At 40.8% G+C, this 144179-nt stretch overlaps 2 protein-coding genes, 2 long non-coding RNA genes and 2 pseudogenes across 6 annotated transcripts; 2 read left to right on the forward strand and 4 right to left on the reverse strand.

The window, feature by feature from the left end:
• Positions 1-1098, reverse strand: part of LOC101445865 (peptidyl-prolyl cis-trans isomerase A pseudogene) — a 22565-nt pseudogene extending 21467 nt beyond the window's left edge.
• Positions 1099-34912: 33814 nt separating this feature from the next.
• LOC101437656 (uncharacterized) lies at positions 34913-62497 on the reverse strand. 3 transcript variants are annotated; one of them, XR_011649940.1, is made up of 7 exons: positions 62339-62439; positions 58899-58959; positions 58668-58742; positions 58312-58383; positions 56732-56894; positions 51186-51296; positions 50406-51094 (listed from the first exon to the last, which is right to left on the reverse strand). It is a non-coding gene; the product is annotated as an uncharacterized lncRNA (long non-coding RNA). The 3 variants fall into 3 exon arrangements; XR_002798905.3 differs by lacking the exon at positions 58899-58959 and having other exon boundaries at positions 62339-62497; XR_011649941.1 differs by lacking the exons at positions 50406-51094; positions 51186-51296; positions 58899-58959 and adding an exon at positions 34913-35920 and having other exon boundaries at positions 62339-62496.
• On the reverse strand, positions 42175-43813 carry LOC101446757 (inactive rhomboid protein 1-like; annotated as a pseudogene).
• Positions 62495-63935, forward strand: LOC101438380 (large ribosomal subunit protein bL17m-like). Its single transcript, XM_012529724.4, has 3 exons — positions 62495-62809; positions 63095-63163; positions 63459-63935. Exons 1-3 carry the CDS (start codon positions 62510-62512, stop codon positions 63783-63785), a joined length of 696 nt encoding a protein of 231 aa, XP_012385178.3. The 5' UTR covers positions 62495-62509; the 3' UTR covers positions 63786-63935.
• A 5452-nt stretch (positions 63936-69387) lies between these two features.
• On the reverse strand, positions 69388-74444 carry LOC139439868 (uncharacterized). The gene is made up of 3 exons (XR_011649942.1): positions 74042-74444; positions 72383-72493; positions 69388-69465 (listed from the first exon to the last, which is right to left on the reverse strand). It is a non-coding gene; the product is annotated as an uncharacterized lncRNA (long non-coding RNA).
• Positions 74445-74492: 48 nt separating this feature from the next.
• Positions 74493-80077, forward strand: EIF3F (eukaryotic translation initiation factor 3 subunit F). The gene is made up of 8 exons (XM_004470285.5): positions 74493-74923; positions 75585-75655; positions 75881-75960; positions 76380-76517; positions 77503-77594; positions 79188-79324; positions 79464-79577; positions 79846-80077. Exons 1-8 carry the CDS (start codon positions 74563-74565, stop codon positions 79921-79923), a joined length of 1071 nt encoding a protein of 356 aa, XP_004470342.1. The 5' UTR covers positions 74493-74562; the 3' UTR covers positions 79924-80077.
• The last annotated feature ends 64102 nt before the right edge of the window (positions 80078-144179 follow it).

Here is a 144179-nt window from a genome sequence, read left to right on the forward strand (position 1 = left end):
AGAAATGTTGCCTGCAGCATTATTATAAAAAAAGAAAGAAAAAAGAAAAGGGAAAAGACAGAAGACAGAAAGCAGAGCAAGAAAAAGAGAAGGGAGAAAAAAGAAGAAGAAGAAGAAAAAAGGGCAGTGGCAGCAATAAAGAGGAAGTAAAAAACAAGAAAACAAACCCAAAAAAGACCAGACAAGGTCTCAGGCAAAGAATCCTCTTCACAATTGAATAAACTGCTTAGGAGTCTGACTTTCCCCCTTTCTCCCTTCCTCCTTTCCCTCTCTCCCAAGGCAGCAGGAAGACTGCGTGAGGGCTCCTGTAGGAAATTCAAATGGGTCCCTGATGAACCAACTCACCTGAGAAAATGACTCCTAATTTCTTGAGAGAGCACCCACTCCTTGCCAGGAACCTTAAATATGCTATTGGAATCCTGTAAAGGATATCCTACTGTCCCTCTCCCTAGTTAATTTTCTAACTCCACCTTCTCCCAGACCAAGTTTACTATCCTAGGGCACTTAGGTAAATTGGGCTCTCTCACCAGATTCACCTCTTCTCTTTTTCTAGACTCTCCCCAAGTCAGCTGATATGCTGCTCCAAACTCAATAAAAGGGGGGACCAGAAAATTGAACCTGCACTTCTTGGCCCCTCTGCATTTCCCACCTAAACCCTCCCACTCTTGGAGTTAGTCGGCAACGGGAGGGGTAGGGCAATGCCGGAATTCCAGGAGTGTTGGGCTCAGGAAACAGAGGCCCGGAAGAATGTGGACTTGGGGAATGTAGGTCTGTGAAACGTGGGCCACGGGGATTCAGGGGACACAGGCTTGGGGTTCATGCATTTGGGAAACACAGGGCTTGGAAATTCTGCCCCACAACTGGCAGTTCTCAGTGAATGCAGCGGCTCTTAGTCCTACGGGGGAAGGGATTTACCTTCCCACGGCTTCCCAGTTCACTGTTAGAAACACGCAGTTCTACCTTGAGCAAACACCACTTTATGCTTCAGTCTTGCCAGATCGATGTCCAGATACCTCCCACCCTGCAGGTTCCCGAAAAAGCCTGCTCCTGCAGGACTCTGTCACCACACAGCCGGTCTTTTGTAAGAGAGATGACCATGGTGTACTTACTCAGACGCCATTTTGCCCCGCCTCGGATTCTCTCAAGATTCATAGTTACATGCGATAATACTGAGGGCTAGACATATCGATCTGTTTCTTTTATTAAGCACTGCTTATGTTTTTGAGAGATTCTTGCCCTTTTAATTGAGAACACAGCAGGACTCCTCAGGATGGGATTTTAATATTTTCCTGTTTATTGTGTGGGTCTCTACCCACTGTGAAAACACACTGTGACAAGATGAATACTTTCATATTACATAGAAGCATACCCCAGATGCACCCTATCCTGCATATTACCCCCCTCCCACGCCTGCACCAGTAATCCTCCCCTGCTATATTTGTGAAAAGAACATTCCCTGAATGTAGTTTTTAAAAAATGTTTTTTATTTATTTTTAAAAGATACATAGCGCACACAAAATGTTACTTAAAAAAAATATAGTTACTATATTCCCCACTCTGCACACCCTCCACTTTCCCACATCAACAACTTCTTTCATTAGTGTGGTACATTCACTGCAATTGATCAGTACATTTTGGAGCACTGCCACACAGCATGAATTATAGTTTACAATGTAGTTTACACTCTCTCCCAATCCATTCAGTAGGTTATGGCAGGATATACAGTGTCCTGCATCTGCTCCTGCAATATCATTCAGGACAACTTCAAGTCCTGAAAATGCCCCCATATCACACCTCTTTTTCCCTCTCCCTGCCTTGGCAACTTCAGTGGCCATTGTCTCCCCATTAATGATATAATTTCTTCCATTGCTAGAATCACAATAATTCTATAGTAGACTACCACTAAGTCCACTCTAGTCCATATTTTATTCACCAATCCTTAGGACTCTGGGATGGTAATTGAGAGGGTGCTTCGATCCCACATGGCTGATGGATGGGACTCTCCTGCTTGCATTGTACGCTCTCTCGGTTCCTTGGTGTGCTGGAATGTGAGGAGACTAGGTTTAGGGGTCGAGTTGGATTATCCATGGAATTGGGGGGGAAATTCCATTTTCAATAGCAACAGAAAGACTCAAATACCTTGGAATCAATTTAACCAAAGAAGTATAGGACCTATGTGTAGATAACTACAAAACCATGCTAAAAGAAATCAGTGAAGGCCTAAACAAAATGGAAAGACATTCCGTGTTCATGGATTAGAAGACTAAATATCATGAAGATGTCAATCCTACCCAAACTGATTTACAGATTAAATCAATACCAATCAAAATTCCAACAGCTTATTTTACAGAAATAGAAAAGGCAATTACCAAAGTCATTTGGAAGGGAAAGTGCACCTGAACAGCCAAAAGCATTCTAAAATAATATAGCAATGTGGGTCACTGCCTGACCTTGAAACATAAAACAAAGCTACAGTAGTGGCATAAAGATAGACACATAGATCAGTGGAATAGAACTGAGAGTTCAAAAATAAATACTCACCTCTACAGCCAAATGGTTTTTGACAAACCTACCAAAACCATGTTAACCAGACAAAACAGTTTCTTCAACAAATGGTGTTGGAAGAACTGGATATATATAATCAAAAGAATGAAAGAGGATCCCTATCTCACTCACTATACAAGAATAAACTCAAAATGGATCAAAGACTTAAATATAAAAGCCATGACCATAAAACTACTAGAAGAAAATGTAGGGAAACATCTTAAAGACTTTGTGGTAGGTGGTAGTTTCTTGGACTTTAGACCCAAAGCATGAACAAAAAAAGAGAAAATAGATAAATGGGTTCTACTCAAAATTAAACACTTTTGCACCTCAAAGGACTTTGTCAAAAGAGTGACAAAGCAGCTGACTCAATGGAAGAAAATACTTGGAAATCACATGCCTGATAAGGGCTTAATATCCAGGATATATAAAGAGATGCTACAACTTAACAATAAAAAGACAAATGACCCAATTAAAAAATAGGCAGAAGATCTGAATAGACCTTTGTCCAAAAAAGAAATATGCAGGACAAAAAAAAAAAAAAAAAAAAAAACCATGAAAAGATGTTCAACATCACTAGCTATTAGGGAAATGCAAATCAAAGCTACAGTGAGATATCATTTCACACCTATTAGAATGTCTACTATTTAAAAGAGAACTACAAGTGTTAGAGAGGATGTGGTGATAAAGGAACACTTATTTACTATTGGTGGGAATGTAGAATGATACAGTCACTGTGGAGAACTGTTTGGCAGTTTCTAAAGAAGTTGAATATAGATTTGCCACATGACCTAGCAATACCACTACTGGGTATATACCCAGAAGAACTGAGAGCAGTGACATGAACAAACATCTGCACACTGATGTTCATAGAAGCATTTTTCATGATTGCCAGACAATGGAAACAACCCAGGTATCCATCAACGGAAGAACGGATAAACAAACTGTGGTGTATAAACACTATGAATTATTATGCAGATGTAAGAAGAAATGAAATCATGAAGCATATGACAACATGGCCCAACTTGGAGGACATTATGCTGCATGAAGCAAGCCAGATACAAAAGGACAAATACTGTATGACTGTGCTACTATGAGCTAAATATATTGTGCAATCTCATGGAGTTAATAACTTGAATATGAGTCACCAGAAAATAGAATGACGTTACAGAATGGAAAGTTGATGGTTAACTTGTGCAGAATTGGTAAAAAGGATGTGTGTTAATCTTTGGAAATGACTAAGAAAGTGAAAGCACAACATGTAACGAATTGTACTATGATATGGGTATGAAAGTGGTTGAAAGGGAAAGTCTAAGGTCATGTATATTACTCAAAGGAAAGCTAAAAAATTTAACAGGGGACTGTATAGCATAGTAAAACTGCATGTGAAATAAGAATATGGGTAAAATTGCATATATTAATATAAGAACATTTTTCTTTGAAACTGAACCAATATATGTTAATACTACAAGATGTTAACATCAGACAAAAAAGCATTATGCTAAGTGAAAGAAACCTGACACAGGGTACTATGTGTTGTATGACTCCATTTATATAAAATGTAAATAGAAATCAATTTATAAAGATGAAATTAGATTAGTGGTTATGTAAAGCTGGGGAAGGATAGAGGGACTGAGAGGTGACTGCTAGAGTTGTGGCATTTTTCTTTTTGGAGTAATGAAGTTGTTCTAAATTTTTTGTAGTGATGATTGCACAATATTATGATTATACTAAGAGCCATCTTTATACTCTTTGGATAGATCATATAGTATGTGAATACATCTCAATAAAACTGCTTAAAAACAAATAAACAAATGTGTAAGAATAGCCAGAAGTAGCAGCTATGGGTGGCATGGGAAGCATATAGAGAATGACAGAATTTTCTTGTTTATTATTACTGAAATAATGAAAATGCTATAATAATGATTAAAGTCATGAATGTACAACTATGTGATTATACCAAATACCACAGATTGTACATTATGGATAAATTGCATGCTTTATTAATATGTATCAATAGAATTGATTTTAAAAATTAATAGGTATATGGAAAAATATACTAAATGTAAGCTATGGACCATAGTTAGTGGTAATAGTCTGATATTCTTTCATAATCTGTAACACATGTTCCACAACAATGTAAGGTGTTGGTGGAAGGGCATGAGAATTCTGCACATTAAGCATGATTGTTTTGAAAGCTCACAACTTCTCTAATAAAAAATATGTGTTAAAAAATTTCCGGGAAGTGGATATAGCTCAACCACTTGGGCACCCGCCTACCAAGTGGGAGGTGCCGGTTCAGTCCCAGTTCAGTCCCGGTGGTGCCTCCCAAAAGAAGATGAGCAGATGCTGCCTCCAGCCACAGGAAGCTAGACTCTGCCCCTGCTGCAACAAGCAGATGCCTCAGCCCGCGGGGAGCGGATGTGGTTCAGGCTGTTGGGCACCCCCCTCATTTGTGTGGGTCCTGTGTTTGGTTCCTGATGCCTCCTGGAGAAGGCGAGCAAACAATGAGCAGAAACATGAGTGAAACATCTGGGGGAAGGGAGGGATACATAAAAAATTTTTTTAAAGTAAATAAAATAAATCTTAAAAAAAAATTTCCATTCATGTGAGAGGGACTCTAATAGGCATTTACTATTTTCTCAAAGGTTATTTACATTTTCTTGCCTATTGCCATAACTTGGAGAGAGGAGAGCTTGATTTGATTCAATTCAGTTATTATTATTCATAATTGATAATACAATGTTAATATCTCAATCCAAAGATGAAACTAAGACAGAATAACAATTGCTTATGAATCCTATGACACCAGAGAATGGTTGATTAACCCAGTTAAAGAGGGCCTAGTGCAAAAGGTGAAATTTTTAGGCATAACTTGAACAGGATGAATAAAGACATCTGTTAGACAATTAAACGTAATTATTGTTTTCAGCTCCAAAATTCAAATAAGAGGCACAAAACCAAATTTTGTTTCTGGAGAAAATATCTTTTTAATTTTATTATGCCTATCAACAAATTCACCAGGAAATTCATCAGTTTGAGTGGGGTTGGAACCACAGTAGGTTTCCTGGAGCCATGGCACAATCCAGCCCTTCTCGATGTTATGACGTGCACTCTTAGACATAACATTGACAGTGTCGACTAGGTGCCACTGTGCTGATTGGAGGCTTTGGCAAAAGCCTACACCTGCCACCCAGTGGCACATTTTGGAATTTGGGACTAGAAAATTATTTGAAACATGCTTAAGGTTTTGGCCCACTTATAAGGGAATTATTAGCCTAATATGGTTTAAATGAAACCTCTGCTATTGTGAAAGACACAGAATAACTGACATCATAATGTCTTCTTTTTTAAAAAATTTATTTTATTTATATCTCCCTCCCCCACCCCCATTGTGTCTGCTGTGCCCATTTGCTGTGTGTTCTGTGTCTGCTTGTATTCTCTGCGGCACTGGAAATCTGTGTCTCTTTATGTTGTGTCATCTTGCTGAGTCAGCTCTCTGTGTGTGTGGCACCACTCCTGGGCGTGTTGGGCTTTTTTCACATGGGACGGCTCAATGAGGGGCACACTCCTTGTGCATGGGGCTCCCCTATGTGGGGGACACCCCTACGTAGCATGGCACTCCTTGTGTGCAGCACTGCTGCACTTGGGCCAGCTCACCACATAGGCCAGGAGGCCCTGGGTTTGAACCCTGGACCTCCTGTATGGTAGGTGGATACTCTTATCAGTTGAGCCCTGTTGGCTTCCCCATAATGTCTTAGATAAGGACAGGTGGTTATCATTAAAACAGGGAAGGAAATCCTTCATTAAATGGACAAGGTATATTCAAAATGAACAATATAGACCACTGGGGATATCTGCTGCACACAGGAACAGGTGGGTGACATGCCTTTGTACCCTGCATTAGATATCATTGAGATTCCTAACACCAACAGAATAGGCTGCTCATTATGATTAGTTTTCAAAGTCCAACAAGTGATGTGATTTACAGATGGAAGTTCAAATATAGAGGGTTAGACATTCAGCCTGGAAGGCAGCTGAAGTGTAAATGGCTGATGGTTGCACATTGAAAATAGAAGAGGTAAATACGGTCATAGGCAGAATTAACAGTGATAGCGCTTAGGGCATCACAGGAACTAAAAAAATAACAGTGATAATGTAGTATTGTTTTTTTTTTGAAGATTATTTATTTATTTATTTATTTCCTCCCCCTTGCAGCTTGCTTGCTGTCTGCTCTCTGTGTCCCTTTGCTGTGTGTTCTTCTGTGTTTGTTTCCCTTTTGTTGCATCATCTTGCTGCACCAGCCTTCCACAGGCATGGGCCTCTGTGGGCACGGGCCAGCCTACCTTCACAAGGAGGCCCTGGGACATACATCCAGGGCCTCCCACATGGTAGACAGGAGCCCAGTGGATTGAGCCACAGCCGCTTCCCTGTGGTACTGATTTATATCACTATTTGGGCAGTAGCCAATGGCTAGCAATATGGCCCATAAAATGGGCCTCAAGTGACTGAAAGGTAAAAAGTGTTGTGCTGTGGAAAACATGATGGATATGGAGAGGAAAAATCAAAGTGGAACATCATATCAACAGCCATTCAAAGAACCCTCTTCCTTGATACCATGTACCCTTGATATGATGTCATGAAAAAGGCACATTGGTTATATTTTCCCCAACAACCCATAGCCCCAATGTAAACATAAGAGAAATACAAATCGAGGGACATTATATAAAATTCTTGACTAGTATTGTTCAAAACTGTCCAGGCTATGAAAAAGAAAGACTGAGAAACTGTCACATACCAGGGGAGAATAAGGAGACATGACAATTAAATGTAGGTAGATCCAGAATTGGATATTGGGCCAGAAAAGAAATATTAGTGAAAAAAAAATTATGAAATCCAAATAAATTCTAGAGTTTAACTCATAGTAATGTACCAATGTACATTAGTGTCACAAATTTCATAGCTGTGAAAGGCATTATTAACATTGGTGGAAATTTACTAAGGGGTATGTGGGAAATCTCTCCACTATCTATCCAACATTTCTTAAAATCTAAAATTATACTTTGACTACAATAATGTCACAGAAATTTCTGACTGGATAGTTTAATTCCTCTAATTTTATCCTCCTGTTTCAAAATTTTTTCAACTCTTCAAAGTCCTTTGCCTTTCCATATATATTTCAACTCTGCTTGACAATTTCTTAAAGAGACACTCTTAGGATTGTAATTAGGATTGCATTTACTCTATAGATAACTGAATCTATGGATTAATAACAATATTGAGACTATGAACATGGTATATCTATTTAGATCTTTTTAAATTTTTCTTTCACATTCTTGAGGTGGCACTAGGAGTCTGTGTCTCTTTTTGTTGTGTCATCTTGCTATGTCAGCTCTCTGTATGTGCGGCACCTCTACTGGGTGGGCTATGCTTTTCGTGCGTGGTGGTTCTCCTTGCAGGGCTCACTCCTTGCATGTGGGGCACCCCTACACAGGGGAGTCCGTGTGGCATGGCACTCCTTTGCGCATGGACCAGCTCACCACATGGGCCAGGAGGCCCTGGGTATTGAACCCTGGACCTCCTATATGGTAGGCAGATGCTCTATCAGTTGAGCCACATCAGCTTCCCTCTCTTATCTTTTTTAATGCTTCATAAGTCCTGTGAATAGAACTGATTTTGAACTTCAATTGTGCTAGTGCTTTCAGATTCCTTCCTAAGACATGAACTCAAAAGACTTAGAGCTAAAGCCTGTGCTCTTTCTAATATAATGTGCATATGTCTAGTTGGGAAGGAAGAGGTGAATGTGGGGAGGGAACAACACTGGAGTAAAGCTCCTGGTCAAAACCATGTATCCTAACCTCCAGGACTCACAGAGGCATCTTTCTCTTCTTTCAAACTTCTTTTCCATAATTTGGAGGAAAATAAGAGGTTACTGAACTTTGCTTATGCTGGTTTATTCACAAAGCATTCACAGACCCCATTTCCTTGTGAGTTACTGGTTGACAACACAGGTGAGGGTTTCCTGCGTTGAATCCTGGCTCTGTGGCCAGTAGAAGTCCTTGAACCTCTCTGTGTCCTGTTACTTACTGTATCTGTAAAATGGCGATATTCATGAGGGATGTTCAAAATATTTAGCAACTGAAAGGCAGAAGCCCTGGCCAGTGAGTAAGGAGTGGCTTCTTGAGTGCTAGGAATTTACCCTTTGGTTGCTGTTGGATTGGGTAAGAAGTCCGGTGTGGTCAGGAGAGCAAGGGATGCCCTTGAGGCTGGAGGCATTTCCCACCCAGGATGCCAGTATTTCAACATCTTCATAACCAGCAGAGCTGAATATGAGTACACCAGACTAGAGGTTAATAACAATATTAATAACTGCAATACTTACTTCATAGGAGTGTTGTAGAAATTACATTTAAGAAAATGAATGACAAATGTTAAGTGTTCCATAGTTGGAAAGTTATTAAAAAATGTAAGCTATTATTACTCTGTGACTGAATTCTCCTTCAGGTGTACTATAGCACACCCAGCTCAAAATAAGAGAAAATGCTCTATAAGAAATCTGACAGTTTTGTCAATGGTTGATGCCAAAATGGTGTCTAACATAAGTAAAAACCCACCATATCCAGCTATTCTTATTAACAACTTAGAGAACCACAAAAGTTTAAACAGGGTCCCAAGTTCCTTGACTTTTTTTGCATCATGATGTATGGGGTCCATGTCCTCTGCCCTTAAAACTGAGCAGGCTTTGTGATCACCTCAACAGTAAAGTGCTGACCTCTATGTTTCCAAGAACAGGTCATAAAAATGCCCACATTTTTCATCTTGTTGTCTTAGAACACTTGCTCATGCAGTCTTCAGCCACCTTATAAGAAGTCTTACTTCAATGTGGCTCCATCCTAGAGAGCACATGGAGAAACTACACAAGAGGTAGAAAAAAATAAGAACTAGAACAAGGTCTGTATGATACAACTATTAAAATATTAATAATACACACCCATACAAAACAAGACTGTACATATTATAAGGAAACCTACAATGTCATGTACATTGCTACATATCAATATATTAAACTGAGTGACTATGAAGTAAATGGATAGCAATAAAAGGGAATAAATAACTAGGAAGCCCTTGCTCAGAAACATGGTGTGCTATGAATTGAATAACATGACCACCTCAATTCTGTGCACCTAAAGTTAAAAAGGCATTGGCAGGGGAGAAAAAAGAAACTAATTTAAGCAAGATCCCTGATGCATACGAAGACTCATAAGGCAAAATGCAGTTAATAAATTATAAAGTAATAATTTTCACTTTAGGATATTATAGAATACTAAAACTCCTTAACTCTTTTCATATTGTGAATTTTCTCATAGTTTGAAGTATCTAAAAATAATGCTTAGAAGTAACAGGACACAGAGAGGTTCAAGGACTTCTGGCCAGTGTGGTGAGCTGGCCCATGTGCAAAGCAGAGAAAAAGGAAGTGCTTTGCCTAGAAAATATTTTCTCAAGTGTATACATTTTCTAGGCAAAGTGCTTCCTTTTTCTCTGCTACAATTGTAACTGTATTAATTTCTTCTAAAAATACCTAGAGCAGTCTCTGTTTCAGATTGATACATTCATGGTTGAAAGAATAAGTTGTGATGTAAATGCAAATATTAACATGTTTCTTTTTCTGCTATAGCAATATATATGTATTATTGTTTCCAGCCTTAACTCTGGGGTTCCTACATCTTTTTACAAGATGCACATCTTTGAGGGTGTCCACATTCAGTAGAAACCAGTTTAACCAATATTAAAGTTTGATCCATTATATAGCCTTTTTCAGTGAACCATTTATTCTACAATGGGATCATGGAGTTTCTTTATCTGCACCCACAATTTCACCAAATAGGTTAACTGAGTGGAAAGCATGGAGATTCAGGAAACCACAAAACCAGCCACTACTTGAACTAAAGAAAGGCACTTCTGCATAATTAAGGTATTACTAAAATATTCTGCTTGATTAATAGAAAGCTTGTCGATGATAGCTTCAAAACACTGATGTGCTGGGAGAAATCATATAAAAGCCAGTGCTACCTCACCATAATACTGACATAATTCCACGGTTTGCCAATCACCTATAAACTAAATCAACTTACAAAAATGTATGTTGCAGTGGAACAGACCATATTATATATCAAATGTGCGAGGCACAGTTTAAGTGGTACTTCAGAGATAATTAAAGCTTTATTACTTATAGAAAGGGAAAACTACTGTAAATTAAATAGCTCAGCACCCTACTTACAACTTACTTTTAAAGAATGGACCCAAAAAAGTAAAAAGAGTGAGTGAATAAAGATGAGAGCACAACGAAACAAAGATAAACATAAAAGTTCAAAAAGTGTATGTGGGTGTGTTTTTGTAGGAAATAACATAGATAAAACACTTTTAAGATTGCTCATAAAACAGATAGATGTGGTGCTGAGAGAGATTGTAGAGGCAAACTCTAAGAATGCTGATATCTTGACCAGGCATTAAGTACTCGAGAGAGACTGGGTGATCAGGAGTAAAGAGAGGAGAACTTCAAATTGCATAGTGTGAATCTAGCTTTTATTAGTTTAGTAATATATGTTCTAGGCAGTTGCTTTCCCTTGGGTTCTGGTCTAAGGTAATGAGCTCAATAAACTTTAACCAACAGGAGATGCCTACAACTGCAAACAGGAGTATTGCATCCATCATCCAAGTGGAATCTAAGCACCCTCTTGATACAGAAGTGGAGTGAACATAACCATCCCAGGGTTCACAGAATGGAGAAATAGAGTATGGATTAGAGTGGGCTTACCGATACTCTATATTCTGGAACTATTGTGATTAGTAATGGAAGTAAATGTAGCACTGACATGGAGAAAGTGGCCATGGTAGCTGCTGAGGGTGGGGAGTGGGAAGAAGAGATGTAATATGGGGGCATTTTCAGGACTTGGAGTAGTCCTGGGTGGTACTGCAGGGACAGTTACTGGACATTGTATGTCCTCCCATGGCACACTGGGTGGACTGGGGGAGAGTGTAAACTATAATGTGGACCATTGACCATGTGGTGCAGCAGTGCTCAGAAATGTATTCACCAACTCAGGTTAAGCTCCCACCCCCTTGGTGGGCTGATATAAATGGGCACACACTCAAGAAGATACAGAAGATACACAGGAAGAGAGAGCTCCATAGACATGGAAGAGAGAGAGAATTTTGTCAGGTTCGATGCTGGAGCCCTGGGGAGAGATGAGCCCTATGTCAGTCTACAGGTGAGATCAGAAGAAGTTGGGCCCATGGAGCCTTAAGAGGAAGAAGGAAGGAGAGGTGAGGCAGAGATTGCCAGCTATCTTGCTCCAACACATGTCAATAGACTTTGGTGAGAAAATACCTCTTATGGTACCTTGAGTTGGATTCTTGAGGGCCTTGTAACTCTAAATTCTTACTCCAAATAAACACCCTTTATAAACACCAACAGAGTCTGGTACTTTGCATCAGCACCTCTTTGGCTGACTAATAAAGTGCATAACTAAAAATTGAATAGAGGAAATGCACTAAACTTTTTTATTAACCCAAAGAAAGCAAGAAAAAAGAGGATTTCTTCCCACTTCCCCTCAAAAGAGGCAGACGGGATAAATAGGATAAATAGGAAAGAAATAGCAAAGTATTACACTTAAATCCTGCTTCACACATATGAGGTTCTGGGTTCAATTTCCAGTACCTCCATAAAAAAACAAAAAGCAAAAAACCCAAATGAAGTGTACACGCAATTAAAAGTTAGAAATTGTCTGACAGGATAAAAGAGCAAGTATGCTGTATAAAAAAACCCCAGATAGGTTAGAAGTAAAGGGATAGGAAAAAATAAACATGTGAATAGTAAACTTAAGAAAAGTGATGTGGCTATATTAATATTCAACAAAGTACACTTCAAAGCAAACAGTATTTTCAGAGATAAAGATGGACATTTCATAATGGCAAAATGATTAATTCATCAGGAAGACAAAACAATTCTAAATGTGTAAGCACTTAATAACAGCTTCAAAATATATGAAGCAAAGATGTAAAACTGAATGAGAAAAAAAAAAGAGCATATATTTGGAGCACCAAAGTCCATCTGGCTATGGTACTCTCCAAAGACATCCTCTGGCCTTCCATGGCAGCCAGTCACAGACTCTAAATGAGAACCACGAGTGTGGTTATGGGAACGTGCAGCCAGGAGCTCCTACATGCTGACCACACCAGCAGTCCAGGCCTCTGTCTCCTTGGTGGGTCTTCTTTGGGCTCTCTCTTTTCCAAGGCCCCTAAATTCTGGGAACTTCACTGGGAGGTCACACCTCCCTTGTGTAACAGCAGTATGGTGGCAACAACTCTGCTGTTCTCAGATTAAGAATCACAGATGCCTCCTTCAGACCCTGCCCCTTGGCTGCACTTCCTTTTTTATATCTTGGAGTAGAGAAAGGTCGTTCACTTGAATCCCTGGCATTCCAGAGGGGGCAGGAAGGCGTGGTACAGAGAGATGTCGTGGCCTCTCAGAGCCTGCTGTGTGTGTCCTCAGACACACCCCTCACTTTCACCCTTGCCAAGCCAAGGGCCCGCCCTGCTGGGCCCTGAACTGGAGAATCAGCAGGCAAGCTGGAGACTTTCCTCCCCTCCATGGCAGTAGAAGAGATAGCACCCAGCAAAGGGAACAGAGAGGAGAATTTGCAAGGCTGCTGCAATGTCAAGTTCATCCTGTTTTGGAAAAAAAAGGCTGAAATCCGAAATCCCCTTTTGGGGTTATGTGAGGTTTGCTGTGGGTTCTTTCTTTTCCTTCTTTCTTTTTGGGTAGGTGAGTTGTATACCAAGTTCCTAGAAAAGGTGAAAAACACTGTGGTGGCCTGAAGGGCCATAGCGAGTTAGTGACCCTCCTCAGAGCAGCTCCTGCTGACGCACAGGCCTTCCTCTTGCTGCCTCCCACCTCCTGTCAGGTCAGGAGACGGGGTTGTGGGGTTTTTCTTTTTGGAGTAATGAAATTGTTCTAAAAGTTTTTGTGGTGATGAATGCACAACACTGTGATTATACTAAAAACCATTGTTTTACACTTCAGATAGATGGTATGGTATGTGAATGTTATCTCAATAAAACTGCTCTTTAAAAAAATAATTAAGAGAAGCAGACTTGGCCAGTGGTTAGGGCATCCGTCTACCACATGGGAGGTCCATGGTTCAAACTCCAGGCCTCCTTGACCCGTGTGGAGCTGGCCCATGCACAGTGCTGATGTGCGCAAGGTGTGCCATGCCACCAGAGGTGTCCCTCTCATAGGGGAGCCCCATGCACAAGGAGTGCACCCCGAAAGGAGAGCCACTCAGCATGAAAGAAAGTGCAGCCTGCTCAAGAATGGTGCTGCACACATGGAGAGCTGACACAACAAGATTATGCAACAAAACGAAACGAAACACAGATTCCCGTGCCACTGACAATAACAGAAACGGATTAAGAAGACACAGCAGATAGACACAGGGAACAGACAACTGGGGCGGGGGGGGGGGGGGGAAGGGGAGAGAAATAAATAAATAAATAAAATAAATAAATAAATAAATCTTTAAAAAAATAATTAAATGTGCAAGAATAGTGAGAAATAGCAGCTATGTCCATCAGGGAAGCATGGAAAGACTGAGAGGCGATGAATGTTTTTGTTTATTATTATTGAAATAATGAAAATGCTCTAATAATGACTGAAGTGATGAAAGCACAAATATGTGATTATACCAAATTGATTGTACACTTTGGATGGATTGTATGCTTTATTAGTATGCATGAACAAAATCTATTTGTTTAAAGAAAAAACTGAATGAGGAATAGACAAATTTAAAATCAAAGTTGAACATTTTAATGACTCTCTTTCATTAACAGTAAATAGTAGACAAAAGAGCAATATAGCTATAGAGCTGATAAGCTTTACCAACCCACTTGACCTTATTGATGCTTACAGAAAGTAATATCCAAAACCTGAAGACTACCTAGTCTTTTCAAGTGCACAGGGAACACTCACCAAAACAGAGTATAAGCAGGGCGATAAAATGTCTCAAGAAATTTCCAAAGATTGAGCACTTACATAGTATGTTTTCTTACCAAAAAGGAAATTAAATTGGCAGTCAAGAAAATTAAGATATCAAGAAAATTCCAAATTTGGAAATTAAACATCACAATTTAAAATAACTCCTGGATTAAAGAAGTATATTGCAAAAGAATCTAGAAATATTTACAAAGGTATAATTTAAAAAGAGAATGTATCAGAAAGTATGGTAGGCATCTAAAGCAGTACTCATGGAAAATACTTATCTTAAAATGATTATTAAGATAATAAAAAAAAAATAGAGGAGAGGTTTATAATGCACCATCTAAGTTTCCATCTTAAGAAAATAAAGACAAGCCCTGCCATATGCGGCAGGACACTAGGGTCAGCAGTAGCTGACTTTGGTGAGAAAGCATTTATGATGGTGCTTTCTTTGGACATTTCACAGCCTTGGAACTGGAAGCTTTTATCCCAAATTTTAAAACACATTTCTACTACTGTGCTTTGGCAGCCCTGTGGCAAACTAAGACAGAAAGCAATGCTGGCTTTATTGAATAAGATAGGGAGGATTCCCCATGTTTTCAATTTTTTAGAAGAATATGTATAGAATTGCTACCAGTGAAGCCATCTTGGCCTAGATTTTCCTTTGTGGGTAGGTTTATAATTACAATTTCAATTTATTTAATAGATATAGGGATATTTATGCTATTTACTTATTCTTAAGATTTCACAATTAGTGTCATTCAATTAATAGTCTATTACATCTAAGTTGTCAAATTTTGGGGCATAAATTTCATAATATTCCCTTATTCACTTTAAAAAAAAATATATATATATATATTTATTTATTTCTCTCCCTCCCACCCCCACCCCCACCCCACCCCACCCCAGTTGTCTGTTCTCTGTGTCTCTTTGCTGTGTCTTCTTCTTTGTCCGCTTCTGTTGTTGTCAGCGGCACAGGAATCTGTGTTTCTTTTGGTTGCGGCATCTTGCTGCATCAGTTCTCCATGTGTGCGGCGCCATTCCTGGGCAGGCTGCACCTTCTTTCGCGCCAGAAGTGTATTATTTAGTTCCCAGAAGTGTATTATTTAGTTCCCAAATATTTGGGGAATTTTCTAGGGATCTGTTAATGAATACTAATTTAATTCCAAGTGGTCAGAGAACATATTTTGCATGGCCTTAATTTTTAAAATATACTGAGACTTGTTTCGTGATTTAGCATATGATCTATTCTGGAAAACTTTCCATGTGTGCTTGAGAAGAATGTTTATTCCACTGTCATTGGGTAGGTTAAGTGTGTTGATTGTGTTATTAAAGGCTATTCTATCCTTGCTGCCTTCTGCCTACTTGTATCAATTATTGAGAGAGGGGTATTAAAATCTCTAATTACAATTGTGGGTTATTGTAGATTTGTCTATTTCTCCTTGAACTTTTAAAAAATTTATTCCTTTATTTTTCTCTTTTTTCTTTCTTTCTTTCTTTCTTTTTTCTTTTTTCTTTTTTTTTTTTTGAGGTTCTGGGGCCAGGAATTGAACCTGGGACCTCATATGTGAGAAGCTGGCACTCAACCACTCATACCTGGCTCCCTCCTTCTCCTTGAAATTTTTTTTTTAAGATTTATTTTTTCATTTAATTCTCAACCCTTCCCTGCCCCCTCCCCCCATTTATCTGCTGTGTCCATTCACTGTGTGTTCTTCTGTGTCTGCTTGTATTCTTGTCAGCAGCACTGGGAATCTGTCTTTTTGTTGCGTCATCTTGCTGCGTCAACTCTCCGTGTGTGCGGTGCCACTCCTGGGCAGGCTGCACTTTTTTCATGCCAGGTGGCTCTCCTTACAAGGCGTGCTCCTTGCGTGTGGGGTTCCCCTATGTGGGGGACACCTCTGCGTGGCACGGCACTCCTTGTGCGCATCAGCACTGCGCATGGGTCAGCTCACCACATGGGTCAGGCGGCCCTGGGTTTGAACCCTGGACCTCCCATGTGGTAAGTGGATGCTCTATCCATTGAGCCAAATCCGCTTTCCTCTCCTTGAAATTTAACAGGTTTTTTTCCTTCAGGTATTTTGAATTTGTGTTACAGGTTACATAAATGTTTAGAACTTTTATGTCCTCTTGATTAGATTACCTCGTTATTATGAAATGACCTTCTTTATCCCTTGTATTACTGCTTGCTCTGAAATCTACTTTATCTAATATTAATAGAGCTAATTAATCTTCTTCCACACTAGTATTACCATGGTATGCTTTTTCTATCCTTTTATTTTTAAGCAATATGTCTTTATATATAAAGTATGTTTCTTGTAGGCAATATATATTTAGATCTTGATTTTTTATTATCTGATAATCTCCACCTTTTATTGGATGTTTAGACCATTTGTGTATAATGTGACTATTAATGTTTAATTTTAGTCTATCATGTTATTTTTTATTTGTTCCATCTGTTTTTGTTCACTTCTTCATTTTTCTGCCATTTTTGCATAAAGTTAATATTCTTTAGGATTCCATTTTCTCTCCTTTGCTGTATTATTAGCTGCAACTCTATTTAGTAACTTTAATGATTGTGTTTATACTTTACATGTTTAATTTATTACAATCTACCTTCAAGTATTGTTATATCACTTCACAAATAAGAACCTCACAATATTATACTACCATTTCTTCCCTCCTAGCCTTCATAGAAATATTGTTACTCATTTTAGTCTTACATCTTATAGACACTAGAATACATTGCTATTATTTTTGTGTAAAGATCTATTTTCTTTTAAAGAGATTTATGTATTTATCCATGAAGTTCTCCCTCTGCTTAAATGAATTTATTTAACAATTCTTGTAGTGTGGGTCTTCTGGTCATGAATTCTTTCAACTTTTGTGTGTCTGAAAACATTTTTTTTTCTTCTTTTTTATCAGGTTTTTATATTGAGATAATTTTAAATTCACATTAATTGTAAGACATAATACAGAGAGACCACTTGTACTCTTAGCCATTGGCCCCACATTGGTAACATCTTGAAGTACTATAATACAATATCATAACCAGTATAGTGACATTAATACAGTCAAGACACAGAATATTTCTATTACCACAAGGATCCCTCATGTTTCCCTTTTATAGCCACCCTCTCTTCCCTCCACCCCACCCCCTCCTTAACTCTTTTTTTAAAGCAATTTTGTTGAGACATATTCACATACCATAAAATCCATCTAAAGAGTACATCCAATGACTTTCTGGTATAATTAAAGAGCTGTACATTCATCACAGCAATCAATATTAGTGCATTTTCATTCCTCCAAAACCAAAAAAACCCTATGCCTTAGTAATCACCTCTTAATCCCTCTATCCTTACCCTGCCCTATATATCTGCTGTTTTAGTTTGCCACAGGCTATCAATGCAAAAATACAAGAAACAGGTTGGCTTTTATAAAGGGGATTTATTTGGGGTAAAAGCTTACAATTCCAAGGCTGCAAAAATGTCCAAATCCAAGGCTTCATCAGAGATGTTTTCTCAGACAAGGTCAGCTGCAAGCAAATCCCGGAGTCCTGTCACATGATGAAGCAAGATGGCTGCTCTGCTGGTCTCTACTTTTTCTTGGGGCTCAGCTGTCGGTGATCAGGCATCTCTCCCTGGGCCTCATCTTATTGAGCCTCCCGGGGCTTTTCTGTCTTTATGTGCTGAGGTGAACCTGGAGTCCTCTCTCACATGGCTGGGTCAAAATGGCAGAGCTCCCTTTTCTCTGTGTGCTATGTTTACATAAGACCCAGCAAGAGGGCAGAGATCTATCCTGGGTCATTTCTCACTAATATAGTCCAATCAAAAGCCCTCAAGTGATCTAATCAAGGTCCCCCTTACCTAAATTTAATGCAATCAAAGGAACCCACACCCACAGAAATGGATTAGTTCAAGAAAAATATTTTCTGGGATTCACAAAATTCAAACCATTAGATGTGCTAATCTAATTCTAGCTCTAAAAATTTATTTATATTTACAATTTATATAAATAGAGTCAAACAACAGATAATACCTTGTGTCTGATTTCTTTCACTTAGCATAATTCTCTTTTTTTTTACAATTAATGAAAAAAATTAATATGTACTATTCACTACCATCTTTAGTTTGCTTTCAGTGTAATTTTGCCCAAATACCACTCTATTATTAATATCTTGTAATATTAACATACATTTGTTCTGATTAATAGAAGAAAATCTTATATTTGGACTATTATCATCCACAACAGAGTTGACTATGCTATACAGTCCCATGTTTCATCCTTTAGCTTTCCTTCTAGTCACATATATGAGCCTAAACTTTCCTTTCAACCACAACCATACCCTGATATTAGCTCTGCTAATTACACTGATTTTATGTGCTATCATCACCTCTATCCAGTTCCAAACATTTACAATCAACCTTATTACAAATTCTGTACATATTAAGCCTCAGGTCCCCATTCTCTAGCCTCAGTGTGTCTTTTGGTGACCAGTCTTCTAGCTTTAACTCCATGAAGTTTGTTCATTATATTTAGTTCATATTAGTGCAATCACTAGTGATGAGCACTAGTCTGGGCTCCATTCTATAATCTTCTCATTTCAAGAATGCTATATAAATGGAAGGATATAGTATGTAACCATCCAGTCTTGACTTTATTCACTTGGAATAATTCTCTGGAGATCCATCCAGGTTATTTTATTAATAGTTCACTCCTTTATATTGTTCAATAGTATTTCATGGCATGGATCTACCACAGTTTATTTAACTATTCACCCATGAAGAACATCTGGGTTTTTTCCAGTTTTGAACTATTACTCATAAAACTGCAATGAACATTTATATATAGATTTTTACATGAACATGTCTTCACTTATCTTGGAAAAAAAGCCCAGGAATGCAACTTCTGGACCATATGGTATTTTCACATTCTGTGTTTTAAGAAACTTCCAAACTGTTTCTCAGAGTGGCTGTATCATTTTACATTCCCCCAAGAAAGGTATGAGTGATACAGTTTCTCCTCATCCTCACCAGCATTTGGTGTTGTCATTTTATTTTAGCCATTTTGATAAGTATGTAGTGGTATCTCACTGTGATTTTAATTTGCATTTCCCTAATGACTAATGATGTTTTATATCTTTTCCCTTATGTATTTTCTATCTACACCCCCTATTCAGTGAAATGTCTCTTCACATCTTTTGCCTGTGCCTGTTCTAGTTGGGTTATTTGATATTTTACTGTAGAGTTTTGAGATTTCTTTATATATTCTAAATACTAGTCTTTGTCAGATATGAGGTTTGCAAATATTTTCTCCCATTGTGTAGTTTGTCTTTGCATTCTCTTAAGAGATTTTTTCATAGAGAAAAAGTGCGGCGGCTTGCTCAGTCGGTGGCGGTGGGGGTGCTCTGCCCCACATTGGGCGCCAGCTGCGGCGGCTTGCTCGGTCGGTAGAGGTGGGGTCTGGCTGCGGACGAGGGGTCGGTCCAGCTCTGGACGAGGGGTCGGTCCCGCTTGGGACGAGGAGTCGGTCCGGCAGCAGACGAGGGATCGGTCTCACAAGGGGTTGCGCGGTTCGGCTGACGGGGTCGCCCGGCGAAGCCGGCGACGAAGGGGTCGCCCGGAGAAGCAGGCGATGAACTGGGGACAAGGGAGGCCAGGCCCTTGTCGGGGGCTCTCAGGACTGGAGGGCGCACGGCAGAAGAACTACCGCGGAGACAAGGTAAACACGCAAGTCCACTTTACTGAGGGAGAGGCAACAGTTTTATAGGGGCTGGGGAAGGCTGATTGGTCGAAGCCACGCCCTGTTCTGATTGGTTGCCGGCGAAAGGTCAGTGGGCGGTACTGGACGGGGGAGGGGTGGTGGTTAGGGATTGGCTGTCGCTGTTGCTGGGGGAAGGGGCAGGGTTTAGGGATTGGTGGCTGCTGTTGCTGGGGTGGAGGGCAGACTTGAGTTTCCCGCCCACGCCTGGCTGTTGCTGCTGTTGGGGGAGGGGAAAAGGGCGGGCTGGATTTTTCCGCCCACGCCTGGCTGTTGCTGCTGTCGGGGGAGGGGAAAAGGGCGGGCTGGATTTTTCCGCCCACACCTGGCTGTTGCTGCTGTCGGGGGAGGGGAAAAGGGCAGACTGGAATTTTCCGCCCTGCGCCTGCGCAGGGAGAAAGAAGAAGAAGGGTGCTGCCCCACAGGCATGGGGTGGCGCCATCCGGGAGGAGGGGCGGCCGCGGAAGCATGGCTGCCGAGAAGGGGAGACCCGAGGGCACTCTGCGCCCATGCCGAGCTCCCTTCAGGGGTGGCGGTGAGTCCGACCAGCCACCCTATTATGGGGTCAGCGGCTTGGCCTACCGCGGCTGCTCCCCCGCCAGGCCAGCAAACCACACTTCAGCCTGACTGGTGACCGCAAAAAAGGTTTTAATTTTTAACAAAATTTGCAGTAATTTTAATGGTAATATGTAGTACAAAAATTGCCATTTTAATCATTTTAAAGTATACAATTCAGTGGCATTAACTGCACTCACAATGTTGTGCAACTGTCAGCACCTTCTAGCTCCAAAAGTTTATCACCCCAAACTCTCAAAACCATTAAGCAATAACTCCTCATTCTCCCCTACCCGAGGCATAGTAACTTCTAGTCTACTTTTTCTACAATATTCTATGTAAGTGGAATCATACAGTACTTTGTCATTTTTTGTCTGGCTTATTTAATTTAACATAACGTTGGCTCTGTTTTTGACCAATGTTATTATATATGTCTAGTAAATTTTTTTTAATAGTTTTTTTTGTGCTAGGGTGTTTTGAACTTCTTATTTGCAGGTTTATAGTTTTCATCAAATTTGGAAATATTTTGGTAATTGTTTCTTTAAATATTTTTTCTGTCCCTATTCTCTTTCTGCTAATTACCCAAATATTGGGAAGCTTGAAATTGTTCCATGGATCAATGGTGCTTTTTATCCTTTTTAAATTAATTTTCATTCTGGTTTCATTTTAGTTTCTATTTCTGTGTCTTCAAGTTCACTAATGTTCTCTTACAATGTCTAATAATGTCATTAATCTTATTCAGTGTATTTTTCATATCAGACTTTGTGTTTTTCATCCCCTGAAATTTTAATTTTTTCTTTTCATATCTTCCATGTCTCTATTTAACATTTTGAATATATGGAGCACAGTTAAAATAACTGCTTTAATGTCCTTTTCTTCTAATTCTATTATCTGTTTTGTTTCTAAGTCAGCTCAATGGATTGTTTTTCTCCTCTTTTCGGACCAAATTATCCTGCCTCTTTGCTTGAATGTTAGATACTGTGAATTTTACTGTCTTTGGTGCTAGGGAGTTTTGTTTTCTTATAAATCTTCTTGAGCTTTGGAATACAGTAACATTACATGGAAATAATATGATCCTTTTGAGTCTTATTTTTATTATGTTAGGTGGCTCTGAAGCAATGATCGGTTGAAGACTAATTATTCTTCTCTACTTAGGCAAGACCTTCCTGAATACCAAATTGCCCATGAAGTATGAGATTTCCCAGTCTCACTAGTGGGAAAAAATGTTATGAGCCTCATGTGAGCACTAGACACTGTTTTCTCTATTCCTTCCTGACCATGGGTAGTTTCCTCCAAAATATGTACTGATAGCAATCTGATGAATTCTCATGGGTGAACCCTCTGAAGATCTCTGTAATTTTCTCTCTGACCAGCTTGCCCTACTCTGGTACTCTCTCCTATGAACTCTGGCTTCCTTGCACTCTCTGGACTCTCAGCTCTGTCTCTTCAACCAGCCATCTGTTGGGCCCAGTCTCAGAACTACCACCCTGTACCACAGTCTGCAAAGTTTTAAGTCAGTAAGGTGGGGAAATCATAGGACTCACTGCATTTTTTTACCATCTCTCAGGGATCACCATTCTTCACTGCTTTTTATCTAGCGACTGAAAGACAATAGTTTCATATATTTTGTGTTGGGATTTTTTTGGGGGTGGGGGTGGATAGAGATTTTATGCAGCAGGGTAAATCTAGTCTCTATTTACTCTACCTTTGTTGGAAATAAAATTCAATTAGATTTTCCATTCTTAAGACAAAGTTTTTGGTAAATATAGTTAAATGTCCCATTAGAGAAGGAAACACCAGATTACTTTTGGTTCTGGAAATGGACAACATCACCTGATAATATCCTTAGTGGTCAGGGCCATTCCTACAACTGAGTTTCTCATTGTTTCATAAATAATTAAATACTTTGTATATATGTATATGTTACCCATGCGCGCGCGCGCACACACACACACACACACACACACACACACACACACCGTGATGTTATAATTGCAATAAAAGAGTTTAACAGTACTATGGGAGTGTATTTTGTATTTTTATAATGCAATTTATTGAATTACAACACATTAATGGTTTTTATGTCTATTTCTTATTATAGACTGCAAGCTTCTGCTTCCTACAATCAGAAGAACTCTTATTACTCTCCTTTTTAACTAGCAGCATATTCCAAAATAAGCAGGTAAATAATGTTTGTTTAAATAATAAAACCAATTTCTGCATGTCCAAGTAATTGTTAATGAGAATGAAATGCACCTAAGCTGAGTTGATATTTTGTGACAGATAAATTGTTTATACTCTCAAACTTACATTTCTGCATTTGAACAAATTCAAATGATAGATATTAAGATGGTAAAACATACTCAAGAGAACTGCACAATGCCTACACTCAATGGGCTACCTGGGTTTATTATATCATGCTTTGTAAACACATCCTAAACAGTGAGCTTCTAACTCTTAAAGAATAATACCTTCAAAGCTTTAATAAATCTTGTATACATATGGCACATATCTTCCCAAGATCAAGGATGATAGGCAATTTATTCTTATAGCCAATATCAAGGAAGGGGACAACACTGGTATATCACTACACAGATATGAGAAGCAGACAGATCTAGAAGAAAAACTGAGAAGCGGGACTCACTTCTGAGTACTGGTTACCCAAACTGCAGGAAGAACTGGGTGTGGCCTGTGTCCAGGCCTTATAATACCTAGAAGAAAAGATCTCCTGAAGTTGAAATCCCCAGATACAATATCCCTGGGAGAAATGGGCCATGGAGAAGCAGCTTAATCTGCCACACTCAAATGGTCTTTCAGAGTCACAGGAGTCTCAGATGGAGATGATAAAGAAAAAGCAGATGGCAGAGCAGGAATTGCAGGAGCTGAGGCGCTTGCTATCAGAAGAAAGGCAGCAACAGGAAGAGGCAGTGAAGAGAAAAGAAGCAGATCTCCAGAGAGTACTGGCCATCCCCTAAAGCCCCTAAGAGAAGTCAAGAAAAACATGAAGAAACAACTCAGCCTCATGAATGGGCCACTGTCACGTAGGCAAAACCTCCCTATCAGAGATCTGGTGAGAAAGATATATGGATGGTTCACCCCACAGGGAATTTACAAATCTAGCCAACAAAGTGGCCTGTTAGAGAAGACAGAGGACCTTCTTAGTCCCAAGAAGTTCTCACTCTTTGACTCTGAACAGGCACCCCGAAGTAAAGAAATTTGCATTTTCTCAAGCAGAATCCATGTTTACCCAGAGCATAGAGAAGCTGGGATTCAGCGTAACCATCTCAGATAGGATGGGGATTCAGTCTGGAGGCCAGTATGGTTCATAGCCAACATTCAGAATCCCTGGAAAGCCAACAGTCACATTATTTTTGTACAAAGTTTAGCCACACCCCTCTATCCTGCCACTTTCCCATTGATCAGCTCCAGTTTTCCAAGGCTTCTCTCCAGGAATTGAAATGCATTGAAGACCTTTGGGTCAGGCCACAGGCCTGGCATTTGCCTGACTGAAGTGCACAGGTTGGCTCCCATGCTCATTGTGGCCCTCTGCTCCTGGAAGAAATACACTGATAAAAAGCCATTTTAGAGAATTTCTGATGTGAGCAGCTGGCAGAAGTGAAGCAACAGTCAGTCGAGGCCCTGGATGTCTATATAAGGAGCAGCTACAGGGGTTTTGGGGCAAAAGTTTCTGCAGGTATGAATGTGTCAGACCTCATTCAAAGATGGTATCTCAGAACACAGCCTTCCAAAACCTCTAAATCAAAGTGCAATTATCCACGCCACCTCTAAAAAGAGAGGGGACTTAGATACAACATGGCTGATGGATGGGATTCTCCTGCTTGCAGTTGTAGACTCTCTCGGTTCCTTGGTGTGGTGGTTGACTATCTTCATCTCCTTGTTAGCTGACCTGGGAAAGTCCAACAAACTGGAGAGTAGGTGTTGCAACTCTGCTGAGGCTCAGGGCCCATCTGGCACATGGGCAATCCAGATATTCAAGTCTCCTGAGCATACACTAACCCCAGCACCCACCACAGGTTCAGTGAAAGTGACATTAGAGGCATGTGCAGAGAAGTCACATCTGAGTCCAACTCCATCACACTCAGGAGCACAAATTCCAAAGTAGGGCCCACTGATAAGGCACTGAACTCCAGAACCATCTGCCATGACTGCAGGACCTGCATGTCTCCATAGCCCTCAGGAGCACCTCTACCTGGGGTTGTATCTATATTGGCTGTCTCTGAGATCCTGCAGAAATGTGCATAAGCATGACCTCTCTGATGATCTTCCAACTAATTTTGAAGTCTCTTAGCCATATAAACTCATTTGTCTTTTCCATTTCCCCCTTTTATTACAGGTCTTTTTCTAGTTGCATCACCAGCTGGTGATGGTAATCCCTTGGTGCCAGGGAGGCTCATTCCTGGGAGTCATGTCCCAGGTGAAGGTAATGCATTTATATGCTGAGTTTGGCTTGGAGAGTACCACATGTGAGCAACATGGAGGCTGTCAGGAGGTTAACTCTTAGGCACTCTGCAGCTCTAGGCCTAGTTGAAATTTCAAGCACAAAGGCTCATAAGCACAGTCATCAGTATCAAGGGCCCATTATTGGACCATCCTTCTTCACTGGTCTTTGCCCTTGCACTTGGGTGATTGTTGCTGTTCTATTGGGGAATGTGAAAGAGCTCCCCAGGATGAGAACTCCCTCATTTGTCATGTGAAACTCTACCCACTATGTCAATACCCAATGAACATTCAAACATATCTATACACCCTATATGCATGCCCTGGAGAACTCCCTTCAACCCATGCATCCTCTATCAATGACACCCCACACCAATGCTCCTCCCCTGCCATAGTTGAACCCCTCTGTGATTCAAAATTTATTAAAAAATGAAGCCTTATATATTGCTAAATTCAATTCATGGAAAAATGAACTAGTAATGATAAGTTTAAAGATTAGAAATAAAATAATAATTCAGAAAAACTAAATAAAGTAAAAAATAAATTGGGGTATTAAAAAATGAAAAATATCATAATTTTTTTGGTGTTTTGCCTTTCATCACTGTAATACATGTTGCCCTGTATGTACAGTGGCAAAGCAATCTCTTCCATTTCTTCCTCAGGGTCTACAGCCTTTTTTTTTTTTTAAATTATGTCTTCAAAAAAGTTTTAGGTCATAGTAGAGTCACATATAGAATATAGGGGAATTCCATATACCCAACATCAAACCCTTTTCTGCCTTCCCCAGCAATGATCTTTTTACATGTGAAAGTTATATTTGCTACAACTGATGTACAGATATTGAAACATAGCTACTAACCATGTTTCATTATGGTTTACATCATGGTTTACATTTTAGACTTTATACTTTTATAAATTTTTGGTAAACCATTATGGAGGGATAAAATATGAATTAGAGTGGACTTAACTGGTATTCTATTATAGAATTATTGTGACTCTACCAATGGAAGAAATTATATCATTGATATGGAGACAGTGGCCATGGGAGTTGATGAAGCCAGGGAGAGGGAAAAAGAGGTGTGATATGGGGGCATTTTTGGGACTTGTAGTTGTCCTGAATGATATTGCAAGGACAGATGCAGGACATTATAATCCTGGCATAACTCACTGAATGGGAGAGAGTGTAAACTACTGCATAAACTATAATCCATGCTGTGTATCAGTGCTCCAAAATGTATTCATTAAATGCAATGAATGTACCATAATAATGAAAGAAGTTGTTGATGTGGGAGGAGTGTGGGGTGTGGGGATTGGGGTATATGGGAACCTCTTATATTTTTTAATGTAACATTTTGTGAGATCTATTGTATCTCAAAAAAAATTAAAAAAGTAAAAAAAAAGATTACTTTGCACTTATCAATTGACAACTATAGTTAACATCTTGATTTCCTTTCAGCCGTTTTGTCCTTTATTTTAAAACAGATCTGTTGTATATGATTCTATATACTATCTTTCTTATTAAGAATTATAAGATTATTAAACATCCCTTGCAGCATCAAAAAACAAAAACAAAAAACAAAAAAACCAACAAAGTACAATTATCTATGGCCCAGGAAGCTGACCTATCAGAAGCAGATGGCCTTGCCCAGTGGCTTGGCTCACTGCTAACACTCAAACTGCATGTGTCACTGACCAGGGACTTCAGCTGATGCCCATTGGGGACATCATACTCTCCAGCCATAGAAGCAATTTTAAGGACCCTCTTCAGGTAGCTAACTGCTGAAAGACAGCTACACTGCTCTGATTGGCTGTACTCCCAGATTCAAAATATAGAGGAATTACTGCATGTTGGGAAAAAGGCTAGGGTTTTCCTGGGAGGTATCTGATCCTCAAGAGCAGCTTTAAAAAATTGATCAATTTCATGCAAATCTTGAGTCTGAAAATTGGGCTAATATACGCCTCACAGATTGGAATCTACAGAATTTTCTAGTGAACATTGCCAACTTTTACAGTCCTTTGCTCATAAAACCAAATTTCTTAACTCTCTCCTCCCCAATTCTGTATTTAAAGCTTTCAAGGCCCAATGAAATAGTATATGCTGTCTGAAAAAAAAATTTCTTAACTCTCAATTGTGTATTCTTCTGGATCTTCACATCTACAGAGTGACTAACTTTCCTCAGGCTCACTCCATCATTACTGAATCTTCCAGTCAGTGTCAGAGCAAGACCAAGTTAGCATCTCTCAATTCTCGCAATTAATTAAAATCTTAAAGGAGACCCAGAAGCACCCAGTGTAAGTGAAGGCCAAGTCCAAGTCCCCAGAAATAATGGAAGAAGCTCAAAAAAAAGACCACTTACAAGGTCAGTTTGTGTCTAAGTTCCTTCTTGGAAAACATCCAAAAAACAAAACATCCAGACACACAGCTTTTGCTACTTTGCACTGCAGTTGGTATAGGGTATCACTTTTCAGTATCTCCTGGGGTGTGATGACTTAAGACTTCCTGCTGCAAACAGCCCATGATAAATACCAGCTCAAATATGTCTGTAGCTAAGTGCTCAGGTATTCCTGGTGCTCATGGGGCTGACAGCTATAGTTGGAGTTACAGTTGTTTCTTCAGAGGAGAAAACACAAAGTTCGGCAATAATGAGGCATCACATGGAAAATCTTTTTCTAGAGAAGTTGCACATGCCCTTACCAAACATGGGGTAGATCATGAATGGGAAAACCTAGAGAAAGGCTTGATGTTGTTCATTGATGGGGATTATTGTGGGGAGCCACCTGGAGCTATGTGCATTTGCGGTCTCCAGCAACATGGCGGTTTTCATAAGTACGCCTACTCCACCCCTGTGCTTCCGCCTTCTTCTTCCCCTTTCCCCAGTTTCCCAGGCAAAAAGTGTCATGCCTGCGCAACAAGATGTTGAAGCCATGACCAGCATTGAAGACTCGCAACCTATAGCAAGTGGTGTAACAGCATTTTATTGCCTTATATGGAAGAGCCGCTTCATCAGCCTATCACCCCCTGCTAATACCCTCCCCTTAGTATATATTCTGATGCTCTACCCTCAATAAACAGAGACTTGATCAGAATCCTGTCTTGTCTCCATTTCTCTCGCCTCTTGTTCCTCAATTCCCACTCCCTCTTTCAGGTGCCGGTTCGTTTGACCTGCAGGCCGGGTCAATTGGCGCCTGAACACAGGGACCTGAAAACGAGGGATCCAGTGAGGAACGCCGACAGACAGTCCGGCCGGACCAAGTGTAACATCCAGAAATCAAAAAGGAGAATCAGAGAGTAATAAGAGGACGCCGCGAGGGAACCTGCCTCCCAGTTGCGAAGCCTTGGTAAGTGATCGGTGAATATGGGACAAGCAATGAGTGAGCACGAACTTTTTATTAAGAGCCTCGGAGAGGCGTTAAAGGCGAGAGGAATAAAGGTTAAATTTAAGGAGCTAATAGAATTCTTTAGATTTTTGAGAGAAGTCTGTCGGTGGCTTCCTCAGGAAGGGACCATAAATGAAAGGTGGTGGAGTAGAGTTGGGGATGCTCTACAAGACTTTTATAAAACCTTTGGCCCTGAGAGAGTTCCCGTAACCGCTTTAGTTGCTAAAGGCGAGGAACTCCTAGCACAAGACAGGTCTAAATCCCCCCTGGCAAAAAGTCCTGCTAAATACCACCCCCCCATTCAGCTATTAAAATAGATAGCAATGATGAGAGTGCCCCTTCCCCTTGCTCTAAGGGAAGAGCTGGCCCTAATCAGAGGAGGAGAGTTACTAGTAATCCAAACCCTAATGCCCTGTATCCAGATTCCGATAACTCCAACCCTGAGGCTGAAGAACGCTCTGCTGGTTTCCACCCACCCCCATATGTACCCCCCACTTCCACCCCCACTAGCTTAGACCCCAGTGCAGATCTAAATTTATGGCTCTCTCTTTTAAAAGAGAGAAAGGATCTACAATCTCAATGCGCAACTCTGCAGCGTCAGCTCAACTTAACCCCTCCTCTAAAAAATCCCCTAACTGCCAACTTCCGCAAACCACCCCTTTTTTCATTCCCTATTATCGAGAGGCCTGGGAGCCCTAATGAGGCTGGTGAGGGGAGAGAGGTTGCTGTTGAACCTGAGCCTGAGCGCATCTATAACCCTTTCCCTTTCAAAACCTTGAACGAGCTTAAGTCCGCGGTCACCACCTATGGCCCCACTGCTCCATACACCCTCTCTCTGTTAGAACACATTGCTGATGGGTGGCTCACCCCCCATGACTGGCACACCCTTGCCCGCTCCGCTCTCAGTGCAGGAGATTATCTCCTCTGGAAGTCAGAATATTGTGAGTTTTACAAGGAAACTGCACAGCAGAATCTCAGAACTGAGAATGGGTGGACCGAGGACATGCTTCTCGGCGCAGGAGATTTTAAGCAGAACTCAAATCAGTTGCATTATGATGCCGGACTTTTCAAACAAGTCCGTGCTGCAGCCCTTAAGGCCTGGAAAAGACTGCCTACCAAGGGACAATCCCTTACCTCCTTAACTTCTATCCGTCAGGGCCCCGAGGAACTATTCTCCGACTTCGACTTCGTAGGTAGACTTTGCACTGCCGCTGAGAGAATGTTTGGTGATGCAAATACTGATGCTGACTATGTAAAACAACTTGCCTTTGAAAATGCTAATGCAGCCTGCCAAGCGGTTATCCCGCCCTATAGAAAAAGGGAAAATCTCTCTGGCTACATTAAGCTTTGCTCAGACATAGGCCCCACAAAGCAGCAGGGCCTGGCTATAGCTGCCGCCATAAGGGAGGCCATCTCTGAACAGGCCCAAGCCTTCGCCGCGGCCTTGAGAGAAGTGCTTCCATCCCCAGTGCCCCGTGTACCTAGGGCCTGTTTCTCTTGCGGCAACCCTGGCCATCTAGCCAGAGATTGTCATCGCCACCCCCCTGCTGCCAAAAGCCACCCCCCCTTCCCAACTCCTGCCCCCGTTGCCACAGGGGCAGACACTGGGCTAATGAATGCAAATCAAAAACCTATTCTTCAGGTCGCCCACTCCTCCTTATCAGGGAAATGGGAGGAGGGGCCAGCCCCAGGCCCCGACAAACAATCAGACTTATGGGGCAATCAGCTTCAATCAGACTTATGGGGCAATCAGCTTTGTTCCCGCCAGTGGCAATCCATTTCCGACCTCTGTAGAGCCACCTCAGGGAGTGCAGGATTGGACCTCTGTACCTCCTCCCACACAGTGCTAACACCGCCTATGGGAGCTCAAGCCCTGCCTACAGGCGTGTTTGGCCCACTACGAAAAGGCACTTTTGGCCTCATCATTGGGCGAGGCAGCTCCCTTATTAGTGGCCTCCACATTTCCCCTGGAGTTGTGGATAGTGATTTCACTGGAGAAATAAAAATTGTGGCTTCTTCTCCAAAAAGCATTATTTCCTTCCCTGCCGGACAGTGGGTCGCTCAAATAATACTAATACTAATACTCCCCCTAATACCCACCAACAACACTGCCATTGATAGTGACCACAGGGATAGAGCATTTGGCTCCTCTGATGCATACTGGGTACACCCCATCACCACCCACAAACCTACTATGTCTCTTTGGCTTGACGGTAAACAATTCGAAGGCCTAATAGATACAGGGGAAGACTTTACCATCTTAAAAAAGGCTGATTGGCCATCCACCTGGCCCCTTTCTCCCTCCTTAACCAACTTACAGGGCATTGGGCAAACCCAAAAGCCCGAAAGAAGTTCCAAGCTCTTGACTTGGAAAGATAGGGAGGGAAATCAAGGAACTATATAGCCCTATGTCCTCCAAGGGCTCCCTATCTGTGGGGACGAGACTTACTTGCCCAAATGGGACTCTGTATGGGTAGCCCCAATGATATAGTCACAGCTCAAATGCTTTCCCAGGGATTTAAGCCAGGAAAAGGCTTAGGAAAGCTTGAGACAGGCATTACTCAACCCATACCGGCCACAGGACACACCCACAAAAAAGGCCTGGGAAATTTAGCCTAGGGGTCGTTGATCTTCCTGTACCCCATGCAGACCAAATCACCTGGCTTTCAGATGAACCTGTATGGGTCGATCAATGGCCTTTATCCTCAGACAAGCTACAGGCTGCCCAGTGGTTAGTGCAGGAACAGCTAACGGCAGGACATATTACAGAAAGTGACTCTCCCTGGAATACTCCTATTTTTGCCATTAAAAAGAAATCTGGAAAATGGCGATTATTGCAAGACTTAAGAGCAGTAAACAAAACAATGATACCTATGGGAGCCTTGTGGCCTGGTCTTCCAACCCCTGTAGCCATCCCCTTTGGATATTATAAAATTATCATAGCTCTAAAAGATTGTTTCTTTACTATCCCATTACACCCAGCCAATCAAAAATGCTTTGCATTTAGCCTCCCCTCTGTGAATTTCAAAGAACCTATGAGGAGATATCACTGGAAGGTTTTACCCCAAGGCATGACAAACAGCCCTACCTTATGTCAAAAATTTGTGGCTGCCGCCATAAGAGAAGTAAGGGCAATGTGGAAAGACCTTTATGTTATTCACTACATGGATGACATTTTAATGACTGGTAAAAAGGAATAAGATGTCGTAACATGTTACCACGATATGAAAACAGCCTTAAAGGCACACCTCAGACTAGATAGACTAAAAACCCTAAACGACTTCCAAAAGCTCTTAGGCAACATAAATTGGCTCCGTCCCTACTTAAAATTAACCACAGGAGACTTAAAACTCCTATTTAACATATTACAAGAAGACTCTAACCCCAACTCCCCTGGAAGTCTTACTCTGGAAGGACGCCAAGCCCTTAAAATAGTCGAGCAAGCTATACAATCACAATTTACCACTACCATGGACTATAGCCAACCCTTGTTTTTTGTCATATGTAAAACTTCTCTCACTCCCACGGCAGTATTCTGGCAAACAGCCCCCATAATGTGGGTGCACTTACCCGTGTCACCCGCTAAAGTAATTTATCCTTACTACCAAGCTGTCGCAGATATTGTCCACCTAGGGAGAGAACAAGGCAAACGTTATTTTGGTAAGGAACCCGATACCATTATTCAGCCCTATACTAAGGAACAAATCAGCTGGCTGTTGCAGACAACTGACAGCTGGCCTATTGCTTGTGCATCTTATGCGGGACAAATAGATAACCATTACCCCAAAGATAAGCTACTACAATTTCTAAGTACACATGACTTCATTTTCCCCTTCACCACTTCTCTCCAACCCATCACTGGAGCCCTATCAGTATTCACCGACAGGTCCTCCTCGGGAATGGCTGCTTATGTCTTCAATAACAAAACTGTCCGGTTTCAAACCCACTCCAAATCTGCGCAGCTTACAGAGCTATAAGCTGTCATAGCTGTATTCTCTGCATTCTGAGATGCCTCTTTCAATCTTATATAGCTCAGTCAGTCCCTTTGCTTGAAACTGCCGCTCAAATAAAGAATGTCTCGGAAGCGACAACCTTATTTACTCAACTACAATCTCTTATTCAAAAAAGAAATCACCCCTTTTTTATTGGTCACCTTAGAGCTCATTCCAATCTTCCTGGTCCCCTTACCCTAGGAAACCATTTAGCCGATCAAGCCACTCGGCTACTGTGCTATGTTAACCAGGGCATGCATAACAACTCAGATAACCTTAACAAGGCTGTTAAAGCTCACCAATTACATCATATTAATGCACATACTTTAAGGCTTATGTTCAAAATTACCAGAGAACAGGCTTGTCAGATTGTTAAAGGATGCCCTTCCTGTGTAACCCTTTTACCTACACCTCATTTAGGAGTGAATCCTCGAGGTCTCATACCCAATGCTCTCTGGCAAATGGACGTAACTCATATTCCTGAATTTGGTAATCTAAAATATGTGCATGTTACTGTTGATACCTTTAGCGGCTTTATTTTTGCCACCCCACAAACAGGGGAAGCAGGAAAAAACGTTATTGCACATGTGTTAACTGCCATGTCAGTATTAGGAATTCCACAACAAATAAAAACAGATAATGGCCCCGGTTATACTGTTGTAGAATTTGAGAAAGGTTCAATTATTTGTGTATAGAGAGGCCAGGACTCAGGAATGATTTTGAGAAGGAAAAATGGTTTATTTACTGCTGGCTGGACTCGGGAGCTTTCTGTTTGAATCCCAAGCCCGGAACAAGATTTTCAAATGTCTTTTATACAGAGAGGAAAGGCCAAATGGTCCCTTTGTTTCAGTTCTCAATAGGCTTGAATTAGCATATCTGTCTTCCACATCTTAGGTAAGCTTTTAGCATGGACTCCAGACATTCTAGATAAACTTTTAACATATTTTGTTTGTATTTCCCCTGAATATTTAAAGTTTATAGACCTTGCATTGTTAAACTGTTTCCTGCTCACCAAGGGCAGGACTGCAACCTTTTATCATCCCACACCCACAAGTCACAGATAGTTTAGGTTATCTCTGAAGAGACAAAGAGCCTGCCACCCATAGCCCACATCAATACCAGTCACGTTTGCCACCTTCTGCCAACATCTGGGCATAAAACACATCACAGGCATTCCATATAACCCCCAAGGCCAAGGTATAGTGGAAAGAGTGCATTTGTCTCTAAAAAACATCATAGAATCCCCCATCAAAGGATCCCCCAAAAATCTATTATCCCACTCTCTCTTTATTCTAAATTTTTAAAGCTTAGATCAAAAAGGACATTCTGTGGCTGACCGCTTCTTGCACCCTAATACCAGCACAAAACATGCCACAATCCTATGGAAAGACCCAATGGATAATACCTGCCATGGACCTGATCCCATCCTAATATGGGGCAGAGGACCAGTCTGCATCTATTCCAAAGAACTAGATGCAGCCAGGTGGCTGCCGGAACGATTGGTAAAACAAATAGATAATAACAACCTATCCAGGGTAGAGAACTCTCCCTGAGATGAACTCTGTTTTCTTGCAGGAGAGCAACCAACGTTAAAACCCATGCGGCTGTACAGCCCCCCTGGAATCCTTCTGTGATGCCGGCACTCCGAGTCTTTAGTACAACCTAAGAGTGTATTGGCCAACGCCGCATACCACATCCGCCAGCGCCAGCTGCTTGCGATTGAAGAGCCCATCCTTGCTACAGCTCCCTCATGTTTCTCTCTCCCCCTCTTGCTTTCACCTCCCCAAACCTCCATTATGAAACCGCAGTAAGAGAACGCAGTGTGTACCGCACCTCCCTCTGGCCTCCACACATTATAACCAAAATGGAAGCACCCTGACTGCTGGCAGTGGTTCTCAAATACATATGAACCCTGTCAGGTTCTGAGGTGATGAACTGGATAGCCAATGATGGGCAACTGGGCGTGATCGGTTCCAAGGCAGAGCCACCTAAGACAGAGACACAGCCTTTCACCCCTGTTGCATTCTCCATGACGGGTAAGGCAATCCGCCTAACCGTTTGCATGCCCCGACCTAAGACAGGCACAGTTCCCCCCAAACTCAGGGTGCTTCATAATATATAATAAAGAAGGGGGACCTGTGGGGAGCTGCCCGGAGCTACGTGCATTTGCGGTCTCCAGCAACATGGTGGTTTTCATAAGTACGCCTACTCCACCCCTGTGCTTCCACCTTCTTCTTCCCCTTTCTCCAGTTTCCCGGGCAAAAAGTGTCGCGCCTGCGCAACAAGATGTTGAAGCCATGACTAGCATTGAAGACTCGCACCTATAGCAAGTGGTGTAACAGCATTTTATTGCCTTATATGGAAGAGCCGCTTCATCAGCCTATCAGCCCCTGCTATATACCCTCCCCTTAGTATATATTCTGATGCTCCACCCTCAATAAACAGAGACTTGATCAGAATCCTGTCTTGTCTCTGTTTCTCTCGCCTCTTATCCCCCAATTCCCACTCCCTCTTTCAGGTGCCGGTTCGTTTGACCTGCAGGCCAGGTCAGATTATGAAGTCACTGTCTCTTCTTTGAAAATGGAGAAGGTGAGAAAACAATTGCAAAGTCTCTTCCATGACAGGAAACAGGCCCATGATCCAGATGAAAATGAAGTAACAAACCAGAGGTTATAGAAAATGAAGTTTTCCTAGACATGTTTAAGCTTCTAGGCCTAGAACATAACTACCCAAAGAGGATGGGCAGAGCTGACTTCCACCTGATCTGTAAGGTCTCTGTGTACAACATGCAGCCCTGCTCTAAGTGGGAGCTTCTGTTCAACTTCCTGCTGGAGCTGCTGAGGCTAGATTATGAACTCAGACACATCATCTCAAAGATGGTGGAAACACAGAACCCCAAGCCTATCCAAGTGCCTCAAACAAGGAAAACACGGTTTTTGACCCATACAGACTTTCTTGAAGAGAGTGAGAATTCCTATAAGTCCTTTTGCCACTAATCCCAGGCCCCACATTCACCCAATGGATATCCAGATGGCAGTTTATCATAGTGCAGAAGATTTTGCCAGACAATGTATTTCAGCCAAACTTGCCACTTGTCAGTTTGTCCTTCTGCTTGTGGTACCCAGTCCCTGGACTTTTCAAATTAAATTCCCTCTCTGGTGTCTTCATCAAATTAGGAGAACCTGGCAGCAAGCAGAGAAATCTGCAAAAGAAAAATAATTACAAAAATCAGCAGATTTGTGCTGTATATCTGCTCGCACTGTGTCCTTCATTAGGGTTGTCTTCTCAGTAAAAGTAAACATGTCTTTTTTTCACTACCATTGCAGGAGGAGCTAAGGCTGTCCCCTGATGGGGGTGTGGTGGAAATCTGCTGGTTCTGTCCAGGGAGGGGAAGGTGAGAACAGATCTACAACTGTGTGACCTTCACCAGTCTCCATGGAGATGCAAAGGAACATTAGCAGCAGCTTGCCTTTCTGCAGATCTGATCTCTCATTTTGGTCCTCCTGTCAGTTTCTGGTGACAATAAAGGAAACTGAAAAACTGTACCTGTCACCAAGACTTTTGACCTGGTTGCTTGATGAACAGGAAAAAAATGTGGTTAATAATTCTGGCCAGAAAGTGAGAATTGGGAACAGGAATAGAAATGAAGCAGACTTAGAAGAGCTGACAACTCCAATCATACATTTTCTAGAGCTCTCTGACACTGCTCTCAACTTAGAGGACTGTGCCCAGATTGCCTGTGAGAAAGAATAACTTATCCATGAATACCAGCCAGATTGCAAGGAAGCCAAAGCAAAGGTACAAACTCTAATGGCCCTCCCAGAGGAAATGAAACTTTGTCAAATGAAGGAAAATTTACCATCCCTTCAGGGGAACCTTTGGACCTCTAATGTAAGAAGGACTAAGAACTCTATTATCTGAGAGAAAAGGGGAATCAGAGCATTGAACAACACAGGAGTGAGATAGAGATGGATAAACAAATTATGTGGCACCAACAATTGACCAGAGACTTTCCTCTCATTAATTTAATGAGGCCTATCCTTGAAATTCTCCAGGACATTCAGAAACTCAAACAAACTTCACTTCCTTCACTGGTTTATTATGTTTTGGACAACCTCATCATAGCACACTTAGAAAAACTGGATGAGAAGTAAAGTTCTTTGTGGTTACTGATACAAACAGAAAAGCAAAAGACAACAGAGTAACAGGCTTAGAGGCTGAAAATGAGAAGCCAGCACCATGGAGATTAATGATTATACACTGGGAATTGAGCCACTTCTCAGAGAGGCTGACAGATCTATGAAGCTCTGGAAGAAACTTACTCCACAAAAGATACCCTTTTTCTCTCCCTTCCCCAGATTGCTGATGACTTAATCTTGTCTGAGGTTGCCACTGAGCTGATGGGTGGTGATGCTTTTTATGTGCCTCTGAAGTGTATGGCAGCTGTTTTTGACAAGGTGTCTAAAAAACTTGGAGGTAAATGGCTGTTGTTCTATCCTTGATGTAGAACTCAGGGAAGTCCACCCTGCTGAACGCCCTTTTTGGGCTGCAGTTCACTGTCTGTTCAGGTAGGAGCCTGAAATTTCTACATGAAACTCCTGAAGGTGGTAGAGACATTTTCAGAAGAACTTGGATTTCACTCTGTGTTTATCATGGACACAAAAGGACTTCAGGCTCCAGAACTCAGCAACAAATACCAGAATTAGGATAAAGAGTTGTTGACCTTTGTCACTGGACTTGGAAACTTGACTCTGGCCAATGTATTTGGAGAAAATTCATCAGAGATACAGGATATTCTATATCTCATTTTCTAAGCCTATCTGAAATGAAACAAATGAATATCTACCCAAGCTATCTGTCTATCAGAATGTGGGAGAAGTTACAGTCAGTGACCAAACTATGGAAGATTGAAGGCAACTAGAGGAGAAACTAGATGAAATGGCAGCAACAGCAGTTGAACAAGAAGAGTATTCAGATGTAACCTGCTTAACTGATGCCACTGTTTGATATCAATACTCACATCTACTACATTGCTCACCTCTGAGGTAGCAACCTCCCAATGGTATCTTCTAATCTTTGCTATGACCACAATGTCCAAAATTTTTGTGACTGCCAAAGAGGAATCCCAGGGAGAACTCGTGAAGATATCAAATGTAAAATTCTGAGTCCAGGATAGGTAGAGGGCTCTGGTGAATGAGAATTTTATTTTCAGCTTCTGAAACACCCTAAGAGGTCATGGCCAGGAGCAAACTGGAAACCATGTACAACCGCTGGACTTGGGAGCTGAGGAGTCGTGCTAGGCTTGCAGAACCACCTGATCAACCAGATTCAGAATAGAAAAATCCAGGTACTCAGAACAAACATTCAAATTTGAGGGTCCAGTTACAGGAAAATATGAAGCCATCATATTTTCAATACTGCAAGAAGTAGTACAGTATTTTAATGAAGACCCAGATAATAAAATACTGGTTTGTTAGAAAGCAAATTTTGAGAATAAGTTTAGAATCCTTTGAGAGACACTTATTTTAGAAAGTAAAAGAAAAGCTGATGAACTTATTAGTTTAAAGAAAAGTCAAGAAAAACTGGATGAAAGTCCAGTAATAAAAATGAGTTATTGGAAAGAAGCCAAAAGGTGGCTTTAACAGTAAAGGACAAAGAATTGAGTGAGGAAGGGCTGCATGAGAAATTAAACCAATTTTGGAAAAAATGTGTCTAAGATGTATCTTCAACTCACCCTCTAGCTACAAATCTTGAAACTGATGTAAATTCTGAAAACATTTTTTTGGACTATTTCAAGAAGAGAAAGATATGGTGGACATACTGAAGAGTACTTCTGGAGAGAAAATGTTTCAAATCATGTATAACATACAGGTCAAAATGAACAAAAATATCGTTATTTTCAAGTCATTAGAGGTCCATGAAAACGAATTCATAAGCATGACCACTGGCCATATTCTTTCAAGATTTACCAAAACTACTAACAACATTGGAATGCAATGGCATGATTACAATTCAAGTTATTTCTAAGAAATCTTGAGAGTCATAGATGAGGAGGTAAAATCTGCTTCTACTGAAGAAAGATATACATTTATAAGTAAACAGAAAATTTACTTATCTTTGTGTTTATTCCAGAGAGCATTAGAGGATTTTAAGGAGATGCATAGGATATTCAAGAAAGCAAATGATCCTATAAACTATCTGGAAAGCAAGAAAGATGATTTCTTCATGAGTTTTATGATTTCCTGACAAGGAGCAACTTCAATGAAAACATCCGTTGATGTTTTCATCAAAAACTCACTCCTGCCATCTCCAACATCATATGGAAGGAAGTGGCCTCTAAAATTGCCGCGGACATGCAAAATACCTACCCTGCATTCAAGAGAAACAGAGCCACCCTAGAGAAACATATTCTCATCTCTCTGGCAGAAAAAGAAAACTTTGATAATTACTAGTAATATCTTCATAAATCAAAATTGTTTTACCATGTTAAAAGATATTGTTCAAATAAAGAAGGTGAGAAAATGAAGACTTCTTAAAAAATCAGTTTAGATGACCTAAAAAGTGTCATCCTCTCAGCCATTCATGAATCCACTGCAGTAGCAAAAGATAAAAGCAATACTGTGTCTGATTGGTTGGATTTGATTTGTTCTGTAATTGTCTAGGGAATAACTTGATCTTTCCAGAAAAGACTTGGTAAGCATTAAACATCAGGAGATAAAAGATACTAAGTTTCTCCAAAAAGCCACGAGGGAAGCTTTGGATCTTGCAAGGAAGAGAGTAGAACTGTTTGACTATACCTATAGTAGAAATGATTCCTGAAATTGAGAAAACACTCTCTGAACATCTCTGTGGCTGCTGGAAACAATGCCCCTTCTGTAGGGCAATTTGTACAAACACAATTCCTACAGATGAAGAAGGCCACAGTGTTTAGGGCCACCATCCTTAGGCTGTCAATGGAGTGAAGTGGTTGAAAACAGATCACTTTGTCACTGATTGCTGTACTAGTTTGGTAGCAAGTGACTGTATGTTGGTTTTGAGTGATGACAGAGAAATCCCATATAAGAACTACTGACAAGAAGGAGAGGTATATGCCACATGGCACACCTCACCTGACTCATCAAGCCAGTTATACTGGAAATGGTTTGTTTGTAACTTCAGATTAAGCTAGAAGAGAAATATATATATATAAAATCATAAAGGTTAAAATCCCTGATGAATGGGCCAAAATCACAAACCAGCATGTGCATGACTTGAAATAAAAGGACTCAGATGGGACCTCTTTTCACAAGACTTTCATGCTACTTTACTGGAATTGTAGTTGGTGCTGGGGTTTAAGATATATCTAGGGGATTTGAATCTCTGACTGACAATATGATAGCCAGGTCCTGAGCCTCAACAGACTTCAACTCCTACACTCTGATTTATTGGACTTACCCCACTCAGCTAACATGGAGTTGAAGAATGTCAACCACCACACCATGGAGCCTAGAGTGCCTACAACAAAGCAGGAGGATTGCATCCAGTATCCATGTGGAATCTAAGCCCCCTGTTGATATAGAAGTGCAATGGACACAACCAATCCAATGTCCACAGAGAAAATATGGCATTGGTGTGGGAAAAGTGGCCATGGTGGCTGCTGGGTGTGGGGAATGGGAGGAAGAGATGAGATGTGGGGGCGTTTTTGGGACTTGGAGTTGCCCTGGGTGGTGCTTCACGGACAATTACGGGACATTGTAGATCCCCCCAGGGCCCACTGGATGGAACATGGGAGAGTATGGGCTATGATGTGGACCACTGACCATGAGGTGCAGCGATGCCCAGTGATGTACTTACCAAATGCAATGGATGTGTCATGATGATGGGAGAGAGTGTTGCTGTGGGGGGAGTGGGGGCTGGGGGCGGTGGGGTTGAATGGGACTTCATATTTTTTGAAAGTAATATTAAAAAAAAATGAATAAAAAAAGTGTTTAAATAGCTAAAAAAAAAAAAGTAATAGTCAATGATCACAAGAGCCCCAGCATTTGAAAAAAAATCACATTGTATGAATAACACTAAAACACCTCCTTCTCAAGAACCTTCATAATCTCCATTTAAAATGAAACATTTAAAAAGAAATCAATAAACATCTCAATTATGCAAGATTTCCTATGAAAGGACCTCATTTTCCTTTGCTTCAGTTCTTTCTGTGTGAAAAGTTACTAAAATATATTAATATAGTATAAAATCAAATAAAAGCCACTTAAAATATTTATTACATATTTTAAGCTATTATTCAGAATATAATTGTCTATTTTTAAAACATATAATTATATATAATGTCTTAGAGAAAATCTCTGGTTTATTCAGTTTCCTAGGACAAAGAATGCCTAACTATCACTATACTGGGAATCATGAACTTTCCATAAATGTTTTTCCATTCAAGGGTTAACAATTTTTACCTCACAACTTTAGAGGTTGATAAAAACAAACACTAAAAAAAAAAAAGGAAATTTGTAGCTTCCAGCCAAGAACTGTATATTGTCCATAAAGTTCATTCTGTAGAAATTTGTAGCAGTTTGCAATGATTTTGATTTCCTTTTCTAATATGAAAAGCATGGTGCTATGTACAAGTCTGAGAGGAAATGGGTCCTGGAACAAGATTTACAACCAAGCAAAAGCAAAAAGGGAACTTTTAATCAAGTCTGTGGACAAGGTCAAGTTTTGATTGTCATTAATGATAAAAAAATTATTCCTTAATGATAAAGTATCACATATTTATTTATTTTTTGTAAGTTAATGGCAGCTCAAACAGTCCCAGATCATTTATGACCACATGAGATGGTCATCAAGAGACTAGTTAAAAGATAGTTGCAAAAAGCAAAAACAATAAAAGAAAACAAAACGAAATAGAAAAAAGAAAAGGTAGTTGCAAGAACTAGTAATAAACCCCAGCAGCAAAGAGGGTTCAACAGAAATAAGGTACAGAGGTCTGGGTTCAGAAAACACCAAGTGTTGTGGGAAACTGGCTTACCTATTTGTTGCTTACTGTTATTGTAAATTACCTTATTGTAGATGTTGCAAGTTGCTTCCTGTTATTGTAGAAGATGTTCTAAGTTGCTTCCTGTCATTGTAAATTACCTTATTGTAGATGTTGCAAGTTGCTTCCTGTAGCAAACAGCTGCTTGTTAGCTTCCAAATAAATACAATGTGGAAACTAGGTTGAGGCTCTCAGTTTCTAAAGCTGTGAAGCTCTCTGGCCCCATCTTTGTTTCCTCTTGTGTCTTTTTTTCCTGTCCTTTTATTTCTTCAGTCCTGCATCACCTTCCTTCGTGCAGACAGATTGCTGAGCTGCTCTCAGCAACCAAGTCCTGCTCAGAGTCAGGCAGAGTCCACAGGCCTGCTCAGGCTGGGGTGAACATGTCTGCTTAGCTCCAGCCTGTTGGAGCTGTTGGAGCATGAGGCATCCTGCAGCCTGGCTCACTGGAGCTGAGCATCCAGCTCATACTTCTCACAGAACTTGTCGGTGAAAGGGATGCACATAGTGAGGAGTTCACACTATTCCCAGCAGATGGGGCAGATATAGAAAAGGACCACCAAGCTGGCAAGGAAGCCCAGGAAGACTGCTGGGAATATAAGAATTTGGCAGTGCTTGAATACAGGTTGAACTTGCCACAGCTGATAGAGGGTAGGAAGATGAAGGGGAAGGAGAGGCTGATGAAGCCCAAGATGTGGGGGAAGATGTCAATCTAATGAAGCAGCCCAAAGAAGAGTATCACAGCCAGAAAGCGTGAAGAAAATGTATACAGGCCATGCCAGGATCTGCCATCTCTGAAAGACTCCCACAAAGAGGCAGGCCAGGATGCCAAACTGTGAGCTGGCTGGGCCACCTGGGCAGCAGGGTGTCTGTGAGCTGGCCACTGGCATGACCAAGCCCCTTCAGGCTGAGCTGGCCCCCTGGACTAGGGCCTCATCTCCTCAAGCCCCATCTCCTGTGACCCAGAGCATGAAAGAATCGAGAAGCCCAATGGAGAGGTTCCCAGGCTGAGCACTGGAAGGTCCTTATCCTGAGGGGGCAGATCACCTCTGCATAGTAAAGCAGGAAAATGGCACTGGCCTGGTTGCCAGTGATAATGCTCACCAGGTAGATGATGGAGATGTGGTGCCAGCGTGCCAGTTTCTTCCTTCTCCAGGTTCTGCAAGATGGTCGTCTGGAAGCAGATGGACACCAGGCAGTACAGGACCCCAGCATGCAGGAAGAGGGACAGTCACGAGTGGTAGAACTGGTCAGACACTTCAGGGTTAAGGAAGGATTGCGTGCATGTCATCCACACAATAGACCTGTGAGTACAGCATGGCCTACCCCTGGAAGTAGACCCTCAGGAAGTCACGGTATGCCCAAGAGGCATCTGCACTGGTCTCTGGTGCCGATGCAGCAGGGCTGGCCCATGATGGCACAGTCCATGTGGGGGTGATTGGTATGGTTCCTGATGCTGATTTTTGTGCTTATCAGCCACTTGGTCATGTCAGTGGGTCACTCATGGATGTTTTCAGGGGAGGATTCAGAGGAGGGTTCATCACATACCCTGGGGTCCTGATGGCAGACAGAACCAAACTGCCTCTCGTGGCTGGCAAGGTCTGGGGCACTGGGGTGTGCAGGCCACTTCACCCACATAGCCAGAGGGGACAAGCACTACTCTTCTGAGGTCTGCATGCAACCTTAGTGGTCACTGTACACACAGCAGGCAGAGTGCTTCTGGTACCTTTGCCCCATGGGAACAAAGCTGTGTACCTGCAGGTCCTGGAGCACACAGGGCAAGAACTTGGCACCCAAGTGGACGAGGGACTCTGAACTAGGCCAGATCCAGAAGTTCTCCTGCTGCATATACTTGATGTTCTTGTAGACATGGAGGTTCCACAGCACTGAGTCCACCATCTTGTGCTGTGAGAAGTCCGCAGGTGTGATGCTATAGATGCATGTGCAAAGCCATTTGTTTGTTTTGTTTTGTTTTTGTATTTTATTTCCCCTCCCCCTTGAGGTTTGCTTGCTGTCTGCTCTCTGTGTCCATTCGCTGCAGGCTCTTCTGTGTTCTCGCTTGTCTCCCTTCTTTTTGTTGCATCACCCTGCTGAGTCAGCTCTCTGTGGCACCTGAGGGCCAGGCGGTGTTCCACAGCGTGCAGGCGAGCCTGCCTTTGCAAGGAGACTCCAGGACACAAACCTAGGGCCTCCTGTATGGTTAGATGGGAGCTCATCTGATTAAGCCACAGCCACTTCCCAAAAGCCATTTGTTTTTAATGGTAAGGTATATAATAGAATTAGTGACTCCCAAGTGTGTTAGCTTGCTGCCTAACTTCTTTTGCAATGAAGAGAGTCCCAATACTCCCCAGTCTCCAGAAATCATAGACTATGACTTTATTATTTAAAAAGCCATTTCTTATTAGCTGATCAAAGCCACTGTAATTTCCTAGTAATTTCAATCACCCCCATTCCCATTTGCTTTAACCCCATTCCTAGTATAAATTTATGTTTGTCTTATGTTTTTCAATATGGTCCCTCTTTCTCTGTTTTTCACTTTCCCAGCTGATAATGTGACTATGACATCCAGGTCCTCTGGAATGTCCATAAATCAACCTGGTAATTCTGGGGGTCCAAAGGATGTGCTTTCCCAGGCTTTCAAAGTGGGGCAGTTATTAGTCTTTTGATCAAATATTGCTGGTTGTTCTCCTTCTCAACAAAGGGCAAACTGTACTTTCCCATGCCCTTGAGCTTAAGGATGGCCATGTGACTTGCAAGAACACATTTTCATTACTTTCTCACCCCCCTTTGCTGAATATTTACTATGTGTGAAATGCTGTGCTTCTGGTGTACATATTTGCTCATTAACTATTTCTAAGAACTTTTTAGTTTGAAATAATTTCAAACTTACAAGACAGTTCCTAGAATTATATATATGCTCACTAAGTTTTCACAAGCATTCTAAGAAAGAGGTATGAATTGCTTTTCCATTTTTATGGAGGAGGAAAACAAAGCTGGCAAATGCCCTAAGTCATGCTTAGTGTTCATTGAACATCCTAGACTCCTTTTTATTTTTATTTTATTTTAAATGGTTTTCTTTTACTAGAGAAGTTGTGGGTTTACAAAACAATCATGCATAATATATAGGATTCCCATAAAACACTCTATATTATTAATACCTTGCATTGGTGGGATACATTTGTTACAAGTGATGAAAGTAAATTTTTATAATTATACTGCTAACTATAGAGCATGGTTTAACTTAGGGTTATCTGTTTGTGTTGTGCAGTTCCATGGTTGCTGGTTTTTGTTTTTGTTTTTTAAAATTTTTATTCTAGTATCATATTTACAACCTAACATTTTCTTGACTTGGTACTTGACCAATTACTGCAGTCCTGTAAGTTTTTGTTGTTGTTGTTGTTGAAAGTGAAGATTATTTAATCTTTTTTTAAAGATACATAAATCACACAAAATGTTACATTAAAAAATATAAGAAGTTCCCTTATAATCCACTCCATGTCACCCTCACTCCTGCTACATCAACAATCTCTTTCGTCAGTGTGGCACATTCATTACATTTGATGAATATATTTTGGAGTACTGCTACACTGCATGGATTATAGTTTACATTGTAGTTTACACTCTCTCCCAGTCCATTTAGTGGGCTATGGCAGGATATATAATGCCCTGCATCTGTCCCTACAATATCATTAGGACAATGCCAAGTCCCCAAAATGCCCCATATCACATCTCTTCTTCCATCTCCCTGCCCTCAGCAACTCCTGTGGCCACTGTCACCACATCAATGATATAATTTCTTCCATTGCTAGAGTCACAATAGTTCTATAGTAGAATACCAGTAAGTCCACTCTAATCCATATTTTATGTCTCCATTCTGTGGGTCCTGGGATGGCAATGTCCACTCCACCTCTATATTGAGAGGGGGTTTAGATCCCACAAGATGAGGGATGTGATGCTCCTACATGCAGTAGTACACATTCAGTTCCCTGGTGTAGTGGTTAATCATCTCACCTCCCTGTAAGCTGATCTGGGAAAGTCTAACAAGTCAAAGAGTAGGTGTTGCAACTGTGCTGAGGCTGAGGGTCCAGCTGGCACATCTGAGGAAGGGTACTTTCTTTTAAGACTCCTCTGCCTCTTTTGCCTGAGAGGAGTTGTAACAATGACTGACCTCAGAGTCTGCCCCCAGCTATATGAAGTAGTTCAGACCACATATCCTCCAATTTTGGAGGGCTAGGTCTCTATTTCCTGCCCTGGCACCAGCAAATTGCACCAGGAGTTGGGGATGCAGTTCCTACTGCTGCCTTCCATGACGCTGGAGAATGGGGGGTGGAAGCTGTTGCGTGGTTGGTGGAACTCACCAGGAGTTCTTCCTCCTGCTCCACCCTGGGTGCTGCACAGTGTTTCACTAGACTCTGGAGTTTCAAAATAGTTGATTCAGACAGCTCCTGCCAGTTCAATAGCTGTTTAGAGTGGAGGGACTGATTCCTACTCTGCCATTGTCCCACAATCCTCACCTTCAGTTAAAAAAAAAGTTTTGCTGGATATAAGATTCTTAGTTGATGTTTTTTCTTCGGGCACTCTTACCATGTCATCTCACTGCTTCCTGGCCTCTATTTTTCTGATGAGAAGTCAACTGCATAATTATAATTTATTTTCTTTTTTAGAATTCTATTCTTTATTGATATTTTATATTTAATGTAGCATTGTCACTATACATTTGTATACCTCTTTAATTAGTTTTCCTTAGTTCTTTGAACATATTTACAATGGCTACTTTGAAGTCTGTATTAGTCTGTCAAAGGGGTGACAATGCAAAGGACCAGAAATCTGTTGGTTTTTATAATGGGGATTTATTCGGGGATTAAACCTTACAGTTCCGGGGCCAAATCAAAGCATCAGCAGAGATGCTTTCACAGTAAAGTCAGCTACTGTTGAGCTACCTATCTCTGGGAGGTTTCAGCCTTTCCCTCCGAGCGTCCTCTCTCAGGCTTAGCTGCTCTGCTTTCTTCCCAATTTCAGCTGCAAATTGGCATAGTGCTTGTCTCTTAGGGTTTCCTCTCTCTCGTGATACAGGGCTTGTGTCTTTCTGGGATTTATATATCAGTCTCAACTGTTCCGCTCTCTTCCTGATTTCAGCTATAAGCTACCAGGCAAAATGGCTCATCTCTCCTTGAGGCCTCAGCTGTTTGAGCTTACTCTTTTTCACATGGCAGGATCAAAAATGACAGAGCTCTTTCTTCTTGTGTGTGTCTGTGTGAGTGTCTGTTTATATCAGACCCCGCAAGGGGCGGCAACTCTGTTGAATCAGAAGCTGTAATCTTAACAAGTAATCTAATCAAAGACACCTCAGCTGAATTTAATGCAAAGGTTATTATACCCAGAGGTATACATCAATTTACAAACATAATCTTTCTCTTTTTTAGGATTCATAAAATAATCTCAAACTGCCACAATGTCTCTGTTAAATCCAATCTCTGGTCATTCTCATAGGAGGTTTCTGTTGCCCTTTTTTTTTGTATGATTCATACTTCCTGTTTCTTTGCATGTCTTGCAAGTTTTTGTTGGACATTGGACATGTCAGATAATATACTGTTCTCTACAGTTCTCTAGTTAGGCTTGTAATTGTTATTTACTTGTTTATTTGTTTAGTGACTAGCTGGATAATTTTAGAGATGTGTGTATATATATATTTTTTTTAAAGATTTATTTTTTAAAAATTTATTTCTCTCCCTTTCTCCCCACCCCCAGTTGTCTGCTATCTGTGTCCATTTGCTATGTTCTTCTGTGTCCGCTTGCATTCTTGTCAGCAGCACCAGGAATCTATGCCTGTTTTTGTTGCATGATCTTGCTGCGTCAGTTCTCCGTGTGTACGGTGCCACTCCTGGGCAGGCTGCACTTTTTTCGTGCAGCACAGCTCTCCTTATGGGGCACACTCCTTGTGCATGGGGCTCCCCGGTGTGGCAGGGCACTCCTTGCGTGCATCAGCACTGCGTGTGGGCCAGCTCACCACACAGGTCAGGAGGCCCTGGGTTTGAATCCTGGACCTGTCCCATGTGGTAGGTGGACGCTCTATCAGTTGAGCCAAATCAGTCACTTTTCATGAATGGTTCTATCAGGGCTGTTTCTTTCCCTGATCTATTGTCTGCCTCCTCTGCTATCACCAACTGTTGGGCTACTTAGAGGACTAATTGCCACCTGACTTCCAGACTGTTTTCAACAATGCCCTGGGGCAAAACTGCTCCATGGTTTTATCTAATTGTGGGCATCAGTAGTTTTTGAAGCCAGTCACTGAGGTTTTAATCAGTGGGGCTCTTCTTGTCTCTTTCTTTGGTTTTCTCTGGTAAACTAGCTGGCTTATGGTATAGCTTGTTACTCTTAAACAGCTATCATTCTCCTCTTAATTTCTTACCATGAAAATCTCCACCGTTTTCAAGAACACCCTTAGGCTTGAAACATCTCCACATTCTGTTTCAAATAAAGCCATTTTCTTTGGGGAGAACTTTAGAGCTCTCTGTACTTCTGGACTCAATTTCCTTCTGAGTAAAATCTCTACACTACAGGCACTGGGCAAGAGCAGAAGTCCCTGGTCTTCTGGGCCTGCCTTTTCCAGCATGGAACCTCTGTCCCACGTCTCATCAGTGAAATGAGGCAAGGGTAATTGAGGCCCTAGTATTTTTGGTCTGCCCTCCTTGAGACTGAGCCTCCACTCTGCAAGGGGGCGGGGCGGGGGGGGAGTGTAAGAAGGGAATCACCAAACTCTCAGCAGCATTCACCTGAAATTTAGCCCTGCAACTTAAGAGTTGGAAGGGATAAGAAATGCTGGCTGTCTACTCTTTTCACTGGCAGCAAGGTTGGCTGGTTATTGTACAGTTTATCATCACCCCATAGAGGAATAATGATAAACTAACAAGGAGGCCCTTATCTTCTGCAGTGGGAGCTGAAGGGAGAGAGAGCACCATCTTCTTAACCACATGTGCCCTGAGCGGAGCTTCTGTATACAGAGCCAAGGGTGGGGTTGGGGGAGTATACAGTGGAAAGAGGGAGCAGGTTGTGGCTCAAGTGCCATGCCTTCACTGGTCTTATTGAGTCTTAACAGCTTTTCTTGAATAAGTATTTTTCATTTTCTGAATGCCCTTAGGATAATTTCAAAAGACTTTAAATAGTTGGCTTTTTTTCCAAATTATCTGATATTATTTTAAAAAAAAATTTTTTTTAATTAATAGATCACAAGGAATGTTACATTAAAAAACATAAAAAAAACAACGTAAGAGGTTCCCATATAACCCACTCCCCACATCATTTTTGTAAATTGTATTTTTTTGAAGATATATACATCACAAAAAAAAGTTACACTAAAAAATATAAGAGGTTCCTGTATACCCCACACCCCCCCACCCCACTCCTCCCACACCAACAACCTCCCTCATCATTGCAGCACACTCATCACACTCATTGAACACATTTTGGGGCATTGCTGCACTACACAGATAATAGTTTACCCTGTAGTATGCACTCTCCTCCAGTACATTCAGTGGGTTATGGCAGTCCCAGCATCTGACTGCAATATCATTAAGGCAACCAACAATCCCAAAAATGTCCCCACATCACATCTCTTCTTCCCTCTCCCTGCCCTCAGCAACTACCATGGCCACTTTCTCCACCTCGATGCTAAAATTTCTTCTATTACTCGTCACAATAGTTTTATAGTAAAATATCAGTAAGTCTACTCTAGTCCATATTTTATTCCTCCATTCTGTGGGGGACATTGCCATCCCAGGGTCCACAGAATGTCCTAAATCTTTTGTATCATCCCTGTTTCATAGCTTTGAGCTGAAAGGCATATATGGGTCCATGGGCAAAGAACTATACCTGCGGGAGATACAGTCAGAGGACAAAATGAGAATTCAACAGATGAGAGGACTAGAGAACTAGGTTAATTGCCCCCACCTCATATTGGGAAATAAACTGGGCTTCCTCAGTCTCCTGGGAAGGAGGATCCAGCTTATTCTCTTTTAAACACAATGCACCTTCCAAAAACTAGGGAAATATGGATATCCAATTTGACAAAGGAATTTCATTAATTAAATACTACATTAAAAACCTAAAATGTGGGAAGTGGACTTGGCCCAGTGGTTAGGGTGTCCGTCTACCACATGGGAGGTCCGCGGTTCAAATTCCGGGCCTCCTTGACCGGTGTGGAGCTGGCCCATGTGCAGTGCTGATGCGCGCAAGGAGTGCCCTTCCACGCAGGGGTGTCCCCTGCGTAGGGAGCCCCATGCGCAAGGAGTGCACCCCATGAGGAGAGCCGCCCAGCGCGAAAGAAAGTGCAGCCTGACTAGGAATGGTGCTGCACACACAGAAAGCTCACACAACAAGATGACGCAACAAAAAGAAACACAGATTCCTGTGACGCTGACAACAACAGAAGTGGACAAAAACAAGAACACGCAGCAAATGGACATAGAACAGACGACTGGGGGGAGGGGAAGGGAAGGGGAGAGAAATAAAAACAAAAAACAAAAAACAAAAACCTAAAATGTTAGGACTTCCTTTAAATTGAGATTTTGTTTTTGTTGAGTTGTTCTCCAAATTATTTTTATTTTTTTAATGTTACATTAAAAAAATGAGGCCCCCATATACCCCCCACCCCTTTCACCCCACTCCCCCCCTCCATAACAACCTCCTCCATCATCATGAGACATTCCTTGCACTTGGTGAATACATCTCTGACCACCACTCTACCTCATGGTCAATGGTCCATACCATAGCCCACACTCTTCCATAGTCCACCCAGTGGGCCATGGGAGGACATACAATGTCCAGTAACTGTGCCTGCAGCACCACCCAGGGCAACTCCAAGTCCCGAAAACGCCCCCACATCAAATTTCTTCGTCCCACTCCCTACCCCCAGCAGCCACCATGGCCACTTTCTCCACACCAATGCCACATTTTCTTCGATTACTAATCACAATAGTTCATGAATAGAATATCAGTAAGCCCACTCTAATCCATACTCTACTCCTCCATCCTGTGGACCCTGGAATGGTTGTGTCCACTTCACATCTTTATCAAGAGGGGACTTAGATTCCACATGGATGCTGGATGCAATTCTTCTGCTTTCAGTTGTAGGCACTCTTGGCTCCCTGGTGTGGTGGTTGACCTTCTTCACCTCCATGTTAGCTGAGTCGGGTAAGTCCAAAAAACCAGAGTGTAGAAGTTGCAAGTCTCTTGAGGCTCAGGGCCTGGCTATCACATGGCTTTTAAACTAACTTTCACCAGTTATGCTTATTTCACTGCAGAGTAAGTACACAAAGCTTCTCATCCTGACATTCTAGAAGTAGAATGACTCTAAATAGGAACAGACTTTGGAGAAAAGGTGAAGAATTCAATTTAGAACATAACTGACTTATAACTTTCTCTGTTAGAGATTTTCATAGGCTTTCTATTCATTTACCTGCAGGACCACTTCCATGAGCTCCTTTCTTCATTTTCTCAAGCTTCCTAGGAATTCATGCTTCTTTCCTCTGTTTCTATTAGCTTCCACTTGTTTCCTTTCATCCAATGCCTAAATGTGAAGTAATACCAAATGCACAAACCTGCCTCCTTTCCCAATGTTACATCACATTAGCTGCCATGGACATGCACTGCTTAGCTCTCCTTCAAAACAAACTATTGTGGCACAGCCTCAAGCAGCCTCCCTTTAGATCCATCCATGATGTTCACACTGAAGCAACACTACTTTCTGTGCTGCTCCTAACCAATGGCTAAGCATGGCAGGGTTACTAGAAAGATCCCAATCCTACCCATTGTGGAGCTCCTCGAGCAAGCAATCTTTGCTTAGGATCTGAGATTTTTTTCAGAACTGTTCTGTAGTCTGAAACTTTTTCTACCCAATCCTTTCTTCTTGCTCTCCTCTCATAGATAGATCTGAATTGATCTACAAGCTCTCCCTTCCTGTATTGCTCCCATCTCCTTTATCCTTCACGGGCATGTCCCCCATTAAATCTTTTACATGTCTAATCCTATTTTAGCATCTGCTTCTTGGAGGACCCTATCTGTGCTGGTTTGAGTCTTTCATGGACTCCAGAAAAATATGTTCTTAAAGTTAATCCATCTCTGTGGGTATGGACTCACTCTAAGGTTGATCTTTTGGCAAGTAGGATCTCAAGATGTGACATACCTCATTCAGGATAGGTCTTAATGCTCTTACTGGAGACCTTTATAAATAGAGGACTAAAACATCAGACAATAATAGTCCTCAAGCGTATATTCAGAAAAGACATACATGGCAGTTGGACTAAATCAAACATTGGATTCTTTTTTTTTTTTCCCCTTTTTTTTTTTTTTTAAATTTTTTTATTTTTTATTGACTTTGTAATAATATTACATTAAAAATATATATGTGAGGTCCCATTCAACCCCACCCCCCCCACCCCCCCTCTCCCCCCCCCCCAACAACACTCGTTCCCATCATCATGACACATCCATTGGATTTGGTAAGTACATCTTTGGGCACCTCTGCACCTCATATACATTGGTTCACATCATGGCCCATACTCTCCTCTATTCCATCATGTAGGCCCTGTGAGGATTTACAATGTCCGGTGATTACCTCTGAAGCACCATCCAGGGCAGCTTCATGTCCCGAAGACGCCTCCACCTCTCATCTCTTCCTGCCTTTCCCCATACCCTTTGTCCATTATGTCCACTTTTCCCAATCCAATGCCACCTCTTCTATGTGGACACTGGATTGGTTGTGTCCATTGCACCTTTAAAACATTGGATTCTTGACCTGTGAAATAAAAGCAACCATAACAGGAAAGACTAAGTAGAAAGGGTCAAATGGTCAAGATATCCCCTCCAAAATAAAAGACAAAGTATTGCATCTTTCTTCCCCTAATGCAAAGAAGCGCAGTACCTGGTAGGCCTCTTTGAATTCTGGCGGCAATACATTCCATACCTAGGAATATTGCTTTGGTCCATATAAAAGATGTGGTAGTTTGATATGAATTCCAAACAGAGATATTGGTTATGTTTGTAAACTGTTCTGTTCCTCTGGGCATGATACTCTTTGACTGTATTAGACTCAGCTGAGGTGTCTTTGATTAAATTATGTTAAGATTAGAGCTTTAGGGTGTGCAGAGTTGAGTTCTCACCCTCTTGGTGGGCCAATAAACAGACTTTTATATAGAAGTAGACACACAGAAGTAGATACACAGACTAAGATACACATGTTAAGAGAATAGAGCAGCTGAGCCTGGAAAGAAACAAGCCCCAGGAAGAGACAAGCCCTATGCAAGCCTACAGCTGAGATCGGAAGACACTAGACCCACAGAGCCTCAAGAGGGAAGAGGAAGGCTAAACCCTCACAGATGCTTCAACATGTGGCAAGAGAGTTTGGTAGGTAAATAACCTAGAGTTGGACTTGTAAGGAAATAACCTTGAGGTTACTTCTTTAGGGCCTTGTAACTGTAAGTTTTTACCTCAAATAAATACCCTTTATAAAAGCCAATAGATTTCTGGTACTTTGCATCAGCACCCCTTTGGTTGACTAGTACACAAGGAGACTGCGAGTTTTGAATGGGATCTGGAAGAGGAAAGGACTCTGCAGAAGGTTCAGGTCATGGTGGAAGTAGATCAGTTGCACAATATGATCCAGCAGACCTATGATGCTGGATGTATGGGTGGTGGCAAAAGATTCACTTCGGAGTTTATGGCAAGGGTCAGCATCAGCAAACGATGGCCCATGAACTAAATCAGCATGCCACCATTTTTGGAAAAGAGTTTACTAGAATACAGCCACATTCATCCATTACATATTTCTATGGCTGCTTTTGCACTACAATAGCAGAGATGAGTAGTTGTGACAGAATGTATGACCCAGAGCCTAAAATATTTGTCTGACCCCTCATAGTAAAAGTTTGCTAATTCCTAGTTTATGGCAAACCACATAAAAGAATCATAACAGGGGGTTCTAGAGCAAGACCATGCCATCAGCAGTTTTGAGAAACAGCTTCTGATATGTTACTAATCCTGGGTAGTTACTGAACACTTAACCATGAGGCACAAAGTGATCATGTGACCAAAACTATTCTTTATGAGCTGGTTATGTTGGTTTTTTTTTTTATGAGGTGGGTTATGTTGACCCACCAAGTCAAACAGTAAGAAAAGCCCAGCTGCAACTGGCAGAAATGGTATATCCAAGATGAAATTTGAGCAGGAACAGAGGGCATAAATAAACATGAGCAGGTAGCCCAGACCATCATGCCACCCATCCTTGCAATAATCTTTCTTGGGAGATACCTAAAAAGAAGTTCAAACTGTTACAGACCCTTCCATCCTGTGAGGGCCAACAGTTTCACAGGGATACCTTTTCCAGGTATGGGCTTGCCTTTCCTGCCTGCACAATATTAACTAGCAACATTGGAGGCTTAAATAATCCCTAAACCAGAGGTATAAAATCCCACACACCTTAGCATTCAAGCAGAATACCCATTTCATAGCAAAGAAGGTGCTTGAATGCCCTATGGAATCCACTGATCATATCACACACTATAAAGCAGTAGCCAGCCTCATAGAGTGCAGGAAGACTTATTGAAGGCATAGCTGAAGTACCAGTTGGAAGCAGTATTCTAGGAGGGGGTGTCATCCTTCAGGATGCATTACATATATTAAATTAGAGACCTCCATATGGTGCTTTCCACAATAGGAATAATATATGAGTTTGATTAGAAGGAGGGGTGGCCCCACTTACCATCATTCCCAATGATCTACTGGGACATTAGACTTCCCATCCTTACTGTTCAGGGACAGAGGTCCTGATCCCCAAAGAAGGGATACTCTTGCCAAGGGATACAACATAGCAAGAATGTCACTGAACTATAAATTACAGATGTTACTGTAGTACTTTGGACTCATTGTATCCAGCAGGCAGGCAAGGAGAAAAGTCACCATCTCTGCAAGGGTGATGGACTTTCATCAGCAGGAGGCAAGACTACTTTCACGCGATATAAAGTGGGAGAAATATGTGTGAAAACTAGGGATCCACTTGGGTACCTCTTGTTACTCCTTGCCCAAATATTACTGTGAATAGACATGGCAACCCTGGCCTAAGAAAGAAATAACTACCAAGGGCTCAGATGCTTCAGGAATAAAGGTTTAGGTCATACCACTTTGTAAGCCACCATGACGACTGCTGAGAGTGAGAGAAATTTAGAATGAATAGTGAAGGGAGAAGATAAACACCAGTCACATCCCCAAAACCAACTACATCAATGTAGGCTATAGTTCATATAATTAACATTCCTCTTCTAATTTTCTCCTGAAGAGAAGAGGCCAACATGTGCTGAGAACCAGCTCAGCAATAGGTTTGTTCAAGGGGAAGGTGGCACAGAACTTAAGAAATAAAGGACAGAAAGAAAAACACAAGAAAGAAAATAAAGATAGGACCAGGAGACTCAGTTTCTGGAGCTGAGGGCCTCGACCCTGGTTTCTACATTGTATTTATTTAGGAACTAACAAGCAGCTGTTTGTTATTTACAATAAGGAATGGGTGCAATATTTACAATAATAAGGAACAGGTCATACCAAGTTCAAACACATCATCACGCAAACATTTTTTCATGGTGACCAGATAGTGTTCCATCTAATCAAGGCCCAGTGTTCCTAAGCCTGCACTTTTGGTCTGCGTTATGGAAACGTTTCAACTTCATACCATGTTCCTATTATTTTCCCACAACAAACAGGCACCATGGAGGAGCTCCAAATGTGTTTGGAGAACTGGATGATAATGGCACAAGAAGTGGACTATGCTGGTCATGGAGATGTACCACTTTGATCTCACTCAAGAGAAACTGTTCAAGGAGCACAGCTGACTGACAGCCTCCAGCTGCCACCCCTTTGGATCCATCCTGGTATTCACAATGAGGCCACACCTCTCAGAGACTTCCCCCAGTCAATGACTGAGCATTGTAAGATTACTAGTGCTGGTCCAATCCTGCCCATGACCGGACTCCTGCAAGTGGAAATCTTTGCTGTAAGATTTCCCTATAAGTCTGGCTGAAACTTTCTCAGAAATGTAGTAAAGATCTTAAAGTTTCTTACCCAATTCTTCCTTCCTTCTGCCTTTCTCAGGTGTTAGACCCACATTATGTTCTGAAGGCTTTCCTTGCCTACTACTACTCTATCTCCCTTTATTCCTCATTGGCATTTCACCCAGTACATCTCTTACATGTCAGTCCTGTCTTGGTGCCTGCTACTTGGAGGATCCAAACAGAACAAGAACCCCTCCCACTTTCATTCACTTAAATTATCTTGGAGATCTTTCGTTATCAACACATATACAGCTGCTTCATTCTATTCATTCACTTAACAGGTAAATAGTATCTTACTGAACCAGCTACTGATGGTAATTTAGGATTATCTCCTGTTTTTTGTTATTACAAAAATTAAAATGCTGAAATTATGGATACATCTGAAGATTCATTTTCATTTAAGGGGAATTGCTTAGTCATAGGGTAAGTGATTTTTAATTGTTAGATACTGTAGTATCTAATAATTATTTGACTTTGTCAGTATCTTCACACCCTCATCAACGAACTTTTATTTAAAAAAATAATCTCACATTTTAAAATTTGTTATTTGTTAGTGATACTGGGATCCTTCAGAGGTCCCCAGGATCAAATCCCGCTGAATCCTAGAGGAGAAAGATGAGAAGACAAGACAAAAAGAGAAACAGATACAGAAGATCACACAGCAAAAAGACACAGGCAACAACAACAACAACAACAAAATAGCAGGGCAGGGGAGGGGGCAGGAAAGGAAAAAAAAAAAGAAATGGGATAAGTGGCATGGAAATGCAAGGTGGAAATGTTGCTACAAGGCTAAAGAAAATATAACTGATTGGAGGTCAGGGAAGACTTCAAAGACACGTGCCTAAAAAGAGTCAGTATACATGTTAGTCTTAGCTCCTTTTTCTTCAATTATAGTACTTATACTCACCATTCATTTAAATGTCTATTTCTCTATTTTTCTGCCACCTGCATGCAAGCCAGCACCAACCTTTTCTTTATATTTCCACTTATATCACACTTACTGCACCTTCAGTGAAAGTTTGCTGAATGGGAGTATTTACTGGAAACTTTCCTGTGTGGGGAGCATTCTCCTAAAGAGAGAAGGGAGGATAACAAAGAAGGATGGGAGAGAGTGAAGCGCAGTGGTTTGAGTGCCTGCCTCCCATGCACAAAGTCCTGGGTTCAATCCCTGCTACCTCCTAAAAAAGTAAGAAGTCTAGGGATGCAAGTTCAAATTTCCTCCTAAGTTTCCAAATTCAAAGACAGCAGAAACAGGGATAGAAAATAGGAAAGAATAATGATAAGATGATATGATATGTACTTCTCCAATTCTCTTTTCCCTCTTTTTAAAGGCTTATTCAAGAAGAAATATAGATGGGTTTGATGTCATGCACTCTATCTTAGCTTTACTTGACTATACTGTTAATCTTATTGTAGATAATGCCATAAACAATAATAATTAATGTAGGTTTTTAAGCTCAGCACCTCTGAATGGTGCAATACCTTCTTTTATTTTACTGTTAATATCAATCAAACCCAATCTCATTTTAGCATTGGGTATTATTTATCTAGGAACACACGAACCAATTAAAAAAAACTGTGCCATTCATTTTTCTAAGATACATTTTCAATAAAAATGTTAAGAATTATTCATCAAAAATTTGCAAACAAAAATAAGACTCTATCATGGGCCCAAAATACTGCTTTGAAGGCCACATTTTACCCTTAACAGAAATCTGTATAAGCCTCAAAATCATGGACACTAGTATTTTGATTTTCTGATTTGTTGCTTTCCTTGACTCGTTGGGGGACAATGTATATAATAGATTCAGAATGGACAAGGGAATGACTTTTATTTATTTATTTATTTATTTTTGAGGTACCAGGGCTGAGGATTGAACCTGGGACCTTGTATGTGGGAAGCTGGCTTCCCTGAGTTGAGTTTTTTCATTTATTCCACCCCCCCACCCGCCCCTTGCTTGTTGTCTGCTCTCGGTGTTCATTCGCTGCATGCTCTTCTGTATTTTTTTTTTTTTTTTTTGCTGCATCACCTTGCTGAGTCAGCTCTCTACAGCGCTTGTGGGCAGGTGGCTCTCCGCAGTGTTCGGGCGAGCCTGCCTTCACAAGGAGGTCCTGGCACACGAACCTCCCATATGGTAGATGAGACCCCATCTGATTGAGCCACAGCCACTTATCCCGAGCTTTCTTTTTTAAATTGAGAGAGGGGTCAATGTGAAAGGGTAGAAGGGTAGAAAATTTTATTTCTACTAGATACATTTTTAGGCAGATCAATTTTAGAAAAAATGCATAAGGTAGTTGAAGACCTGGAAAAAATTACCTAAGAATTATCCATGCAATTGTCTCTCCTAGGAAGTCTTTGTGTACCCCTAGGTGTATGCATACCTCAGTATAAGATGGCTTTCTTAGAATAGAAGCCTATGTATCTAGGGACTTTGTTTTTTCATTGCTTGTGCTGGATATTTTCTTTGCCTCTAAAGATATACTCACCATCTTTCTCTGTCGTGTTCTGTGCCCTGAAACTGGGCTCGACTGCCTCTAGCTTCTGTTTGGGTTCAGTCACTGGGCAGTAGTAGCGAATGATGAAAAGAAGAAAGAAGAGTGAGATCTGGTTACTGATTCAGCCACCTCCATTCCTGTGTATCATTCCCTCCATAATAAACATCACTATGTATAGAAAAAAAAAAAAAAAAAAAAAAAAAAAAAAAAAAATAAAGGTATTTCTAGTCCCAATATCCTATACTATCCTTGTTGGTTTCTCTAAATTCAGACCACATCATACATAACCTGATTGTGCCTTGTTTCCTGTTGAGACCCTGAAGTGGCTCAGGCTGTTGGGCACTCACCTCCCATGTGGGTTTGGTTCCCGGTGCCTCCTGGAGAAGGCGGGCAAACAACAAGCAGACAGATGAGTAAATCATCTGGGGGAATGGAGGGGATAAATAAAGAAAAATAAAGCAAATTTTAAAAATCTGAAAAAAATAAAAGTACTCAAATTAATAAATGAAACCCCACTCCTGTCTGATATCTCTGCCAATTCACCACCTTTCACCTACACTACCAAAAGAGCTTCTTACCTGGGTTCCCCCCTGCCTCTTGCTCTCTCCATCCATTAGCCACAGCTGAAGCCCAAGAGATCTATTCAAAATGAAAACCTAATCAATAGAGTGGCTTTCTACTGCCTTTTAATATAGAGCCCAAAATTATTAAGTTTGTGCATGGGTTTATATAGCCATGCCCAATCTGTCACATGCTTCATTCCACAGCCTCAACACTTTTCTCTTACGCTTTCCTTTTCACAATGAACTTTTCTCCATTCTAGAAATGCCCCAAAGCTTTTTCCCCCTTTCTTTCTTTCTGGGCCTTCAAACAAACCATTTCTTTCACTAAGAACACTCTTCCCCTACTTTTTGACCCAGTTATATCCTACTTATCCTTCAGGTTCCAGATAAGACATCTTTCCTCAGAAAAGACTTCCCTGACCTACTAAACAAGGTTATATTTTCTCCATTATAAAATGGAGAAAACCATTTTATAGTTTTCCACAAAAACCTATACTGTCACTTTCAAAGCATATAAATATACATCTATGTATTTAATGTTTCACACCTCACTAAGATTATACACTTTACAAGAGTACTTGTTCACTGAATCCCCCATGTTTAGTCCAGTGTTCAGTGTTTCAGGGCATAGAGACTTTCAACATGTACTTAGGGGACCACTGAAATAAACCAGGGGACGGGAGAAGTACTGACTTAATACTCATGACTGCACTGCACTCTAATTCAAATGTTCTTCTCTTACCAGGAAAAGAGCTCTTTCCACTTTTTTCACAGCTGCTTTCTCACTGCATACCTCACCTGCACAATGAATCAGGTGCTCATAACCTAGAGGTCATAGGCACCCAAGAGGTCAATGAATAAATTCAAGGGCCCATTAATTTGTATGGGAAAAAAATCATGCCTTTATTTTCACTAACTTGCAAGTGAAATTCAGCATTTCCTTCAATTACATATGCAGGCAACAAACCACAGTAGTGCATTTCACCAGTACAGACATTTTCATATCACATATCATTTTCATATCACAGTTGCTGCAAATACTTAAGAATATCATCTATATTTATTACTACTTCAAAAAATTATAGTATTTATTAAACCCACCACTAGATGTTGCTATTTAATGCAATTAGTACAAAAAGCACACATTATTCAAGTCACCAATTTGGAGGATTTTTAAAAATTCAATTTCAATATAATTGTTTTCCTTAATAATTCTTATTTTACGTATTTAAAACATTATTCTCAGAATAACAGGATTCTAAGACATAGAAGAATCCCTGGACTGGATGATCAGCAAGGCTCCTTCCAAATGGATCCAGTTTAAAACTACAGTCTCCTCAGCTTATAGCCATTGTCTATTGTCTAACTTGTATCTGGTTCAAGGGTTTTTAATATAGGTAAATAGGGAATTGAGGAAATAAAAAATTCTCAGTGGTGCAGAAACATGTCAGCTAGGGTGAGAGAAAGGACCTAAAGCAAAAGCAAATCTGATGCTTTGCAAATAGTACAGTCAGTGACATGTCTGGATTCTGGCTCACAGAAAGGAGAATCAAACTGGAGAAATATTTTTAATAACTTGGACCCAGAAGTGACAGGTCAAAGAGAAAGGAATGTGCCATGCTTAGGTACATTTGTATTAGTGAGATATTGGTGTTGAGGTGAGACAAAAGCTAGTTAGCAAGCAATGTGACTAGCCTCGCAGTAAACTTCCAGTAATATCAATCAAATAAAAGAAAAGAAGGATAAACAATTGTCTTAAGTAGAGGTGAAACTGTCAAGGGACATGCAAATACATCAAAGTTTTTTAAAAGATTTTTTTACAAACTTGTAATGATAGACTTCTAAACAGAAAAATGCAGTATGAGCTTGTGGGGTGCAAAAGAAGGGAGAGAAGATAGGATACATGAGCCAGAGTCCTTCCCTGACCTTGAAGGACTTGTTAATTTCAGCAGCAGGCAGACTTTATAGTCTAATAATACAAGGAAATGAAGAAGGGTGGGGAAAGAACACTACAAGAGGGAAGCCAAGTTGGAAGCAGTAGCCACCCTTTCCAGAGTGAAACTCACCATCACAGGTTAAGCTGATTTCTATCCCTCTACAGAGCTGAAGACCTCGACTATTGTCCCATATAGATCAGGAATTAATTTTCCTAAATTCAACTACTTTCAAGGTTTCTTCTTTCCATTTGGGGATGTGTTTTGATTTGTTGTTATTTTCAATATCCTAGCAACTCTAATCATGAAAAATTCATTTTAATTGAGCCATTCCACCAGACATCCTGGTGACAGGGTCTGCCTTCATCCAATCCCTCCAAAAACTCTGAATTCAGGAGGTGTTAAGATCCTGACCTGAAGGTAAAAATAGATCAAGGAAGATCCAGTCTCTATATTCTACCTAGACAGTCAGGGTTCTCAGAATAGAACTGGAAGTTGGCTTAGGGACAATCAGCAATTGCTTGCCATCATCACCAGTAAATCCCAGATTGAACACTTGCTCAGCTCTCTGTTCGGGCTCCCTGGCCACTGCTTCACACAGGCTTCAGAAACAGTATGCAGGTATTCAGGGGCTCTCTGCAGGAGTGGAGGCAAGCCTAGTTCCCTTCTCTCAGCAGGAGGCATAGACAAAAATTCCTCTAAAGGTTGGGATGATGGTCTTACAGTGTCAGAAGAAATGAAACTGATAACGCTTGATTCAGCAATCATTTTTACCAAGAACTGGGCATGCCTTCTAAAGCAGTTGGTCAAATGCCAATGTCAATGTTCATTATCATTCAAGCATTTTCTATGATTTTTGCAGAAGAAAATTAAATGTTTACCAAAATAAATTTATGATGAATTTTCTAGTGAAGATATTTTAGTGGAAAATTTTTAATTAGGGGGACAGTTGAAAGCTTCAAGAACTGATCCAAAAGAAATAAGACACGGAGCATATTGTAATTTTAAGAATTTATCTGAAATGTGATTTGTATGAATCTCTGCCAGGATATTCATATATTTAGGGATTTTTCTAACTATTTGGTGTCTGCCGTTTTTAAAATTCACCTGTGAGCAAAGTAGGAGTGGCAAATCTATACTGTCTACAGGAGTATGTGAAGAGGAGCAAACTGCCATTGCAATTTGCAGACGTAAGGCTTGAAAACAAAAAAAAGTGACTGTTCACTAGTTTAACACATATATATGTACGTATAAGTTTTTTCACTTTTTTAAAGAAATACATTGATTTAATTTTAAAGTATCAATACATAAGTTTTCCTTTTAGTGGTGCAATTTTTCTTTCAACTGGGATGACATCTTTTCAAGTCATCACTATTGGTTTCATTTCATTACTAAAAATACTGTTTTAAAAAATGCATTCAGGATGTCTGGCACCCCTTTTCTCAACTGCTCAACGCAAGCTAGGATGGTGCAAAGACATGACCTGCCCCCGTCCTGAGGCCTTTTTCCTCAGATACTCACTTTCCCAGAAGCCTCCGCGGCGGAGCTTCTCGTCGCCTTAAATTTTCAAGACGGCTGACGCAGCACTACAGAAACCCAGAAGCCCGCCCAGCGCACTCATCCCCACTGGAAAAGATGAACACCTTTTCTCCGCCCTCAGCCAGTTTGCCAGGGAGGCAGGCTCTGATACGCATGCGCAAACACGTCCATCACGCAGTAGGTGCGGCACATGCGCTAATTGAAATTCGCCTCTCCGCCCCGCCTCCCTTCGAGTTTCACTTCCGGCCTCGAAGGGGCGGGGCAAAAGCTGGGAACATGCGGCTTTCGGTGGTCGCCGCTGCCATCTCCCATGGCCGGGTATTCCGCCGCATGGGCTTGGGGCCAGAGTCACGCATCCACCTGCTGCGGAACTTGCTTACTGGCCTGGTGCGACATGAACGCATCGAAGCTCCGTGGGCGCGGGTGGACGAGATGAGGGGCTATGCAGAGAAGGTGAGGGCGGGGCATGGCGCTAGGCGGGCTCGAGAGGGGCGGAGTCCGGCTGGATCTGGAGAGGGAGGGGGACTGCCCTGGTAAGCCCTGCCCTGGTACCCTGAATCAAGTCCATGTCTCTGATGCCTCAAATGGAAGACGGGTTAGGGCTGCAGGGTAAGGGTAGGTTGAATTACGGGAGATACTTTGCTAGTGGAATGAATGAGTTGCGGTGGAGCATTAGAGGAATGAGGTTGGTGTCTCGTTTGTTGCTCGGGTTGCTTCAATAACGTTGTGTATTTACAGCTCATCGACTATGGGAAGCTGGGAGATACCAACGAACGAGCCATGCGCATGGCTGACTTCTGGCTCACGGTGAGTGCATTCTATCTACCTAGGAAATCGCATTCGTTATTCCAAGGGGGGGGGGAAGGAGGGACCGGCAGAGTTAAGCCAGGGCATTCATTTCTGGACAACTGTGAACTAAATTAGAAATATATGATTAAGCTATGTAACTGGGCCCTCTGTGTAACTTTGACATTTCCAGATAGGGGTCCAGGGAAGGTCTATGTATGTGGGTTTGGACCCCACCTTTGAGAGTGGTTTAAAGTTAAGATGCCTCTACAATAGTGTTTGACTATGCTCTCTCATTGACAACTCTCTTCTCTAGGAGAAGGACTTGATCCCAAAACTGTTTAAAGTGCTGGCCCCACGGTACCAAAATCAGAATGGGGGCTACACGAGAATGCTGCAAATTCCAAATCGGAGTGAACAGGATCGGGCCAAGATGGCAGTGATCGAGTATAAAGGGAACTGCCTCCCACCTCTACCGCTGCCTCGCAGAGACAGCAACCTTACACTCTTAAACCAGCTGCTGAAGGGGCTGCGACAAGACCTCAGACAAGACCTCAGCCGGGACCAGGAAACCATCCACAGCGCCCCCCACAGTTCAAGCACCAGAGATGTAACTGGAGCAGAAGGGTCTGTGGCCCTGTAGGTGCTCATGATTACAGGCGCTTGGAGCTCTCTTAATATCTGAAAAAACCTGAAGCTAGGGTTGTAAAATGGACACTCTTAATGGGACCCAGAAACTTCTGGGAGCCAGATGGCCCTCTCTTTGAAAAACAGATAAAATTCTTTATATGAATATATGTAAAGTGATGTTATTTTCTTCCCCTGGGATTTCTGGAGAATGAGAACTATCCAAATGCTGTCTATCAGGAATAGTAAATTCACGGCTTATGTTTCTGGCTCTTAGATCTGGGTTGTGTTTGTTAGCACGGTTGTTTTTCTTAAATGCCAGTTTAGATGGAGCATATATCCCATGACTCCAAACTGGCCCTGTTAGCAGAGAGACTGGGTCCCTGAGATTTCATAAAGACAGACTTTTTACTTCCCGATCGGTAGGGGAATGAATATCTGGAAGTAAACCCTGGAATCTTCTGGGTATACTACATTCCTTTTTCTAGGCGCAATCACACATTACCTTCATTTCCTTCCTCAAGCCCTGAATTGTCTTGGGAGGAAAGGAACTCAGATGTATCACCACCCCACCTGAAGGGGTGGGGGCATCCAGAGAATGTTGAACTCCAGGATGAGCTCTTTCCTCTGAGGGTGCAGGGAGAGGTGAGGGAGAGGATTGAAGTGGGAGGAGGATTAGGAACCTGCTGGGACTTTGCTGGAAGTTTTTATTGTCAAATCTCAGCCTCTCTGGGACTCAGAAAAGAGAAATCTGGCCCAGGCATGTGAGAAGCAGGGAGTTCCTGTCTACTATTTACTGTGAGGTCAGTCTGGCTGCCTATTCCTCAGCCCAAGAGGCTTGATCAACTAGAGTGGCAGTCATCCCTATCTGAACACTCGATGGCAGGGCCTGACAGTTATTGCCAGAGATTAGTACAGAAAGAAGAAATCTTATCTTAGGCCGGACCTTGAGAGTGGAACACATTGATTGAGATAATAAGTAAGAACAAAAACAGGTTTATAAGTCTGGCAAGTAGACATGAGCATCAGTGACAAAACAATTCCAGTGTCATTTCACTGTAACTTCCCTAGTCTGAGCATCATGCTTCCAAGAGGCCTATTTGTTTACCTGTACTCCAGCATATCCTTTAAATCACTGTCACCTGGCTCTTTCTGATAAGTACATTTTAAATGACATATAGAAGATACTCAAAACATTTGTTGAATAAAGTACTACTCAGCACTTGTCTCTTTACCCCTTTTCCTGTATTTTCTTGGCATGAGTATACCTACCAGTTATCTAGTAATCTTCCTTGACTCCTAGAAAAAGTACTTTCTTTAAAATAACAACCACATCTTTAAAAATTGGGAACTAAGTGGAATCTGGTTGAACTCCCATAGCTTTCCACTAAGCATTTGCTCAAGCCCAGTACCATGTTAGGCATTAGGGATAGGACATTTACTAAATGCCCTGGGCTGGATACTAGGAAGTAAGAGATGAGACTAACAACCTCTGCCATCAAGGAGCTCACAGTCTAATGGATCACTGCCACAATGGCCTCTAGGGACACTGTACCTATTTTAGTATTTTTGCCCAAATAAGAGTACGTGACTCCTAGAACATTTGCTAAGAATTTGGGAATATCACAAGGGAAATAAACAATGTATCCGGAATTTTACCAATTTGGCCTAAAAATAATTTCATGTTAGTTGGTACAATGTGCCCTCAAGTCCATCTAGATACCTCTTTAATAAATAATAGATGCAAGGTAGGCCTAGATAAACTCACAGTCCCTCTCACCAAGAATTATCTTCTTTTATCTCAGAAGGAATAAAAGAAGGGAGAGAGTTCAGTTTTGTACTTAACTGGGTTTGAGATGCCTGAGAGCATCTGGAGCTCAGTAAAGAGGTCTTTATTGGGAGAAGAGACATGGGAATTGTCAGCAATTAAAGCTGAGAAAATGGATGTGGTGACTCATATATATAGAGAGGAGGATGAGATACATTAGGAAACAGGCAGGGTACAGATCCTATGAAGGACACTGAGAAATTGCCTTTAAGAGAGAAAAGGCAACCTGCAAATTAAGTGTACTTCATACAGGGTCTTCCTAGTGCATTGGAGGCACTCAAGAAATACCAAATTAACTTAGCAAGCATATTTTGTCTCTGTTCAAAGCACTGTGTGTTACAGTGAATACACGACCAGCAGACTCCTCAAGAGCCTAACAGACCAATGGAGAGCAAATTATAAAGAGTTACAGGTTATACTTGGAAAAAAGTATGAAAGTGGAACATACAAAATACACAGAGTACTGTATTAGCCAGCCAAAGGGGTGCTGATGCAAAATACCAGAAATTGGTTGGTTTTTATAAAGGTTATTTATTTGGGGTAGGAGCTTACAGATACCACGCCATAAAGCGTAAGTTACTTCCCTCATCAAAGTCTATCTTCACATGTTGGAGCAAGATGGCTGCCGACATCTGCGAGGGTTCAGGCTTCCTGGCTTCCTCTGGGCACAGGTCCTCTGTTTTCTCCACAAGGTCAGCTGTAGAGTATTAGGCAAACAGCTGTGTCTCTGTCCTTGGGGCTCCAGCTTAAGACTTCAGCATCAAACTCCAACATCAAAACTCCAACATTAAGAAACCCTCAACTCTGTCCTTTGCCATGCCTTTTATCTGTAAGTCCCTACCCACCAAAGGATGGGGAATCAACACCCTAATGACGTGGCCCAATCAAAGTTCCAATCATAACTCAATCATGCCCAGGTACAGACCAGATCACAAACATAATCCAGTATCTATTTTTGGAATTCATAACCATATCAAACTATTACAAGTACCAAGAAAGGAAGAGGCAATGGGCAGGATTTGGGAAAGACTTTTCTTTTTTTTTTTTTTTTTTTTTAAAGATGTATTTATTTATTTAATTCCCCCCCTCCCCTGGTTGTCTGTTCTTGGTGTCTATTTGCTGCGTCTTGTTTCTATGTCCGCTTCTGTTGTCGTCAGCGGCACGGGAAGTGTGGGCGGCGCCATTCCTGGACAGGCTGCTCTTTCTTTTCACGCTGGGCGGCTCTCCTCACGGGCGCACTCCTTGCGCGTGGGGCTCCCCCACGCGGGGGACACCCTTTGCGTGGCACAGCACTCCTTGCGTGCATCAGCACTGCGCATGGCCAGCTCCACACGGGTCAAGGAGGCCCGGGGTTTGAACCGCGGACCTCCCATATGGTAGACGGACGCCCTAACCACTGGGCCAAAGTCCGTTTCCCAGGGAAAGACTTTTCAAAGGGAGCAATGCTTGGGCTGAATCTTGAATAATGAGGAGGAATTCATCAAGCATGGAAGAGAGAAGTCAGTTGGGATGGCATTCCAAGCTGCAAATATACAGATATAAATGTACTAAATTGTGATCAGTATGGAGGACTTGGGGAATTCCAGTTAATAATTTGGTACAGCAGGGATTTATTATTTGAGAGAGAAGTGGAGAAAATGAAGCAGAAAAGTCCAGGAAGATCAGGTTACAAAGGGCCCTGTAGGTATGATAAAATATTCGGATTTTTTCCTGAAGACTAGGAGAGGAAGCTGATGTACTCAAGCTGTTGTTTGTCTGCTTTCCAAATGGGAGGTCCTGGTTTGGTTCCTGGTGCCTCCTGAAAAAACAACAAGCAAACAAATGGAAAAACCAACTCAGGGTAGCCAATGTGCCTCAGTGGTTGAATGCCAGCTTCCCACTTATGAGGTCCCAGGTTCGATTCCCAGCCTCAGTACATGAAAAAAAAAAAAAAAAAAAAAAAAAGACTAGGGGAAGCCACTGAAGAATTTTTAAATGGAGAAAAAAGAGGTCAGATTTACATCTTCAGAAAGATCATTCTTGCATCCTAGTGGAAAATGGTTTGGAAAGGGAAGACTATAAACAAGGAAATCAAATAGAAGGCTAGTTAAGGAATCCAAGAAGACCTAAGAGAAGATTAAACCAGGCCAGTGGCAGGGGGGAAGGAAAGAAGGTGACAGACCAGCAGACTACGGAAAGGAAGAATTGACTCAACAGTGTGTGCAATTATATGAGATAGAGGAAGAAAGTGCAGGATGACACCAGATTTCTGCTGGGGCAATTGGGTGGCTAGTAATTTCATTTATAGAGTACCAGAATAGTAGAGGGGAAACCTCTGGGATTACAGTGATCAATTAGGTTTGTAGACATATTAGTATCAACGGAACTGTCTCATTAACAGTTCTGGAGCTCAGGAGATGCTTGCGCTAGCAATGCAGATCTGAAAGTCATGCACACACACATGGGAATTGAAGCAATTGGATTAGATGATACGTCCCAGAAAGAAAAAGGCTTAGAAAAGCACCAGCAATCAAAGGCCATAAGCGAGAACAAGAGGAGCTCTCTGAGGAGGCAGAAAATAAGGACTTCAATTAGAACACTGGTGTCTCAAAATCCAGAGGAAGAAGATGTGCTTACCTTTTTCATATTTTGTGTAAAAATATCTGTTTATCTCCCTGTTTTAGTTTGCCAGGGCTGCTGTAACAAAGTACTGCAGACTGGTTAGCTTAAAGAAAAGGAATTTGTTGTCTCTCACTTTGGGATGCTATAAGTCCAAAATCTTTTTTTGAAGTCTGAATTGTTCTAGAGGTGGCTTGCCAACAATCCATAACTCAGTCTCTGCCTTTGTCACATGACCATCTGTGTCCTCTGCTTATAAGAACTCCTACAGTGTCCTCTGCTTATAAGAACTCCAGTCATATTTGATTAAGGCCCACCCTGATTCAGTTTGGCCTCATGTCAAATAGAATCTTTGAAGATACTGTTTACAAATGGGTTTGCATCCACAGGACCAGGGTTTAGGATTTGAGCATATCTTTGTGAGGATCATGATTCAATCCATAATTAATTTCTGTATTCTCAGAACCTAATGTTGGCCAGGCTCTGGAGTAGTTATTTAATGAGTATCTGTGACCATTGGATTTGGAAGGAAGGGTGTTTTTACTGTTGACCTCTGATAGAGGCAAAAGTAGAAATCATAAATACAACTCAGGAAGTTTGGTGATAATGAAAAGACAAGGCAAAAATATAGCAGCAACTTGAAAGAGAGGCAGGTTAAAAAGGAAGAATTTTGAAGATTAATGTATTCATTTTATAATGAGTACTTTTTCCAGGCCTTAGTTGTGGAGACAGATAGGTAAGGGTATGTATAGGTTGAGGAAAAAGTCCAAAATTTTAGGATGAAGGCAAGGGAGAACAGTTTTTCTCTCTTTTCCCATTCTGACTTCCATGAGTCCTCCACCTTTATGTAAAGCCCCTTCTCTTTTGGGACCTAAGATATTCGTTATTTCCTTCTCCTGGGGGGCTTGGCTTTAGCTGCTAAAGGGTGAGAAATTTAGAGAACCTACTGGCTGAACTCATAGGAAGTCAACTGGCAAGCTCATAGTTTGAGCATGTCTGCCTCTGAGGAGAAAACATGCACAGTATATGGCCCAGAAGCAACCACAAAATGAATCAATAAATTCAGTCATAGACCTAACAATGTGCTAGAGCAGACAGAGCCATGAATTCAAAACAACAAGCAAAGACAGAGACGCAAATACAGGAGGGTCAAAGACCTCTCTGGAGTTTAATCAACACTGAGAATCAGCTCCTCCTTTCTTTATATGGGGTTGGACCATTTGTGTTGGGGGTGGGGGTTCACACATTCAGTGAAGTCTTAGACCTTTATCTGCAATGAGAAATTAGGAAATTAGTTGAAAATTTATTTAGTAAAAGACAGTTAATCCATGGCCAAGTTATCCAAATACCAATTCACCAAAATTTCCAAATTTATCAACTTACATTTGCTTTTGGAAACCAAATCCATTTTGCTAATATCAATTCACCAAAAATTTTGGTTTTGTCAGTGATACATAGTATTTATAGCAGTTTTACTACAAGGGATAGTTTAATAGCTTTAAAGATTCTCTTTTATAAAATTTGATTAGTTCACTTTGGTTTAGTATAGGTTTATCAGTCTTTTCCAAGCAAATGCCTGAAGAGAGGAAGCCAGTGGAAGTTGTTACCTTTTTTAAACCTAGCTTCAGAGTCATATAAAATCATTTTCATCTTACTCTGTTGGTTGAAACAGTCATCAGTCCCCATTCAAATTCAGAGAAGAGTCTTACTCTCCTACAGTGACCATAACAAAGTATCATAAACTGCATGACTTAAAACAAGAAAAATGTATTGTCTCACAGTTCTCGGGGTTAGAAGTCTGAAACCTGAAGGGGGAGAATCCTTCCCTGATTCCTGGCTTCTGGTGGTTTGCTGGCAATCCATGGGCTTCAATCTCTGCCTCAGTCTTTGCAAGGCATTCTCCCCCATAGTCTGTCTCCTCTCCCCTTCTTATAAATTCACCAGTCATATGGATTCAGGGCCCATACTTCTCTAGTATGACCTCATTTTAACTTGTCTAATTCCATCTGTAATAGCCTTATTTCTAGATAGTGTCATATTTTGGGGTACTGGGGAATGGGACTTCAGCATAGCTTTTTGGAAGATATGGCAACCCATAACAGGAAAGGGACATAGACACCACCTCTCAGAAGGAAGAGTGGTAGAGCTTGGAAGAGCAAGTGGCATTGGAAACACTGCTTATTATTTCTGGAAATGCAGTCTGTCACTAGCCTATGTCATCAACTCTGCTTCCTCCTAAATTCTGATCCTATGTTAACAGATTCTACACAAATATTTTCATCAAAGATCTCATCCCAAAGTTACCTCTAAAACTGAAATGTCCAACAACACTAAACTAAAAAAATTATCTGCTAAACTAGGAGCTACTTGATCCTTGATGGTAAGAACCATGTGGAATTATCCTATCTATCCCTAATACCTGGTCTAAGGCCTGATACAGTGAGTGCGAAGTAAATATTTGATGAAGGAATTAATCTTCTCTAACAAGTATATTCTTCCCACATTTTTCTCATTTCTGATAATGTCGTGATCATTTCCCATGTTTCCTAGGAACCAATTCTGGGCATAACTCTTGTCCTCCTCTCTTTTCAATCAGATATCAAATTTGGTCAATTTGTCTCCATAATAGCTTTCAAAGTAGTCACACTCGTCTTTTTTTTTTTTTTTAAAGATTTATTATTTTTATTTATTTAATTCCCCTCCCCTCCCCCGGTTGTCTGTTTTCTGTGTCTTTTTGCTGCGTCTTGTTTCTTTGTCCGCTTCTGTTGTCGTCAGCGGCACGGGAAGTGTGGGTGGCGCCATTCCTCAGCAGGCTGCTCCCTCCTTCGCGCTGGGCGGCTCTCCTTATGGGTGCACTCCTTGCGCGTGGGGCTCCCCTACGCGGGGGACACCCCTGTGTGGCACGGCACTCCTTGCGTGCATCAGCACTGCACATGGGCCAGCTCCACACGGGTCAAGGAGGGCTTGAACCGCGGGCCTCCCATGTGGTAGACGGATGCCCTAACCACTGGGCCAAAGTCCGTTTCCCAACACACTCTTCTTAATTACAGCTATAAATGCCCTAGTTAAGTTCTTCAGTATCTCTCACATGGACTATAACTTCTCAGTACACTAAATACTAGCAACATTAGCATCACCTGGTGTTGTTAGATATGGGGAATCTTGGATTCCACCACAGACCTACTGAATCAGAATTTGCATCTAAGGAACATTATAGTTTGAGAAGCATTGTTAACTGGTTTCCCTACCTCTAATCCAGTGACTCACAAACTTCAGTGTAGGGAAGCAGATTTGGCTCAACTGATAGAGCATCTGCCTACCACATGGGAGGTCCAGGGTTCAAATCCAGGGCTTCCTGACCCGTGTGGTGAGCTGGCCCACATGCAGCACTGATGCACGCAAGGAATGCCATGCCACGCAGGGGTGTCCCTGCATAGGGGAGCCCCATGGTCAAGGAGGGAGCCCCGAATGGAGAGCCACTCCATGCGAAAAAGTGCAGCCTGCCCAGGAGTGGCACCGCACCCATGGAGAGCAATTGCAGCAAGATGACACAACAAAAAGAGACACAGATTCCTGGTGCCACTGACAAGAATATAAGCAGACACAGAAGAACACACAGTGAATGGACACAGAGAGGAGACAACTGTGTGTGTGTGTGTGTGTGGATAAATAAAAAATAAATAAAAAAAAAACACAAAAAACTTCAGTGTAGATCAGACGCACAGGCAGAGCTAATACAGCACACAGGGAGTAAGAGAGGGCCTGGACTTTTGTATGGTTACCAAGTTCCACAGGTGATTCTAATATTGGCCAACATTTAGGAACCACTTATTTAGTCACTGGTCTAGCCTACCCCAATTAAATAAGACTATCTGGAGGTGGAGCCCTGGCCATTACCAGACATCACACCTGAGTTAACAAGGACAACCTGTGACCCTCTCCAAAGTTTAAGCATAAACTTGACTCTATGAGGAAGTGTACCTAGTTTTATGCCATTCTATTTTACCTTTATAATTTTTGACATTTTAGTAATGTCTGGACCAGAGGCCAGGGTTCCACCTGAGTTTTGGGGGATTAAAGAACCAGAGTACTGACAGGGAATTGTGGCAATCCTAATTTTGTAAGGGAAGTCCAAGAAGTAAGGAAGTCTTGGCCAGAATAGTCAAGGCTAAGAAGTCCATCCTTACCCAATTATCTTGCCAGATGAATGCTGGATCTTAACTTTATTAAGGGAGGTGACAGGTTTCTTTACAGGCAGATGTGATTATCCCTATTACCCCAAGAAGGAAACTGAGGCTCTGAAAAAATCGTAGATTTCTCAAAGTCGCACAGCAAGTTAGGGTCAGATCACCTTCTGTCATATAGTAATGATAATAGATACTCCATAATAATAAGTACTGTACATCAAACATGTGCTAAAAGCTTTAGAAAGCATGACCTCATTTAATCTTCTCCTGAAGCACTGACTAGTATATCCATTGCCTACACTACAACTCTACTTGGATATCTAATGGACATCTCAAAGGTTATACATCCAAAAAACTAACTCAAGATATTTTCTCCAAAAGACTGCTCCATCTACAGCTATCACTATCTCAATTGAGGGCAACTTCTTCCTATTAGTTGCTCAGCACAAACTTTCATACCTCACATAAAATTTCTCAAAAAATTCTGTTAGCTCTATCCTCAAAATATATCCAGAATCTGCCCATATCTAGTCACAGATCTCCCTGCTCCTTCTCTCCCACCACCCTCTGCCCGGCAGGTCTCTTCTTTGCAAAGTAGCCAGAATGATCCTTTCAAAAGTAAGATCATGATTCTTCCCTGCTCAAAACCCTGCAATGGTTCCCCATCTCATATTAAATATCAAAGTATTTATTGTGGCCCACAAAGTCCTTTATGATCTGTACCCTACTGTAGCAGTTTGATATAGTTATGAATTCCAAAAATAGATATTGGATTGTGTTTGTAATCTGGTCTGTACCTGGGCATGCTTAAGGTATGATTTGGGCTTTGATTGGCCACATCATTAGGGGTAGGGACCCACAGATAAAAGGAATGGCAAAGGACGGAATTGAAGCTTTTTGATGCTGGGGGTTTTTGATGTTGAAGTTTAGATGTTGGAGTTTGATATTGAAGTCTTAAGCTGGAGCCCCAGGAAGTAAGCACACAGAGGAAGGAGAAGCAAGCCCTGGGAAGAGAGAACTTGAGCCAGGAGAAGAATACAGAGGAATAAAGATGGCTCCTTAGACATGGCAGAAACCCCAGGGAGACAGACAGAGCTGAACTCATGGAAACAGGCAAAGTCTAGAGAGTCTCATAGTCTACAGCTGACCTTGTGGAGAAAACAGAGGACCTGAGCCCAAAGGAACCTAGGAAGTCTGAACCCTCACAGATGTCAGCAACCATCTTTCTCCAACACTTGGAAATATACTTTGGTGAGGGAAGTAACTGTAAGCTTCTACCCCAAATAAATACCCTTTATAAAAGACAACAGGCTTCTGGTATTTCCCATCAGCACCACTTTGTCTGACTAATTCACCTACCCTCTGCTCAAAGGTTCACCTCCTGTTGCTCTCCCCCTTGAGCAGAACACCAAATGGCCGCCTTAAACACACCAGGCCTGCTCCTGTTTAAGGCCTTTGCAACAGCTGTTCTCCCTACCTGGAGACTCCTTCCTCAGATTCTGGTTACCTTCCTTACCACCTTAAACTCTTCACTCAAACCTCACATTCTCATTGTGACCTACCTTGCCCTCTCCCGACTCTGAGTTGTCATTATCTTGCCCTACTTTTTTCTTTTTCATAGCCCTCGTCACTTTCTAACATATTATATAATTTACTTACTTGTCTCTCCCCACTACAATGTAAGCTCTTCAGGGACATGGATCTTTGTTTTGTTCACTGAAATATCCCAAGCATTTAAGAGCGCCTGCCTCATATCAAGCACACGAATTGTTAAGTGAATGAATCACCCTCCTGATTGATGACGCTGTCAAAAACAGTCCTGTAAAAGGCACTTGACCCATTTTCTCATTTAAGTCCGTGAAAACCAGAATTGCGAACACTGTAACGCTCTCTAGCGCCACCTGGCGACACCTACGCAGGCAGTTGTTTCTCTTCTCCCCGCGCTATCCCAAGGTCATTGGGAACTAGTTAGCTGGACTATCAGTGAGTGTGCATCGGTCCGAATGCAGTGAGCACGAACTCCGGAAGAAATAAACAACAGGCTACTGTAGGGCCGCTTGAGCAGCATGAGGAGCCAATAGGCACAGAGATCCCTTTCACGTGGCGCACATTCAGCCTATCGAGGTCCTAATTTCATCAACGCACTCCTTTCCTTCCCTGGCTCCTTCTTTCTCGACAAGATGGCCACGCCGGGTGTGCCGGCGAGTTCTCCTCCCGCTACTCCTGCTCCGGCAACGACTACTATCCCGGCCCCAGCCCCAAGCGCAGCTTCAGCGGCGGTTCCGGCTCCCGCTCCCGTCCCGGCCCCATGTTCTGATCCGGCGGCGGCAGCAGCCGCAACAAACGCGGCCTCCGGGCAGACCCCGGCTTCAACGCAAGCCCCGGCGCAGACGCCCGCGCCGCCGCTGCCTGGCCCGGCTCTCCCAGGGCCCTTCCCCGGCGGCCGCGTGGTCCGACTGCACCCGGTCATATTGGCCTCCATCGTGGACAGCTACGAACGACGCAACGAGGGCGCGGCCCGAGTTATCGGGACCCTGCTGGGTGAGTGGTAAAAAGAAGACTTGACATTAAGCCGAGCTTCTGTATCTCTATTTACCTCGCTTCTCCTTGGATCCCTAACGTCCTGCATCCTTCATCCTGGCGTCTTGCTTTCCTCTCTTCCTACGCCATTTCACCTCTTGCTTCTCGGTCCCACCTTCGCTCTTACCAAGAGGCTTGAAACTGTCTTTCCTGCCGGCTTACTGTCATTTTGGATATTTAATGAGTAATAAATAAATGTGCGTCAAGTGATTAACATTATATTTTTGACTCCCCAGTCCCTCTTAATACTAGGCTCCTAATAGACCCTCTATCCCCAGTGCTGCCTTTAGTTCTCATTTGGACGTAAGCAATTGTATTATGTTTTATGATTTGGCTTGATCTTAAAATTGAACAAGAATCTTCTTTCCCTGTCCATGTTCCAAGATTATTTGGAGAGGAATAATAGATCCTATTGGGTGATGGTTGGAGGAAGAAGTTGGCGATTACTCCAGGGTTTTAAATTTCTGAATATTGGACCCATTGATGCACATAGCAGAATTTGGAGCTGGAGAGTTCAGTTTGATGTTCACTGATTTGTAGAGACCTCTGAAAGCATTTCCAAAGTGGTTGGAAACTGTTTGGAGCTCTAGGATTATATATTGCATGGGTGATTCTTTCATAGGAACCGTCGACAAACACTCAGTGGAAGTCACCAACTGCTTTTCAGTGCCACATAATGAGTCTGAAGATGAGGTGAGTGGGACTTTGAGCCATCCCCTTGCAGTCTAGCTGTTCACTTTTTGAGCCTCTTTCCACACATTGTTGTGTTCATAACTTAATCTCCTACAGCCCAAGACGTTTCATTCCATTTGTGTATACCTCCTCGGCCTTGTCTTTCTGTTGAACGTGGTCTTTTGTCCTTTTATCCATTTTCTCTAAGGACTTCTGGCTTCTTAGCTTCCTTTCCTACCTTCTTAGGTGGCTGTTGACATGGAATTTGCTAAGAACATGTATGAATTGCACAAGAAAGTCTCTCCAAATGAGCTCATCCTGGGCTGGTAAGTCAGGGAAGGGTTGGAAAGTCTCCTGGTGATTGCCAGTCTCCTGCCCCAGAATAGATTTTTTTGGAATATCTTACCTCAAGGAGCTGTGAATTCAGTGTATTTTGCTGGCAGTTTAGATTTTTTGAGACCAAGGATATTTATTTTAATTGTAGCTTTACTGAGGAAGTCTTTTTGCCTTGCTGGTGACTCAGAATTTTTAAGAGCTCTAAGTCAGCCTCTGATCTGATAATTTTCAGTGTAAGCACACACAGTAGCATTATAAGCTACTGTATTTAGCATTTGAGTGTCACTGATTATTATCATAGGGTGTCAAGAACCTAGAGATACCCCTGATGTCACCACCAGTTCAGAATTGATATCCTGTGTAGACATGAATCCATTTGTTGACTCCATGACTATGTTCCATTTTCCAGGTATGCTACAGGCCATGACATCACAGAGCATTCTGTGCTGATCCACGAGTACTACAGCAGGGAGGCCCCCAACCCCATCCACCTTACTGTGGACACAAGCCTCCAGAATGGCCGCATGAGCATCAAGGCCTATGTCAGGTGACCTCAGAGTGTTGGGCCATGAAGAATAAAAGGCCATCTCACTTAGCCACCACACCATGCCTAATGACAATTCCCTCCCCCCAAACAGAATTTAATTCCTTCAGGGTATAATTCATTGCCTTCTAAGAAAGCCCATTTCTTTCTCTCTCAGCAGTTTCCATTAGAAAAGTTTCACTCTGAAACAGAATATGTCCCTGTAATTTCCATTCGTTGATCCTACTACTACCCTAGGTTTCTACTTATTGCTGTTAACCACATTCATATGGCAGTGCTTTAGATATTTGAGGAAACTCTTCCCTTCAGTGTCATCTTTCCTATAAGCTAGATATCCAGTTCCTATAGCCAGTTCTCACATGGTATTTTTCTCATGATCCTTTCCCATGTTCATGGCTTTCCTGGGTTATCCTTTCATTTACTGTTATCCCTAGAATTGAACATAGTACTCAGGAAAGCACTGAATACATCTATTGGCCCAGGATTGAATGACATTAACATTGCCTTGTTGACATATTGAGCTTGCAGTTTAAAACTCCTTGTGGTGGGGGATGTTGGGAAAGGCTGTAGTGCAGGGGTTCTTAACAAGGGGTCCATAAGCTTGAATTAAAATTCAAAAAAACATTTTTTTGGGGACGTGTTGGTGTGGGTGTGATATATTTATTGAATAATGGTATAGTGTGGGCTTAGTAAGGGGTCTGTGGTTTCCACCTGACTGGCTAAGCGGTCTGGGGAACAAAAAAGGCTAAGAATTCCTGCTCTAAGTGGCATGCTGAAGAAGGTGCTGCTAAAGATTTGATAATACGGAATAAATTAAGGGGAGAAAATGACTTTTGCTCCAGTGAGACCTCTAGGGTTCAGGTGGCCCTAGCCTTTTTATCTCAGAATCTTAAAAGCCACACTTTTGCAATGACTGCTTTACCACCCTAGACTAGACATGGAAACTCAACTAAGGTCGTCTCTTGACCTTGACCTGCTCTCTCCCCAGCACTTTAATGGGTGTTCCAGGGAGGACCATGGGGGTGATGTTCACACCTCTGACAGTGAGGTATGCATATTATGACACCGAACGCATTGGAGGTGAGTCACCATCTTGTACCCTCCTTGGAGGTCTTTGGCATTTTTCAGAGGAGGGGGTAGCTGCTCTGTAACAAATATGGTCTCTTGGAAGGGTAAAAAAGGGCAAGGAGTAGAATGGTTCTATAAATGAAGCATCTCTCACTTTTCTTATTCTCTGAAAGTGTTTTCTGCTCTGTGAGTATAGGTCACTGACAGAAACTGCCCTTTCCCTACCCTCCAACCCTTCACCTACCTTCTACTCTGCTCTTCCCTTCAGACCTTTCTTGATTATCTTAGCCAGCCACTTCACTTGTCTTTTCCCTCCAATCCTAAAATCTGCGTGGTGTTCTCAGTGTCTCACTTAGGAGAAATGTTGTTTGTTCTCCCACAAGCTAATTAGCCATATTAGTTATTAATTAGTTCACTTGGTTTACAGTCACATTATTCAGTTTCTCATTTGTCACTTTCCTTCCTGGAAAGACATTAGAATTCTTCATTGTTGTCTCTCTCCCTCTTAAGGAAGATTTTGTAGATGCTAGTCTTTTAGCAGATTGAGGTTTTCTAGTAGATAGACAGTAGTTGATGTTCCCAGCTTAATTACATATTTTTTTTTGTGCCAGTGCTCAAAAACGACAATGTTATCCTGTATTGTGGTGGGTCCTTTACTGTGAGGATTAAAATAAGATAATTTTCTAGAGTACAGTATAGTTTGTGCTTCATAAATGTCAGTGCTGTTCCCTGGTAGTATTTGAGTGTTTACTTCAGATCCAATTCCTATATACTGTGCAAGTGCTGGGGTTCTTGTCTGTCCTGACCCTACTGGTCTACTGTTATCTGTGGAAATGGATATGTCAAAGTATTTGCTATTAAATTGATTGTTTTAAATACTCATTTTTGCAAATCCTTTCCTACATCACAGTTACACTCAGGTTTGCTTCTTGAGTAAGGTGAGAGATACCTTTTTCTCCCTCCTTTTCAGAGTTCTCCCTTTATGCATATTAGTAAGTCTCCTACCAGGTGCCTTCTTCCCAATTTTTTTGAGACTCAGGTATTACATCAGGTGTAATCAGGTGTTACATGAAAATGGCTCATATTGGGCCTTCATATTATTAGTGAGAATAGGGAAGTTCAAAGACAAAGCAGATTCTTAGCGAATGTGCCCCTGGATTGGATGTGGATGCTAAGCTCCTGGGGCAAGGTCATGGAGAACAAAGTCAGTTATGTTCAACCTTGATTATGTATTGGAGGTTCCTGTGGATCTTTTGCTTAATATAGTTACCAGAGCCCACGGCAGAAATTTTGACTTTGTAGATCTGGAGTGGGACCCAAAGAGTTTATTGCATTATTCTGTTTAACTTCGTGAATGAGTCTGATACTTGATCAGGATGAGAGAGCAAACCTGATTATTAGCACATTAGGTAAAGGAGCTGGGCTTTCCCAGGAAGAAGGAAAGCAGATAAGGGCAGAACATTGGGCTTGGGGAAGCTGAATGAGTCCAAAGGGAGGCTGGGAAAAGTTACAAGGAATGGAGAAAGAGAGAGACCACCTCCTTCCTGGTGGGATTACTGAAATTATCTGTTTGTCTTTGAATTACCCTCCAACCCACCCTCACAGTTGACCTGATCATGAAGACCTGTTTTAGTCCCAACCGGGTGATTGGACTCTCAAGTGACTTACAACAAGTAGGAGGAGCATCCGCTCGCATCCAGGATGCCCTGAGCACAGTGTTGCAATATGCAGAGGATGTACTGGTAAGGAGGGAGAAGGGAAAACAAAGGGGAGGGCATAGATTTCCACTCTGAGATCACTGAGGCATATACTGATGAAATGATAGTTCTCTCAGTGGCAAGAATTAAATGTGCCTCACTGAATCTTTGTTTTGGTGTTCAGTCTGGAAAGGTGTCAGCTGACAATACTGTGGGCCGCTTCTTGATGAGTCTGGTTAACCAAGTACCCAAAATAGTTCCTGATGACTTTGAGACCATGCTCAACAGCAACATCAATGTGAGTGCCATTCCTTCCCTTCCCCAACATACACCTGTGAAGGGAGATAGGGAGTTGGGTGGAGTAGCCTTGAGTAGCATAGTGGAGATAAGGCTGTATTCTATCTGTGGATCTCAACTTAAGAACCTCTAGTCTGGAAATAGAACAGTAGAGATGAGAAAGTGTTCTTAAGCATTTCCTTCCTTTGACTTCTGCTTAGTTCCCTCCCAGCTGTCATTTATCCAGGACTGCTCCCTTTCCACCCAACCACTTACTCCTTCTCTTGCAGGACCTGCTGATGGTGACCTACCTGGCCAATCTTACACAGTCACAGATTGCCCTCAATGAGAAACTGGTAAACCTGTGAATGGGCCCTAGGCAGCACTCCAACCAGTCTGGGCTCCAACCCTAGGATTCAGAATGGAGTGAAGGTGAAATGATTTCTTTGTGGTCTTTTGAGGCACATTGTATCAGTCAACTGATTGTGACTAAATAAACATATCCTACCTTTTGTAAACGAAGTCCATTTTTTATGAGTTCGTTATTGGATTGATGAGAGAAAACCAAGCCATCTCAAACTAGGATGTGAGTAATTTGGGTAGAAGTCAAGTGTGTGCTTGGGATGACTGGTCACCAACAGGAATACCCATATCCCAAGGCCACCTTAGCTTCACCTGACCCTCTTTTTCTCTACCCTCTTTTGCTTTCCATTATATCAAACTGGACCTCCAAAATGGTAATTTTTATCACTTCTCTTTAGCATCTTGGTACAAGTACAGAGTTGCCTTAAGCACAGTATTGATGTACCTAGAGGATGTACTAGGGAGTGAGAAAGGAAGAAAGAAGGGAATGGATACAGGTCTCAGTCCTGGGATGCTTGTGTACATGCTGTAAAAAGATAGCCCTCTCCATGATGAGAATGAACTGTGCCAATTTATTATTTTGGTTATCAGGAAAGGTGTCCACTGACAGTCTTCATGGATCAGGTGGCTTTCACAGGGAATGAAAATGGGAAATCCATGCAGAGAAAATAGTTCAGAGAATTGGATGCTTGATCTGAACTAAAAGAGTAGGAGGTGTGGTCAAGTGGTTATTGTCTTAAAATACTTAACAGTAGTTTGCAACTGATTGAGGGAGGCAGAATTTAGGATCTGTGGGTAAAACTTAGGGAGCTTTTCCTAAAACCTCAGAAAATGTCATTGCTATTGAGTGATGTCAGAGTCAGCCAATGGCTTTGTCTAAGCAAAGACTAGATGGCATTTCCCAGGGACCCTGTCGGATAGAATATTTTTGCCTATGTGACCTTAAATGTCCTTGTAGCAGTTTGAGATTATTTTATGAACCCCCAAAAGAGAAAGCTTATGTTTGTAAACTAATCTTTCCCTCTGGGTGTGATGCCTTTGGACTGTATTAAATTCATTTGAGGGGTCTTTGATTAGATTACTTACAAAGATTGATTTAGGGCTTTTTGATTTGACTGCATCAGTGGGTGTGGCTCATGTTGAGTCCCTGGCCCCTTGCTGGGGGTCTAATATAAACAGACACTCACACAGAAACACAGAAGGAGAGAGAGGGCTGTAATTTTTGATCCTGCTGTGTGACAGAAAGAAGGCTTAAATACCTGAAGCCCTGAGGAGATGGGAGAGATGAGCCATTTTGCCTGATAGCTTATAGCTGAAATCTGGAAGGGAGCAGAACAGCTGAGACTGATGTAGAAGGCTTGGAAAAAAACAAGCCCTATGCCAGCTTTCACTGAAATCAGGAAGAAAGCAGAGCAGCTAAGCCTGAGAGAGAAAACCAGAGGGGAAAGTTGAAACCCACCAGGATCAACAGCTGACTTGTGAGAAAGTATCTCTGCTGATACCTTGATTTGGCCTTGGAACTGTAAGGTTTTGTCCCAAATATATACCCTTTATAAAAGCCGACAGATTTCTGGTGCTTTGCATTGACAGCCCTTTCGCAAACTAATAGAATCTCTTTCACTTAAGATCCTAGAATTCTACTTGGGCACTGTGAGATGTCTTAGATTAAGAAAGATGATCTTTATTCAGCAACTGAAGAGTATACAGCTTATTGAAGTGAAAAGTTTGAATGTAACTGGAAAGCAAAAAGATGTGGATCCTGATATTGGTTCTAAGATACGTGCTTTAGGAAAGATGATGTCTGGGAGTCAAAAGATGTGGTTAGCAGTAATATATAGCTCACAGGGTATATTGTGAGGATTCAGTGCGTTAATAAATGGTAATATGTAGAGAATAATAAAGAAGCCTAAAATAAGTGGGAGATATTATCTAAAGCTGAATACAATTTGAATGTAGTAAACACGATGACCCCTAACATACATTGTGTGTCCTGTTTCCCTACTTAAAGAGACACTTCAGTTAAACTGGGTTGATTTGCGTTTCCTTGGATATGGATTCAGTAAGAATTCAGTATGATTCTTATCTGTAGAATTTTGTTCTGTCAGTTCTGGAAATTTTACAAGCACTTAATCATTAAGTATACCTTGCCTCCCTCTATTTTCTTCTGTGACTTCAGTCCACCATATGAAAGACCTTGTCATTCTATCCTGTCTCTTCTGCATTCTAGATAAATTCTTCAAATATAACTTAAAATTTTTCTCTTCAGTTACGTGTAATCTGCTGTATAATCCATCCACTGAATGTTATATCAATAATTAAAAGTCTTCATTCCTAGAAGTTACATTTATCTCATTTTTTTTTTTTTCAAAAAGATTTATTTATTTATTTCTCTCCCTGCCCCCCCCCCCCCCCCCGCCCTGCCCCGGTTGTCTGTTCTCTGTGTCTATTTGCTGCATCTTCTTTGTCTGCTTCTGTTGTTGTCAGCGGCATGGGAATCTGTGTTTCTTTTTGTTGGGTCATCTTGTTGTGTCAGCTCTCTGTGCGGCACCATTCCTGTGCAGGCTGCACTTTCTTTTGCGTTGGGCAGCTCTCCTTATGGGGCGCACTCCTTGGGCGTGGGGCTCCCCTACGCGGGGGACACCTCTGCGTGGCAGGGCACTCCTTGTGCACATCAGCACTGCATGTGGGCCAGCTCCATACGGGTCAAGGAGGCCCGGGGTTTGAACTGCGGACCTCCCATGTGGTAGATGGACGCCCTAACCACTGGGCCAAGTCCACTTCCTGACATTTATCTCATTTAAGTGTCTGTCCATTCTTGATAGTTTGTGTGCTCATCCTTCTATTACATGCAAACTGTATTTCTTTCAACATTTCATACATAGTTTATCCTGTGTCTTAACACTGATACCTGCAGTTTGGGAGATCTCAATGTGTTTCTTCCTATTTCTTCTTACTCCTCCTCACTCACAGTGGTTCACCTCCTTATGTGTTTGAAAACCTCCATTTGTAAGGACATACTTAATTTTAAACTCAGTCTGTGGGGCATAAAATGATCTTTCTAGTAGATTTGCCCTGCTTCTGCTCTTAGCTTAAATTGAAAAAAAAAAAAAAAAGTCACCAAACACACCAGTGAAACTAGCTACTTGAATGAGGTGGCAGATACAAAAGATGAGGTTCAAAGAATTTCAGATTTTATAGAGCTCAAAATCAATACAATATAGGAAAAGAAATGAAAGATGAAGAAGCCATAGCAGTGAGCAAATCATCAAAAATGTTTTTTAAGTATTTGAATAGAGCTTCTAAAAATGAAAATATAATTGTTGAAATCCAAACTATAAATAGGTTAAATAGATTAGACACAGCTGAATCAATAAACTGGAAAGTAGAGCAGAATAAATTGCCTGGATGTAGCAGAGACAAGCAAGGAAGTAGAAAATATGTGAGAGACCAAGAAATATGGGGGGCTCTATCTATATGGAGTTGTCCCATGGGGAAAGATGGACTATTAGAAGAGATAAAGGCTGAGAAACTGATGAAGGCACACACCTACAAGTACAATAAGGATAAGACACTGCACAACACCAAAGAATGAAGATCTTAAAACCATGTAAAGAAAAAAAGATTAAAAAACATACCAAGCAGATTTTTAAAAAGCAACATAGGAAGCCAAAGATAAAATTTACTTGAAGTACTTGGGAAAAAAAACTTACAATATCAAGAATAAGGGCAAAAAAGACATTGTCAGATTATTAAAGACAGAAATTGACACCAGAAATACCAAGAAAATAAGGAAGTATCTAATGGATGTACTTCAGGGAGAAAGAAAGGAAATGACTAAGATACAAGGAAGAATAGTGATTGGGGAAAAATGTAGTAAATATGTAGGAAGATTTACACATAACAATGATTATAGCAGCAAATTTTGTATAGTGGGAAGAGAACTGAACAGAAAGTGTTTTCATGTCCTTCTGTTTCTCAAGGAATTAATATCAACTTTATTTCTAGTTATGCATTATAAAGCTCCTAACATAATCACTGGAAAAATGTATTATTATAGTAGTGGGGAATAACAATAACAAACAGGAATAAAGAAAGAAAACTCAAAATTTATACAAGAATGGAAAAGGCAGGTGAAACACAATAATGGGGTTGGCAGGAAAGTCTAAATCAGTACTAAAAATAATTGTAGAGGGGAAACGGATTTGGCCCAGTGGTTAGGGCGTCCGTCTACCACATGGGAGGTCCCCGGTTCAAACCCTGGGCCTCCTCGACCCGTGTGGAGCTGGCCCATGCGCAGTGCTGATGCACGTGCGAGGAGTGCCCTGCCACGCAGGGGTGTCCCCGTGTAGGGGAGCCCCACGCGCAAGGAGTGCGTCCCGTAAGGAGAGCCGCCCAGCGCGAAAGAAAGTGCAGCCTGCCCAGGAATGGCGCCGCCCACACTTCCCGTGCTGCTGACAACAGAAGTGGACAAAGAAGCAAGACGCAGCAAATAGACACAGAGAACAGACAACTGGGGGAGGGGGGGGAATTAAATAAATGAATAAAAATAAATCTTTAAAAAAAAAAAATAATTGTAGAAGGTAAAGTTTGTCAGATTGGATGTTAAAGCAAAAGAAAAAACTCAAATCGATAAAGAGAAGATACATAGTGACCCAAAAGTGAAGGGAGATCTCAGGAGAGGCCATCATGTGCATTGCCATGTGACAAGAGCCAGGAACCAAGGATTGCCAGGCAGCCCCAGAAGACCAGTCTTCAGAAAGAAAGCATCACCTTGATGATGCCTTGATAAGGACTTTACTTAGCCTCAAAACTGTAAGCCAATAAATTCTTGTTTAAGCTAACTTATTGCATGGTATTGGCTTTAGCAATGAGGAAATTAAAACAATACTATATTCATCTTTCTGCAGCTTCTCATTTTTTGTCTCTTTCTGAGTAGGATAGATATTTCGGTTCAGAAGTATACCACTACTTTTCATCTAAACTGCTATATACCATCTTTTTTTTGTTTTCTAATTTTTTTTTCTATCTGGTTGCATCATCGTTTTTTGGTGTGTCACTTTGCCATGCAGGGGCCTGTGCCTTTCTGAGCCGCCCAGGTCTGGGATACCTTTTTTCTTTTTGCCAGGAAGTCCCAGGGACAAAACCTGGGTCCTCCATATGGTTAACAGGAGCTCAGTTGTTTGAGCCACAGCTGCTTCCCTGTACCATCTTATTATATGAAACCATATCAATTTATTTACCCATTCTCTGGGTAAATAACTTCGGTTGTTTCCAATTTTTTACTATTAAAAAATTCTACTTTACAGCTACAGTACAGAGAGGATTTGTGTTCTTCTAAGTTTGTTTTAGAAGAAACAGCTAAAAGAGATCTTAACATTAAAGATGACTAAACATTACAATTGCAAGCTCTTCAATGTAGAAAATAGCTGTTCTGCCGATATCTATATGTACTAAAGTATTCTATAAAATGGACCTTGACAAAATCCTAAACATTTATTGAAGGCTTTCCCATATTTAGGTTTTTTAATTATTAAAATTTCTTTAGCATATCATCATTTAGGCTTGACTAAAAACAATAGATTTTACAGAGTGAAGTTATACTTTGTCTTGTTAATAAACCGTCCCAGTTGTGTAAATAAAAATCAAACCAAACCAAACCAAAAAACCTACAGCACTGTTAACAAAAGAGATTTCTGAAAGCAACATTAAGCCATCTGTGGCATTTCATTCTTAGAGCAAATAAATCTAAGTACTGGATGTATCTGTGTTTCTGGTCAGTTCCTTAAGATATGACACCTCCCTAAATACTAAGGAAGTTACAGAGGCCATATTTAATTTAGCAACACTTAAGTACAGCCAGGAAAACAGCTCTTGCTGATTTTCCTCACCAGTCTCCTCCAAGCACCCCATCTTATTTAATTTCTTCCCTACCAAGCTCCACTTTGCTGTCCATTGCTTTGATGTATTCTCCTGGTTTTTTAAAAAAGTTTTATTCAGATATATTCACATACCACACCATCTATCCAAAGTGTACAATCTGTGGCTTTAAGTATAATCACAATATTGTGCGTTCATCACCACAAAAAATTTTCGAACAATTTCATGACTCCAAAAAGAGCAACTCAACACCCCTTAGCAGTCACACCTCAATCATTCTATCCATCCCTAGCCCTACAGAACCACTACTCTAATTTCATCTTTATACACCGATTTCTATTTTTATATTATATAAATGTAGCCATACAATATGTAGTACTTTCTGTCTGGTTTCTTTCACTTAGCATAATGTTTTGTTTTTTTGCCAGATATGTTATTTTTTACGCAAAAGTTCATGGGCACTTTATTTGTAACAGCATCAATCTGGAAGCAACCCAAACGCCTTTCAGTAGATGAAGAGTTAACCTGTAGTACATCCACACCATCAAGTACTACTCAGCAATAATAAAGAAATGAATTATTGATACAATTTGGATGGATCTAAAGGGAATTATGGTACCAGTTGGCTGTAGAGGTGAGGGTTTATTTCTGGACTCTCTATTCTATTCCACTGATCTGTGTGTCTATCTTTATGCCACTACCGTGCTGTTGGGATCACTATAGCTTTGTAATATCTTTCAAGGTCAGGCAGTGAAAGTCCTCCCACATGGCTCTTCATTTTTAGAGTGCTTTTGGCTAGCTATTTGTGTAAACTTTCCCTTCCAAATAAATTTGGTAATTGCCTTTTCTCTGTCTATAAAGTAGGCTGTTGGAATTTTGATTGGTATTGCATTGAATCTATAAATCAGTTTGGGTAGGATTGATATTTTCAAGATATTTAGTCTTCCAATCCATGAATATGGAATGTTTCTGCCATTTGTTTAGGTCTTCCTTGATTTCTTTTAGCATTGTTTTGTAGCTTTCTGAATATAGGTCCTGTACTTATTTGGTTAAATTGATTCCTAAGTATTTGAGTCTTTTTGCTGCTATTGTAAATGGATTTTTTCCCAATTTCCTCCTCATATTGTTCAGTACTCCTATACAGAACCATTACTCGATTTTGCGTATTTGTTATCTTGTTTCCTGCCAAGCTCCTGAACTCATTAGCTCAAGTAGATTTGCTGTAGATATTTCAGAATTTTCTAAATATAGGATCATGTCACCTACAAATAGAGTTTTACTTCCTCTTTTCAAATTTGGATACCTTTTATTTCTTTTTCTTGCCTAGTTGCTCTAGTTAGAACTTCTAGCACAATAATGAACAATAGTGCGAACAGTGGGCATCCTTGTCTTGTTCCAGATTTAGAGGGACAATAGTCAACCTCTTCCCTTTGAGTACGATGTTGGCTGTGAGCTTTTTATATATACCCTTTATTATGCTGAGGAACTTTTCTTCTATTCCTATCTTTTGAAGTGTTTTTATCAAGAAAAGATGTTGAATTTTATGAAATGCCTTTCCTGTGTCAATGGAGATGATCATGTGGTGTTTTCCCTTCAATTTGTTAATGTGTATTACATTAAATTCATTTTATGTTGGGCCATCCTTGCACACCAGGAATAAAACTCAGTTGATCATGATGTATAATTGGTGTTCTTTTCTTTTTTTTTTTTTAAGGCAGTACTGGGGATTGAACTTGGGACCTTGAACATGGGAGGCATATGCTCAACCTTTGAGCTACATCTGCTCTACATATAATTTTTTTATATGCTGTTGGATCTAACTTACAAGTATTTTGCTGAGAATTTTTGCATCTATGTTCATTACAGAGATTGGTCTGTCATTTTCTTGTAGTTTATCTGGCTTTGCTTTGTATAAAGATGATGGCTTCATAAAATGGGTAATTTTCTCTTCTTTTCAATTTTTTGGAAGAATTTAAACAGGATTGGCATTTAATTCTGCTGAAAATATTTCATAGAATTCACCTTTGAAGCCATCTGGTCCTAGACAATTTCTTTGTTGGAAGATTTTTTTTTTTTTTTTAAGATTTATTTATTTTTCCCCCTTCCCCTCCTCCCACCCTGCTGTTTTTGCTGTGTTGTCTTCTCTTCTCATTTTCTCTCCTCCAGGATTCACCGGGATTCGATCCTGGGGACCTCCGATGTAGGAGGTTGCTTGTGCAATTTCAGTGCCTGGTTTTGTTGTGTCTCACCTTGACTCTCCCCTGTGTCTCTTTTGTTGCTTCATCACCTGGCTGTGTCACTCACGTGCAGCCCTGGTTTGCTTTCACCAGGAGGCCCTGGGGATTGAACCTGGCTCCTCCAATATGGTAGATGGAAGTCCAATCACTTGAGCCATATCCGCTTCCTTCTATTATGTGTTTTATCTCACATATTGTGTCTTTCATTCCCGTAAGCTCAGGTACTTTTCTATTCAGGTTTTCAAATTCTTTGTGCTTGCTCAGTGTCTTCTCGATGTCCTCTATCTCTTTAGTCATATTGTCTTTAACTCATTAATATGATTTTGGAAATTTGTGTGAATCTTGAATCTGTGTCTCATCTGGGTCTTTGATATATTCCTTTGCTTGGGCCATTTCTTCTATTTTCTTAGTACGGCTTGTAATTTTTGCTGGTGTCTAGGCATTTGATTTTGATGGTGAGTATACTCTGTTGCTCAGTTTCTCTTTCTTTTGTAGTGATTTTGTGGTAGGAAACTGTATTATTGCAATTCTTCGGTTCTTGATTCAACCTGTTGTAGGTCTTAAGGATTGTTCCTGTTAGTTGCACAAATCTGGGGCTTATACCCAGTAATGTGTTGCAGACCTGCTTCCAAGGGCCTTGGAGAGGGAGGCTGTTAAAAGGCCAGAAAGAGTATCTCTCATTTACTTTCTTTTTTGTTTTAAGATTTATTTATTTATTTATTTCTCTCCCCTTTCCCCCCACCCTGGTTGTATGTTTTCTGTGTCTATTTGCTATGTCTTCTTTGTCCACTTCTGTTGTTGTCAGCAGCACGGGAACCTGTGTTTCTTTTTGCTGCGTTATCTTGTTGTGTTGTTTCTCCGTGTGGGCGGTGCCATTCCTGGGCAGGCTGCACTTTCTTTCACACTGGGCGGCTCTCCTTACGTGCACTCCTTGCGTGTGGGGCTCCCCTACACAGGGGACACCCCTGCATGGCAGGGCACTCCTTGCACGCATCAGCACTGCACATGGGCCAGCTCCACGCCGGTCATGGAGGCCCGGGGTTTGAACTGCGGATGTGGTAGACGGACGCCCTAACCATTGGGCCAAGTCCGCTTCCCTCATTTACTTTCAATTTCCTTACATGCGCTTCCTTGGTCTGCCAGCAGATGGCACTCTTCAACAGATCTCTCAGTTCAAAGCCTGGTCTGAGTATGCTTGATGTAACATGGACTGGATCAGTTTATGATAGAGGATCCTGCTTGGCAGCTTAGAGCCTTGTAATGGAAACTTTCTCAGAGGCTGTTTTTCAGCATTTGCTGGTAGCCCCCTCTCTTTTCCAAGCTAGGAAATAATCCAAATCTGCTCTGTGTCCTCAACATGTCCTAGGCAGTTAGGGAGGGTGATTGAAAGAGTCAGATCTCTTTAGTTCCATGCTGGTTCCCAGGGAAAACGATGGTGTGGCCCTCTTGCCCTAGAAGGGCTCCTGGGACACAGCAGACCAAAGTTGTGGGCCAAAAGCTGAGTCAGCTTTATTAGGCTGCATCTCTCGCCTATTTTCTGGGGAGGTTGATCCCTGTTGCCTCCTTTGTCTGCAGCTGCTGGCCCTAGGCTGGAGAATTCAAAAACTTCTGATTTCAGGTCCCTAAAATTGAACTCTAAAACAAGTGAACTCCATAACCTAGCCCCAAAATATCTCTTCACACTTTTTTCCTATACATATGCCAAATTCACCAAACTAGACACTGTGCTTTCAACCTGCCTCTGCCTTCATGCCCCTAAGCCCTGGCTTACTCTGTTTTGATTTTCTCTCCAATCTATATATCTAAATCCAGCACATACTTCAGCCTGTGTGGGCTGAATGGTGGTCCCCTAAAAGACAGATTCATGTCATAATCCCCAGAACCTGTGAATGTTCCCTTATTTGGAAAAAGGATCTTCACTGATATTATTAAGGATCTTGAAATAATGAGACTATCCTCTGTTGCCTGGATGGCCATAAAAAACAATGACAGTGTTCTTATAAAAGACAGACCAAGTTGGAAACAAAGAGGATAAGACACAGAAACACAGAGGAGCAAGACACACAAGAAGAGAAGGGACAATGTGACCACAGTGTCAGAAGTGAGGCAGGCACAAATCAAGGAATGCTGACAAATATACCAGAAGCTGGAAAAGGCAAAGAAGGGACTCTCCTGGAGCTTCCATTGGGAACATGGCCCTATTGAGACCTTATTTTTGTCCTTCTGACCTCCAGAATTGTGAGAGAATAAATTTTTGTTGTTTTAAGACACCTAATATAGGATAATTTGTTCACAGCAGACAGAAAATGAATATAACCTCCATCCATAAAACATTATTTCATGCCACTCCCATGTCCTACATCATACCACTTGACACTCTTTACTTGGCCTTATTCAAGAGTTGTATTTAAGGGAATGAATTGAGAAATGGAAACAAGTTAACATCTTCCACTAAGTACCACTTCTATCCAATTTTATTTGGTCCCAACTGACACCTACAAATCATATCCAAGACAGAGAAAAGCAGTGTTGCTACGAGTTAGCCTGGAAAACACACCTAGGTCTTGGTGGTGTCTTGTTATACATAAGCTATTTCAGAAACATTGTTACAAGACAAAGCCACTCTAACCGTGATGGATTAAGACAAAAAATAAAAGAACTCAGTAATCATTAAGCCACAATCATATTTATGTATCCGCAGTTGTTATACTCCCTCCATATACCTTATTAAAAATTCTGCATACATTGATTATCAGCTCCATTCTCAACCCACATTCTATCTGTTAGTAACCTATACTCTAGAGTTGGAGTTTATTCATGGTATTTAGTTCATATTAATGAGACCATACAATATTTGTCCTTTTGTGTCTGGCTTATTTCACTCAACATAATGTCCCCAAGGTTCATCCATGTTATAGGCATCCTGGTTTCTGAATAGTATTCTGTTGTATTTTCATACCACATTTTGTTTATCCATTCACCAGCTGATAGGCACTTGGGCTGGTTCTACATTTTAGCAGTTGTGAACATCAGTATGCAAATGTCAGTTCACATCCTTGCTTTCAGTTCTGAATATACATACCTAGTAATGGAATTGCTGAAACATATGGCAGTTCTATATTCAGTTTCTTGAGGTACTGCCAAACTGTCTTCCACAGAGGCTGCTCCAATCTACATTCCCACCAACAGTGGAGGAGTGTACTTTTTCTCCACAGCCTCTCTAGCACTTGTAATTTTTTGTTAAATATAAATATAAATACAGTATGAAATGGTATCTCACTGTAGTTGTGATTTGCATTTCCCTAATATCTAGTAATGTTGAACAGTTTTTCATGTGCTTTTGGTCATTTGTATTTCCTCTTTGGAGAAACATCTATTCAAGGTTTTTGCACATTTTTAAGGTAGATTTCTTATCTTTTTATCATTGAATTACATGATCTCTTAATATAACATGGGTATCAATCCCTTATGGGTTATGTGGTTTTCAAGTATTTTCTCCCATTGAGTAGGTTACCTTTTTACTTTCATGACAAATTACTTTGAAGAACACAAGTGTTTGTTTTGAGAAGGTCCCATTTATTTTATCTGTTGTTTGTACTTTGGGTATAAGGTTTAAGAAACTACCACCTACCACAAGATCTTGAAGGTGTTTTCCTACATTTTCTTCTAGGACTTTCATGGTTGTAGGTTTTATATTTAGGTCCTTGATTCATTTTGAGTTAATTTTTTATAAAGTGTGAAATAAGGTTCCTTTTTCTTGGTTTTGGATATGGATATCCAGTTCTCCCAGCATCATTTATTGACTAGACTGTTGGTCCAGTTGGGTGCCTTGACAGCCTTGTTAAAAATCACTTAACTAGATATGAGGGTCTATTTCTGAGTCCCCAATGTCTGTGTTTCATTATGTATGGAACTGTATGGAACACAGTTTCACAGGTCAATATATCTATCTTTATGCCAGTACCATGCTGTTTTTACAACTGTAGCTAAGAAATATATTTTAAAGTCAGTAAGTGATAGTCTTCCAACCTCGTTCTTCCTTTTTAAGATATCTCTGGTTGTCTGGGGCCACTTACTCTTCCAAATAAATTTGATAGTTAGCTTTACAGTGGTGCAAAAAAAGGACTATTGGGATTTTCATTGGCATTGCGTAGAATCTGTAAATCAGTTTGGGTAGGATTGATATCTTAATGATATTTAGTCTTCCAATGTATGAACATGGAAAGTACTTCCATTTATCTAAGTCTTCTTTCATTTCTTTTAGCAATGTTTTGTAGTTTTCTGAATATAGGCCCTTTATATGCTTAAGTTTATTTCTGAATATTTGATTCTTTAGTTGCTGTTCTAAACTGAATTTTGTTCTGCCTTCCACCTCAGATTGCTCAAAAGGTCTGTAAAGAAACGTTACTGATTTTTATATATTAATTTTGTTTCCCACCACTTTGCTTAACTTGTCTTTTAGTTGTAGTAGCTTTGCTGTGGATTTTTTGGAATTTTCTAGATACATCACCATCAAATAGCAAAAAAGATTTATTTCTTTCCTATTTGGATGTCTTTTATTTCTTTATCTAGCCTAACTGCTCTAGATAGAACTTTTAGCACAATATTGAATAACAGTGCTGACAGGGGCATACTTGTTTTGTTCCCTATCTCAGTGGGAAAGCTTTCAGTCTTTCACGACTGAGTAAATGTGACCTGTGGGTTTTTGTTTTCTTTAAAATTTATTGAAAGAGATCACACACACATAAACATACATAAACAATAAATGTATAATAGTTGTGAATTTACAAAACAAACATACATAGCATCAAACAAACATATATAACATCTCACCCTACCACCAATAACTTGTATTGTTTTTAAACCTTTTTAACTAATGATTAAAGAGCACTGTCAAAATATTACTAAACAAAGTATTTTTCCCCTAACCAATCGGATTATCTTTATATCATTTATATATGAGCATAAATAAACAATTAAGTGTATAGTAAAAGTTGTGAACTTAAAAAGCAAACATGTCCCATACATCAACTTCCACCAACACCTTGCATTGTCATGAGACGTTACAAACTGAAAGAACACTGACAAAATCTTACCACTAATCATAGTTCTTGTCTTATATTTGGTGTGTTTTTCCCCAATCCACCCTATTATTATTATTTTAAATATATATATCTATTTTTATGACAGAAGTTATATACTTATAAAACAATCACCCATATGTACAGAATTCCCAAACAACATCCCTCCATCAACACACCACAATGTGGTGTGTCATTTACTACAGATAAAATAATATCATCTGATTATTGCCATATCCATAGTATACATTTGGCTCACATTTTCCATACTGCCTCAGTATCAACATGGTACATCTTTTGCATAGATGCAAGAATATTATGTTATTACTACTAACCACAGTCCATAGGTCACTCCAGCTGTATTTTCCCATGCTTCCTTCACATTCCCAACACCCTGCAGTAGTGATACACATTTGTTCTAGCTAACAAAGGACACTCTTGCATCTACCATCAACCACAGTTCTCTCTCACCTCTTGGTTTACTGTGCCATCCAGTTCCTAGATTATTCTCTTGCATTCTGTCAATTAGCATTTACATAACTAGACTATTTTCAGTCACATCTCCGTTTATAAACTAGCTGTTACTGTGTGTTACCATCCACTCTGTACATTTCCACAATTTTACAGTAAAGCTAATTAGAACTTCTACATACATTAAATAGCAGTAGTCCACTCAGTCCTTCATCTCCTTTAAGAATCCACCACCTACTACCAGGTCTTGAATATATTTTCAAATAATTTCTTCTAGAATTTTTATGGTTCTTGCTTTTATTTTTAGTTTTTTGATTGATTTTGAATTAGTTTTTGGATAAGGTGTGAGATAGGGGTCCTCTTTCCTTCTTTGAGCTATGGATGTCCAATTCTTCCAGCACCATTTGTTGAATGGATTGTTCTGCCCAAACTGTGTGAGTTTGACAGGCTAGTCAAAAATCACTTGACCATACCTGTGAGGGTCTTTTTCTGAACCATAAATTTGGTTCCATTGGTCTATTGTGTCTGTCTTTAATCCAGTACCATAATGTTTTTACCACTATAGGTAGGTATTATGATTTCAAGTCTGGAGATGAGGGCTCACTTTTCCTTTTTATGATGCTTCTAGCTATTCAGGAATCCTTACCCTTCCAAATAAATTTAATGATCGTGTTTTCAGTTTCTTCTTCAATGCTGGTGTAATTTTTATTGAGATTGCATTAAATCTGTTTATCAATTTGAGTAGAATTGACATCTTAATGATAGTTAGTCTTCCAATCCATGAGCATGGAATGTTCTTCCAGTTATTTAGAGCTTTTTTGATTTGTTTTAACATTGAACTGCAGTTTTCTGAATACAAGTGCTCTACATCATTGGTTAAGTTTACTCCTAATTTGAGTTTTATCTGTCATATTTTATTTTTACCACACTTTTGACATTTTTAGTTACTTTTATTGATATAATGTTCATTTCTAGACTCTCTTCCAGGCCCCTCTCTCCTGTCTTTTCAGGCTCTAGCACATCCTTTAGTATTTCCTGAAAATCTGGTTTCTTGCTTAGAAAGTCTCTCAGTTTCTGTTTATCTGTGAATGGAAAGAAGCCAGTCCCACCAGCACTGTGATCCTCAGTCCGCCCTGCTTCTTTTTGTGCAGGCATGGAGTTAAGATGGGGGCTCCCAGCCTCTTTCTGACCTGGACAGGCTCAAACCTTAGCTGTTCTCAGGATCATACTGTAGCCCGCTGAATTTACTCATCAGTAGCTGAAATTGGTGCCCAACTGTCTCTTCCTCCCCTGTTTTGGGGAAGTGGAGCTTTCAATTCCAGCCTCAGAACAGCTTCCAAGGCAGTTTATGCCTCTAGTGCAGGATGGGCACCGGCCTCCATGGCGCTGAGTGCTCTACTTAGGAGTCTTCTCTGCAGATGGGCAGTCTCCTCCTTCTATTCCTTCAAGGATGTTGCAGGATGCTCCTCTGCTCCTGGAGCCCCCAAACAGGTGCTTCAGCTAGCTCCAGAGAGCCCTGGGTGTTTGCTAACTGCCCTGAAGCAGGAGCTGACTCTAGGAGCTCCTTACTCTGCTGCCATCTTGCTCTTGCCTTACCTGTGGGTTTTTAATATGTACACTTTACCATGTTGAGAATGCTTCATTATATTCCTTATCTTTTTTTTTCAATCAAGAAAGGATGGTGTATTTAGTCACATGGCTTTACTGCAACAAGAGGATAAGGTGATTATTCTCCTTGAATTTATTAATGTGGTTTAATTACAATAATTGATTTTCTTGTGTTTGAAAATCCCTTGCATACCTGGGATAAAACCTACTTGACTGTGGTGTATATTCTTTCAATGTGCTTTTGGATTCAGTTTGCAAGTATTTTATTGAGGATTTTTGCATCTATGTTCTTTAGAGAAATTGGTCTGTAATTTTCCTTTTTAGTATTTTTATCTGATTTTGGTGTTTTCTTTCTTAGTAGTATTTTTATCTGATTTTAGTGTTGGAATGATATTAGCTTCATAGAATGAGTTTGGTACTATTTCTCCCTGTTCAATTTTTTATAAGAGCTTGACCAAGTTTGGTATTAGATCATCTTTGAATGACTGGTAGAATTCATCTGTGAAGCTATCTGGACCTGTGTTTTTCATCTTTTGGAGGTTTCTGATGATTCTAATGACTTTCAGTCTCTTCACTCGTGAGTGGTTTGTTGAGATCTTCTATTTCTTCTAGGGTCAGTGTAGGTTACTTAGGAATTTGTCCATTTTGTCCAGGTTATCTAGTTGGTTGGCATACAGTGCTCATAGTATATTCTTATGATCTCTTAATTTCTAGGAGGTCAGTGGTAATGTTTCCCTTCTCATTTGTTATTTCATTTATTTGTGTCTTCTTTTTTTCTTTGTCAGTCTAGCTAAGGGCTTGCCAATTTTATTGATCTTCTTAAAGAACCAACTTTTGGTTTTGTTAATTCTCTTTTTTTCTCAGTTTAATGTATTTCTTCTCTGATCTTTACGATTTCTTTACTTCTGCTTTGTTTGGTATTAGTTGCTGTTCTTTTTCTAGTTCCCCCAGGTGTGCAAAATTAGATCTCCAATTTCAGATCTTTCTTTTTAATGTAAGCATTGAGGGCTATAAATTTCTTTCAGGGTGGCGGACTTGGCCCAGTGGTTAGGGCATCCGTCTACCACATGGTAGGGCCGCAGTTCAAACCCTGGGCCTCCTTGACCCATGTGGAACTGGCCCATGCACAGTGCTGATGCATGCAAGGAGTGCTGTGCCATGCAGGAGTGTCCCCTGCATAGCAGAGCCCCACGCGCAAGGAGTGTGCCTCATAAGGAGAGCTGCCCAGTGCGAAAGAAAGTACAGCCTGCCCAGGAATGGTGCCACACACACGGAGAGCTGACACAACAAGATGACGCAACAAAAAGAAACACAGATTCTTGTGCCGCTCACAACACCAGAAGTGGACAAAGAAGATGCAGCAAATAGACACAGAGAGCAGACAATGGCAGGGGGAGGGGAGAGAAATAAATAAATAAATAAATCTTAAAAAAAATTTCCCTCTCAGCACTGCCTTTGCAGTGTTCCATAGGTTTTGATATGTCATGTTCTCCGTTTCATTTGTCTCAAGATGTTTATTGGATTCTCTTGCAATTTCTTCTTTGACCCTTGATTAAGGGTGTGTTGTTTAATTTCCATGTATTTATGAATCTTCCCTTTTTCTGTCCATTACTGATTTCCAGCTTCATTCCACTTTGATCACAGAAAATATTTTGTATAATTTCAGTATTTTAAAATTTATTGAGACTGGTCTTATGCACCAACATATAGTCTATTCTGGAAAAAGACCCATGAGCACTTAAATGTATGTATACCCTGCTGTTTTGGGGAATAATGTGCTGTAAAGCTGTGTTAGGTCTAGTTTGTTTATCATATTATTCAATGTCTGTTTCCTTATTCATCCTCTGTCCAGATGTTCTCTCCAATGCCTAGAGTGGTGTACTGAAATCTCCAACTATTGTTGTAGAGATACCTACTTCTCTCTTCAGTTTTGCCAGTGTGTGCTTCATGTATCTTGGGGCACCCCTGTTAGGTATATAAATAATTAGTAGTTATTTCTACTTAGTGAAATGCCCATTTTATTAATATATAGTGACCTCCTTCATCTGATAACAGTTTTACATTTAATATCTATTTGTCTGATATTAGTATCATTACTTCAACTCTTTTCTGGTTACCATTTGCATGGAATATCTTTGTCAGACCTTTCACTTTCAACCTGATTGTGTATGTTTGAGGTGAGTTTCTTGTGGACAGCATAAAGATGGCTCATACTTTTTAATCCATTATGTCAATCTATGTCTTTTGATTGGGGAATTCAATCATCAACATTCAATGTTGTTATTGTAAAGGCATTACTTTGTTCATTTTATCCTTTGTCTTTCCCTTGTCATATCTTACTTTTGTCTGTGTTTTTACCCTTTAAGTTACCTGTCTTAACAATTTTCATTTCTACACTCTTCTCCAAGTCTTTGCCCTTGTTCTTTCCTTTTAGGTTGTACCCCTCCCTTTAGTATCTTATGAATCAGGTCTTTTGGTCTCTCAGTTTTTTGTCTGTCTGTAAGGACTCTGAACTCACCCTCATTCTTGAAGGACAGTTTTGCTAGATAAAGAATTCTTGGCTGGCAGTTTTTCTCTTTCAGTACCTTAAATACATCATACCATTTTATTCTGGCCTCCATGGTTTCTAATGAGAAGTTGGTACTTCACCTTATTAAGGCTACTTTGTATGTGGTGCATTGTTTTTCTCTTGCTGCTTTCAGAATCCTCTCTTTGTCTTTGGTATCTGTCATTCTGAATACGTGTCTCAATTTAGGTCTGTTCTGATTTATTCTGTTTGGGGTGTATTGTCCTCTTGGATACTGATATGTGTTTCATAAAGGCTGGGAAATTTTGGTCATTATTTCCTCAAATATTCTTTCTACCCTTTCTCCATTCTCTTCTTCTTATGGGACACCAATTAATACTTACATGTTTGCATGTTTCTCATTTTCACTCAATTCCCTGAGAACCTGTTGCAGTTTTTACATTCTCCAGTCTTTTCAAGATGAGATGGTCTGTCCTACAGTTCACTAATTCTGTTCTCCACCAAAGTTATCAAAACTGGGTGAGGAGCTCACTAATGAGATGCAGATCTGATCCAAGAGTCTCCAAAAAATGTTTTTTCCCTTGCTGTTTCCTGGCTGGCCAGTAGATAGCACTCATTGGCAAATCTTTCCCCAGAGGCATCTCTTTCAACCTCCACTTGCCTGTGATTCTGGTCTGGCCAGAGCCAAGATTCAAAGTGGGCTGTGCTGGCCAAAATTAATGAAGAGAACTCACTCTCTGCCCTCTGCTGCACCCTCCTTTCCAGGGAGAAAGATGTGTGTTTGCCTCTTAGTTCACTGCAGTGAGTCATGGATTATACAGACTGTTCACCTTGAGGGTGAGGGATGGGTGCCTTTCCTGGTCTGGGGGCTAGTAACTCAAAGTTTCCATTTTAGCTTCCTTGTCTCTCTGTCTCTCATCCTCCTGGAGGATGCATAGCACTCTCCTGGTCTGCAGACCCACAAAGTTGCATTGTTTTTGTGCAAGAGTTGAGCCTTGCCTTACTATATGTGTGCTTTCTTCCCAGAAGTGCCCTAAATATTTGACTCTTTCAGTTGCTATTGTGAATAAAAGTTTTTTATTTCTTCTTTATATTTTCATTACTAGTGGATAGATATACTACTGATTTTTGCATGTTGGTCTTGTACCCTTCCACATCGCTGATTTTATTGGCTCTAATAGCTTTGTTGTGGATTTCTCTGGTGTTTTATTTTGTTGTTGTTGCTATTGTTGTTTTTTAGGTACCAGGGCTGAGAGTTGAACCCAGGACCTTGTATGTGGGAAGCTGGCCCTAAACCGCGGAGCCACATCAGCTCCCCAGAGTTGGTTTTATTGTTTGTTTGCTTGTTTTTGTTTCATTTTGTTTTTTCTTTCAGGAGGCACTGGGACCAAACCCAGGAACCTCCCATGTGGGAAGTAGGAGCTCAACTGCTTGAGCCATATCTGTTCCCCTCTCTGTGTTTTCGTTATATAGGACTGTGTCATCTGCAAACAGGAAAAGTTTCACTTCTTCCTTTCCAATTTGGATGCCTTGTATTTCTTTCTCTTAAATGTTCCAGCTAGAAATACAGTACCATGTTCAATAATAGTGGTGATATTTGGCATCTTTGTACTGTTCCTGATCATAAAGGAAAACTTTCAGTATTTTATCACTTAGTATGACATTAGCTGTGAGCTTTTTCATATATGTTTTTTATGATGTTGAGGAAGTTTCCTTCTATTCCTAGAGTCTAAGTGTTTTGTTAATGAGGAAGGGGTGCTGGAGTTTGTCAGATTCCTTTTTTGAATTAATTGAAATGATTATGTAGATTTTCCCCTTCATTCAATTAATGTAGTACATTACATTAATTGACTTTATGTTGAACCACCCTTTCAAACCTGGGATAAATACCATCTGATATAATTTTTAAAATGTTCCATTGAATTCAGTTTGCCAGTATTTTTTTGAGAATTCCTTTATTTATATTTGTAAGGGTTATTGGTCTGTAATTTCCTTTGCCTGTGGTATCTTTATCTGGCTTTGGTATTGGGATTATTTTGGCCTCACAGAATGAGTAGGAAGTATTACCTCCTCTTCAAATTTTTATTGAAGAGTTAGGGCAGGACTGGTGTTAATACTTCTTGCCATGTTTGGCAAAATTCACCAACAAAGCAATCTGGTCCTTAGCTTTCCCTGGATGGAGGTTTGTGATGATTGACTCATCTCTTCATTTGTTACTGATCTGTTGAAATCTTCTACATCTTCTTGAGTCTGTGTAGGTAATTCGCTTGTTTCCGGAAATTTCTTCATTTCATCTAGGTTATTTAATTTGCTGCAATACAACTGTTAGGAGTATCCTCTTAAATTCCTTTTTATTTCTGTGGAGTTGGTTTCATAATCCCCTTTTCATTATTTATGTCCTCTCTTTTTCCTTTCTGTCTGCTTTAAGGTTTCTTTCACTTTTAAAAAAAAATATTTTCAAAGAATGAAATTTTGATTTCAATGATTCTCTATTTTTTTTTTTTTTTTAGTGTCATTTAAATTACCACTCTAATCTTTGTTACTTCCTCACTTCTGCTTACTTTGGGTTTACTTTACTCTCCCTTTTCAAGAACTGCCAGGCCACTGATTTGAGGTTTGTTTTTTTTTTAAACATAAATATTTAGAGTTATAAATTTGCCTCTACACTGGATTTGCTGCATCCCAAAAGATTTGGTATACTGTGTTTTCATTTTCATCCATCTTATTTCTTAATTTCTCTTACAGCTTCTTAGACCCATTAGTTTGTGAAGTGTGTATCTAATTTCCACATATGTGTATTTTCCTATTCTCTATTACTGATTTCTAGCTTCATTCTACTGTGACTGTAAAGGGTACATGGTAAGACTTCTGTATTTTTTAATTTATTGGGACTTATTCTGTGAGCTAAAATATACTCTATACTGGAAAATGACCCATGTATATTAGTTAAAAATGTGTATTCTCCTGCATCTGGGGGAAGTGTTCCATTATGCCAATTAGGTCTCACTGGCTTATAGTTTTGTTCAAGTCCTCTTTTTCCTTATTGGTCTTCTGTCTAGATGTTCCATCCATTTTGAAAGTAGTGTATTGAAGTCCTCTAATATTAATATAGAACTGTATTTCTCCAATTCCATCAATATTTGTTTCATTATTTTGGGCACATGCCATTTGGTGCATATATATTTATAATTACTAGGTCTTTATGCTGAATTGACCCCTTTATCAGTATAAAGTATTTTTCTTTGTCCTTCATGAGTTTTTGATTTTGCGCCTATTCTGATATTAGTATAGCTATTCCAGCACTCTTTTGTTTGCTATTTACAGTCTATTTTTTACATCCTCTCATTTCAACCTACATAACCTAAATGTAACTTAAATTCAAGCCACTAAATTAAGAAGTTATTTTTGCTGGAACTTCTAGGAAAGAAACTGGGGTGGAGGTAAGGGAGAAGTGGCAGTAAAGGAGTTAACAAAAGAGCCACTCTATGGAATGTGCAATTGGAGGAAGTGATGTCTGGAAAGGCTGCAGCCATTGCTGTTATTCTGAGAGAACAACTGGGAGCACAGACCCAACTTGAGAAGAAGCTAGAAATTAAAGGGACACAGAAATTAGAGTTGGAACCCAGATGAGACTGTGAATCTCTGGATCAAACCACACTGGAAAACCAATTATAACACATCTTTTCAGTTACAGAAGACAAATTTCCTTTTTGTCTTAAGACAGCTCAGGCTGGATCTTCTGTCCCTTGTCATAAGCATTCCAAGCAATAAGCCAAATGACAATTGCTTAGTAATTCTCATGATGTCTCAATTCTTGATTGCTCTACTGCAAAAAATCTTCTCCCTAAAGAAATCCTCACAATGCAGCCTCTACATTCTGCAAGGGTGTCTTTTCTAAAATCAGACTGGACATCTCTCTTCTACTTACAAATTTATAAAGACCCCTCTGCCTTTAGACTAAAATACAAACTCCTTAAGTGTAGTAGTAAAACAGTCACAATTTGGTTCCTGTTGACTTCTCTGGTCTCATCTCTACAGCACCAAGTTCCAGTCATACTAAAATGCTCCTATTTTCCAAATGAACATCACAGGCTATTTCAAGACTTGGTATTTTTGATGTACATTCATTCTGCCTGGCATGTCTTTCTTCATCTGGCTGACAGAAAAAAAACAGAACAACAACAAAAAAGTCACACACAAAAATACTTGAGTCACCTCCTCAGTTTATCCCTAGAATGCAAGATTATTTATTTATTTATTTATTTATCTATCTCCCCTCCCACCCCCACCCCAGTTGTCTGTTCTCTTTGTCTATTTGCTGTGTCTTCTTTGTCCACTTCTGTTGTTGTCAGTGGCACGGGAATCTGTGTTTCTTTTTGTTGCGTCATTTTGTTGTGTCAGCTCTCCGTGTGTGCGGCACTATTCCTGGACAGGCTGCACTTTCTTTCGTGCTGGTTGGCTCTCCTTACAGGGTGCATTCCTTGTGTGTGGGGCTCCCCTACGCTGGGATACCCCTGCGTGGCACGGCACTCCTTGTGCGCATCAGCACTGCACATGGGCCAGCTCCACATGGGTTAAGGAGGCCCAGGGTTTGAACTGTGGACCTCCCATGTGGTAGATGGATGCCCTAACCACTGGGCCAAGTCCGCTGCCTAGAATGCAAGATTTAACATAAAAAAATCAGTTGAGGTAATATACCATATCAATGAAATAAAAAACAAAAAACCCACAGAATCATCTCAGTACAAACAGAAAAAGCATCTGACAAAACTCAACACTACTCCATGATAAAAATACCCAACTAACTAGGAATAATGGTAGGAAAGCTTTCCTTCTCAGATCTACAACAAGGATGTCCTCTCTCATCACTTCCACTCAATTGGACTAGAGGTTCTAGCCAGGGCAACTGGGCAAGAAAAAGAAATAAAAGACATTCAGAGTGAAAGGAAGAAGCAAACTGTATTTGCAGATGATATAATCAGGTATACAGAAAATTCTAAGAAAGTAACAAAGTAACTTGGAGTTAGTAAACAAGTTCAGCAAGGTTGCAGGATACAAGATCAATGTACAAAGATTAATTTATTTTTACAAACTCATGAGCAATCTGAAAATGAAATTAATTCAATTTACAATAGCATCAAAAAGAATAAAATATTCAAAAGTACATTTAACAAATGCAGCGTAAGATTTTTACCCTGTAAACTATATCTTCTTTGAAAAAAATCAGGAAAGACCTAAATAAATAAAAAGACAGCCTGTGCTCATAGATTGGAAGACACCCTACTAAAAGGGAGAAAGTATTTACAAATCATATATCTAGTGTCCAAAATATAAAGAAATCTTACAAATAATAAACTATCAATAACTCAATTTAAAATTGGGCAGAGGATGTAATTACACATTTCTCCAAAGAAGGTATACAAATGGCCAATAAGCACATGAAAAATGTTCAAAACCATTAGCCATTAGGGAAGGGAAAATCAAAACTAGAGTGAGATACCACTTTCCACCTACTAGGATGGCTGTTAATTTAAAAAATGGAAAAGTAAAAAGTGTTGCTAAGAATGTAGATAAAATGGAACCCACCTGTATTGCTAGTGGGAATGTAAAATAGTGCAGCTACTATAGGAAACAGCCTTGAACAGTTAAACATAGAATTACCACTTCACTTGGCAATTCTACTCCTAGGTATATACTCCAAAAATCTGAAAACAAGGACTCTAAACAGATACCTGTTCGCCAATTTCATAGCAGCATTATTCACCACAGCCAAATGGTATAAACAACCAAAGTATTCAGTGACAGATGAAAAGATAAAAGTACATACCTACAATGTGTTGGGAATTGTCCCCCACAAAAGGCATTTTCAGGACCCACCTCTGGTCCTATGGGTGTGAATCCATTTGTAAATAGGACTGTTGAAAATATGAAGTGTGCCCAAGCTGAAAGAGTGGACCTTAATCCAACATGGCTGAAGTCCTTCTCACTAAAGGGAAATGCACACAGAAGTCATGGGGAACAGCCAGAGAAGATGTCACCATGTGCACTGCTATGTGATGGAAAAGGGAAGGATCCCCAAAGACTGTCGGCACCCAGAGACACTGACCCTAGAAGGAAGCAAGCCTTCTAGTCTCTGAAACAGTGAGCCAATAACCACCTGTCGTTAAGCCAACCATTGCATGGTATTTCTTTTTAGCAAATGGTGACGCAGGGCCTCGCAGCAGGTAAGACCGACGAGAGAAGTTACTCGGAGACTGGCTGATGGCGCAGGTCTGCTTTATTGCGGAAGTACACACATTTTATAGGGCACAGGGTGACGTGTAAGCCGTTCATTGGCTCAGCTACTAGAAGCTTCTAATTGGTTACCATAAGCAGTTGCTAGGGAAAGGTTTGAATTAGGGGGACGGTTTTTAATGGGTGGCTAGCAGGATTGGTGAGCTGCGGAGATGGGCAGAAGAAGGCTTGAGGGGAGGCGTTGGCCACCTTGAACCCTGACACCTTTCAAGGGAGATGTTTTTCCATCTTATACCTTGGACTCTGCCAAACTCATCAGCCACACCTGTGCTTGCTGGGGAGTAAATGGTCCCTCAGTTCCCCCTCTTTTTTAATTTAAGGCAATGGTTGCAGCGGCTATAAGTTTTTGGTCGCGCTTCACTATCGCTAAGGATTGGTAAACATGTTTAGCTATTAATACTACAATAAGGATTATGATGAAAAAGGAACCATAAACGATAAGGGAAGACGGAGACAACAATGAACTTATTTTGGATATGATGTTGTTCAATAAGTTGGATGACATGGTTGGGATATGGATATTCTCCAAGGTGTTGAGGTGATTTTGAAGATTTGTGGTAAAGTTCCAAAATGAAGTATTATAAGAACTGACAATCCAGGATTGCAAGTTATATCTGGTATGATTCTTCACAGGAACAGGCGTGGTGCAGAGAGAGGTAAAGGAATAGCGTCCATCACAGATTGTGCTGGAGACTTGCCATAGCGCGGTGACGTATTCGGATAGGAGGTCGATTTGTTGTTGGAGGTTTAGAATGGCTTGATGGGTTAGGAAGTTTATTTGCTGTTGCTCTTTGACAATGACAGAGATAGTGTTAGTGATATTTTGTAGGGTCTCTACGGTGATGGCATTCTGCGTAAGCGCGAGGGCGGCTGCGGTAGCGGCTGCCATGCTGAGAATGAAAATGCTTGCTATGGCGGCGGTGATTCCAAAATCTCGTTTGGCGTGCGTCAGACCGGGTACCTGTGGGGAATATTGGCGATAGACAGGGGCAACCCAAGAAGAAACGTTCATAGGGACCCATAGAAGTGTAGGTTGTTGTATGATAAATGCGTAGGGATATATGGGGTTCCAACAGTTGGATATGTTACAGACTTTTGACTCATTTAGCGAAGGACACGTAAAGAAGGCAAAGGGAGGTTTAACGCAAGGAAATGCAGAACAGTTGCGTGTATGTGTAGTATTAAGGTGGACAGATGGTTCCCACGTATCGTTAGCTGTATATGTGCCATTGTGGAAGGTGCAGTTGGGAAAGCAGAGGAAGACACGGAGGTTAAGGCATGTACCTAGGCTCCCACAGAATTGATGTGCACCAAAGACAGTGCGAATGTGTTGTCTAGGATTGCGTTTAAAGAAGGGTGCAGGCGGTGGTTGGGAGTGATGGAATCTAGCTATGGGATCTATCCATAGCGAACCTTCTGTATTACCGGGGTGCAGGGTATATGGAGCAGAAGTCGAGAGGCAGGGTTGCCATGTAAAGTCCTCTAATTGAGATGATTGGTTGCGGACAGCTGTGCAAAGCGGGAGCGGAGGTGGTGGGGCAGTGCCAAATGTGGTTCTGTTTGCCTTGGGGAGGAGCCAAGGCCAAGTACCGTTAATAGCGATGTACTCTTTGCGAAGGAAGAAGTCTCCCATGGGGTTAGGGGAAAAGAGGATGGTATTGTTATAGCCTGTTGAGTTTGAAGTGTTAGTTCCTGAGATATAGTGGAGTAGCAGAGAATCCTTCGGTGGATCTATGGTTGCATTTATGGCTCTGGAAGTAATGGGTATGTGTGGGTTACAGGGTAGAGAGGTACTGCAATTTGAGGAGTAGGGTTTGGGAAAATTAGGGCTGTCAGGGGTAAGGAATAGGAATCCAGGAGGGTGGCGAACTGCACCCCAGACTATTTCTGCATTGCCGGGGGTTAGCAGAGATAGGAGAAGAATTGATGGAGAGATGCTGCAGAAAAGTGAAACCTAGCATGTAGATTTTTGGCTTGAGTTATAAGGTCTTCAGAGAGTATAGAGATAATGAATGTTTGTACATTCCTATCAGCTAATTCGTTCCCGGTGGTTAAAGGTCCGGGAAGGTTGGAATGACTACGTATATGGGATACATACCATGGGTGATATCTCTGTTGAATAGTCTCTTGGAGAGTGATGATAGCTCTATCTAACGGTGCTTCCTTGGGTGTAAATATACTAAATGCTAGAACTTTACATAATTGACATGCATATTGGCTATCTGTAAAAATATTCACTGGGCAATTGGGATATGCTTGCAAGGCTGCTACTATAGCCAGCAATTCTCCTCTTTGGACTGAATCTTTTAAAGGGAATTGTTTTGTCAAGGGATTGGCACAATGGTGGTACACAACAAAGCCATAAGCTGTTTTCGATGTATCAGTAAAGATTGTTATGGCATGTGGAATAGCTGTTCTTGAGGGGAATGCATGTCCTGGGCAAAAGGACAGGTGCTGGATACCTTGTAAAAGTTTATGTGAAGGGTAATGATTATCCCATGATCCCATATATGTGGTTAGCAGTGTTTGAAAAGATATATTGTCAATTAATAATTGATTTGTTTGTAATGTATTGAGGGGCCAAATTATACAAGAAGGATCCCGATTGTATGTTTGTCGGGAAAGATGGACTAGGTTAGAAGCTAACTGTATGAAGGCTTCTATAAGTGGGGTGACACGACTAAGCTTGGAGAGGGAGACGTGGGACCAAAGCAATGGCCCGTCTTGCCATAAGACTCCCATAGGTACTTTTGGCGCGTTAATGATAAGGGCGAGGATTGGAGATTGAGAATCATACCGCTGGCCAGCGACTTGCGTAAGGGCTTGTGACACTTTGGACACGGCTTGTTTTGCCTCTGGTGTTATCTTAATTGATTTTGCTGGGTTACTAATGGCAGATTTTGGTAGTCTTAAAAGGTTAAATAGCGGCTCCAAATCCGCTGCTGTAATAGGTAGACTGGGTCTAATCCAATTAATGTGTCCACATACTTGTTGTAATTGGGCGAGAGTTAAGGTGTCTGGGATGTCGATTTTTGGGGAGATGGGCCTGATATTGCTTTGGTTGATGTAATATCCTAGGAAGGTGAAGGGAGGTATTTTTTGTATTTTTTCTGTTTTAATGTGTAAGCCTATCTTTTGAAGATTGGATTGTAACTGTATAAGTCCTTTGTTAAGAGTAGCTTCATTTTCATGAGCTATGAGTAAGTCATCCATATAATGAATGAGGTAGTACTCTGATCTAAGAGGTTTGACAGCTGCACTGACATAATTTTGACATATGGTGGGGATGTTTTTCATCCCTTGGGGAAGTACCTTCCATTGGTATCTAGGGTTCGCTCCTTGATGATTTGGGAGGGGTACTGTGAAGGCGAACTTATGTTTGTCTTTTGGATGTAAGGGTATAGAATAAAAACAGTCTTTGATATCTATGATATAAATATAGTACTTCCTAGGGATGGCAGAGGGATGAGGTAGCCCTGGCTGAGTGGAACCCATTGGAAGGATGTGCTTATTAATTTCTCGTAAATCATGGAGAAACCTGAATTGGTTTTTGTCCTTCTTATGAATAACAAAGACAGGAGCATTATAAGGGCTTACAGAGGGCTCAATGTGTCCTTCTTGAAGTTGTTGGTGAACTAGTTGTTGTAAAGCTTGAAGTTTGTGGGATGGAAGAGGCCATTGTTCCACCCATATAGGCTCCTCTGTGTCCCATTGGAGAGGAGTGGGTTGTGGTTGCTCCACGGGGACAATGTCCAACTCTATTGGGGGGGATGGCTGGTGGTAAGACAAACTGTAGCTTGCTGTAATATGTCCCGACCCCAAAGAATAGTGGGGAGGGAAGGCACGAATAGGGGTTGAAATGTGCCTGAATGTCCTTCTTCATCCTCCCAGGGTATGGGTTGTGCGGTTTGTACTGTGGCAGCCTCTCCTGTAGCTCCCTGGATAGGTGGACCGGGTATAGTGTCCCATAAATGTTGATAACACGCAGGGAAGCAAGACACTTCTGCTCCTGAATCTAACGTGCCATGAAACCACCAATTGTCAGCTTTGATAGAGAGGAGAGGCTTTTCCTTTGTTATGGGAATTGTCCACATTATGGTTTTGGGGTGCTGTGAGTAGGGGGTACCCCTTGGGTGTGGGACTGGGGTGTGCCCCATTTGGAGTTTAAAGGCTTCCCCTCCCTATCAGTTTTAGATCTGCAATCTTTAGCCCAATGGTACCCTCTATGGCACCGAGGACAGGGAGTGGGAGGTTTAGGACGTGTAGGTTGTCCTTTTTGTGGACATTCTTTAGCAAAGTGTCCTGGGGCTTTGCAATTGAAACAGGTTGCATTTTGAGAGAGGGCCATAGTTTCTGCAAGTGTTTTTGCTAGGGTGGTAGCTAGTATTTGGGTATTTTGGTCTAAGTCCTTGCAGGCTAAGATCCAGTCATGGATGTCGGCAGTCCTAATGGGGCCTATATCTTGTTTACATACTGAATTTGCCCCGTCTAAGATAAGTTCGCGGGCTAAAGCCTCTTGGGCTTGCGCGTTTTCTACCTTTTTAGTGCAAGCTTCTTGTACTCGGGATACAAAGGTGGAAAAGTCCTCATCTTTCTTTTGTATGAGTTTAGTAATTTTGTCAGTTTTAGAAGCTGAGCAATTTTTAAAGGCTCTTAAAGCACAGTGTCTTATTTGATCCCAGTACTGCGGAGGAGCTTGAACGTACACTGCTGGGTTGGAATAGATTCCTGTCCCGAGGAGACATTCTAGGTTAAGCTGTACTCCTCTGGATCGACTCTCTTCTGCTTGTCTTTCACATTGGTCTTGATAGTGGGCCTTCCAATTAATATATTGTCTGGAAGTAAGGACTGCTCGTGCTAGTTGATGCCAATCTCGTGGGGTGTTAAGGTTAATGCCTATATTATCTAGTAACTCTTGGGCATAAGGGCTATTAAGCCCATCATCTCGGACCGCTTCCCTAAGGCCTTTTATATCGGTATGCTCAATGGGATACCAAGGGAGTGGCCTTTGTGGTGTTCGGTTGAGATTCACTGGAAATATTTGAGCCTCGGGGGTGAGTGTAGGCCACAAGTTATCATCCCCTGAGGACAGTTTTTCTTCCTTAGACTTATTAGTTCCCAACATTGCGTTATAAGCACTCTGACTGGCGTCACGAGCATGGCACATTTCCTGAAAATAAGCATCAGGCAACTCGGGCCATAATTGGGAGTGTTGTTTAAAATCAGGTTGTCCGAAGAGGGCAAATAGGGGATTCCTCTCCTGAGTTGCCTTTTCGATATTAGAAGCTTGGGCTACTTGGGGATAATTGGTGCAATGTTCCTCCACGTCACCAGGTGGCGCTGATGGAAAGGGAGCACTCTGAAGAGGGAAGCTTGGCGTAGCCGTGCTTCCGCTTTTGTTCCGGGGAGGAGGGCGGAAGTTCAGGGTATAGGGACTTCCGGTTTTGATCTGGAGAAGAAGGCGGAAGTTCCTTTGTGCGGCTAGAAGATGGGTGATCCGCCATCTTAGCTTCTGCTTTTTCTAAAAGATTATTCATTTGGAACACCAGAGAGACCTCGTTGTCCTCGTCGGAGGAGGCAGATTTCTTAGATTTGGTCTCAACTGGGAAGGTTTCTGCGGAAGGGGGGGGGCACTGCCTTGAAGGCAGGATTTAATGGTGATTAGAGTAGGGATTAACCCCGGGGGAAAGGTTCTTTTTTCATGCTGCATGGAGGTAGTTACTCTGTCAGTTAGGAGTCAGTAAGTATCTGGATCCCACAGGTTCGCTGTGAGGAGCCAGGGATTGAAGGGGAGAAGGAGGTCCCAATAGCATTGCAGTTGTCGGACTGATACTTTACAATGGTGGCAATCTAAGAGTGCGGCAAGTGCCCGTACCTGCGGAGCCTGTTGCTTAGAAAGCGCGGAGCCCATGATGTGGGCGGGGGGTCTTACCTGAGGTTTGCCAAGGGTCCCTGTTCGGGCGCCACTTGACGCAGGGCCTCACAGCAGGTAAGACCGACGAGAGAAGTTACTCGGAGACTGGCTGATGGCGCAGGTCTGCTTTATTGCGGAAGTACACACATTTTATAGGGCACAGGGTGACGTGTAAGCCGTTCATTGGCTCAGCTACTAGAAGCTTCTAATTGGTTACCATAAGCAGTTGCTAGGGAAAGGTTTGAATTAGGGGGACGGTTTTTAATGGGTGGCTAGCAGGGTTGGTGAGCTGCGGAGATGGGCAGAAGAAGGCTTGAGGGGAGGCGTTGGCCACCTTGAACCCTGACACCTTTCAAGGGAGACGTTTTTCCATCTCATACCTTGGACTCTGCCAAACTCATCAGCCACACCTGTGCTTGCTGGGGAGTAAATGGTCCCTCAGTTCCCCCTCTTTTTTAATTTAAGGCAATGGTTGCAGCGGCTATAAGTTTTTGGTCGCGCTTCACTATCGCTAAGGATTGGTAAACATGTTTAGCTATTAATACTACAATAAGGATTATGATGAAAAAGGAACCATAAACGATAAGGGAAGACGGAGACAACAATGAACTTATTTTGGATATGATGTTGTTCAATAAGTTGGATGACATGGTTGGGATATGGATATTCTCCAAGGTGTTGAGGTGATTTTGAAGATTTGTGGTAAAGTTCCAAAATGAAGTATTATAAGAACTGACAATCCAGGATTGCAAGTTATATCTGGTATGATTCTTCACAGGAACAGGCGTGGTGCAGAGAGAGGTAAAGGAATAGCGTCCATCACAGATTGTGCTGGAGACTTGCCATAGCGCGGTGACGTATTCGGATAGGAGGTCGATTTGTTGTTGGAGGTTTAGAATGGCTTGATGGGTTAGGAAGTTTATTTGCTGTTGCTCTTTGACAATGACAGAGATAGTGTTAGTGATATTTTGTAGGGTCTCTACGGTGATGGCATTCTGCGTAAGCGCGAGGGCGGCTGCGGTAGCGGCTGCCATGCTGAGAATGAAAATGCTTGCTATGGCGGCGGTGATTCCAAAATCTCGTTTGGCGTGCGTCAGACCGGGTACCTGTGGGGAATATTGGCGACAGACAGGGGCAACCCAAGAAGAAACGTTCATAGGGACCCATAGAAGTGTAGGTTGTTGTATGATAAATGCGTAGGGATATATGGGGTTCCAACAGTTGGATATGTTACAGACTTTTGACTCATTTAGCGAAGGACACGTAAAGAAGGCAAAGGGAGGTTTAACGCAAGGAAATGCAGAACAGTTGCCTGTATGTGTAGTATTAAGGTGGACAGATGGTTCCCACGTATCGTTAGCTGTATATGTGCCATTGTGGAAGGTGCAGTTGGGAAAGCAGAGGAAGACACGGAGGTTAAGGCATGTACCTAGGCTCCCACAGAATTGATGTGCACCAAAGACAGTGCGAATGTGTTGTCTAGGATTGCGTTTAAAGAAGGGTGCAGGCGGTGGTTGGGAGTGATGGAATCTAGCTATGGGATCTATCCATAGCGAACCTTCTGTATTACCGGGGTGCAGGGTATATGGAGCAGAAGTCGAGAGGCAGGGTTGCCATGTAAAGTCCTCTAATTGAGATGATTGGTTGCGGACAGCTGTGCAAAGCGGGAGCGGAGGTGGTGGGGCAGTGCCAAATGTGGTTCTGTTTGCCTTGGGGAGGAGCCAAGGCCAAGTACCGTTAATAGCGATGTACTCTTTGCGAAGGAAGAAGTCTCCCATGGGGTTAGGGGAAAAGAGGATGGTATTGTTATAGCCTGTTGAGTTTGAAGTGTTAGTTCCTGAGATATAGTGGAGTAGCAGAGAATCCTTCGGTGGATCTATGGTTGCATTTATGGCTCTGGAAGTAATGGGTATGTGTGGGTTACAGGGTAGAGAGGTACTGCAATTTGAGGAGTAGGGTTTGGGAAAATTAGGGCTGTCAGGGGTAAGGAATAGGAATCCAGGAGGGTGGCGAACTGCACCCCAGACTATTTCTGCATTGCCGGGGGTTAGCAGAGATAGGAGAAGAATTGATGGAGAGATGCTGCAGAAAAGTGAAACCTAGCATGTAGATTTTTGGCTTGAGTTATAAGGTCTTCAGAGAGTATAGAGATAATGAATGTTTGTACATTCCTATCAGCTAATTCGTTCCCGGTGGTTAAAGGTCCGGGAAGGTTGGAATGACTACGTATATGGGATACATACCATGGGTGATATCTCTGTTGAATAGTCTCTTGGAGAGTGATGATAGCTCTATCTAACGGTGCTTCCTTGGGTGTAAATATACTAAATGCTAGAACTTTACATAATTGACATGCATATTGGCTATCTGTAAAAATATTCACTGGGCAATTGGGATATGCTTGCAAGGCTGCTACTATAGCCAGCAATTCTCCTCTTTGGACTGAATCTTTTAAAGGGAATTGTTTTGTCAAGGGATTGGCACAATGGTGGTACACAACAAAGCCATAAGCTGTTTTCGATGTATCAGTAAAGATTGTTATGGCATGTGGAATAGCTGTTCTTGAGGGGAATGCATGTCCTGGGCAAAAGGACAGGTGCTGGATACCTTGTAAAAGTTTATGTGAAGGGTAATGATTATCCCATGATCCCATATATGTGGTTAGCAGTGTTTGAAAAGATATATTGTCAATTAATAATTGATTTGTTTGTAATGTATTGAGGGGCCAAATTATACAAGAAGGATCCCGATTGTATGTTTGTCGGGAAAGATGGACTAGGTTAGAAGCTAACTGTATGAAGGCTTCTATAAGTGGGGTGACACGACTAAGCTTGGAGAGGGAGACGTGGGACCAAAGCAATGGCCCGTCTTGCCATAAGACTCCCATAGGTACTTTTGGCGCGTTAATGATAAGGGCGAGGATTGGAGATTGAGAATCATACCGCTGGCCAGCGACTTGCGTAAGGGCTTGTGACACTTTGGACACGGCTTGTTTTGCCTCTGGTGTTATCTTAATTGATTTTGCTGGGTTACTAATGGCAGATTTTGGTAGTCTTAAAAGGTTAAATAGCGGCTCCAAATCCGCTGCTGTAATAGGTAGACTGGGTCTAATCCAATTAATGTGTCCACATACTTGTTGTAATTGGGCGAGAGTTAAGGTGTCTGGGATGTCGATTTTTGGGGAGATGGGCCTGATATTGCTTTGGTTGATGTAATATCCTAGGAAGGTGAAGGGAGGTATTTTTTGTATTTTTTCTGTTTTAATGTGTAAGCCTATCTTTTGAAGATTGGATTGTAACTGTATAAGTCCTTTGTTAAGAGTAGCTTCATTTTCATGAGCTATGAGTAAGTCATCCATATAATGAATGAGGTAGTACTCTGATCTAAGAGGTTTGACAGCTGCACTGACATAATTTTGACATATGGTGGGGATGTTTTTCATCCCTTGGGGAAGTACCTTCCATTGGTATCTAGGGTTCGCTCCTTGATGATTTGGGAGGGGTACTGTGAAGGCGAACTTATGTTTGTCTTTTGGATGTAAGGGTATAGAATAAAAACAGTCTTTGATATCTATGATATAAATATAGTACTTCCTAGGGATGGCAGAGGGATGAGGTAGCCCTGGCTGAGTGGAACCCATTGGAAGGATGTGCTTATTAATTTCTCGTAAATCATGGAGAAACCTGAATTGGTTTTTGTCCTTCTTATGAATAACAAAGACAGGAGCATTATAAGGGCTTACAGAGGGCTCAATGTGTCCTTCTTGAAGTTGTTGGTGAACTAGTTGTTGTAAAGCTTGAAGTTTGTGGGATGGAAGAGGCCATTGTTCCACCCATATAGGCTCCTCTGTGTCCCATTGGAGAGGAGTGGGTTGTGGTTGCTCCACGGGGACAATGTCCAACTCTATTGGGGGGGATGGCTGGTGGTAAGACAAACTGTAGCTTGCTGTAATATGTCCCAACCCCAAAGAATAGTGGGGAGGGAAGGCACGAATAGGGGTTGAAATGTGCCTGAATGTCCTTCTTCATCCTCCCAGGGTATGGGTTGTGCGGTTTGTACTGTGGCAGCCTCTCCTGTAGCTCCCTGGATAGGTGGACCGGGTATAGTGTCCCATAAATGTTGATAACACGCAGGGAAGCAAGACACTTCTGCTCCTGAATCTAACGTGCCATGAAACCACCAATTGTCAGCTTTGATAGAGAGGAGAGGCTTTTCCTTTGTTATGGGAATTGTCCACATTATGGTTTTGGGGTGCTGTGAGTAGGGGGTACCCCTTGGGTGTGGGACTGGGGTGTGCCCCATTTGGAGTTTAAAGGCTTCCCCTCCCTATCAGTTTTAGATCTGCAATCTTTAGCCCAATGGTACCCTCTATGGCACCGAGGACAGGGAGTGGGAGGTTTAGGACGTGTAGGTTGTCCTTTTTGTGGACATTCTTTAGCAAAGTGTCCTGGGGCTTTGCAATTGAAACAGGTTGCATTTTGAGAGAGGGCCATAGTTTCTGCAAGTGTTTTTGCTAGGGTGGTAGCTAGTATTTGGGTATTTTGGTCTAAGTCCTTGCAGGCTAAGATCCAGTCATGGATGTCGGCAGTCCTAATGGGGCCTATATCTTGTTTACATACTGAATTTGCCCCGTCTAAGATAAGTTCGTGGGCTAAAGCCTCTTGGGCTTGCGCGTTTTCTACCTTTTTAGTGCAAGCTTCTTGTACTCGGGATACAAAGGTGGAAAAGTCCTCATCTTTCTTTTGTATGAGTTTAGTAATTTTGTCAGTTTTAGAAGCTGAGCAATTTTTAAAGGCTCTTAAAGCACAGTGTCTTATTTGATCCCAGTACTGCGGAGGAGCTTGAACGTACACTGCTGGGTTGGAATAGATTCCTGTCCCGAGGAGACATTCTAGGTTAAGCTGTACTCCTCTGGATCGACTCTCTTCTGCTTGTCTTTCACATTGGTCTTGATAGTGGGCCTTCCAATTAATATATTGTCTGGAAGTAAGGACTGCTCGTGCTAGTTGATGCCAATCTCGTGGGGTGTTAAGGTTAATGCCTATATTATCTAGTAACTCTTGGGCATAAGGGCTATTAAGCCCATCATCTCGGACCGCTTCCCTAAGGCCTTTTATATCGGTATGCTCAATGGGATACCAAGGGAGTGGCCTTTGTGGTGTTCGGTTGAGATTCACTGGAAATATTTGAGCCTCGGGGGTGAGTGTAGGCCACAAGTTATCATCCCCTGAGGACAGTTTTTCTTCCTTAGACTTATTAGTTCCCAACATTGCGTTATAAGCACTCTGACTGGCGTCACGAGCATGGCACATTTCCTGAAAATAAGCATCAGGCAACTCGGGCCATAATTGGGAGTGTTGTTTAAAATCAGGTTGTCCGAAGAGGGCAAATAGGGGATTCCTCTCCTGAGTTGCCTTTTCGATATTAGAAGCTTGGGCTACTTGGGGATAATTGGTGCAATGTTCCTCCACGTCACCAGGTGGCGCTGATGGAAAGGGAGCACTCTGAAGAGGGAAGCTTGGCGTAGCCGTGCTTCCGCTTTTGTTCCGGGGAGGAGGGCGGAAGTTCAGGGTATAGGGACTTCCGGTTTTGATCTGGAGAAGAAGGCGGAAGTTCCTTTGTGCGGCTAGAAGATGGGTGATCCGCCATCTTAGCTTCTGCTTTTTCTAAAAGATTATTCATTTGGAACACCAGAGAGACCTCGTTGTCCTCGTCGGAGGAGGCAGATTTCTTAGATTTGGTCTCAACTGGGAAGGTTTCTGCGGAAGGGGGGGGGCACTGCCTTGAAGGCAGGATTTAATGGTGATTAGAGTAGGGATTAACCCCGGGGGAAAGGTTCTTTTTTCATGCTGCATGGAGGTAGTTACTCTGTCAGTTAGGAGTCAGTAAGTATCTGGATCCCACAGGTTCGCTGTGAGGAGCCAGGGATTGAAGGGGAGAAGGAGGTCCCAATAGCATTGCAGTTGTCGGACTGATACTTTACAATGGTGGCAATCTAAGAGTGCGGCAAGTGCCCGTACCTGCGGAGCCTGTTGCTTAGAAAGCGCGGAGCCCATGATGTGGGCGGGGGGTCTTACCTGAGGTTTGCCAAGGGTCCCTGTTCGGGCGCCACTTGACGCAGGGCCTCACAGCAGGTAAGACCGACGAGAGAAGTTACTCGGAGACTGGCTGATGGCGCAGGTCTGCTTTATTGCGGAAGTACACACATTTTATAGGGCACAGGGTGACGTGTAAGCCGTTCATTGGCTCAGCTACTAGAAGCTTCTAATTGGTTACCATAAGCAGTTGCTAGGGAAAGGTTTGAATTAGGGGGACGGTTTTTAATGGGTGGCTAGCAGGGTTGGTGAGCTGCGGAGATGGGCAGAAGAAGGCTTGAGGGGAGGCGTTGGCCACCTTGAACCCTGACACCTTTCAAGGGAGACGTTTTTCCATCTCATACCTTGGACTCTGCCAAACTCATCAGCCACACCTGTGCTTGCCGGGGAGTAAATGGTCCCTCAAATGGGAGACTAAAATCCAATGGAATATTCAGCCATAAAAAGAATAAAGTTCTGATGCATGCTACATAATATATGAACCTTGAGTCCATTATGCTAAGTGAAAAAACCAGACACACATGGATATAGTATGATTCTACTTACATGAAATACCAAGAATAAGCAAATTCATAGAGACAAATTAGCTTGGAATTTACCAAGGGTGGGAAGGGGGATGGGAAGTATTGCTTAATAGGTGCAGAGTTTGTTTTGGTAACATATGGTGGTGATAGTAATACAGCATTGTAAATGTAATTAATGCCACTGAATGGCACCCTTAAAATTGGGTAAAATGGCCAATTTTATGTTATATCTATGCTGCCACAGTAAGGGAGAGTAAGTAAACAGATCAGTGGTTATCAGGAATTCAAGGGGAGTGGTGAAGAGGTAAAGCACAAGGGATTTTGGGGGTAGTGAAACCATTCTGTGCAACACTGTAAAGGGAGATACATAACATTCTGCATTTCTCTAAATCCATAGAAATGTACAACACAAAGGGTGAACCCTAATGTACACTATGGACCACACTCTGTATGATTTCATTTATATGAAATGTCCAGGACAGGGAAATCTATAGAAACAGAAGATAGATTAGGGGTTGCCTAAAGCTGGAGGGTCAATAGAGATATTGGGAGGAAGATAGCTAAGGGGTACAGGTTTCTTTTTAGGATAAAAAAGTTCTAAAACTGTGGTGATGATTGCACAGCTGTGTGGATATACTAAATCCATTCACTGTACACTTTAAACAGGTGATTTGTATGGTATGTGAATTATAACTCAATAAAGTTGATACCAAAAAAAGTTGCCTCCTCTCTGAGACCTTTCTTGAACTCCCAATAAAACTGACCATTCCTATGCATGTGTCTCCACTTTTCCTTTCTTGGATTTGAACACCTGCAACTGACAGTTTTTATTTGTCATTTGCTGATATGTCTGTCTTCCTCTACTAAATTATGGGCTCCTCAAAGCAGGGATGTGGCTCATTTTTCTTGGTATCCAGTATCTATAGAAACACGAATATTTGTTAAAAGACCACCTCAAAACATGTCTTACAGAAAAGGAACTGTGCTTGTTTCACACACCCCAGTAAGCAGAAATGGAAGCTACAATGACACATATTTTGAGAATTTTCAAATAATGGGGCTGTCCCTTTCTCTCAAGCAGGGATTTCTGGGTTCTGTGTATCTTCTGAAATGATCCACAAATATTGGGTATATGTATAAAGAAAATATGCATTTTTGTAGGGAGAAAATTCATACCTTTCATTAGAATCTCAAAGAGGTATGGGACTCCAAAAGAGGATTCACTACTTTAAACAATCATGAGAGTGATTTAAGGTAGCAAATTTCAGCTACTGGAATATATCATTCAGGTAGGTTTTTGCCTAGCTTATACTAGTTCAGTAACTTACAACATAAAAAAAATTCACAATAGTATTAATAGCTTCATCATCTTTAATTCATTCACTCAAAATATTTACTGACTGCCTATTAAATGTTGGGTGCTAGATAATCCCTGCCCTTGTGGATTTTAGAGTCTAGAAGATGGAGACAGAAAAATACAAGTACATAAGAAAATTTCATATAGTGCCTGCAATAGAGAAAATAGCATGATGGACTCAGAAAATGAGGGTAGCAGAAAGAGGATTATTTTGGCATAGGACACCAGAGAAAGTCTTTCTGAGGAGCTTACAGTTGAACTGAAATTGCAGTGATGAGAAGGTAGCTGAGTGAGGAGCACTTCAAGAATAAAGTGGAAAAACCCTAAGATTAGAACACTTAATACAAACACTTGACTTCTCAAGGGAAAGAACTATGTCTAATCTCCAGTCTGTACTCTCTGCAATATTTAAAAGTGTATCCCACTCACAATCACATTCAACTTGTTCAGGAGAAGTCTGCATAATGGGAATTCAACTCAGCAAAAAATTGCTTTAGAAGAATCTTTGCTTAGGATCATCATGAATTTACTATTCCCCAGGAAACAATATCAACAGATGAAGTGAGTAAAACTTTTGGAGTTTGTAATAAGATAAAAAGGAAGAAAAAAAAATCTAACATGTAAAAATGTCTTAATCTGTCCCACGGGTACAGATGTCTTTTTTTAAAATTATTACTATTAATATTGGAATAATAAAAATAATAGTGACTGAATTGATAAATGCACAACTATGTGATTATACCAAATACCATTGATTGTATATGTTAGATAGATTGTATGCTTTATTAATATATATTAATAAAACTGAATAAAAAATTTAAAACATTGATTCCAGGTTGATATTTTAACAAGCATAAAGACTATCAAGCAAATTCTGTAGTCATTCTGCTCACTCTGCCGTCAACACCTAGAGTTGGTGCTTTGCATATTTAGTGTTTATAGTGTATATTGCAGAGGAGGGTCACTTCAGAAATGTGCACCAATTTTAAGGAAGTGGATTACAGTTGTAAAGGAACTATCCAACAATCAAACGGTTGAATACTGTGGAAAAGTTCAGAGACTGGTAAAACACGGTTTCAAAGATGTTACAGAGATAATTTGCAGGAGGAATTACCAGTAGAACTTCATGACCTCTGTACAATTGTCCTAGTTCCTTCTCCCAGCCTCTGGAACCTTAACAATCACTCATTCTGGAAAAACTCCAAAATTCAGCCAACAGCAAGGATTTTAAAATACCACATTCATTATGCCAATAACAAAGGTTTAACAAAGATACTTAAGTAAGGGGGACATAGTAATTTACTCATTTCCTTCTCAGTAACTAAAATTTGGATTGTTAAAATTTTCAAGCGAACAGATGTGGCTCAAATGATTGAGCATCTGCTTCCCACATGGAGGTCTTGGTTCAGTTCCCAGTGCCTCCTAAAAACAAAACAAAAGAAACAAATGACAAGAAACAAAGGAAAAAAACAAATCAAGGGAGCCATGTGGCTCAGTGGTTGAGCACCGACTTCCCGCTTACAAGTCCAAGTTCAATTTCGGGTCCCAGTACCACACACACAATCTTTTTTCCAACTTGTATTTTAAAAGGCATATAAAGAGCCCCAAGTACTGAGTGCCCTACACCAGGCTGAAATAAAACAATGGAATAAAGTTAATAACACTAATTCAAACTGACTTTATTTCATACAAAAGCAGGGCAGAAAGCACATGGAAACCCTAAGAGGAAAGCCTGATTCAAAGCACCTGAAGAGATAGTGACTAGATGAGCTGAGTCAGCGAGGGTAAGGGAAAATAAAGTTCGGAATAAAATTCACACTGGTGTGTGTGAAGCACCTAGAAGAGTGCCCAGGCATGCAGGTCAGTATACTTGGGCCTCCCCTGAGACAGAACTTCAGGAAAGACCAGATGCCGAGTGGGGCTGGATCGCTGCCTGCTGCGGCTGGTTAAATCCCTAATGCCATCTTGTCCGCTCTCTCACGCCAGTTTGGCTATCTAGGTAGGGGTCAGAGACCCACCGAGTCACCCCTCCTTTGAGCAACGTTCCCCGTACTCTTTGCCAAACTGGGCCGCCCACTTTTACCTTTGGGCGCTGGCTCCTGATGCTTTCTGGGACACAGGAAGCCCTTGTACAGGAGCAGCAACGCAGCCAGAACAAACCCTGAGGCCAGAACTACCTTCTGCACGGTGGAGTACGCCACCCTGCCTGGATGTCAACACACACAACACATTCCAGCAGAAACCGGAGCCGGAAACGCTCTCAGCGCCGTAAGTCTCCACCAATTTAACCGCAGGCTGCGTGGATGACGCCACGGAAGGCTCAGTGGTATGTTCGCAGTATCTTAAACACAGGGGAATTTAATAAATACAGTCTGTATGTTTGGGTTATAACTAATATATTTTATATATGAGCCATTTAAATGTGCATTCCACACTGCAACTCGAAGTGTCTGTTTTTAGCATATGTTAACGTCATCATGAAATAGGTTTGCTCTAGTGTTCTGCAGTCTATAACCTTTTAAACGTTTTGCTGAATTGTCAGTGTTTTATTAGTACTGATGTATGCAAGCAGTTTTTTATGCTTTTCTTCTGGTATCAGAAAGCGGTGTCCCAGTATTTTCTGTACTAGATTAACAAGGATGCTTTGGAGGAGGAAGTAGGACATTTAATTCTATCCCTGTTAATGAAGAGCCTGTTACCAACACAGTGCTGCAATTTGTGGATAATATGAACTACAATTTGTTTTTTGCTTTTGACATATTTACTTGACAAGTAGAAGTTTTAAGTTGGAAATAAAGTTGAAAAATGATACTATCCTCAGGAAACTTTTCCTGTCAGCCTCTCATTCCTCTGCATCCCCAAGTTCTTCCTTCCTTTCTTTATTCATTCATTTAAAAAACATTCTTTTAGATGTTACTCTATGTCAGACTCTGAACTTGGCACTGACAGTGTATAATGAATAAGATGGGTTCCTATATGGCACAGACAGGCATCTAAGCAAGACAATTCAGGGCATATTCTATACTCTAGCCTAGTCAGCTCAACTAGAGAGGGAGTAAAGAAAAGCTCTTAGAGAAGGTGAAATTTGAGTTAGTTTTTGAAGAATGTGTGACTTATAAGGCAGCCAGATGGAAGGGGTTAGAAAGGTATTCCAGAAAAAGGAAGCCACAAGAAAGCAATGGCATAAAAACTTGAAGCTTCCTCGTGTGTTCAGAAACCCATCAATAATTCATCATTATAAGGTAGGTGACAACACAAAGTAATGAGAACACCAAGATAAGTAGGGGTTAGATTGCAAAAAGCTTAGGTATGACTTCTAGTTAACATGGCAGTTGGGACACAATTATCTTTCCTTTCTGCAGATATCTCATGAAAATGAAAAACATAAAGAGTTAATGTGTATAAACCACAAGACTAAAGAGAATAGGAGTAAATGTAACAGCAGGCAAGACATGTCAAAATTTTGTAAACTGCATTGTAATACTATCCAAAAGAAATATGTCAACCACATATGTTATTTTAAATGTTCTAGAAGTCACATTTAAAAAGTAAAAAGAAACAGGTAAAATTAATTTTAATAATATATTTTATTTAACCCAATATATTCAAAATATTATCATTTCAACATGGTTAGCACTGGTCGGTCATCTTTTGAGAATCTCAGTAGCCACGTATGGCTAGTGACTAGTAGTAGCCACATATGACTAGTGGACAGCAGAGATATAGAACAAAGAAAGCTAAGTGCAAAAAGCCTGTAATAAAAGCAAGCTAATTTTTCTCTTAATACTTATACAGTTCTGTAAAGTTTCAAGGCTTGAGGAACTAGACATGTTTGGCATGGGGCTGAATAAAGGTTTGATTGACAGTCTGGTTAAGATGCAGTGGATACCTCCAAATCACTTTCCTCAGTTCATATAGGCAGATGGTTCCCCCACTGGCATCACTCAGGCATCATCATTGGTATGATAAACATTACTAAAAATGGAGTGCTTACTATGTGCCAGGCATCTTACATATGATAAGTTAATTGATCCTCCCAACAACTTTACAATTTAAGCATTAATATTAATGAGAAAACAAAGGCATCCTTCTTACTTCTCCCTAAGGATTGAAGAAGTTATAGAGGCCATAGTTAATTCAGCAACACTTAAACACTTATAGAGGCCAGGACAACAGCTTTTACTGCTGTTTTTCTCACCAGTCTTCTCCAAGCGCCCCATCTTGTTTCATTCCTCTGCTACCAGACTCCACTTGGCTGCCCACTGCTTTGATGCTTTCTGCTATTTTAACCAGATCTTTTCTTCAACTTTTATCAACCTCCCATTCCCAGTTCATCCTATATGTTACTAAAAGAGAACTGTGTGGATAAATTGTTTAGCACAGGACCTGGTCCATACACTCAGTACATGTTAACTATTATTTCTTCTTATTAGAGTAATCTTCAAAAGCATCATTCTAATTGTTCTTGACATTTCTCGCATCAAAATGATTTAATGAATGAATGAAAAGGAATCAAAGTGAAGTAGAATGAGTACCATCTATTCAAACTGATTGGCTTAGATCCAACTATTTAAGTGAAAGTTAAATTAACCTTTCTAGGGCCTGTTTTCTTCATTTGTAAAATGAATAAAATGATGCCTACCTTTCAGGATGGTTACAAGGATTATGAATTAAATAACACATACAAAGCACCTGGACACAGCAGATATTTAACAACTTCTGATTTCCTCTCCCTAAAATTGAACTCCTAAACAGATGAATTCCATAATCTAGCCCCAAAATATCTTTTCACACTTTTATCCATTGCATATTCCTTTTTTTCCCCCAAAGATTTATTTATTTATTTCTCTCCCCACCACCCCGCCCCGGTTGTCTATTCTCTGTGTCTATTTGCTGTGTCTTCTTCTTTGCCTGCTTCTGTTGTTGTCAGCAGCACAGAAATCTGTGTTTCTTTTTGTTGTGTCATCTTGTTGTGTCAGCTCTCTGCGTGTGCGGCGCCATTCTTAGGCAGGCTGCACTTTCTTTCGCGCTGGGCGGCTCTCCTTACGGGGTGCACTCCTAGCGCATGGGGCTCCCCTATGTGGGGGACACCTTGCATGGCAGGGCACTCCTTGTGCCCATCAGCGCTGCGCATGGGCCAGCTCCACACGGGTCAAGGAGGCCCAGGGTTTGAACCTTGGACCTCCCATGTGGTAGACGGATACCCTAACCACTGGGCCAAGTCTGCTTCCCTCATTACATAGTCCTAATTCAGGCAAACTACACCTGTCAACAGGTTTTAAACCTGTCTTTTGCCTTTAAGACAGGGGTTCTTAACAAGGGATCCGTGAGTTTGAATTAAAATTTAAGAAAACACGTTATTCTTGTGGGGATGTGTTGGTGAGGGTGTGATATTTTTATTTAATAATATACAGTATACTGTGGACTTAGTAAAGAGTCCATGGTTTTCACCCGACTGGCAAAGGTGTCTGTAGAACAAAAAAGGTTAAGCACCCCTGCTCTGAGAAGGAGCTTAATCTGACTGTATTGCTTTTCTCTCCAATCCATATATCTAAATTCAGCTCATACTTCAGCCTGTGTGGGCTAAATGGTGGCCTCCAAAAGACATATTCATGCCCTAATCACCAGTCCTTGTGAATGTAACATTACTTGGAAAAAGGATCTTTACAGATGCAATTAAGGATCTTAAAATGTTGAGACTATCCTGTATTGTCTGGGTGGCCCTAAAATCAGTGACAGTATTCTTATAAAAGACAGACCAAGGAAGAAACAGAGGAGAGGGAGAAGACACAGATAACACAGAAGAGTAAGACACAGAGAAGAGAGGGACACTGTGACCACAGAAGCAGAAATTGAAGTGAGGTGGGCACAAATCAAGGAATGTCAACAGCCACCAGAAGCTGGAAAAGGCAAAGAGTAGTCTCTCCTGGAACTTCTGCTGGGAATACAGCCCTGCTAAGACCTTGATTTTGTCCTTCTGACCTCCAGAACTGAGAGAAAATAAATTTCTGTTGTTTTAAGACACCTAATTTCAGGTAATTTATTAACAGCAGACACAGAAAATACAGCTCCCAATCACCAAATATTATCTCATGCCACCCCCATGCCCTACATCACACCACTTGACTGTCTTTACTTGCATTTACCACACTTGGCCTTGTTCAAGAGTTGTGTTTATGTGTCTTATCTCTACCATGGGAATGCACTGAGAAATAGAAACAAATTACCATCTTCCACTAAGTACCACTTCTACCCAATTTTATTTGGTGCTAATTGAAACCTACAAATCATATCCGAGAAAGAAAAAAGCAGTGTTGCTATGAGTTGGCCTGGTATGCAGAGCTAGGTTTTGGTGTTGTCTTGTAAAACATAAACTATTTCAGAACATTATTATCAAAACCACTCTGTAACCATGATCGATCAAGACAGAAAGTAAGACAACTCTGCAATCATGTCTGAACAGACAAAACATGAACACTATCCAAGCCATACCAAAGAGCCCCTGTTCATGGCTACTATGAGTGACTGCTGCTTCTTTACCAACTAGAGCTTTAGCCTCATTCTGGCCTGCCCTACCTTTAGAAAAGTTATTATTTGTCCCATTCTCTGACAGCACCCAGTCCAGAGTTAAGCCTCAAATCGCCTTCCCCCAACCGAACACAACCCTAAAATCTATAATAAAACTTTCCTAATTCTTATTAAATTGTCCCACATTTTCCCAATGTATGCATTTTCCCTTGCTACACAAGTAATAAATCCAACTTATTCAAATGCATAGGTGTTCCTGGTGGTCTTTAGCTGGAGGACAAACTAAGATTGTATTGAATAAAGGCCCAGTGTTTTATTTATGCTTAGGTCTCTCACAGGACACACTCTGAACATTGCATGTTATACTCTGCTGAACTGATGGAGATGTGCCAATGGGGCCTCTACTGGAAACTCAAGACGCTTCCCAGTGATTAGCAGGGCTATTTGTTTTCACTTCATTATCCTGCCAGTTTTCAATTACTCGGTTTCTAAGCTAGCAAACAACAATCAATATGACTGAACAAGGTGCTCCATGCCACCAATGTGCTCCATACCAACTAACCTATAAATTTCTAAACTTGAAAAAGTACCCAATTTACATGCATTCACTGGCTCTGAAATTGTTTCCCATTGTTTTTCACAATATATGAACAGGAACGTGATCAAGATTAAAATCATTTCCTAAAATCTCGAGCACTTTTCAGAATAGACATCTGATGTTTCCTTAAAAGAAAAGAAATCGTGAGGACCAAAATAATACATCTTGAGGACATCTGTCCTCAAGCATTTATATATAAACACATAAAGAGCTAACATGAGATAGAATTATTTGTGTATGTGTGTTCTATATGTATGCATATTATGTTTATGCGTGTGTTTGTTGTATTTCCACTTCTCAGAGAGATTAAGACTCAGTGGAACTGGACTCAAGAATATGGTGGCAAAAAAAGTCTGGGCTATTCCTGAGGAGAAGGGCTGATGGGACAGGGCTGGTAAGGAACCTCCTTATAAGCAATAAAGAAGCTCAACTGTAAAACATGGGCAGAGTCAACAGGAGAGCTGTCCAGTAATGCCATTACTGTGAAAACATCACAGGCTTCCAGACAAGTGGAGGTGGATAGGATAGTTCTAGCCAGGAGCCATTTTGAAGGGCTTCAACTACTGTGGAACCAGTTTGGAGGCTTATTCAGCTAACATTAGAACAATTCATGAGGTTTTATTTAGAGAAGTTGTAGGTTTACCGAAAAATCATGCAGAAAATATGGAGTTCCCATACTTAGTCTTGCCTGTTGACACTGCAGTAGTGTGGTACCTTTGCTACAAATGATGGAACTATATTATTATAATTATAACATTAACTATACCCATAGTTTACATAGGGTTCTCTGTGTTATACACTTCTACTGTTTCTTAAAATATTTTATTCTAGAATCACATGTACAAATAAAATTTCCCCTTCAACCACATTCAAATATACACTTCAGTGTTAATTACATTTACAGTGTTACATTGACAATGTTGTACTACCATCACTACAATTATCAAACATTTTCCACCACCCCAAACAAATTCTGTATAAATTAAGCATTAGCTCCCCACTCCCAACCCCCACCCTTGTCTGAAAACCTTTATTCTAGTTTCTGACATGAATTATGCTTATTCTATTATTATTTCAAGTCAGGGAGGTCACACAATATTTGTCCTTTTGTGTCTGGCATATTTTACTCTACATGATGCCTTCAAGATTCATATTGTTGCATGATATAGAATACTAATTTTGGGGCTAATATTCAGTTGTATGTATATGCAACCTTTTGTTTGGATCTTTATCTATTGATGGACACTGAGGTTACTACCATCTTTTTTTTCTTTCAGTGTTTAATTGCATTAAAATAAAAAAAATTATTGTAGTATATCACTAATACATAAACAATGAATGTATAGTAATAGTTGTGAACTTCCAAAACAAACATAGGTAACATCATACAAGGCTCTCATACCTCACCCTACCACCAATACCTTGCATTGTTGTGAAACATTTTTAACTAATGATTAAAGTGCATCCTCAAAATACTACTACTAACCAAAGTATTTTTCCCGCAACCCACCCTGTTATTATTTTTATATAATTTATACATGAACATACATAAATAATAAATGTATAGTAAAAGTTGTGAACTTGCAAACAAGTTTAACATCATACAGGGGTCCAATACATCAACCTATTCCCAACACCTTGCACTGTTGTAACACGTTTGTTACAAACTATGAAAGAATATTGTTAAAATCTTACTCCTAACTCTAGTCCTTATTTTATATTTGCTGTATTTTCCCCCAAACTCACCCTATTATTTTTTAAAAATATTTTTATGATGTAAGTTGTAAACTTACAAAACCATCATGCACATGTGCAGAATTCCCAAACAACACCCCTCTATTAACACACCACACTGTAGTGGAACATTTGTTATAGATTATGAGATAATATCATCAGGTTATTACCATGTCCATAGCATACATTTGGCACACTTGTCCATACTCTCCCATTATAAACACAGTATTATTTCTGAAACAGATGCTTAAATATTACATTACTGTTAACCACAGTCCATAGGTCACTCCAGTTGTATTTTTTCCATGCTTCTCCACATTCCCACTACTCTGCAATAGGTACATCTGCTCTAGCTCACCAAGGACACTCTTACATCAATACTATTAACCACAATTCTCATCCACCTCTGGGTTTTACTGTGCTATTCAGCCCCTAGATTATTCTCTAGCTTTCTGTCAATTGGCATTTACATTCCTAGACTACCATTTTCAGCCACAATCCCATTTATAAACCAGTTTTTACTCACTATGATGTGTTACCACCAACTCTATACATTTCCATACTTTTACAGTAAAGTTAATTAAAACTTCCACATATGTTAAACATCAATAGTCCATCTCATTCCTCCTCTTACCTCTTTAAAGAATCCACCACCTACCACCAGGTCTTGAAAATGTTTTCTTACATTCTCTTCTAGAAGCTTTATGGTTCTTGCTTTTATACTTATGTTTTTCATCCATTTTGAGTTCATTTTTGTATAAAGTGTGAGCTAGGGGTCCTCTTTCTTTCTTTTGGCTATGGATATCCAGTTCTCTCAGCACCATTTGTTGAATGCACTGTTCTGTCCAAGTTGGGTTGGTTTGAAAGGTTTGTCAAAAATCACTTGACCATAGATGTGAGGGTCTGTTTCTGAACCATTAATTTGACTCTATTGGTTTATGTGTCTGTCTTTATGCCACTACTATGCTGTTTTTACCATGGTAGCTAGGTAATATGGTTTAAAGTCTGGAAGTGAGAGTCCTCCAAGTTCACTTTTCCTTTTTAAGATGTTTCGGACCCCTTACCCTTCCAAATAAATTTGATAATCATGTTTTTCGTTTACTTAAAAAATGCTCATGGAATTTTCATTGGAATTGCATTGAACCTGCGTATCAATTTTGGTAGAATTGACATCTTAATGATATTTAGTCTTTGAATTCATGAGCATGGAAAGTTCTTCCAATTAGTTAGATCTCTTGATTTCTTTTAACAATGAGTTGTAGTTTTCAGAATACGAGTGCTTTATATCACTTGTATATTTGGTTAAGTTTATTCCTAAATATTTGATTTTTTAAGTCACTTCTGTAAATAGAATTATTTTCCTGACTTTCCCCTCAGATTGCACATTACTAATATGTTTTAAAGTCAATTTCATCTGCTATAACTATAGCTATTCCAGCTTTTTTTGGTTTTGTTTTGGTTACTGCATGCATGGAGTATCTTTTTCCAGTCTTTCACTTTCAATCTTTAGGTATCCTTGGGTCTAAGGTGAGTCTCTTGCACAGAACATACATGTGACTCAATTCTTATCCATTCCTCCAGGCTGTGTCTTTTGATTGGGGATTTAATCCATTAACATTCAATGTTATTACTGTAAAGGCAGTTCTTATTTCATCCATCTTGAACTTTGGGTTTTATCTGTCATAATTTATTTTCACCACTCTTTTGACACATTTAGTTACTTTTACTGATATAATCTTCATTTCAAGACTCTCTTCCTGGCCTCTCTCTTCTATCTTTTCTTTTCATACTGTAGCACACCCTTTAGTATTTCCTGAAAAACTGGTCTCTTGGTTACAAAATCTCTCATTTCTGTTTATCTTTGAATATTTTAAACTCGCCTTCATTTTCTGAAAGACAGTCTTGCCAGATGTAAGATTCTTAGTTGGAAGTTTTTCTACTGCAAGAGAAAATATATCATACCACTGTCTTCTTGACACCATGGTTTCGGATGAGAAGCTGGCACTTAATCTTATTGGATATCCCTTATGTTACACATTTTCTCTTCCTGCTTTGAAAATTCTCTGTCTTTGCCATTTGCCATTTTGATTAGTATATGTCTTGGAGTTGGTCTATTCAGATTTATTCAGATGGGATTATGTTGTACTTCTTGGACAGGCATATTTATGTCCTTCAGCAGTTTGGGAAATTTTCTACCATTATTTCTTCAAATATTCCTTCTTTCCCTTTTCACTTCTCTTTTCCTTTGGGGACACCCTTGACACATCTCTTGCTGTCATTAAGTTCCTTTTTCAAATTTGCCATTCTTTTCTCCATCTGTTCTTTTGTATGCTTACTTTCAGGGACCATTTTTTCAATTTCACCAATCCTTTCTTCTGACTTCTCAAATCTACTGTTATATGATTCCAGTGTATTTTTAGTTTCATTTATTATGCCTTATATTCCCATAAGATCTGTTATTTTTCTATGTATGTTTTTACAAAGTTTTCTTTGTGCTCATCCAATATCTTCTTAATATCCTTAATTTCTTTAGTCATTTCATTGAATTTGTTAAGGTGATTTGTTTGAACATCAATGATTAGTTGTCTCTACTCTTTTATGTCAAGTGGAGGTTTATCTTGTTCCTTTAACTGGGCATTATCTTCCTATTTCTTGGATTGGATTGAAATTTTTTGTTGGTGTCATGGCATCTGGCTTACTAGATGTATTTATTCTGGGTCCAGTTTCTCTCTTTAGTCTAGGGCTTTCTTGCCCTTTCTCCCTTGCTGCTTATGCAGCAGAAACTGAGGACATAGCTGGTGCTATAAGCTGTGGTGGCTCAAGCTGCCTGCATTGCCCCAGGGACCTATGAAACTTCTCCCAGCTTTCTCCTTTGACAGGGATAGGGACAGAGCCAGAGCTGTGTGTAATAATCCAAGGCATGTAGGCCTAGACTATAGTTTCCCAGAGAGACTGATGAACTTCATGCCCTTTTTTCCCCTGTCTGGGGTGGGGATGGAAATGCAGGCATGGGTGGCAGTCTATCCCATGTGGGTCTAAAATGACTGCAGTTGACCTGGTACCGTTCTGACTATTCAGTCTGTGCTATCTGAATGTACCTGCAGTTACCCAGATAGGCTGGTGCAGGTCCTGCCACCTTTCTTCCTGCCAGAGGTGGGCTGAAGCTTAGGCTAGGGCTGCAGTATGATCTGGGTGGAAAGAAGCTGGTCCCTACCAGGACTGTAGTTTTCAATCAGCCTGGCTTCCCCTCATGCTATAGTCAGAGTAAAAATGGTGGCTACTGGTCTTTTTGACTTGAACAGGTTCAAACTTTAGCTGTTCTTAGGGTTTTACTTTAGCCAGTAGAATTTACTAATTAATAGATGAAGTCAGTGGCCAACTGTCTGTTCCTACCATTTTTTGGGAAATGGAGCTTCCAACTCCAGTGACAGAATAGTTCCTGAGGTGACTTGCACTGCCAGAGTATGATGATCACTGGCCTCTGTGGCATGGCCTGTACTTTCCAGGAGAGGCTGGCACAGGTCCTGCCAGCTTCCTCCCTGCCAGAGGTGGTGCTGGGGCTTGGGCTAGAGCTGCCATCCAATCTGAATGGAAGGAAGCTGATCCCTACCAGGACTGTGATTTTTCAGTCTGCCCCACTTTGAGTTTAACTCAGGCAGAGTTAAAATGGCAGCTACCGGCCTCTTTCTGACTTGGACTTATTCAAACTTTAGCTGTTCTTAGGATTATACTTTAATCCACTGAATTTACTAGTCAGTAGCTAAGGTTTGTGCCCAACCATCTCTTCCTCTCCTGTTTTTGGAGAATGGAACTTCCAGTTCCAGCTACAGAATAGCTCCCAAGGTTGGGCCACCTGTGGAGTATGGGCACTGGATTCTGAGGTGTGGAGTGCTCTTCTCATGAATCTTCTCTGCAGATGGGGAGTCTCCCTCTTCCATTCTTTCAAGATAGCTCTGGGTGATTCCTAACTGCCTTGTATCATGAGCTGACTCTAGGAGCTCCTTACTCTGCCACCATCTTGCTGGTTGTTGGTAGTTTTTCTTTTTCTTTTTAAGATGTAAGGTTTTGTTATATATGCTGGATATTAGGCCCAAATTGGATAGTTACCAAATATTTTCTCCCATTGAGTGGGCTGCCCTTTAACTTTTTTGAGGAACTTCCTTGAAGCAAAAAGTTTTTAATTGATTAAGTCCCATTTATCTATTTTCTTTTGTTGTTCATGCATTGGGTGTAAAATTTATGAATCCATTTCCTACTACAAGATCTTGTAGATGCTTCCGTACTTTTAGGAGCTTTAAGTTCTTGGCTCTTATATTTAGATCTTTGATAGATCTTGAGTTAATTTTTGCATTGAGCATGAGATGGTAATCCTCTCTTATTCTTTTGGATATGCATATCCAGTTCTTCCAGAATCATTTGTTGAAAAAGCCATTCTGTCCCAGTTGCATGAGCTTGGCAACCTTGTTTAATACCAGTTTACCTTATTTGCAAGGATCTATATCAGAACTCTAAATATGGTTCTACTGGTCAGTATGTGTATCCTTGATTCAATACCATGCAGTTTTGACCCACTCTAGCTTTGCAGTATACTTTAAAGTCAGGTAGTGTGATTCCTCTAATTTTGTTTATCTTTTTCATTATGTTTTTGGCTATTCAGGGCCCTCCACCCTTCTAAATATATTTTTATTTTTCTTTTTTTTTCAAGATTCATTTTTTATTTATTTCTCTCCGCTTCCCTCCCCGCCCCCCCACCCCGAGTTGTTTTCTCTCTTTGTCCATTCACTGTGTGTTCTTCTGGGACTGCTTCTGTCCTTAGCAGCAGCACTGGGAATCTGTGTTTCTTTTTGTTGCATCATCTTGTGTCAGCTCTCTGTGCATGCAGTGCCATTCTTGAGCAGGCTGCACTTTCTTTCGCGTGGGGTGGCTCTCCGTATGGGGCACACTCCTTGTGCGTGGGGCTCCCCTATGCAGGGGATACCCCTGCGTGGCACAGCATTCTTTGAGCACATCAGCACTGAGCATGGGCCAGCTCCACACAGGTCAAGGAGGCCTGGGACTTGAACCATGGACCTTCCATGTGGTAGGTGGATGCCCTATCCATTGGGCCAAGTCCGCTTCCCCAAATATATTTCTTAATTAGATTTTCCAAATCAGTAAAAAATGCTGTTGTAATTTTTACTGGGATTGTGTTAAATCTGTAAATCATTATGTAACATTTTATATGATCTAAATATCTTTTTAAAATAAATAAAAATATATTCAAAAAAATAAAAGGAAAAAATTCAGTGGGTGAAAAGCAGAAAAAAAATATCTGTAAATCAATTTTGGTAGGTCAGACATCTTAACATTTAGTCTTCCAACCCATGAATAGGGAATATTATTCCACTTATTTAGACCTTCCGTCTAAATAACAGACAATTTGTATAATTTTCTGTGTACAAATTCTTTACATCTTAAGTTTATTCCCAGATATTTGATTATTTTAGTTGCTATTGTATATGGAATTTTTTTCTTGAATTCCTCCTCAGATTGCTCATTATTGGTGTACAGAAATGCTACAGATTTTTGCATGTTGGTCTTATATCCTGCCACTTTACAGAACTCGTTTATCAGCTCTAGAATCTTTCTTATAGATTTTTCAGTGCTTTCTATGTATAGAATCATGTCATCTGCAAACAGTTAAATTTTTACTTCTTCCTTTCCACTTTGGATGCATTTCATATCTTTTCCTTGCCTAAGTGCTTGAGCAAGTACTTTTAAAACAATGTTAAATAAGAGCAGTAACAGTGGGCATCCTTGTCTTGTTCCAGATCTTAGAGGGAAAACCCTTTAGCATTTCACTGTTGAATATGATGTTAGTTGTGGGTTTTTCATATATACACTTTATCGCATTGAGGAGTTTCCTTCTATTCCTATCTTTTGAAGTATTTTATCAAGAAAGGATGCTGTGTTTTGTTAAATGCTTTTTCTGCATCAGTAGAAATGATTGTGTGATTTTTTTCTGTCCATCTTTTAATGTGGTGTACTACATTGATTATTTTCTTATGTTGAACCATCCTTGCATACCAGGGATGAACGTGCCACTTGATTATGGTGTATAATTCATCTGATGTGTTGTTGGATACAATTTGCAAGTATTTTGTTGAGATTTTAGCATCCAGATTCATTAGAGAGGTTGGACTGTAGTTTTCTTTTCTTGTGGCATCTTTATGTGACTTTCATATTGGGGGTGATATTGGAATCATAGAATTAGTTAGGCAATGTTCCATTTCTATTCTTTCAAAGAGTTTAAGCATGACTGGTGTCCAGAATGATTGGGAGAATTCACCTGTGAAATCATCTGGTCCTGGACTTTTCTTGGTTAAGTTTCTGATGACTAATTCAATCTCAAAACTTGTGATTGGTATGTTGGATTCATCACTTTCTTCTTTCTCCAATGTAGGCTACTTGTGTGTCTCTAGAAATCTGTCCATTTCATCTAAGCTACCCATCTTGTTGGCAAACAATTTTTCAAAGTATCCTCTTATTATACTCTTTACTTCTGTGGGGTCAGTGGTGATCTCCTCATCTCGTTTTTTATGTATTTGCATTTTTTTCTCTTTTTTTCTTTGTTGGTCTGGTAAGGTTTTGTCAATTTTCTTAATCCTTTCAAAGAACCAGCTTTAGGTTTTGCTAAAATTTTCTAGTGCTTATTTTATTCTCAATTTCATTTAGTTCTGCTCTAATCTTTGTTATTTCCTTCTTTCTGTTTGCTTTGAGATTATTGTTCTTTTTCTAGTTGTTCCATGTGTGCAGCTAAGTCTTTGATTTTAACTCTTCTTTTTTAATACAAGCATTGAGGACTATAAATTTCCTCCTCAGCACTACTTTTGCTGCATCCCATTGACTATGATATGTTGTGTTCTCATTTTCATTCATTTCAAGGTAGCTACTGATTTGTTTTGCCTTGTCCTCCTTGACCCACTGATTGTCTAAATGTGTATTGTTTAACTTCCATATCTTTGTGCCTATTTTGTTTCTCTGCCCCTTACTGATTGCCAGCTTCATTCCATTGTGGTCTGAGAAATCACTTTGTATCATTTCAATCTTTCTGAATTCATTAAACTTGTTCTGTGCCCTACATGTGGTCTATCCTGGAGAATGATCCATGTGTGCTCGAGAAGAATGTATATACTGTTGTATTTGGGTGTAACATTCTCTTTACGTCTATTACGTCTATATCCTCTACCTTATTGTTAAAAGTCTCTGTTTCTTTACTGACCCTCTGTCGAGATGTTCTTTCTAGTGGTGATTAATGGTGTATTAAAGTCCCCCACCATAACTGTAGAGGCATCTATTTTTCCCTTAGCTTTTCCAATTTTTGTCACCTGTATTTTGAGGCAGTTTGGTTAGGGGTTCTGGGAAGATGGTGTTGAAGCAGCAAGGCAGGGCTCACCTCTCACAAAAACATAGGAGGGAGGGCAAAAAACTCTCTGAGGGAGCTGCTTTGGGGATCTGCAGACCAGGAGAGTGCTGTGCATCCTCCAGGGGGAGAGGGACAGAGACAAAGAGGCCAAAGGAAAACGGTGAGTTACTTACCCCTGCTCTTGAGAATGGCACATATCTCTCACCCTCAAGAATAGCCTTGGTAAAATCCCTGGCTCACTGCAGCCAACTGAGAGTGAAAAAACAGTCCTCCTCCCTGAGAGGAAAAGTGGAATGAAGGAGGGCAAAGAGTGGTTTCACCAGCTGAGCCCACTTTGAATCTCGGCTGTAGCCAGCTGAGCAAGTGGAGGTTATGAGTGACCCATCCATGGGGGAGATGAAGGGCAAATAAGTGTGGGACTGGTACCCATCAAACTCAGAGAAGTGCAAGGTGTTGGGGGGATAGGGCAGGTAAAACAGAGGGGGGATAAATAAAATAAAAATAACCCAGCCAGTGCTGAAAGGGCCCCAGGGAGAGAGGAAAGGGGATGGGATCTGGTGGGCTGTCACACCCACTGGCCCTGGGAGAGAGAGGTACTGTATCAGTGAGGGGGCAGGCTAACATGTTCCTAACAGCCCTGGAGAGAAGAAAGCTAGGAAAGATAGCCAGGAAACTGTTAGAAGCCTAACTCACCTGAGGGGATAGAGGGAGGACAGAGGCAGAAAAACTTTCAGAAGCCTACCTAAGCTGTGGAGTGGGTGTAGCTCAGTGGATGAATGCCTGTCTCACATCTACTAGGTCTGGGTTCAATCCCAGGTATTGCTTATGAGAAGGAGTCCAGAGAGTGATCCAGAGAGTGATCCAGTGGGTTTTTAGGCAACCAGTTGGCACCCTGAACAGGGAACTAATAGACCAAGATTTATATTTTATTTCAGGTTTTTTGATCTGTTATTTTATATTTCCTATTAGTATTAAAAAAATTTTTAATTTAAAAAATTTTTCTATTTTTAAATTTTTTGTATTCTTAATTTTATTCTCTAAAACCAGGAACCTTATCTGTGGAGGGCAGGCTGCAGATTGGTTGACTGATGGCTACCAGCATGCTGAAATGGTTCCTAGTGACCAAAAAGAGAAGGCTGTTTTGCCTGAGTTTTTTTTATGTGTGTGTATGTATTTTTCCTTTGTTTGTTTCCTTTTCTTCCTTTCCTTCTTTTTTCTCCCTACTTTCTTTATTCCTTTGCTTTCTCTCATTTCCCCCTCTTCCATTGCTTTTCTTCATTTCACCTTCTCTTGTCTGGTCTTTTTCCCCCCCTCTTCTCATCTTTCCAATCTTTCATATTACTTTTTTTCCCCCTAGCAATTATTTTTAAAAATTGAAAAATAACAAGTGTTGATAAAAATGTAGAAAGATTGGAACCTTCCTGTGTTGCTATTACGAATGTAAAATGGTGAAGTTGCTGTAGAATACAGCCTGGAACTTCCTCAAAAATTTAAACATAGGGGAGCAGATGTGGCTCAAGTGGGTGAACCCCCATCTCCCACATGGGAGGTCCTGGGTTTGGTTCCCGGTGTCTCCTGAAAAAGCAAAAGAAAAAACAACAAGCAAACAAACAAACAAAAAACAACTCAGGGGAACTGATGTGGCTCAGTGGTTGAGCACAGGCTTCCCACATCTGAGATCCCAGGTTCAATCCCTGGCTCCCAGTACTGCAAAAAAAAAAAAAAAAAAAAAAAAAAAAAAGGTTAAACATAGAATTATAATATCACCTGGCAATTCCACTCCTAGGTATATACCCAAAAAAACTGAAAGCAAGGTCTCAAACAGATACTTGTACACAAAGTCCATAGAAGCATTATTCACAACAGCCAAAAGGTATAAACAGCCAAAGTATCCAGTGACAGATGAATAGATAATAAAGACAGTACATACAATGTGTTGGGTATTGTCCCCCACAAAAGGCATATTCAGGACCCAAACTCTGGTCCTATGGGTATGAACCCATTTGGAAATAGGACCTTTGAAGATGTAATTAAAGTATGCCCAAGCTGAATGAGAGTGGACCTTAATCCAACATGGCTGAACTTCTTATAAGCAAAGAAAATTGAATACAGAGCAAATCTGTGTAGATAGGGTCTAGATTTTGTTAACTCTAATGGGTCAATGCAGTGAGCTTAATTTAAAATTTGGAATCTACAGTTTGTACATAGCTAGGCCTTTATTTCTATCTCCTGATTTGAAAGCACATTCCCAAATAAGTCCCAGTAACTGTCCTGCAATAAGGTGCTTATAAACTGAACAGCTACACAGTCTAGTTTTACCATAACCTCTAGCATCTGAAAATTTTAAAAGCCTCTAAATGCCTAATATGAAGGGAGATGCTTATAGCTATAAAATCTATTTTAATAATAGTCTTTCTATAATATACTACCTTGGATTTTGTTGGAAACTGAGGCACAGTTGCCTCTCAGGGAGAGACATGCTGTCTCCATGCTCATGCTGTCTCCATGACTATGCTTGCAACCTACGGAATGCAGTGATTGGGAGTTCCCGGCAAATGGGCTGAAGCTGTTAAAGGCTGAAGGAAAAGATGAGCTCATACCTTTTGTAATGTATAGAAACACTTAGACTTTGTACCTTGAGATAAGGTTTTTTTCTAAAATTCCTTAGACTATAGGTAATGCTGATAGTTAATAGAGTTGCTCCTTAATGTCACGTAAGCTATGTTTTCTAATAAGTCTTTGCTTATTGGCACGTAGGCTGTCGTGGTCCTGCTTGTAGACACGTACACTGTGGTATATAAAGAGCCCCTTGTAATCAGTAAAGTTGTCTGATGAGTCTCTACTCGCAGATCCCTTGATCTCAGCTCCCTCGTTCTTTTTCTCTCGCTCTTTCTTTCTCTTGTTTCCTTCTCCCTTCTCTCTTTGTCTTTCATTCCCAATACCCTTCAGGTCCGTCGACTCCGACAGGATTTAGCATAAGCAAATATACTAATCTAAGAAGCCATTTTTAAGAAAGCAACTTGATAGAATATTTTATAACTTAGTCATTGCAGTTTCACTGAAAGCTACCATGGGGAGTGAAGTCTGGGAAGGTTGTTTATGTCTGCATTTATTTCATCAGAAATATTTTAACATATCAAAGGGATTTACTATGCTAGACAAGATTTAAGAAAAACACTACTAAAAATGGATGCCTCATCAAGGCATGTAGGAAAAAAGATGTCACCATTTTGTATTGCCATGTGATAGAAAAGCCAAGGAACCTCAAAGACAGATGGACAACCAAAGACACTGACCCTAGGACGAAGCAAGCTTTCTATTCTCTGAAATCATGAGGCAATAAATGACTGTTTTTAAGTCAACTATTGCATGGTATTTGTTTTAGCAGCTGGGAAACTAACACAATGAAATATTATTCAGCAATAAAAAGGAATGAAGTTCTAATATCAAAACCAGATAAAGGCCCTACAAAAAAAGAAAACTCTAGACCAAGTTCTCTCATGAATATGTATGCAAAAATCCTCAACAAAATACTTTCAAACCAAATCAAAAAGCACATTAAAAGAATTATATGCCATGATCAAGTGGATTGTATCCCAGGTATGCAAGGGTGGTTCAACACAAGAAAAGGAATTAGTGTAATGAACCACATTAATAAATTGAAGAAAAAAAATCACATGATCCTTTCAATTGATGTAGAAAAGGCATTTGACAAAACCACAGTATCCTTTCTTGATAAAAACACTCCAAGAGATAGAAATAGGAAGCTTCCTCAATATGGTAAAATGCATATATGAAAAACCCACAGCACTACGCTCAATAGTGAAAGACTGAAAGCTTTCCTGCTAAGATCATGAAAAAGACAAGGATGACCTCTGTCTCCACTGTTACTCAATATTGTGGTAGAAGTTCTAGCTACAGTAATTAAGCAAGAAAAAGAAAAGACACCCACATAGAAAGGAAGAAGTAAAACTTTTGCTAGTTTCTGCTGATATGAACCTATATATAGAAAATCCAAAAAAATCCACAACAAAACTACTAGAATTAACAGATAGGTTAAGCAAAGTGGCAGGATACAAGATTAATACACAAAAATCAATAGCATTTCTATATACTACTGATGAGCAATCTGAAGAAATCAGAAAAAATTCCATTTATAACAGTGACATATGGGAGCCCTGTATGATGATATGATTTTTAAGTTTACAATTTTACTATACTTTTTATTGTTCATGTATCTTCATATATGAATGATGTATTTAAATAATTTTTTTTCAAAAAGGAATGAAGTTCTGACACATGCTACAACGTGGATGAATCTTTAATACATTATGGTAAGTGAAATAAGCCAGATGCAAAAGGACAAATTTTATATGATTCACTCATATGAAATATCTAGAATAAGTAAAATAATAGAGACATAGTAGATTAGAGCTTACCAAGGGTGGAGAGGTGATGGGGGTTATTATTGCTTAATGGGTGTAGAGTTGGTAATGTATGGTAGTAATGGTCACACAGCATTTTAAATTTAATGAATGCCACTGAATGGCTTAAAAATAGTTAAAAGAGCAAATTTTATGTTATAATACAGACACACACACACAACACAATAAGAGAATAAACAGAGTAGAGGTTGCCAGGGGTTTAGGGAGAGGGGTGGATAGGTAAAGCACAGGGGATTTTTAGGGCAGTGAAGCAATTCTGTACAACATTGTAATGGGTTTTGACAAATGCATACTATTTTGCATTTGTCAAAACTCATATAATGTACAAACCCTAATGTAACCCTATGGAGCACAAAATGTATGATTATATTTATATAAGATGTCCAGAACAGGAAAATCTATAGAAACAGAAAGTAGATTAGGGGTTGCCTAGGGCTGGAAAGGTGATAGCAGAATTGGGTGGAAGATAGCTAAAGGGTACAGGTTTGTTTGTTTTTTTAGGATAAAATATTCTAAAACTGTGATAATGGTTGCATAGTTCTGTGAATGTACTAAAACCCATTCACTATATACTTTAAATGGGTGACTTGAATCATAAGTGAATTTTCTCAGTAAAGCAGATACCAAAAAAGAGTCACCACCTCTCTGAGAACTTTCTTGAACCCCCAATAAAAATGACCATTCCTATCCATGGGTCTTCACTTTTCCTTTCTTTGAATTGAAAAGCTACAATGGACAGTTTTTGTTATTTGTTGGTAAGTCTGTTTTCCTCTACTAAATTATGGACTCCTTAAAGCAAAGATATGGCTTGTTTTTCTTGGAATCCACAGTTTCTGTGGGGGCATAATATTTGTTAAAAGATGATCTTAAAGGATGTCATGTGGAAAAGGGACAGTGTTTATTTCACACACCCCAATAAGCAGAAATGGAAGCTATAATTAAACACATGTTGAGAATTTTCAAATAATGGGGGCTGTCCCTTTCTCCCAAGCATGGATTTCTGGGTTCTGTTTATCTTCTGAAATGATCCTCAAATATTAGGTGTATGTATAAAGAAAATATACATTTTTCTAGGGAGAAAATCCATACTTTCTTTCTTTTTTTAAATAATATTTTTTAAAAAAATTCAATTTAAAAAATATTACATTAAAAAAATATAAGGTCCCCATTCACCACCCCCCCCCCACCGTCCCCACCCCACCACTCCCCCCACAGCAACACTCTCCCCCATCATCAAGACACATCCATTGCATTTGGTGAATGCATCTCTGGGCATCGCTGCACCTCATGGTCAATGGTTCACATCATAGTCCACACTCTCCCACGTTCCATCCAGTGGGCCATGGGAGGATCTACAATGTCCGGTAATTGTCCCTGCAGCACCACCCAGGGCAACTCCAAGTCCCGAAAATGCCTCCACAAATCATTTCTTCCTCCCATTCCCCGCACCCAGCAGCCACCATGGCCACTTTTTCCACACCAATGCCACATTTTCTTGATTATTAACCACAGTAGTTCACGAGTAGAATATCAGTAAGTCAACTCTAATCCTTACTGTATTCCTCCATCCTGTGGACCTTGGCTTGGTTGTATCCATTCCACATCTATGTCAAGAGGGGGCTTAGATTCACACATGGATACTGGATGCAATCCTGCTTTCAGTTGTAGGCACTCTTGGCTCCATGGTGTGGTGGTTGACATTCTTCAACTCCATGTTAGCTGAGAGGGGTAAGTCCAATAAACCAGAGTGTAGGAGCTGATGTCTGTTGAGGCTCAGGGCCTGGCTATCATATGGTTGGTCCAGAGATTCAGATCCCCTAAATATATCTTAAACCCCAGCACCAATTACAATTCTGGTAAAGTAACAGGAAAGGCTCGTGAAAAGAGATCACATCTGAGTCCAGCTCCGTCATGCAGAAACACCAACTCCAAAGAAGGGCCAACTGACATGGCAGTGAACTCCATCTGCATGACCATAAAACCTGTGGGTCTCTTTAGCCCTCAGAAGAACCTATACCTGGGGTTGTATCTACTTTATCTGTCTCTCAGACTCTGCTCAGGTGTGCATAAGGCACTCCTTCTGATAACCTCCAGACTCTTTTTTAGAGACTCAGCCATATAAATTCATTTGTCCTTTCCATTTCCCCCTTGATTTAGGTCAAAAAGCATTTTTAACTCCTGTTGTTATATGTAGACAAGGATATTCTGCTGGTCCGAGTTGAACCTTTTATTCAAGGTCAGAAAATCCATACTTCCATCGGCTTCTCAAAGAGGTATGTAACCCCAAAATCATTAAGATTCACTGCTTTAAAAATGTCCATGTACCATGGCAGCAATTTAAGTTAGCAAATTTCACCTACTGGAATATATCATTCAAGGTAGGTTTTTGCCTAGTTTATTCTAGTTAAGAAACCTGCAATACGAGAAGAAAATTCACAATAATATTAGTAGGTTCATAATATTAAATTCATTTGTTCAAAATTATTTATTGGCTATTAAATGTTGGGTGCTGGATATAGTGGTAAACAAGACAAAGTCCCTGCCCTTGTGGAGCTTACAGTCTAGAAGATGCAGGCAGAAAATATACAAGTAAATAAGAAAAAATCATATGGTGTCTAAAATAGAGAAAATAAGACAACATGAGGACTTGGGAATGAGGGTAGTGGAAGGAGGATAATTTTAGCTTAGGACATCAGAGAAAGTCTTTCTGAGGGTCTTACATTTGAACTGAAGCTTGAATGATAAAAAGGAAGCTGAGGAAAACAAAGCTTTACCACTTCTCTGGTAACATTGGTCAGAGGACGCCTTTTCCGCAATACCACCAAAGGTTTGCTTGGGGTATGGCCAAACTGGAGAAATTGCCAGTACTATCCTTACTCATGTTCACACTTGTGCACATAAGGTCAAGTTCCCAAGATCTTGGAGCCCTTCTCCCCATCTAGAGAGACAGGCAGAGTGACTTCCTGGACCAAGGTGGGAAGCCAGTATGGCTTTGATGTTTCTTTTCTTGCCTGGAGGAAAGAAAGAGGACAACACACTACAATTTTCACCAGGAGTAGCATTCTAGAAGAGGAGTACCATACATTTAAACTCCCTTTCATACTTTTCCATAACAGAAAGGGTATGATATGAGCAGTGAGCTGGCCTGTTGTGCATGTGTAACATTTGCTTTTGTTCAGACTCTCAACTGTATATTTGACCCATTCTACACAGGCATTTATATCCCCATATCCTGTCTCTATATCTATGGTTTACTTTAAATCTTCTGCCTTGAGTATCCTGATCACATTGGGATCATTTTGGTCTGGGGAATTCGCCTCCAGTCAAGTTCCCTCTGGCATCACTGAAGGGCTTACCAGAGAGGGCATTGTTGGTATCATGTTTGATGGGGAAGGGAGGACCTGTATATGGAACTTCCCTAAAGGATCTTTACCAGTAACATCCACTCCCATCCCATATATCTGTCAGGGGAGGAATACCAGTTTTTGCCCCACTAGTTGTTGATTTCTAACTTGTCTGCCTTCCTAATGGTTATTACTATTGCATTGCACTGAAGATTTTTGCAATCGGGTGGGGTATTATCTTTATTAAAGGATATTTTAGTTTTTTAGTGCTTTCCATCTTTGCGAGCCTCATCCCCTTCTCTGGTCCATCCTTTCTATTGGGAAGTCCACCATACATGGTCCCAGGAGGGGCAAGGGGCACCAGGAGTCCCTACTGGCTCTGGGCATAGGTATTTGTGTTCTCCATTCAGCTACCGCTGATGTTCTAAATTCCCACAATCTTTCACTCGGCAGTCATCAAACTGCACAGTTTGAGACTCTACCAATTTGATGGGGCTTGTCATATCCCAAATCTGGAACATCATAGTATAATTATTCTCATTCTCAGACTGAGCTTTAAATTCCTCACATCAATCTCACAAGGCACTAGACAAAATGTGTATGGGTAATAGTTTGTCCTGTATGAATTACGTTCAAGTGGAGGAATATCTTCAGTAAGATATGGTCTGACCATCCCTTCCCCCTTTCCAGATATGACCTCCCAACTATTGTCTTTTCAGAGTGATCCTGAAAAAGGAGTCTGAGGTTAGAATTATTTTCCAGGATTTGGACAGCGTTGTTGGGTACTTATCGTCCAGTTCAGGTACTGGTCCTTTTACACAGGTGTAGTGAGTCCAGCCTCTTTCTGCTGCCTTGACTGCAGTTTCAGTTGTCAACAGAACTTGATAGGGTCCTTCCCAGGTTGGCTGAAGTTTGGACTCCTTCCATGACTTGATTAGGACCCAACTGCTGGGTTGGTGGTGATGGACTTTGAATTCAAGAAGCAGGGTCTGGACCAGCAAACCACAATACCTGAGGATGACAAAGTAGAGGACAAAGCCAGTGTCTAATTCTTAAGGAAGAGATCCATCAACTCTAAGGAAGGGAGTTCTCCAGTCCTCCTAGGAAAGGGCAAGCCAAAAAAGCATTTCATAAAGGGAGATTCCCAGTTCTCCCTAGGGTTGGTTCTAATCTTCAATAGGACTATGGGTAAGCACTTAACCCAGGGTAACTTCATTTCTAAGACCACCTTAGAAAGATGCTTCTTTCAAGTTTGATTCATCCTCTCCACTCTCACTGAGGATGGTGGGCACCACCAGGGTGTATGGAAGTTCCATGTGACACCCAGGCTTCACATAATATTCTGCAGTACATGGGAGGTAAAGTGGCTACCATTGTCTGAATCTATATTTTCCATTAACCCGTAATGAGGAAAGATTTTTTCCAAGGAAAATTTTAGAAGTTCCTAATGCTGTAGCTGAGGCCTGAGGATATGTTTCCACCCAACCTGTCAGATGATCTACAATAATCAGAACATACTTTGGCAGACCCATTGGGGGCATTTCAGTGTAATAAACCTGAATGCTCTGGAATGGCCTGAGGCCTGGCTCCCTTTCCCCTTGTTCTTGCTTCCTTAAGACTTTCTTATTGACCTTTTGTCAAATTATGCATTGTGCATTTATTTGTTTAGCTACAATATAAAGGCCCATGCCCCATGCTTCCAAAATACTTAAGAATCAGATCATACATGGCCTGTATACCCCAATGACTTCCTTGGTGTAAGACTGCTAATACCTCTCTCATTATGTGTTTATTCAATGTTTGCCTGCTATCTAGAAGGAGCTATCTCCCTTGATCATTGAAGGTCACTCCTAAGTGCTCCAGCTCTTTCGCCTCTTTTTCAGGGAATATAACTCTTTGGAAATGGAGGGTATCATAACCATCAACTTCAAAGGTGGAATAAGTGAGTCTTCTTTAGTCTCTTCATCTGCTAGCCTATTGCCTTTTGCCTCAAATACATGACCTTTCTGGTGTCCGTTAACATGCACCACTGATAAATATATACCTTAGGTCCTGTACCATCCTCCAACTACCATCCGACTTTTGGATGGGTAAGATAGGAGAATTGAAGGAGGACATACAGGTTTCCAAAGGTCCATCTCAAAAAAGACCATCAATGATGGGTTGAAGTTCCTTTCTCCCTTTTAGGGGAATGGGATATTGTCTTTGACAAACAGCTTCCC

The sequence above is a fragment of the Dasypus novemcinctus genome, chromosome 10 (assembly GCF_030445035.2).
Source record: "Dasypus novemcinctus isolate mDasNov1 chromosome 10, mDasNov1.1.hap2, whole genome shotgun sequence".
Classification (NCBI taxonomy): Eukaryota; Metazoa; Chordata; class Mammalia; order Cingulata; family Dasypodidae; genus Dasypus; species Dasypus novemcinctus.

Excerpts from the sequence above, each read along its gene's own strand:
- LOC101438380 (XM_012529724.4), top strand. The coding sequence starts at position 62,510 with ATGCGCAAACACGTCCATCACGCAGTAGGTGCGGCACATGCGCTAATT. Across the intron at positions 62,810-63,094 it reads TGAGGGGCTATGCAGAGAAG|CTCATCGACTATGGGAAGCT; the intron begins GTGAGGGCGGGG and ends GTGTATTTACAG. Across the intron at positions 63,164-63,458 it reads TGGCTGACTTCTGGCTCACG|GAGAAGGACTTGATCCCAAA; the intron begins GTGAGTGCATTC and ends TCTCTTCTCTAG.
- EIF3F (XM_004470285.5), top strand. The coding sequence starts at position 74,563 with ATGGCCACGCCGGGTGTGCCGGCGAGTTCTCCTCCCGCTACTCCTGCT. Across the intron at positions 75,656-75,880 it reads ATAATGAGTCTGAAGATGAG|GTGGCTGTTGACATGGAATT; the intron begins GTGAGTGGGACT and ends CTACCTTCTTAG. Across the intron at positions 76,518-77,502 it reads AGCATCAAGGCCTATGTCAG|CACTTTAATGGGTGTTCCAG; the intron begins GTGACCTCAGAG and ends CTCTCTCCCCAG.